Source organism: Barbus barbus, assembly GCF_936440315.1.
Source record: "Barbus barbus genome assembly, chromosome: 3".
In the NCBI taxonomy this organism is placed as follows: Eukaryota; Metazoa; Chordata; class Actinopteri; order Cypriniformes; family Cyprinidae; genus Barbus; species Barbus barbus.
The window spans coordinates 37,702,495-37,833,873 of record NC_136731.1 but is presented as its reverse complement, the minus strand read 5'-3'; the positions used below and the strand labels follow the sequence as shown (position 1 = coordinate 37,833,873).

The 131,379-nt window shown below is 37.9% G+C and overlaps 9 protein-coding genes and 2 pseudogenes across 16 annotated transcripts in view; 4 read left to right on the top strand and 7 right to left on the bottom strand.

The window, feature by feature from the left end:
• Window positions 1–13,512: 13,512 nt before the first annotated feature.
• On the bottom strand, window positions 13,513–14,091 carry LOC306858848 (protein Mis18-beta-like; annotated as a pseudogene). The gene has a single exon. The product of its transcript is annotated as a protein Mis18-beta-like (transcript).
• Window positions 14,092–23,681: 9,590 nt separating this feature from the next.
• Window positions 23,682–32,665, bottom strand: LOC306850053 (uncharacterized protein). Of its 2 annotated transcripts, XM_079385460.1 has the most exons (9): window positions 32,579–32,665; window positions 32,159–32,333; window positions 30,173–30,293; window positions 27,223–27,379; window positions 26,544–27,140; window positions 26,299–26,465; window positions 25,255–25,405; window positions 24,835–24,933; window positions 23,685–24,181 (listed from the first exon to the last, which is right to left on the bottom strand). In XM_079385460.1, the coding sequence occupies exons 3-9, from the start codon at window positions 30,209–30,211 to the stop codon at window positions 23,982–23,984; spliced, it is 1,410 nt and encodes a 469-aa protein (XP_079241586.1). In that variant the 5' UTR covers window positions 30,212–30,293; window positions 32,159–32,333; window positions 32,579–32,665; the 3' UTR covers window positions 23,685–23,981. The 2 variants fall into 2 exon arrangements, with proteins under 2 accessions (XP_079241585.1, XP_079241586.1); XM_079385459.1 differs by lacking the exons at window positions 32,159–32,333; window positions 32,579–32,665 and adding an exon at window positions 30,851–31,011 and having other exon boundaries at window positions 23,682–24,181.
• kctd13 (potassium channel tetramerization domain containing 13) lies at window positions 31,151–36,891 on the bottom strand. The gene is made up of 7 exons (XM_079385483.1): window positions 36,736–36,891; window positions 35,000–35,276; window positions 34,648–34,817; window positions 34,395–34,481; window positions 33,613–33,665; window positions 32,996–33,191; window positions 31,151–32,912 (listed from the first exon to the last, which is right to left on the bottom strand). Exons 2-7 carry the CDS (start codon window positions 35,238–35,240, stop codon window positions 32,661–32,663), a joined length of 999 nt encoding a protein of 332 aa, XP_079241609.1. The 5' UTR covers window positions 35,241–35,276; window positions 36,736–36,891; the 3' UTR covers window positions 31,151–32,660.
• A 363-nt stretch (window positions 36,892–37,254) lies between these two features.
• LOC306847413 (seizure protein 6 homolog) lies at window positions 37,255–51,388 on the bottom strand (the record flags this gene model as incomplete). Its single annotated transcript, XM_079381357.1, has 18 exons — window positions 37,255–38,514; window positions 39,328–39,439; window positions 41,025–41,142; window positions 41,246–41,284; window positions 41,370–41,561; window positions 44,732–44,926; window positions 45,071–45,265; window positions 45,348–45,544; window positions 45,638–45,776; window positions 46,997–47,191; window positions 47,347–47,510; window positions 47,812–47,995; window positions 48,113–48,298; window positions 49,344–49,536; window positions 49,720–49,856; window positions 50,735–50,956; window positions 51,063–51,191; window positions 51,331–51,388. 18 exons carry the CDS (start codon window positions 51,386–51,388, stop codon window positions 38,485–38,487), a joined length of 2,685 nt encoding a protein of 894 aa, XP_079237483.1. The 3' UTR covers window positions 37,255–38,484.
• A 4,608-nt stretch (window positions 51,389–55,996) lies between these two features.
• Window positions 55,997–61,817, top strand: LOC306857568 (aspartate beta-hydroxylase domain-containing protein 2-like). The gene is made up of 7 exons (XM_079397568.1): window positions 55,997–56,166; window positions 56,263–56,338; window positions 56,762–57,204; window positions 57,316–57,522; window positions 59,381–59,588; window positions 60,286–60,399; window positions 61,184–61,817. The coding sequence occupies exons 3-7, from the start codon at window positions 56,779–56,781 to the stop codon at window positions 61,291–61,293; spliced, it is 1,065 nt and encodes a 354-aa protein (XP_079253694.1). The 5' UTR covers window positions 55,997–56,166; window positions 56,263–56,338; window positions 56,762–56,778; the 3' UTR covers window positions 61,294–61,817.
• A 3,825-nt stretch (window positions 61,818–65,642) lies between these two features.
• Window positions 65,643–67,561, top strand: LOC306858840 (calcium-binding protein 5-like; the record flags this gene model as incomplete). The annotated part of the gene is made up of 5 exons (XM_079399600.1): window positions 65,643–65,715; window positions 66,390–66,533; window positions 66,749–66,858; window positions 66,946–67,093; window positions 67,542–67,561. The coding sequence occupies 5 exons, from the start codon at window positions 65,643–65,645 to the stop codon at window positions 67,559–67,561; spliced, it is 495 nt and encodes a 164-aa protein (XP_079255726.1).
• A 7,160-nt stretch (window positions 67,562–74,721) lies between these two features.
• LOC306848341 (phosphatidylinositol transfer protein beta isoform-like) lies at window positions 74,722–83,390 on the bottom strand. The gene is made up of 11 exons (XM_079382828.1): window positions 83,324–83,390; window positions 82,880–82,910; window positions 82,527–82,672; window positions 81,912–82,003; window positions 81,711–81,718; window positions 81,474–81,548; window positions 80,791–80,874; window positions 80,451–80,528; window positions 78,732–78,839; window positions 76,451–76,573; window positions 74,722–75,631 (listed from the first exon to the last, which is right to left on the bottom strand). Exons 1-11 carry the CDS (start codon window positions 83,341–83,343, stop codon window positions 75,584–75,586), a joined length of 813 nt encoding a protein of 270 aa, XP_079238954.1. The 5' UTR covers window positions 83,344–83,390; the 3' UTR covers window positions 74,722–75,583.
• Window positions 83,391–88,937: 5,547 nt separating this feature from the next.
• On the bottom strand, window positions 88,938–91,524 carry LOC306848548 (heat shock 70 kDa protein-like; annotated as a pseudogene). Its single transcript has 2 exons — window positions 90,356–91,524; window positions 88,938–89,596 (listed from the first exon to the last, which is right to left on the bottom strand). The product of its transcript is annotated as a heat shock 70 kDa protein-like (transcript).
• A 3,706-nt stretch (window positions 91,525–95,230) lies between these two features.
• LOC306856665 (uncharacterized protein) lies at window positions 95,231–108,273 on the top strand. Of its 2 annotated transcripts, XM_079396036.1 has the most exons (11): window positions 95,241–95,583; window positions 95,853–95,893; window positions 97,035–99,067; window positions 99,723–99,824; window positions 100,350–100,441; window positions 100,588–100,673; window positions 100,939–101,091; window positions 101,843–102,054; window positions 102,358–102,532; window positions 105,209–105,299; window positions 106,378–108,273. In XM_079396036.1, the coding sequence occupies exons 3-11, from the start codon at window positions 97,394–97,396 to the stop codon at window positions 106,397–106,399; spliced, it is 2,607 nt and encodes an 868-aa protein (XP_079252162.1). In that variant the 5' UTR covers window positions 95,241–95,583; window positions 95,853–95,893; window positions 97,035–97,393; the 3' UTR covers window positions 106,400–108,273. The 2 variants fall into 2 exon arrangements, with proteins under 2 accessions (XP_079252161.1, XP_079252162.1); XM_079396035.1 differs by lacking the exon at window positions 95,853–95,893 and having other exon boundaries at window positions 95,231–95,583.
• Window positions 108,274–108,470: 197 nt separating this feature from the next.
• On the top strand, window positions 108,471–123,279 carry LOC306856642 (ataxin-2-like protein). 4 transcript variants are annotated; one of them, XM_079395997.1, is made up of 24 exons: window positions 108,471–108,785; window positions 109,036–109,133; window positions 110,164–110,203; window positions 110,350–110,406; window positions 110,778–110,849; window positions 111,143–111,314; window positions 111,399–111,517; window positions 111,645–111,736; window positions 112,809–113,036; window positions 113,133–113,482; window positions 113,581–113,667; window positions 114,708–114,839; window positions 114,922–114,990; window positions 115,081–115,145; window positions 116,385–116,731; window positions 116,834–116,903; window positions 117,157–117,306; window positions 117,399–117,462; window positions 120,252–120,412; window positions 120,513–120,642; window positions 120,754–120,863; window positions 121,039–121,224; window positions 122,433–122,601; window positions 122,826–123,279. In XM_079395997.1, the coding sequence occupies exons 1-24, from the start codon at window positions 108,765–108,767 to the stop codon at window positions 122,879–122,881; spliced, it is 3,045 nt and encodes a 1,014-aa protein (XP_079252123.1). In that variant the 5' UTR covers window positions 108,471–108,764; the 3' UTR covers window positions 122,882–123,279. The 4 variants fall into 4 exon arrangements, with proteins under 4 accessions (XP_079252123.1, XP_079252124.1, XP_079252126.1 ...); XM_079395998.1 differs by having other exon boundaries at window positions 108,474–108,785; window positions 121,039–121,215; XM_079396000.1 differs by lacking the exons at window positions 108,471–108,785; window positions 109,036–109,133 and adding an exon at window positions 109,418–109,579 and having other exon boundaries at window positions 121,039–121,215.
• A 119-nt stretch (window positions 123,280–123,398) lies between these two features.
• Window positions 123,399–131,379, bottom strand: part of LOC306856631 (uncharacterized protein) — a 10,460-nt gene continuing 2,479 nt past the window's right edge. Inside the window, exons 3-13 of the mRNA XM_079395989.1 lie at window positions 130,369–130,411; window positions 130,191–130,225; window positions 130,027–130,072; window positions 129,886–129,944; window positions 129,447–129,515; window positions 129,263–129,305; window positions 129,081–129,148; window positions 128,880–128,966; window positions 128,725–128,781; window positions 123,843–123,924; window positions 123,399–123,733 (exon numbers count right to left, since the gene is read on the bottom strand). Coding sequence (XP_079252115.1) covers window positions 123,854–123,924; window positions 128,725–128,781; window positions 128,880–128,966; window positions 129,081–129,148; window positions 129,263–129,305; window positions 129,447–129,515; window positions 129,886–129,944; window positions 130,027–130,072; window positions 130,191–130,225; window positions 130,369–130,411 — 578 coding nt within the window. The 3' untranslated portion in view covers window positions 123,399–123,733; window positions 123,843–123,853. The remainder of the gene's footprint in view (window positions 123,734–123,842; window positions 123,925–128,724; window positions 128,782–128,879; window positions 128,967–129,080; window positions 129,149–129,262; window positions 129,306–129,446; window positions 129,516–129,885; window positions 129,945–130,026; window positions 130,073–130,190; window positions 130,226–130,368; window positions 130,412–131,379) is intronic.

Here is a 131,379-nt window from a genome sequence, read left to right as displayed (position 1 = left end):
AAATTTGATTATATTTATATAGTGACTTTAGTTTGACTTGTTTACATCTCTTGTGAAAGGCGTTAAAAACAGCAAGTCTTAGATGGTGAGATGCATTTTGCATGCAGCATGATCATTATTGTTTTAAATAAGTTATGATCAAAGAATATTTTTTTCTCATTTTTCTCATCAAAGCAGAGTCAAAAGAAAAATGTTATGCTACTTTTTTTTTTAAATAATAGTTTTCTTAATGCCCGACTGTGTTCAATTCATAATTATAAATGAAGAGAAAAAAGGATTCCCACAAATAACAGTGCATCACTGAAAAACAAAAACTTACTGAAGATGATGCATGTAGACGCAAATATGCAAGATATGCATTTAACCATAATAGGCTATGTCATACCATAATATATTATAGAGGCCTATGTATGCAACCTTTTTATGGACTGTTTTAAAATTTGAATTAGCCACATATTTCTGTTCTGAACTGAACGTCTGACCTTTAAAGATAAACAAATGCAATGCAATGTTTTAACAATTTTATTTAAAGCATGCTGCACAACTTCAAGTTTGCAAGTCAATACAGTTTACAAAATAGTCCATGCAGCATTGAGGTCTTTATGTAGAAAGTGCCTGACACACCGAGCACCGCGCATGCAGAGGGAGAGACGTCAGCCGGTGTTTGAAAACGTGCAAGTGCCCCACTAGATGAACATCTCCCCCCGTCACGTGCTCTCGGCCACAAGTTAAACTTGAAGACAAATACATTTTGACATCTTTAAATTCAAAACACCTGCAATTCAAGGTGCAAAAGTCACAGTTCACAAAACAACATGCTTTTGAAAGTGATTGTCTAGTACAAACCAGGATAGTGGGTTTGAGGAAATCAGAGTATCTTGAATAATAAGGCTTGAACCCCCTCCACCAAAAGGGAGTCAAAACAAAAGACTGGCAGGGTCTTAGTAAATGTAAATTTTTTTTCATGCAAGCATGTATAGGTTTCAACAGGTTTTTCAGTAGACTAATAATAAAAGTTAGAGCGTTTATTTTATCGTTGCTACATTTGGCTGGCAAACAAGTTGCTCATACGCTTTCCATTAATTACAATTTTGTGCGTGGGTCCCTCGAAAAAGCATATGTTGTTGTTTATAACTTTGTTATTAAAAATGTGAAAAGTATTTTAGATAACCGTTTTAGAATAGTTGCAGCAAATAGGCTACAATTTGCCCTTTACGAAGATTAGGCTACCCAGACAGCAACAAGTGTCGGTCCGACCCATATCTGGCCCACATGGATTTCACACCGGTCAGATGTGGGCCGGATCTGGGCCAACACTATGTTGCTGTCTGGGTAACCATGGTTTTACTACAAATAAAAACAAAAACAAAAAAAAAAAACATGGTTACTGTAATTAAACCATGCATAACCACAAAATTAACCATGGGTTTGCTACACTAACCATAGTTTATCCATGGTATTTGTAGTAAAGCTGTGGTTATACAAATGGTAATCAATACACCAAAAAAAAAAAAAAAAAACATGGTTACTACACTTTAACTACAATAAAAACATGGTTAATTTCGTAAAGTAATTTGTAAGGTAGCGTATAATAACTTTAACAAACATAATGCAATAAATTCATACTTAGATTTTTTTTCTGAGGTAAAAACGTGTAAACACTTTACTGTAAAAAAATCACAAGCAAAAATGACCTCAAGTACAAAAAGCTACGTAAACATGAATAAATACATTCTCATTTCTTAAACGTGCAGCTGTATATGCCATCTTTGCTTCAGTCCATCCACACCGCCTTTTCTTTTCAGAACAGAAAGGGAGTGAAAATGTTAAGTTGCATATCTCAGTTGCTCCCAATCTGAGGTGTCACTCGGACCTGCAGCCGGTTACAGGTGACACCCGGCCGCGGCTAACTCAGTCCGATCATCACCGCCTCCACGTCTTTGGATGGTCTCCGGTCCTTGACCAGGAAGTTGATCATACTTTCGGACTTGATCATGAGGTTGCAACCGAGAAAGAAGATCCCGAACATCACCGTGAGCGAAAGAACGCACAGCACCGCGATCTGCACCACGCGCGTAACGAACAGCTTGCGCTCGTCCTGAGCGAGAACTAAAGACCCGCCGCCGTCGTTTGCGGTCACCTCGCTCCCGTTCCCCGTGCAGCAATCAACTAGTGTCCCCGCCAGTTCTTGACTGCGGTTGAGCAAAACGCCGTGCGTAAACACCGTGTGGTTAAAAAACGTTCCGTTCATCCTGAGCGGAGACGCGGAGCACTGGAACTGACGACAGTCGAGCCTCAACTGCAACTGCCTGTTGAGTCAAGTTTCACGAGGAGGGAAACTAATAAAAGTATCTCCTAAAATCATTTGTGGTGTTCATACCATCAGTTTACACGCAACCTGGATAAAAAGTGCTTGATTCTGTTGCGTTCTCAGTCAAAAAGAAGTCTTTATAAGCACGGTCAGCGCTCAAGGCACTTCCAAAGCAAATGCAGCTCAGCTGAGAGTTGCGCGCAGGTGTCGTTTACGCGCCTGGTTCATGTGAAGGAGGTGGGGGCCGGGAGTGAGAGCGCGCGCCATCAGCCTGCATGTCGCCAGGGAGACCGTTCTCTGTCAGCAGAGCTCGAGAGGATGTTCTCATCAATGGGATTTGATCCAGTGGTCAAAAATGTCAACCCAAATCACCAGAAGCTCATGCCTTGAACTGGGCGCAACTCTGTGATTTTTAGAGTGAAGTGCTTTTGGAAGACATTCAAACTCACCTTGACCGGTTCAGACCCAGCGTTTTTTCCAATGGACATAGCTTTTTGTAGCATTTCTGAAGTGAAGCCAAGTGCAAAAAAATTAAAATAAATTGGAACTGAAGCATGACATACATTTGAAATAACAGTAAGATTTTTTGGTAAAACTTTACAATAAGGTTCATTAGTTAACATTAGTTAACAACATTAGTAAACATTAACTACAAATTAACAACATTATTAAAATCACAAGTTGTGTTTGTTAACATTAGTTAATGCACTGTGAACTAACATGAATAACTAATGAACAACTGTATTTTCATTAACTAACATTAACAACGATTAATAAGTAGTGTAATAAATGCATTGTTCATTGTTTATTCATAGTTAATACATTGTTAACAAATGAACACATTAAGTGTTACCAAATTTTTTTAAATGAACAGTTTATTAAAGCTTTAGACAAAACATTTAAAAAAAAAAATTTCAAACTGCATAGTTTTTTGCTGAGTATATAGGCCTTAATGCATCCAGATTTTATGGCTCATATAGCATGAGTTTATCAAAAAATTCTTTATTCAGAGGCCCAAACTAAGCAAACTTATGTAATGTGATGATAGCAGACTACTTACATAAAATGTATGAAAATATCAGATTTCGATCTATATCTCCCAAGAATATGTTTTAGGATTATATTTGAATGATTACTTTTATGAATAAAGCTCTGTAGTTTTTTATTGTGGGGGGGCAATGCAATGCAACACGATGATAACTGAGAGATTTTGATACTCATATTTTAACATGATTTTAAGATCAGTAAAAATTATTTCACAGCAAAAATATGTGTACCAAAGCAAGGCCTTTTATTTGTTAAAAAAGTATAAAATTGATCAGATGACAGAAGGCATGTATAGGAGATTGTATACAGCAAGTTTTTCAGCAGTTTTGATCGCGTTGATCATTTAGATGCCTTAGAAATTCATGTAGTAAATGTGATACAGTATGGTTAAAGTACTCATAAAGCTACCAAAATAAGGCTAATAATACAGCATAACAAGTCAATATCATACTGTGGAGTTAAATGTCTTATACAAGACATACACTTAGTTGTGAATGATTTTCATCGTGATAGATTGTGGGTCTCAATTTATGCAAAAGAGGTATGCTGTCACTATAAGAATATTTTGCTATGTCACCTAAAATAGCTTCATATAACATCTATATTAGCTGGTTTAATCAAAATATAATGAAATATTGCAGAATATATTTACTTAATCTTTAATATTTATTTCATATTACAACCCGAATTCCGGAAATGCTGGGACGTTTTTTTAAATTTGAATAAAAATGAAAACTAAAAGAATTTCAAATCACATGAGACAATATTTTATTCACAATAGAACATAGATAGCATAACAAATGTTTATACTGAGAAATTTTACAATTTGTAAACTCTTCAGCAGCTGGAAACCTATATCAGGCAAGAATGGGACCAAATTCCAACACCAATACTCCAGAAACTCATAACCTCGATGCCCAGATGTCTTCAAACTGTTTTGAAAAGAAGAGGAGATGCTACACCATTGTAAACATGCATCTGCAGATGGCACGGAGGATTGTGTTTACCGACAGTGGTTTCTGGAAGTATTCCTGGGCCCATTTAGTAATGTCAATGACAGAATCATGCTGATGAGTGATGCAGTGTCGTCTGAGGGCCCGAAGACCACGGGCATCCAACAAAGGTCTTCGGCCTTGTCCCTTACGCACAGAGATTTCTCCAGTTTCTCTGAATCTTTTAATGATGTTATGTACTGTAGATGATGAGATTTGCAAAGCCTTTGCAATTTGACGTTGAGGAACGTTGTTTTTAAAGTATTCCACAATCTTTTTACGCACTTTTTCACAGATTGGAGAGTCTCTGCCCATCTTTACTTCTGAGAGACTCTGCCTCTCTAAGACATCCCTTTTATAGCTATTCATGTTACAGACCTGATGTCAATTAACTTTAGTTGCTAGATGTTCTCCCAGCTGAATCTTTTCAAAATTTCTTGCTTTTTCAGCCCTTTGTTGCCCCCGTGCCAACTTTTGAGACCTGTAGCAGGCATCAAATTTAAGCTCATTTAGTGGATAAAAGTGTAAAATTTCTCAGTTTAAACATTTGTTATGTTCTTGGTGTTCTATTGTGAATAAAATATTGGCTCATGTGATTTGAAAGTCTTTTAGTTTTCATTTTATTCAAATTTAAAAAACGTCCCAACGTTCTGGTTGTAACTTTACACCATCAAAAGCTATTTTCAACTATCAAACCAGAAATGTTTATTAGCTTTGCAGTGTACATCTTAAAGGGATAGTTCACTCAAAACTAAATTATTTACCCACCCTTATGTCATTCAAAATCTGTATGACTTTCTTTTTCTGCAGAAAACAAAATAAGATATTTTGAAGAATGCTGCAGTATTATTTTGACCATACAGTGAATATAACTGAGGTCCAACACAGCACTGGACAGCACTGATTGATTTTTACTGTGTAGACAAGCAATGTTTTTTTTTTTTTTTTTTTTTGTGGTTGCATTTAGAGTAGAAATAAAGCATGGTAGGATAAAATATTTTAAAACAATTGTGGCTATTTGAACATAATTAGGGTCTGAGAAGATTAAACTGACATCTGGTTTCTCTAGAGACAAGGCCAGTGCAGCTCCAAATATCACAAATTATGAAACAAACATTGATTTACACAGTGTACAGTATTCTCCACTGAAACTGTGACAATAATTTGAAAAAGTGAGGACAGCGCATGAGATGCTGCCAGGCGAGTTTGTTGAGAGCGCGCGGGCGGCGGGCGTGCGTGTGTGCGGTGGCTGGCAAATGTCACACTGACAGAGGAAACCGTGGGAGAGAAGAGACGGGGATAAATTAAGAAGCGAAGAAAGTGTCGATAATACCAGAGCAAACTTTTCTGTGAAAGTCGAACCGTTCTGCACACACTATTGATTCTTCACTTTCTTTGCCAAAAGAAGAGAAAAAGCCTATTTTAATTAATTGAGGCACTGAAATATAATAACAGTATTATAGGATTATGCTTCTTTCAAGCAAATGTCTGTTTTCTACCTGTCAGGCAGCCTGCTGTAAAAATAATGATTTGCTGGTTTGACAAAAGTGTTTAATTGATTTGCGCAAAGGTCACTTACAGACAGACTTTAATCCCCAAACATTTCAGCATTATGATGTGGTCAAATTAAATTATTGTTTAGAATGCAATTAGCCGAGTTGCGTCTATCAATAAGATGGCAGTGCCATGTTTTCTGTGTGCTCGTCTTGTGCTTTTCATCTTTTATTGCATGGATTAATATGAAAGAAGCTTCAGAGCGTAAATGTACATGCTGCATATCTCCCACACGGTTTCACTGGACTTCACACATTACTAACTTCCTTTGTGCTTTCTCTTGCAGTTCACAAGGCACAATTAATCATCATCCTGAGACACACAGACTAATGTAACACTGCTACGAGTCCAGCATATCACTGAAATACAGGATTTCGCATATTTAGATAGTGATGGATCTTCATAGCAACAGGCAACCTTTATGCATAGTGACAGATGGTTGGTTATTTTGGATGGAAAACAGACATAGGAAAGGAATGAGACGTATGAATAGAGACAGAGAGGGTTGCAGGGTGAACGGTCAGAAAAGTGGGGAGATGTTTCCACTTAACTGAGGGAATTGGCAGCCTAGCAACAAAATTTAAGCAAAGATGTCCCCTAGCAACCAAGTAGGCTCCACTCCCTTTTCCGATTGCTCATTCACTTGCACACAGAAAGCGATGAAGTTTAGCAATGCAACAAGACACAAAGAATCACATGTACACAAACATGCTCACAAATATGCGCAGTTAAACAGGACGCACTGTTCTCCATTTGTTTTTTAATATAATTATTGCAGTTGATTCTGAAGAAAACAAAGGTTTAACCTTCCTTTGCTGCATCGTTACAACTGTTTGTTGTCTGCAGGGGTTCAAACCTCCTCTCTATCTAAATGGCACTTTGCTGAGCTCTCCCAGCGAGTAGATTAGCAGTCTAGCACTAACCAGAGGACCCAGAGAGGTCTCGCAGCATGGTGCTGTGCGCGCTCACATCGGTTTCTGACGTTATTTGAGTTTATGTGAAAGACTTGGCATCTCTGGCTTCACTTATAATAATAATAATAATAATAATAATAATAAATAGCACTCTCAGAGCAAGTAGAATTAGATTCTCCATCCATTATCAGCAGGCATTCAGCTGTATACGTGTTTACTATTTGTAGACACCCGTCCAGCTAAATAAATAAATAAAACTTGTACTGTGTCTTGGCAAAATATTTTAGAGATGTATTTTAAATGTTGTATATTTAAACTTGTCAAATATATTTCATTTAAAATATATAATAATAATAAATAATAATAATAAAAATAAATAAAAATAAAATAAATAAAAATAAATTATAATAATAAAATATTCTTCAAGAATCTTAAAATGTCTTAAAATGGGTAAATGCTTCATACACACATTATGTTATATTATATTATAGGCTATTATATTAATGTACTTCAAGAATCAAGATGTTTTTTGGATGAATGCTTTATATACACACAATTCTTTATAGAAATGCATACACATACATATATGTAATGTGTGTGTGTGTGTGTGTGTGTGTGTGTGTATGTATATATATATATATATATATATATATATATATATATATATATATATATATATATATATATATTCATACATATATTTATATATATGACCATATATATGATGATGACGCGTGTGTGTGTGTGTGTGTGTGTGTGTTATATACACACTATTCCTTATAGAAAATATATTAATATGTGTAGATGTACACACACACACACAAATAAGTTTTATAGAATATGCCTACAAAATATCTCAAATTGCAAGACTAGTAAAATAATTCATTATTATTTCAGCTATTTTATAAATGTATGCATTATTTCGTCTAGTTTAGGAATGCAGCATGTATCAGCGAGATCAGCAGATAATGATGCTTTAATTAAGACAGACTCACTCTGTGAGGAGACCTTTTACTGCAGAGTTCAGACTTGATCTGCACACACGCACACATACACTAACACCAGCCCTCTACCTTCTGCATTAATTGTTCCTGATTCTTTTTTGTCTCTTATCAGCCCTCTTCCGGGAGAACACATCGCACACACTCGCTTCATGTGGTCAAAGATCAGTTTCTCCTGCAGAGCTCAATCCAAACACGCATTATGTGTTATTAGCTCATGGTGACCCCCCGGATTAGGTCTGGAGCCCCGGCGATCTATTAGGCATTTCTTTCTAAACACAAAGTGCATGAATGAAAGTGGAGTCACAGGTGAGTAATGGAGATTATTGAGGAAGTATTGTCAGGAGAACTGAAACGCAAACATCTGTGCTCAGACAATGGCGCAGATCAAGCCTGTGTACTGTGGCTTACCCCTCTACCTCTCTCTTAAACACAATTCCAGCACACTAGGCAGTAACTAAGCAACAGGCCAGAGAGGGGGAGAGAAAAAATAGAGAGACACCGAAGGGATGGGGTGACAAAGTGACTGGGTCCAGTGGTATCTGCGGTTTCTTTAGCATTGATCTAATCAGGCCCCATCGGTCTATTCAACATTTCTCCCAACCTCTATCCTTCACCAGTGAATTATTGAGATCTCATGATAGGGGCTGTTCTGTCTGATACAGGTATGTGTCTCAGCCAGAGAAAGGTTGAATGATTACTTTATAATACAGTAGGAAAGACTGGTGTAGTTATCACACTATTTAGTGAATACCACTGTTCAAAATTTGGGGTCGATAAAATAAGGTAAGATTATTTGATGTTTTTAAAGAAGTCTCTTATGCTCACCAAGGCTGCATTTATCTGATCAAAAATACTGTAAAACACTAATAATATTGTGTTTTCTATTTTAATACTTATTAAATTGTACTTTATTCCTGTGATGGGCATCATTAACCCAGTCTTCAGTGTCACATGATCCTTCAGAAATCATTAATGATTTGCTGCTCAAGAAACATGTATTATTAATATACATTACTAACTTGACATTGAAAATCGTGGAAACAGTGTTACAGTTTTTCCAAGATTCTCTCATGAACTGAAAGTTCAAAAGAACAGCATTTATATGAAATATAAATCTTTTGCAAGGTTGTAAATATCTTTATGATCACATTTGATCAATTGAATGCATCCTTGCTGAAAAAAAGTTTGAATTTCTTTCAAACAAAAAATAAATACTGACCCCTAACTTTTCAATAGTGGCACTTTTCACTGGCATGTACTTTAAGGTCTTGGCTACAAAAAGATATTGGACATTTCTACTAAAATAAAAAGTTAATTTTTGTAATAATATATCCATCTAAAATTAAAGTAAAATCTATATAAACATGTACAATATATAAAAAAATGTACAGTTAAAATTTTTACCTTTTTTCCTCTCCTTTGCAATGTTTCTTTATTCATGCCGTTTTGCAGCAATACAGTCAAGTCAAGTATTCTCTTTTAGGGTGACTTTTACCATCTGTCTAGGGACTGCAGGTGAAAAATAACCTTCTGGCTTACTCTGGCATATTGACAGAAATTATTATTAATATGCATCGTCCCTGTAATAAATAAATAAATAAATAAATAATAAATAAATAAAATAATCTAGATTTAAATGTATTAGAGTATGTCTGCCTCCCGAACAGTGTCAGGTAGATTGTTCCAGAGTTTGGGTGCCAAATAGGTAAAGGATCTGTCGCCCGCAGTCGATTTTGATATTCTAGGTATTATCAAACGGCCAGAGATTTGAGAACGCAGCGGACGTGGAGGACTGTAATATAAGAGCTTACTCAAGTACTGAGGAGCTAAGCCATTCAGGGCTTTATAAGTAATTAACAAGATTTTAAAATATATACGATGTTTGATAGGGAGCCAGTGCAGTGTTGACAGAACCGGGCTAATATGGTCATACTTCCTGGTTCTAGTAAGGACTCTAGCTGCTGAATTGTGGACCAACTGTAGTTTGTTGATCAAGCGTGCAGAACAACCACCCAGTAAAGCATTACAATAGTCCAACCTCGAGGTCATAAACGCATGAATTAGCTTTTCTGCATTTGACGTTGAGAGCATAGGTGGCAATTTAGATATGTTTTTGAGATGGAAAAACGCAGTTTTACATATGCTAGAAACATGGCTTTCAAATGAAAGATTGCTATCAAACAGCACACCTAGGTTCCTAACTAGGCGCCATTTCCATTAACAGATGTTATGCGACAACATCTGTTAATTTTTCCGATTTGCGCAAAACTTTGGCGAAATTTTATAAATGTAGATAAAAAAGTATTGCGAAATGACCGCGTTTCCATTAACAGATGTTATGCGACAAAAACTTACATTTTTTCCTCTTGCGAGGAGCCATGGCAACGGAATTTTATTGGATTTTGACAGATTTTGGCTATATTTAATTGAAGGAGGCGTGTGCATGTATCTTTACAAAAGCAGTGCGGAGAGCTGCTACAGAAACGTGCGAGACGGGTCACATATAAACACAACCATAGACTAGAGTGGCTGAGATCAACTCCGGTGGCCGTACCAGAGCCACACTGCGCCGCAGAAGTGTGCAGTGTAAATTGACTAAGCATGAATGGCAGGCAAAGCCCCTTATACTTGAGATCGGCCACGTATTAAGTGTTTCTTGAAAGTTATAGTACATTGAAGACTGATCATATGACATTTTACGTACACCATGTGATCTGTAATTGCGGAAAAAACGTTTCCATTGCAGTTTTGCAAATTATTCCTTTTTCGCATTGCCTGAAAAACCACCTCATGCGAGCGTAAAAACTTTTTTGCGATATATGGACGTTTTTGCCAAATTGACGCGTTTTCATTAGGCGTATTTTCAATTCGCAATTTCAATTTGCGCAATTTGAAGGATAATGGAAACGCGCCTAGAAGAATTGACAGAGCAGCTATCAAGTGTTAGATAGTGTTCTATGTTATTACATGTGGGGTTTTTAGGGCCGATAATTAACACCTCTGTTTTTTCAGAATTTAGGAGTAAGAAGTTTCTCGTCATCCAGTTTTTTTATATCGACTATGCATTCCGTTAGTTTCTCAATTTGGTGTGTTTCACCGGGCTGTGAAGAAATATAGAGCTGAGTATCATCACCATAACAGTGAAAGCTAACACCATGTCTCCTGATAATATCTCCCAAGGGTAACATGTAAAGCATGAAAAGTAATGGCCCTAGTACTGAGCCTTGAGGTACTCCATACTGCACTTGTGATCAATATGATACCTCTTCATTCACTGCTTTGGGGGTCAAGTTGTGGTTTTTTAATGAGAGGCTTAATAACAGCCAATTTGAAGGTTTTGGGGACATATCCTAATGACAATGATGAATTAATAATAGCCAAAAGAGGATCTATGACTTCTGGAAGTAGCTCTTTTAGTAGTTTAGATGGAATAGGGTCTAACATACATGTTGTTGGTTTAGAGGAATTAACAAGTCTATACAATTCTTCCTCTCCTATAGTAGAGAATGAGTGGAATTGTTCCTCAGGGGCTCTATAGTGCACTGATGCGATACTGTAGCTGACGGCTGCATGGTTACAATTTTATCTCTGATAGTATCGATCTTGGAAGCAAAGTCATTAATAAAGTCATTACTGCTGTGCTCTTGGGAAATGCCAACACCTGTTGATGCTTTATTTTTCGTTAATTTAGTGACTGTATTGAAGAAATACCGGGGATTATGTTTGTTTTCTTATAGAAGAGTCGAAAAGTAATCAGATCTAGCAGTTTTTAATGCTTTTCTGTAGGATAGGGTACTTTCCCGCCAAGCTATACGAAATACCTCTAGTTTTGTTTTCCTCCAGCTGCACTCCATTTTCTGGGCTGCTCTCTTTAGGGTGCGAGTGTTCATTATACCACGGAGTCAGACTGTTTCCTTTGATCTTCCTTAAGCGTAAAGGAGCAACTGTATCTAAAGTGCTAGAAAAGAGAGATTCCATAGTTTCTGTTACATCAAGTTTTTCCGCGCTGTTGGATATGCTGAGGAATTGAGATAAATCAGGAAGATTACTTACAAAGCAGTCTTTTGTGGCAGAAGTGATGGTTCTACCATGCTTTTAACAAGGAGTAGAATTTACAGTTTTAGCTATATGGAGTTTACACAAGACTAGATAATGATCCGAGATATCATTGCTTTGCTGCAGAATTTCAACACCACTAACATCAATTCTGTGTGACAGTATTAAGTCTAGAGTATGATTTCGACAATGAGTAGGTCCTGAAGCATTGTCTAACCCCAACAGAGTTCAGAATGTCTATGAATGCTGATCCTAATGCATCTTTTTCATTATCGACATGGATATTAAAATCGCCAACAATTAAGACTAGGTGCAACTCAGATAGAAAATCAGCAAATTCTTTAATAAAGTCTGTGTGGTGCCCTGGTGGCCTGTATACAGTAGCCAGTACAAACATCACAGGGGATTTATCACTAACACGTGTTTCTCGAGATAATGTTATATGCAGCACCATAACTTCAAACGAGTTATACTTAAAACCTGCCCTCTGAGAAATACTGAGAATATTGCTATAAATTGTAGCAACACCTCCCCCTTTACCTTTTGGACGTGGCTCAATTTTATAGCAGTAAACTTGGGGGGGTAGACTCATTTAAAGTAATGTATTCATCTGGTTTTAGCCATATTTCTGTCAAACAGAGCAAATCTAGGTTATGATCATTGATCAAATCATTTACAAAAAGTGCTTTTGTAGAAAAGGACCTGATATTCAGTAAGCCAAGTTTTATCAATTGTTTCTCTTTATTGTAAAAAAAAAATTTGTTGAACATCAATTAAATTGTTACTCTTAATTTGGTTTGGACGTTTTCTGTATTTTCTAGTTCGGGGAACAGTCACAGTCTCTATAGTGTGATATCTAGGTGAAGGAGTCTTTATGTGCTGAGAATTAACTGACTTCTGTGACGTGAGGCGGCTAGCAGACGGTCGGTTTAGCCAGTCTGTCTGCTTCCTGACCTGGTCCCCAGTTAGTCAAGTACGAACTCTAAGACTATGTGCCATATTTCTAGAGAGAAGAATGGCACCACCCCAGGAGGGATGAAGACCATCTCTTTTCAACAGGTCAGGTCTGCGTGTTTGAACTGCGACTAGGCCGCCTTACAGTCACCCAGTTGCCCCGCAGCACGGGCTCGAATGCCGGAAGCGTACAAATGTACAGGACTCCCTGAGCTAGTCGCATCCAAGGCCGTATCTACAGCCCTCACATTCTTACTATCATCAACTAAAGTTTGGATGCGTGTCTCTAGTTCTAAAATCTTCTCTGTCAGCCTAACTATTTCTAACTATCACACAAGGCAAGGCAAGCAAAGGCAAGACTATGATAACTGAGTGGGCTCCGTAGAGTAGCTATCGCTAGGAGAGTGATATACGCTATGCAATACTCGGCCGAGAGAAAGAGGAAGTCCATGGTTTATGTGGGGTGTGTGATCATTGCAATCAGCTGTGTGATCAGTACAATCAGCTGTGTGTGTCGTCAGTGCAATGGATGATGGGAATTGCAGTCTGAGGAGGTGTGCAACAGTTAGTGTGGTGCAAGAGTCCATGTGGTGAGCGAGTGACCTCTGATGGTGAGTTAACAGAAGTTCATAGACCAGATTCATGACAATAACTGTACATATTCCATGCCTGGCATTTCTTTAGCTTACATTGTGTGTGCACAATTTTTCCATCATTCCTTCCAGAATCTTCACCTGCTTCAGCTGAGCTTCTAAATCCTGCTTCAGCTCTTTAATATTTTTGTCCATGAGTCTGTGTTTGAAGTTGATTTTGGAGGCTTTAACACATGTGCCACTTCTTAGCGTGTAGCAGTTGATCAGCTCTTTTCATAAAAGGAAGAAGTTTCGTAAAGCAGACAGGTGCTCTGGGGTGGAATGAACAGCCAGGCCAAAGGAGCCATGGCAACCAGCACAGTGAAGGACTTGGTAGGTCAAGAAAGCCAGATGACCATTCAAACTCATCTCCAGCTTTTTGTTTACACTCACATCCTCAGTAACTTTCAAACAAATGATACTTTGGAGGCTCTGGACTTCCCCACAGATGCTGAGAGAGTCTCCAAGCACTGTGTTGCACGTCGTGCATTGTAGAATACTGCAGTTCCATACAGACTTCTCCGTCTTTCACCGCTCTTAGCTGATCTGCAATTGAGCTAGTCTGTGTCGAGTCACATGAACCATATCATAAGAGCTTTCGAGAAAACTTTGAGTGCTGCTCGACATGATTACATAAGCAAGTTTTGTTGTTTTTGCTCACATAAGTTCACACTATACTGTTATGTAAAAGAGAGAAGAATTCAATCAGAGTATATTAATTTGTATGATCTGAGAGGATGATTGGATATGGCTTTGGTGTCTTGCCCTACAGACACTCTGAAAACCATTCCAACCTCCATTAATGAAACCAAATTGACTCTGTATGCAAGACATCTAATTCAATTCCAAGCACTGAGTCATTCTGTTTCTTCAGCATCAAAGCATTTGACCAGCAAGTTGCATTTGATCTAATAACCAAACTCTACTTTCTAGCAGAGTATTTTTCAACGCATCAAGCCGCTATCTTCCTGCAACAACAATTTTATTTAAAAGAGCTGCAATGTTTTAAAAGTTATTTGTAAGACGCTCATTCTCTTGTATGGATTGGAAAATTGCTTTAACAGGATTCCAGGGCCCTTCAACTGAAAAAAGTATGCAAGAATAAAAGAGCATTCACAGATTATATAATGTGAATCAGGAGCTCTTCATGCTATTGAACAGTCAAAGACTAACAGGGTACGGAAGAGGGTTTTACTCCTCTAATTTGAGCGCTCAAAGAATCAGGACTAATGGGTTCCTTGAAGATAGTGGGGAAATTTAGACAAGCCAAATGCTCTTCATTAGTTCATCATTGCGGTTAAGTATCCCTGGATATGCTTAACCTCAAGAATTCAAAGTATTTGAGTCATATTACATACTTGAGCCATATTGTGCCAGTGATCCAGCAGAACAACATAACATATAATAAAGCTTCTAGCTTGTGCTGTAAGGGAACTGTAGGCATATCCAAGACCATAAAGGTCACTTTCAGTCCATCCAAGACTGAACCTCTTAAAACCAGTCACAGACAGTGACTACATCATTTGAGTACTCTGAATACTCTCTGTCAGGCACAGCAAAGTCTCTCTAAACAGACAATGGAAGACAGTAAGCTTAGAAAAATGAACTAATACATAAGGAGTTCCAGTTCCCGGGGGCAATTTAAATGGGCCACTGGGACCTGATGTCTTAGGAAGCAAAAGTGAAGAAAATATGGAGGACAACATCAGTTCAGCTGAACTAAATGTGAGACAACCAGCCAAAAACATCAGCAGATTTACAGTAGCTTGCCAACTTGCAACACAATGCTCAAACGGAGGTGAAAGGACTTGAAATAGTCATGGATGAATTAATTGCTTGTTATTCCTAATAAATCAATAAAGATTGACCATGTCTGCATAAGAAAAAGCATGTATTTTCAGTTCTGGACTTTACACAGAAGAGAAGAGAACATAGACATCAATGTCAGCCACAACTGAAAGCTTTAACAAGCATGTGTTTGTGTGAAAACGGCACTAACGGCAGTCTGTAGTGGACGAAACTGATATTATGATAGTGGATTATGTGTATGTATTTTTTATGTTTATGCATGCAAAGTATGTGGGTTGTCTCAGTTTGAAGGCACACGAGTGACATCATTACTTTTCAAAATAGTAACTGCAAATTAACTCGATATTCCAATGCCAACATATAAGCACACAACGCGCGCACACACACACACACACACACACACACAGTGTCATCACCACCTAAAGCATGCAATCTCAGGTTAGGGTTACCATAGCAACCAAAAGAGATAATGGCCATATAGTTGGGCACATGTCGCAGGGTGTGTGTGTGTGTGTGTAAGAGAGAGATGTCTGTGTCAAAAAGTCACTGACACTAAGTGGATGATGGCTAGGCATCTTCTATTATGATACATAAACCTGGTTAGACCTCAGCACTGATCTGAGCAGATAGCGAGTGAATAATGGGTTATTATGGTTTTTATTTTACAAATATTGATAGGGAAAGGAGCGATGCCATCCATATAATAAGTTAATTTAAAGCTTTATAAACAAGACTGTAAAAATCATTTAATGTTTAATGCCACATTATTCACTGTTACTGACTTGCATTGATCATAATACACAGTCAGTGTTGAGTTAAACAGACTGACACCAAATACTAACATAGTCTTTGTTATGTAGCTGTTTCTTAAGTTATCCGATCTCTTGTCAGAGGAAGCACATTTTACTGAATTAAATCAGTCACATATGGTTAACATTTTACCAACAGCGTCTTTACTTCTCTAGCATGAATTCACCAACAACATGAACAAACTTCCCATCAGGCTTTGTACTCCCCAGTCTTAAAGACACAGATGTAATTATAGTACATGACCCCCCCCCCCAAAGTTGGATAGAGACCATCCATTTAACCAGTCTCAATCTTGCCTAAACACACAACAGATTTAAACATTTAACTAGCAAGCACTTTAATAAATGATGCATTGCTTCTTAATATCTTAATATCAATAAATCATTGATACATTTGTGCAAGGAGGAGGAGGTACCTTAGATTAGATTAGATTTTAGATCTAACGGAAAAACGTTACTCAAAAATGTATTTAAAAAAAATTGTTTCAAAACGTTGCTTCAACTTAAAATTATTTGTTACCCCACTGACTTAAAATTTTTAGTTAAGTCAACTTTTAAGCTACTCAATGTTCATTTAAGGGACAACTGGAATATTTTAGTTAACTAAAAAACTAAAACATTTAGTTTTAAAAAGTTTAGTTCTAGTAAACTAAAGATTTTAAGGCAGCGGGGTAACAAATGATTTTAAGTTGAAACTTAAAAGTTTTTTACAGTGTTGGCAGCTAACTTAAGTTTAAGCACTAAATATTATTACTAAAACTCAAACTGAAATAAAAAAATGAATTAAAAATTCAATTAAAAATAGTAAAAATGACAAAAGCACATAAAAATGCTAAAATCTAAACTAAAAATCTACACAAATAAAAGAAAAGCTCATTCAAAATATACATAAATAATACTAAAATAACACTGCTTTAGAAGGGATCATAAACCACACTGACCATATCTTTTTCTATGAATGTCAAAAGTTGCATTTGCAGCAGTATTTCTTTTGGCAAACATGTGTTCAAACTACGCAGGGTGAAAGCAATTAAACCTTAGATTACATTTAACAAAAATACAGTAAAAACCATAGTTTATGCTGACCCGAATGTGTTTTACAACATGAGTTAATGGCTGCTGAGAGCATTGAAACAATTGAAATTCAACTGAAATCAAACACTCAAACTTTAAATACTGTAGATCTATTATTTTTGCAATTACAAAATGGTAACAAAACGTACAATAGGCTATACAAAAGGGATCAGGGGATCAAAAAATAGCTCTTTAAGGTAACAATTGCAGGTTAAAAACAACTCTACTGCAAAACCAGCTAAACAAATGCTGCTTTGACTTGAGGCACTTGTGTTTGTGATTGGGATTGTCTCTATGGAGATATCATGAAATGAGATAAAGAGCCAGACAAAGAGAGAGAAAAGGCTCATGTATCTAAATTCCTCTTATCACCACCTGTCATTGATTTTTTTTCTCATCCAGAATTGAACAGATTTAATAGAGTAGAGAAGACATAAGCAGCTCAGATGGAAATGCACTCATAATAAATGAATCTGTCTTGTTTTTCCTCTCTCTCGCTCTTTCTCTCATCTTGTTTCTCAATGCCCCCACAGTGACAGGGCTTTTAAAAATAGCCGCTCTTCCTCCTGATTACGGCACGCGCCTTGATTAATTACAGTGTTTGAGGTGTTACTGCGGGGTGGGTGTGATCGTTGTGGGAGAGGAGCATTGAAATGAGTGAGAGAACAGGAGAGTGGGAGCACACTGAAGGGAATATGCAGCACTTTCATTAAACTCTCACGCATGCCTCCAAAAGTTTGCTGCTGCTTGCCACAAAGCACTCACTGGTTCATTGACTGGCCCCTATACAAGGGGTCCAAAAGTCTGACAATCAGGGATTCAAGATCAAATTTAAACCTGGAAATAAAAAGATGGAAAATTAGGCAATGGCTTGAAGTTAGAAACGTCTTGATAAATTTGTTTCTTACAAACATCCAGCTTTTCACTTCACAAGATGACAGACTGGAGTCGTGTGGATTACCTGTGGATTATTGTGATGTATTTATCAGATGTTTGGATTCTGACGGTACCCATTCACTGCAGAGGATCCTCTGATGAAGAAACAAACCCGTTTACATCTTGACCTGAGAGAATTTGCAACATATTTTTATTTATGGGTGAAATATTCATTTAAATCATGAACGCCAGAGCAAGGGCTGCCACATATGCACAGTCTTACTCATCTTTGCTTTGACCACAGCTTTCTTATTTTATTATTATTATATTTTTCCCAATGGATACACACACACCAGTGCACTCACAAACACACTGCATTCACAACTGCTTTACCTCAGAAGTGTGCTGCACAATGCCTAATTGGGTGGGCTCCCAACAGCCCTGAATCAAAAACATAAGTGATGACAGGCATGCGGTTTAATTTGTTTGCTATTACTTTGCTTCATTGTGATACAGTTAACCCATTTAATCCCAATTTTTCCCAGACATGAAAATATCCAAATGATGTGTCATTAGTAACCCTTTGAAATAATCAAAAAATATTATTATTTTATTATTTTTATTTTTTTAAGTGTGTGAAAAATTGTGTTTTATGGTCGGTCATAATTGTGACCGGTGGGATAACGTTTGTACTGAATTAACATATTTCTGCAGTCATAAAACTTATTATATATCTTAGCCCAGCTATTTTAAACTGTTTGATCACATTCTAGGGTTACTATGATGCATAAAAAACCCTTATGCAATACTTAAGACAAAAAATACAACCATCAATATATTTCAAAATTTTTACTTTTTTGTAACATGTATCAGAATTTTTAATTTAGTGCAATATTTTGTCATTGCAACATTTTATTGCAATTTTCACTAGCAACTGCAACTGGATTTATATAGTTCACTGTTATCCCACCGGTCACTGTTGTGACCATCAACATGTTTACTCGTTCTGTGTCCACACTCAACAAAACTAAATAACTGTGAATTCATATATTAATACTAGACACCCTAAAGATTATGTTCACATACTTAGCCTTTTCTTTTGGAGCTTTGATGCAGTCATTATCTTCTCAAGGTGCAAACAGGAAGTAAACTGCTCTGGGGCCTCATGTATAAACGGTGCATACGCACAAAATGGGCATAGAAATATGCGTACGCTGGTTTCCACGTAGATCTGGATTTATTACAAATAAACTTGGCGTGAATATGGATGCTCTTGACTGCGTATACGCACTCTTTTTCCTGGAGTGAGAAAAGTAATGAAGAAACAAGGATTTTAAACTCTGTTTTCATTTCGATATATACATTTACATTAAATATTCCCCTCTCATTAATGGAGATAAGCACTGAAATTAGCCTGCATAAAGTCATTACGCAGGTGTTAAAACAAAATGATATGAATTTAGACATATATGGATGCGCTTTATCACTTCTCCTGTGGCATGCTATGTTGTAATGACAGCGAGTGCTATAATAATTCATATTTATACCTCATGTTATGAGATTTTTTTTATTATTATTTTAGCAAGAACAATGATCAATGATCGATATTATTGCGGACACTGCTGGATTCGGTGGTCGATTTAAATAGGTCCAATGATGATCATTTATAACTGTACAACCGCAGCTGCACGGAGGGGTTGATCATTATGAACATTTATCAAAAATACCACTGTATTTGAAGGATACACCTTGAAAAAAACATGGTAAGATTTGCGTTTCCTTTTTAAAATACTTTGTCAGTGAGGGGCCAAATCAGACTGCAATAAATATAGGCTTATCTGTTTGGTTAAGATGTTCACCTTTTCAGAAAAACTGCATACATTTCATTTGATTTGTTTAACACAATTGAAATACTATTTGGCCAGTGGAAAAGAATGAGGGCAACTATATTCTAAAATAGAATATTTATCTGCGAACTAAGTTTTATGGATATTTTGAGATTTTTATTCTAAAACATAGGCTACTGGACGATTTTTGCATGTGGCCCAAATGGCATTTAGTCCGTATCTCATATTTCCTTAATGCCTTTGACGGTGTTAAACACGGTGTCACGTGGATGGGAATATGCATAGAAATGATATGGTTATGCATCGTAAAACTAGCTCCATATGGTGATCTCTGGGAGGAGACGGGGTGGAGATGCACGCACATAAAGCGTTATTTGCGCAGGTTCTGGCGTATGCATGGTTTTATAAATCTGAAAACTTTTGTACGTATGCAAAATCTAGCTTTTGTGCGTACCTACACTTTTAGGATGAAATCTACGGAAAGTTTTATACACGAGGCCCCTGGTCATGTGACAATTTGCACTAATCGTGAAACTGCACATATTTAACCGAGACCCTTTATTTTTTTCATATTTGCAGGAAGTGCACTAAAACACAACTCAGTAGGTTATTTAGAGCTTTACAAATGAAAAACTTTTTTACGGTCAGGTTAATGTGTAATTTCCGTTTTATATACGCACGCGTACCCAAATTCTTATGATGTAAGTACCTGTTAACGGGGTGATGATGGCGCAGTGGATAAGACACATGCCTTTGGTGTGAGAGACCCGGGTTCGAATCCACTGTGAGACACCAATGTGTCCCTGAACAAGACACTTAACCCCCTAGTTGCTCCAGAGGCGTGCGACCTCTGACATATATAGCAATTGTAAGTCGCTTTGGATAAAAGCGTCAGCTAAATGTTAAAAGCGTGACCTTTTTTTTCAACTCCAATTCAATTCATTTCTCTCAATTGCCTTCCACGGAAGAAAAAACTAAGTCATATTAAAATGACATGAGGTTAAATAATGAAATATTTTCATTTTGGGGTAAAAAAAAATAAAAATGTGTAATTAAAAATGTACTGTTCCTTGATACAGTACTTTTAAACACCATTGTTATTTATTTATTTTGTCAAAACAGTTACATAGTGTCACCTAGTGGATATTTTGGGTTCTTCAAAGCACTAATATCCATTGTAAGTGATTATAATTCTGTAAATATATTTGCTCTAAGAAATATTATATCATTCCATAAGCATACAATACCATATATATGTGATATATGTGCTGTACTTTTAGATGAAGGAGAGAAAGCCCCATGTGTGGTAAAACATTCACTTGATCAGGCACTGTTTATCCAAAACATGTTTTTCTCTATAAAACTGAGACTAGAACTGTTTTCTCAGTCTTCTGTGTCTCTGTACCGCATTACCACATCTCTTCTGTTACTGTAGAGGTGTAAATATACAGTGTTTGTCTTTGCAGGGAGACGCTGGAAGTCCACTGGTCACTAGGACTCCTTGTGGATTCAGTCTGGAGCTGTAGTCTTTATTTCTGGTAATTATGGCATCTATCCTGCTTTATACGTCAGAGTGTCTGAATATCAGGACTGGATCAGCAGTTACACGAGCAGCAGCGAGCCTGGATTTGTCCCATACCCCCTCATTCTTTCTCTGATTGATGGAGGCTCAGTCAACCTCCTCTCATTTTCCCTTGCTCTCGCTTTCTCCATCATCCCTCTCATCCTATTTTCTGAAAAATAATTTTAGAGATATGGTTCTGTTATGATGATGACAGTTTGACAGTAAACACTTTCAAATGGGTAAATATGGGGGGGGGGTATCTTTTCAGAAACATTCATATTCTGGGGTCATCAATATGTTATAATGACACACACAAAAAACTTTGATATAGTTCAGAATTCATTTAAAAAAGAACCTTTGCTGAGAGTATTCATTACTGTCAACGATTTAATTTGTTTAAGTACCTGTTGCAATGTAAACATACATTTTTCTTATAAGCATGTCCTAACCATTTTGCTATCTCAAATAAACAATGCAAATGTAAATATTTGTGTGAATGCTTTTTAATTATTGAGTGCCTCTTTTGTAATGTAAGTGATTATACTACTAATAATAATGATAATAATAATAATAAAATCAAGCGAAAAAAGTACAGATTTTTTGTATAAAATATTAACATCTTTTACTGTCTTCTTGGCTACATTTTTGAATAAGTATAACATTTCTCCTGTATATTTGTAATGGGTAATGCAATTAGTCATTGTATTTTGCATGGCACCTAACTTTTTATACAGCAGTTTATTACAAAGAAGAGATATTGCCATCTACAGTGTATTGAAGGTACTAGATCTTGTGCATTTTGCCCTTACACATCCAAACTTTCCATGAACATAAGTGCATTAGCAGCTAGCTAGCTAAAGTGAACTCAAGTGAAATGATGAGATGTAGTGTCTTTTTCAGAGTGTGCTTGACATGGTTGCAATCTGTGCAACCATTAAAAAGATATTGAAATTACAAAGTGAAACTCCACTACGGCTTCAAACTTTTTTTAAAACAATTAGTTAATTTATAAATAAATCTATAATGTATAAACATTATTATTTACAGGCATTACAATATGAAATCAAGGTAATGTGATCAATTTTATAACTGAAGTTATAAAATTCAAAATAACTCGTTATTTCCATCTCCTGCTGCTTACAAACAAATTTAAAAACATACACTTTTTAGACGTCCCTTGCTTTTCCAGCGCACACAGAAATATATTGTATATAAATATCAGAGGAACAAAACATTAAAAAGGATTAAGATCAGGCAAGAGGTAGGCTTATTGGGCATTCAGTTGTATTACTGTATGTGACTGTTCAGAGTAGAAGTGTCAAAACTTGTCTGAATGCAAACTTGAAGCAATGACATCATAAATATGCAAATTAACACGTGATGTCACCTGGCACCACAAGTCTTACAAAATCCTGTGGGAAGTCGCATTTAATTTATCCCCACCCCAAACAACTCTATAATATATGATTTTTTTTTTTATTTATAACAGCCCAAGCATACCTAGATACATATTGAATGCTGCAACAAACAAATTCATAAGGGGAAAAATGTAAACAATAAACAAACTGTATAGCTGATTCTAAGTGATCAAGGGCTTAGAATGTTCCAGTTCAGCCCATTCTAAGGGTTTTGCCAGAAGTGGGCACTCATGCAATGTAATCAAATGGCATACACCAGAGTAAACGAGACAGAGGGAAGTTTGCGAGTTAAGGGCATATAAAAAAAAAAAAACCTGGAACGCAGCCCTGGAATCTCCTTCATGCTCTTGAGACTGTGCTGGGAGACACAACAAACCTTTTGGCAATGGCACATATTGATGTGCCATCCTGGAGGAGTTGGACTGACTGTGCAACCTCTGTAGGGTCCAGGTATCGCCTCATGCGACCAGTAGCGACACTGACCCTAGCCAAATGCAAAACTAGTGAAAAAATGTCAGAAAAGATGAGTAGGGGAAAATAATGTCAATGGCCTCCAACTGATTCCTGTTTCGGGGGTCATCTCATTGTTGCCCATCTAGTGCACCTGTTGTTAATTTCATTAACACCAAAGATCAATATCCCAGGAGTTTAATTGACCTGATATTATACTCTGATTAAAAAGTGTTCCTTTAATTTTTTTGAGCAGTGTAAAAAAGTAAAAGTTAGTTTTGAAAATGCACTGTCTACATTGTAAAATCGACATCCTACAGCCATTTACATAAAGTCAAAGTGCACTTCTGGGACAAGGAAGAGAGAATGTAAAACAAATTCAATATACCTTATTTTATTTCCAAAGCTACATGAACATTACTATACACATTTAAGACACTTAAATATAAAGTACAAACTAACAATTTTAAAACACACAATAGAGAGTTACTATGAAGAAATCCAAACACATCCTATAATAACAGGATGTACACATAAAATTCTTGCCAATGTACCAATTGATTCATTAGAACAGTTTTAACTTTTTATCCATAATGAATTCGAGAGCGGGTGAACTTAAGAAATGCACTGTATAATGATGAAACAGATTGTAGAGAAAGGCACTTGCCGCCTAGTCACTCTCTCCATCATCACTGATGATTCCCTGCAGGTTGGCCCAGGCTGCTCCTCTCTTGCGTCCTGCGTTTGTGGGGCTCTCTCCACTATCAGAGTCTGAGTCCACAACACTTTTATAGGCAGAGGGAAGAGGAGAGACATTCTGTGCAGGCGCAGGAGGCCATGCCGCTACAGCTGCTCTTCTTTTGGGACGTCCTGATGAACAAAGTTTCATTAGCTTTAGGCCCAAACAAAGTAAATCACATTTAAAACTCTGTGATTTCCATGTATTCATGTGAGTGGAAATCATCTGCCCTTGATTTAAAATATATCTACAGTAGTGTGGGATTACAAATTTAAGAATCTGTCTTAGATCTACTGATCCTACATCCTGACATACAAATCAATCACCCGAAAAAACGTGAGGTGAAATACATTGTATTTAGCTTTTATGGTAAAGATCACAACATCAGATGAACGATTCTGTTAAGCAAAGTTTTTGCCAGTTCCTGTTCTTTAATTGTAAGTCAAATTAGCCAGATAACCGAGACCGTTTGTTTGTAATGGCTCTTGGTGCCTCTGCCCCCGTCTTTGAGTAGTTATGCTGATTGGATTAGGACTTGTGAAAAGGGGCAAGTTGCTATACCTGAATACTTCATTTGCATGCTTTGTTTAAGGTGGTCATCCAGGTGCTTTGTCTCCATTTCTAAGCACTGTCCCCTAAAATGTATATAAACTACAATGCATCACGTCTTAGCTAGACTTTTGATGACTGCAGCGCCTCAAAGAAGTCTGCTGAAGATACCCAAGAGTCCTCTGGCCTCAGCTTCTGCGTTTCCAACAGTAGATACAATTTTAAGCATCATTACCCTGAGTGGCGATGATGTTGCTGACATCCAGCTCAGCCAGTTCCTGTGCTTCTTCTCTCTTTAGTCGAGCTTTTTTACACTTCTCTATGGAGGGCTGACCTGGGACAGACATATTTCATAGGTAAGAGTGTGCTTGTATGGACATTCTTTATAACATATGCAACATAAAAATCTCTCAGTGTACAAAGGAAAACAAACCGTGTATTGTAAAGTGCATTACACTGACATTCATATGATATTAGTTGGCTTTTTTTCAGTAATGTGCAGGAACATTTTACATCAGTAGTGCACTGAAAGGTAACCTAGTTACTTACATGATTAAAAACACTAAAGGAATGCAAATGCACATTTACCACAGCATTGAGGTGATTCAGCAAACAGTATGCGTGTTCCTCCTTCTGTTCACACATGCACACTAACCTTCCACACCCAGCTCCTCCAGCTCTTTTTTCAGCACAGCCACCTTTGCCTTTACTGATCGGCAGCCGTCAAACAGCTTCTTATAGTTCCGTCTCACACCACAGAGGACAATGTATCGCTTCAGCCTGGACACGGTCTTATTTTCTTCATCCTGATGGTCAAAAATGATTGCGAGTTATTATAATCAATACATATCTGAATAAAATTCAAAAACTGGGTTTAATAAAAGGCATTGACAGCATGTCATCCACTTATGTGAAAACCAAACTAATTCTGGCTGTTACAAAAAACATTAAATACAAAAGAAGCTTTAAATAATCCACAAAATATCACACACACACACCACTATGTGTGTGTGTGGTTCAATTTTATAGCTTTCTTTTTGTTTACTTTTCTTTATGTCTGGTACTTTTTCGATCAACATTCATTTTGAATTAGCTATGGCACTTGCCTCATAGATAATGAATGCAAATAACAGAGCTACAAGTCACTACCGTTGTCTGTAGAGGCAATAAATCCTTAACATAGAAAGGCCAAAAATAGAATATTGTGAAACGTGTCAAATGTGACATTTCAAATATCTTGCCATTTTTACCCCAAACCTAAACTAATGTCAAAAGTTTGAGGGGCAAGAAGTTTCTTAGGCTCACCCAGGCTGCATTTATACAACTGTGAAACATTACTATAATTAAAAAATAATTGTTTTCTATTTTAATATATTTTATAATGTTATTTATTCCTGTGATGCAAAGCTGAAGTTTCAGTAGTCATTTACAGCATTTATTTGAAACTGAAATCTTTTGTAACATTTTAAATGTCATCACTGTCACTTTTGATCAATTGAACGTGTCCTTTACTTTGTTCCTGTACTTTAATACTTTAGTCTTTACTGCTTAAGCAAAAAAACTACTTCCTGACCCCAAACTTCTGAAGGGTAATGTATGGCTGAATAACAGCACTCTTGCTTATTGACATTAAATATAACACACAGTAGTGAAAAAGAAGTCATTTTTGTGATGTGAGCTGTTCTCAAATTCATCTTGCCTTTCCTGTGGTTGTGTTCTCCCTCTCCTCACTGCGCTTTTTCTTTGTCGTGCTTTTCTTTCCCTCTTTGTTGTCCTTCTCTTGTTCATCCTCATCTTCCAGTGAGGGAAGAGACGAGGAGTCAGAGTCCTCTGCTGCCTCCTTCTGATCGTCCTGTATTTTCTCTTCTGTCAAGAAAAAGAGATGAACAATGTAAAGAGAAAGGTTTAAGCATACACCGGCTTTGACTTCTGAGAAATTCTTACCATTTTTCTCCATCTCTTTGGAGGATAAATTAGCAGCACCCTCTTTTTTATCTTTTTCGTCTTCACTGCTGTCATTTTCAGAGTTGCTCCTGTTTTTTGTTTTAGCGTTCTCGTTATTCTCCTCTTCACTCTCAGAGCTGCTCCCAAAAACCTCTCTCTCCACCTCTTTCACAATATCCCTCTCAACTGACTTCTTTTGTTTGATATCTTTTCTTTTACTCTGTGTCTTCATTCTGCTTTTCACTTTTTCATCCTCAGAATCACTCGAAGCCGGTTTATCACTGATTTCCTCTTCACTGTCTGAATCCTTTTGCTTTTCTTTCGATGGTTGTTTTTGCCTTGCCTCCTCCTCATCATCAGAATCCTCCAACTCCTCATCTTCGTCATTTTCTTTCACCTTCCCTTTCTTCTTCAGTTTCTTTTTCTTCTCACTGTCCCCTTTCTGTTTGCTCTGTCTCTTATTCGGTGTTTTTTTCTTAATGTTCTTTTCCTCTTGCTCCTCCTCACCGTCTTTACCCGTGTCTTTATCACTTCCAGCTTCATCCTCTTTTTGTTCTCCCTCGTTCATAGCTTTCTCTATTCCAGAGTCAGGGGAATCTGGACAAGAGAGATTATACAAGTTACTCATGCATCCAATCAGAAAAAACAAGGACAAACTCAACAAATACTACACAGTTACCTGGGGAAGACTCCTCCAGCCGTGATCTTTTTGCCTTTTCCACCATTTTATTCTCTTCATCCCCATCATCATCATCATCTTCATCCACCCTTTTCCTTTTGCTCTGGCTCTTTGAAGGATTCACACTCTTAATAAGAGGCTCATCATCACTGCTGTCCTGGAAGTTGAAGAAGGTTGTCAGTTTGCTAAGCCTTGACTTTGAAATATTACTGACAAATCACATTATTCTTCACCATATTATCAGACAAGCCTTTGCTCTTTTCTTTAATGTTCAGAACATTTCAAACAGAAATCATTCAATTGTTTCCATCCTCATTCCCAAATAAATGCAAAAGCATCATTTGATTGCCTCAAGAAAGATAACTGTCCATATGTTAATGGTTATTATGTGCATTCATTTAGATTATCGTAGAGATGTTCACGATAACAAAATAAGTTTGCATAACCATGTTATGTATAACATAATATTTTAAAGAAAGACTGCTGATAAAATTCTTTGCAATGTTACAAATCATCCCAGTCCATTTAGTACAATTTTTAATGACTTCCATTTTAACCACTTTATGAGTACAATTTCATCAAATAAAAATTCATTTAAAAAAATGCACTAAAAACTCAATGCTTAATTTCGTTAATTTTCACACTGCACTTAACCCTGAGTTACTGTCATTCTAAACCCCACTTTTAACCCCAGATAAAGGAACATTTCACACTTTTAGAATGTTTTCATACTTTTTAGGATTTAGAATCAGGGTTAGCACTGCTTTTTAGCCCAGGTTATGAAACCCTGCTCATCTCCCACACATCTTTAATTAACTACTTTTGCAGTGTTAACCCCCCCACATTGCTGTGCCAAACTTGCCTAGTGTGAAGCAATGCAGTAATAGAATGTTATGACTAGATACTTAACAACAGACACCCAATCATGTGATCATAATTCATAAGAGGAAAATGTCAAATGGCGACAGAAAACTCCAAATTGGTGTGAAGAAACTACAACAGCAATTGTCAGCTAATGACTCCACTTCTGTCTGGAAAGGACTCAGACAGATCACAAACTGTAAACCTAAAGCCCCCCCACTCTGTTAACGACTGGCCAACAACCCGAATGAGTTTTACTGTCGCTTTGAAAGACAATGGGATAGTCCTGATACCATCCCCCGTGACACCAGCCTTCAGCTTCAGCTTGAACATCAGCTCATCAGCTTCTCCACAGCAGGAGCTGAGGCCTCTTCACAGCTCCACACCTCAGTCGTGTTGGGCAGTTGTGGCCTAATGGATAGAGAGTTGGACTTGTAACCCAAAGGTCGCGGGTTCGAGTCTCAGGTCCGGCAGGGATTGTATGTGGGGGGAGTGAAAAACCAGCGCTCTCTTCCATGCCACGACTGAGGTGAGACCCTTGAACAAGGCACCAAACCCTCAACTGCTCCGGGTGTGTGTGTGCACTTGCAGAACACAAATTTAGAGTATGGGTCACTATACTTCACTTAATGCCCCCTCTGGACTCTGTTTCTCCATCCACCCTGAAGTATTGTGCTGCTTCAAGACCTCCACCATCATCCCCGTCCCCAAAAAACCCAGGATCACAGGTCTAAATGACTACAGACATCTGTAGTAATTAAGTCCTTCGAGGGCCTTGTATAGTCCCACCTCAAATCCATCACAGACCCTCTCCTGGATCCCCTGCAGTTTGCCTACAGGTCTGCGGTCTGCAGTTAACATGGCCTCCAGCACCTGGACTCCTCAGGAACCTACGCCAGGATCCTGTTTGTGGACTTCACAAGCTCTCCCAGCTGAATGTACCTGATTCCATCTGTAGGTGGATCATAGACTTCCTGTCTGAAGCAGCACAACCTGGAGCTCAATGCTGTGAAAACAGTGGAGATGGGGATTGACTTCAGGAAGAACCCAGCCCCACTTGCCTCCATTATCCTGTGTAACTCCTCAGTAGAAACTGTGGACTCTGTCCGCATCCTGGGCACCATCATCACCCAGGACCTCAAGTGGGACCAACATCAGCTCTCTGATTAAAAAAGCATGGCAGAGGGTGTACTTCCTGAGGCAGCGGAAGAACTTTAACCTGCCAAAAACAATGATGGTTCACTTCTACACTTCCATCACGGAGTCCATTCTCACCACCTCCACCTGGTATGCTGCTGCCACTGCCAAGGACGAAGGTCGACTGCTCTGTTGAGAAGGTAATCAGATGCAACTTTCCATCTCTTCAGGACCTGTACACTTCCAGGACCCTGAAGCAGGCGGTTAATATTGTGGCACAAACTGGAAACAAACTTTTTGAAGCAAGCCACAAAAATGGTTTCTTTCCATCTACAACTGCACTTAACAACAATACCCATGACCCATAAGGGCTTCTTACTCACACCCATGGACATTATACTTCACATAAAAAAAATTAAAAAACACACACGTGTTGTTTCACATGCGTTACATTAACACACAACTCAGGCTGCTATACTCTCACATCCCAGACTGTAAGCATTTGCACCGGCTCCTCGCTGCACATCTTGTTCAGAAATGTACAATTTTAACTTTAAAATGAAATTGCCTTTAACTGAAAATTGAGTGTTTAATCTTATTTTTACACGTTACTGACACGCTATCCTCCAATTTGATACTGTTAAGTACTTTGACACAATCTGTATTGTTAAAAGCTCTATATAAATAAAGGTATATGTATACACGGTTCTTGGCAATAAATGTGATTCTGAAGAGGACCTTGCACTGACACTGCAAATATGCAAAAAAGAATATTAACTTTGGATTTAGGAACACAGAGTGAAATAAGACTAATTTTTAATCAATTTATTCTCAAGAGATTTATATCAAAGAGATTATTACACCAACAGCCAAAAGGTGAATCTTAGCAAAATATTGTTTTTTGACAGATGCATGATGTTAAGATCTCACTACTTCAATATCTCTTCTTCACCTGCATCTTCAAAAGTTCCTCCTCGACAATTTTCTTCATCAGCTGTCTGTCCTTGATGCTGAGCGACTCTCTCCCCACCTTTTCCAGGTATCTCCTCCGCAAAATGCCTAAAGTCAGTGTACTGAAAGATAGCAGAGTAACAGCAAATGAAACATGTAAATAATTGCATCTCATTCTGACTGACCAAGATAAATCAATGAAAAATGTCACATAACTTAACACTTCATATATTTTGGACACAGCAAACCGTTACAAAGCACACGCACACTTTACAGTAACCCGAGTGATGTGATGCACATGTTTGTAAAACCGCTCGAGCTACTAACTTACTGTACTACAGTATTTCCTTCAAGCTCTTTTACGTAAGCTGCGTCACACATCATTGTAGTATCCCTTGAGCATATTTCTTTACGATACCTGCAAATTAAAGCACTTCTTATGCGATGTGACCGTCTTCATGCAAAAAATCTTATATGTTTCTTTTTCCTTCGTGTCACACACCATCTATTCAGGAGCCGATGTGAGACCTGACATGCGTTATCAAATTTCTCCAGTAACGACTTCGATTCAGCCCTGCCTTCCTAACATACAGCGCTCTTTATTATGTAACTTAACTAAATGACAAAAAAGCATCCGTTTTGAGAGCACTTTCGACATTGCCTTCAACTCGCAGTTTACCTGAGGTCCGAACACTTGTGCAGTTCTCTCACAACGAACTTTCGGATCGCGTCCTCTTCTCTGGCCATGTTTTTTTACACATTTGCGCCACTTTTTACTCCTCTGCGTACTGCGTAGTGCGTACTACACGCGACGCCCTACCTTGGCGAGCTTTGCTGTGCAAGGCTACGTTACTTTACGTCATTTCGCACAATTTCCGCTAGACGTGATCACGTAATAGACATAGAACGCCGCTTCATATCCTGTTATTAAAATCGACTTTGCTCTAGAGTTTTTTTTTTTTTTTTTTTTTTTTTTATTAATTCAAAATGTGAACCTGGAGCACAAAACCAGTCTTAAGTCGCTGGGGTATATTTGTAGCAATAGCCAAAAATACATTATATGGATCAAAATTATAGATTTTTCTTTTATGCCAAAAAATCATTAGGATATTAAGATCATGTTCCATGAAGATATTGTGTAAATGTCCTACTGTAAATATATCAAAACTTACTTTTTGATTAGTAATATGCACTGCTAAGGACTTCATTTGGACAACTTTAAAGGTGATTTTCTCAATATTTTAAATTTTTTGCACCCTCTGATTCCAGATTTTCAAATAATCAAATCTCAGCCAAATATTGTCCGATCCTAACAAACCATACATCAATGGAAAGCTTATTTATCAGCTTTCAGATGATGAATAATTCTCTATTTCGAAAACTTGACCCTTATGACTGGTTTTGTGGTCCCTGGACACAAATAAGTTCTTTATATGCTCCATTTTTAAAAAGATATTTACTCTTCTCATATTCACCATTTTCATCCTTCATCCTTTGTTATAACCTACTGTGCTTTGGAATAGGTTTCCTTTGCTATTTTTGAAGACAAAATAAAATAACAAGGGTTTTACCAAAAAGCATATTTATTGAAAATGTTAATGGAATATTCATTCCAGTTGACTCAAATTCCAAAACAATATCTGGACGGCATTCCAAATATACTAGTTTAATTGGCAGAATTAAGGAGTGTTTTTTGGTCTAGGACCTTGAGTGCATACATTTATGGCTTACATTTGTCAATAAAACATAAATAATTTTGTGAAGGGGTTTGTACCATAGTGGTAACTTCTATTGTGATTCAAAGGAGCATTCTTTGTCTAGAAATGATCCTGAAATAAAATGACTTTTTTTTATATTGTTACATAATCCTAGAAACTATTGCAATCTTTTTCTTTTTAAACCAAAACAATTAGTTTTATAAATATTAACATACCTATTGAAAATGTTAAACACTAATCGTGAGGCACAGTTGTGTAAAATGACTTACTTGTTATTTTTTTTCTTTTATGTTCCAAAAAGGATGTTTAAAACTGGACCCCCTGCTTTGCACATTTGGTCAGTTTCCCAGAAGATCTGACAGTCCTAGACAACATGACACCTCCACCATGTACCTCTCAAGTCAGCATACAGACACAGTTTACCATAAATCACCAAAAGATCAACTTTCACACGGCCCATACAAACAAATCAAAACAAAAAATACAACTTATTTCACATTGAATCTTGAAAAAGTGAAAATTTTGGACAATAAATTAACTGAATAATAAATTAAATTGAACAAAATGAAAAAAGGTCATGTAAATGTATCTTACAGAAAAAAAATAAGTGTACCACACTGTGGCAACTTCAGTATTATTTCTAAACTAGCCCATAACCCCCCCCCATTTCAGTGCAGTATTAAACATACCAAAGTTGTCTTTCTTTCCTCAACCAACTTTTCCATTGTTCACATGCATATTGGTAGTACAATGTCTTTGTATCGTTCTGATTCAGTCTTTGTAGACAGTCTGCTGTCCGTGACCCCTCTCATCATGCATAATATGCCTCCGCACATGGATACGCCTCACCCGCCTATCCCCGCCTCCCACACCTGCCCCTTCCTCCTCCGACTGGCCCACACCTGTCGACGAGACGCCCCCTGACTCCAGCAGGGCCATGCCTCCCGAACCCGAGCCTCGCCCGTTTTCATAGATCAAAATGTTGAGTGTCTCCTCAAAGATACGAGCTTCTGGGAACTCAACCTTTATGAACAGATGAAAAAAATTAAGTTAGCAAACAAACATTTATACACATAGACGAGAGAGTTCAAGTCTCTTTTGCTCACTTTGGTCTGTTTCTTCTCAGTGGCATAAACAATAGAAGTGCAGCAGACTTCGGCAATCTTGCGTCCCTCGCCGTAAAAAGACCAGCAGCATATCTCATCTCCCAACACGTCTTTAATGAACAGCACTCTGCCATTAAAGCGCAGCCCCAGCTTATCGAACAGCTCAATGTTCTTCAGAAGGTTATCATCAGAGTTGCTGAGAAAACAGGGTACATTTTTATTGAAACCTCCCATTTACATATTTGACATACATTTTTTTTTATTATTCAGCATTCCCAGAAAAACGAACCCATGACCTTGGTGTTGTTAGTGCTATGCTCTACTGTTTGACATACAGGAACATTTAAATGTCTCAACATCATTTTCTTACTGCCTCCTTATAATAACCAGGCATAATTACAAGGGGTCATTGAGCCACATATCTTGTGTGTGTGTGTGTGTATGACTACAATTATTAATTTGGATTCAGAAAGGTATTTGAATAAGTCACATTATGATTCATATGCTTTCTGAAATCCGAAGGTGGTAAACTGAGAAAAGGTGGTAAACTTAAAAAAAAAAAAAAAAAAAAAAAAAAAAAAAAAAAAAAACAGCTGAAGAAGTTAGGCTGAATGTACCTGGTATAGGAGTATTTATTGTTCCCTCTGTTATTCTGCAGTTTCACCACTGGCTGTAATGAGGAAAAGATCATTTATGAAACTGACACCACAAAAATCTCATTACCATGATTAATAGCAATGTCATTTTCCTCAGAGCTCCATACTGTACGCCCATGTAAAGCAGTATATATACATATACAATCCACAGACGCAAATAGATAAAGTCTAACAACATAAACACTTAAATGTGTATTTTGGATGTTCTGGAGAACATATAGCGAAAAAAAAAAAATTAAAAACTAGCACAAGAAAAAAAAAACTACTGTTTTGCCTGTAGTGTCTTGTCTTAAAATCTAAACAGACTAAAAAAAAAAAAAACAATAGGAATCATAAACTTGGCAACTCTGTAAATGGTTACAGAGAAAAACTGGACATTATATACTAAATGACTTAAAATGACTTAAAATCACACACTACCACAATTTCATGTTGTTCTGACACAAAGTCAAACAGAAACTTGTGCCACATTGCTAGGAGATGCATGAAAAAAATGACAACAAAAACATGCAATCTAAAATCAGCCCAAATATCACACATCTTTGATATCTTCTGACTGGATGGAATAATCTGTAAAAAAAATCAAGTCTGTTCCCATTGTACACTGCACGACATTCACAACTGACCAATATCTGCAGACTGGGCTTTGAATCTGGGCAAAATTGGTGTATTGCAGCCTAAAAAGATATAATTTCTCTTGTGTTGTTTTGGTCTAAGTGGGAAGTAAATATGTGTTATCTCACCTTCCTACAGGTGGCTATCATCCTCTGTTCCTCTTTGGCTGAAGTGATCATAGGAATGTGACATCCCCTGCAGACATCCCTGCGTTTCTGCATCGACATCAAGCAAGCCATTAGTAAGTGACAGTCAGACCAACATTCAAACAGCTGTCAAACAACTTCCTTAGCTCAAAGAAGCGTTCATCTTTTCTATAGACACATGCTACTTTGGACCAACATTGACGGTCCAGAAACACGCTCCAGTGGATCCTCTAACCTGTAATGTGGTGAGGCAGTGCTGCACAAGACCCTGCAGCCTGTAGTACTGCGCCTCCTTCAACACCTCCTCTAGCTCCCGCGTGTTCTCTGGCAAAGGAACTGTCCCGTCCCGCAGGAAGTTCAGCACCAGGGAAAAGTGTCTCCCACATCTGTCCAGTACCACCCAGCCTTAAAAAGCAAGTGAACACACATTTAAATATACATCCCTGATCTAGTTCTTCTGGATTTAGTCTGTCTCAGTTTTTTTCAGTTTCTTCATGCAATGACTCGATAATGGTGAGATCAGTTCTTATCAACCCCAAACTTTTGAAAGGTAGTGTATAACAACACATTCTCGTGCTTTTACTTACCCTCGGAGTCTATGGTGACCTCTGTGCTCCCGTCACAAATACTCCTGAGCAGACTGTCCTCTTTGGTGAGCGTCTGGACCGTGGTGTAGTGGAGAGTTCCCCCCACATTGAGCTTCACATACTTACTCCCCACCAGGCTCCTGCCGGCCTTTTCTTCCCCAACATGGCTGGAGGATGATGCAGCAGAACTGGACACAGTCACCAGATTCCCACCAGATGAACCAGATGCCTCGGCAGACATCAGGGGAGTAGAAACCAAATACTGCTTATTTGCTGCCTAAAGATATAAAGCCCACAAATACAGATCAGACAGAATTACTGTCTGATTGTTATGAGTAGTTCGGAGTCATTCTGAAATGCGGTGGTTAAGGAATAGTTCATCCAAACTTGAATACTTCATAATTGTTTCCTCACTCTCATGTCATTCCAAACCTGTATCATTTTCTTTCTTCCATGGAACTCAAAAGGAGAGTTTCTAAAAGAATATACTTGTTTTCATTCATGTAATTTAACTGGACTGGTGCATTCAAGCACCCAAATTACACAAAACAGCAAAAAAGCATCACAAAAAATGATCCACATGAAACCTGCTTTATATTCCTATATATTCTAAAGTCAAACAGTAGCTTTGTGTGAGATCAAATTTAAATAGTTAATAAAACTGGTCTAAATGCTTCATATATTCATTTAATTGAACTAATCCAGTTTTTAAATTCAACTAAATCAGCTTCCTACTGAAGGGCAACATTTCCAGTGAAGAGCATCTGTTTATATGATTTTAAAATGATCATATGGTTTCAAAAGACTTGGAATACAGCACACAAGTCACATGGATACTTTTATGATACTTTTAACAATGCTTTTTATCATTTTGGTAGTCTGACACCCCCAGTCCTCATATGAAAAAGACAGTCTTAAAATATTTGCAAAAACTCGTCTTTTGTGTAATATGCTTGAAAAATAGTAAATTATGTAAATGATATCAAAACATAATTTTCTGTCTGACTCTGAACTATTCCTTTAAAAGGACATTTAGCCAGCAGGACATCAGACCGATCTCTAGTGATTACTCACAGGATTTCACATATGTACAGAAGACATAACATTTTATGAGAGCAAAATAAACCAATAAATGTTGTGACTTCTTCAGAGACATGCGCGAACTACGTGACACTACACCATTATTTACGGTCATAAACTGTGCACACCAACCACCAAACTCTGACAAGCACTGCAACGATATCCGAAAACACAAAGACAACATTCAGCAAGTCAGAAACATAATATATGACACACAGAGCAATGCTTTTATCATCCGTCATACTAGAGAATCCAAAGATCGCACTGGGGTATCCCTAAAAACTAAGACATTTTTAGATGGGAAATATAACTCCACTTTAGTAGTACTCAGAGGCTTGTGAATATCTGTCCACTCCACTGGGGAAGCCACAGATGTGTTTCTGTACTGATATCAGAGGAAATGGACAGAATTAGGTCAACACATTCAGTGAGATCTTAACTCCAGCTGATGCTAATCCTCGTCTAGACCACACCAAACATTATTTCCCATCATTCGCTGGTCATTTAATAACTTGACAACTGACGGTTAAAGGGAAACACATCCACATAACGCGTGTAGTGAATGTGATGTCGGTGTCTTATACTGATAAGCTTATTAGCCCATGCGCTAGCTCTTGATAACATTAGTATATGGCTGTCAACGAGCAAACACTCACCGAGCTGGGTCCCCGCGATAAGGTGCACAAAATATAAAGTATTCGCGACGGACAGTTACATCTATAACACTAAGCCTGCCATGATTTTTCACCAAATCATAATTTCCTCTGTTGTCTTGTAGCACGACTGTCTTCTTCCTCTTTCTTGCTTGTTGTGGGTTGACAATGGCTGCTTCCCCTCGCGAGGAGTGTCTTTTGTTGACTGATTGGCCCACTTCAACGTCAGTCAAGAGAGTTAGTCCCGCCCACCGCCTGAATTCAGCCAATAGTAAAGGCCAGTTTTATTAAGGCCAGTGTTTTCTTCGTTTAAAATTTAAAACTACTACTAAATTTTTTTTTCTGTCTTGGATACGTGAAAAACGTAAATTGATGTACCGTGTGATTGTGCATATACACACACACAAGCACGTAAATGTGTATGTTTAAAGCTTGTGTATATCTATGTATATGCTATTTTGCTAATAGCAAGAAATACCAGTATGTATTATCCATAAAGATGTCATTTATGAAAGACACATTCACCATCCAACAGAGACTTTTATTTAATCTTAAATCTCAGCAAATAAATGTCTTCATGACAAGTATATAATGTTGATAAATAAATAACAATCAAGTAATACTATAATGCAACAAAGCCCTCCACAACATGGGCTCTGGTTATGACACAGTGGAAAAGACGAAACTCACTGCATATTAACAAGAAACCATGAGAGAGAGAAAAAAAATCTAATTTATAAAAAGCATTTCAGTTCAATTACTGCATCACAGCAAGCAGTTTTTTTTCTGTATATATTTTCCTCAACATAGTGCATATGCAACAACATCAACTCTGATAACAATGACAGTAAGTATAATTGATCATGAATCCTAAGCTGAAGCAGTAAAATATACAATCGTTGCGAGCCGTAAGCGAGAGGACATTCTGCTCCTCTGAAACATGGTCATTCAACATCAAGCAGAAATAGATTCTTAAGAAACAGCAAATAACAATATGAAATGCTGGCATTGTCCTCATTATTACATAATAATGTGAGAAATACTATGGCAACCAGTGAAACATGAAGTGACGTCACATTATGGGATGTATTTTGGCACTGAATCCGCTTGTATACTCAATATTCAATCAAAATATTTACATTCAATATGTTCTTGTCATCATGTATATGTATGTGTGAATGTGTGGCCATGTGTCTGTATACAAACATGGGAACATGAGAGTATAGTTTTCATTTTTCACATTATTTACGTGTATTTATCTTTGTCAAAGTCTCTCTCTTTCTCTCTCTCCCCGTTCAATTTCTTGTTCTTTCTTTCCCTCCTTCACTTTACAGTCCTTAAGGCACCAAACCTTCTGTTATAAAACATGCCTGACTGTGGAAATCATACTCACCACATATACTTACAACTATTTTGTTGTTACTTTCAGTAATTCATTACTCTGATCTACATATACAGCCAATAACATACACACACACACACACACACACACACACACACACGTAAACACACGCTAACATACTACACAGGCACCTGCATAAACTCACAAGCAAACGCACTTGGTACGTACATGCATCAGTGAATCGACCGAGAGGGAGGAGAGAGAGACTGTGTACAGTGGGATTAATGTGTTGTAATTAATTGAATAAAACAAATTAATGTCTTGCAGAGAGAGAGAAAGAAATAACAGTATCCTTTCTTTTCTTCTCCTTTCAGTCACCCAAAATTTGGATTCATTTGAAGACTCCTGTCTCAGATGGACACCTCATACTCTCGTGTGTCCTACAATGAGAGAGGGAAACAAACTTCACTAGAAAATACAATAGAAAATCATCATCTAAAGTTAAGCAGTGTTGTCTATTTTTTTTTGAAAATTATAATTAATATAATATGATACAGATACATTGACATTAAATACAACAAAAAAAGATAGAAAACACCTTTTTATAATATATGATGATGCAGACGCATCTGCACAACCGTTTAGAAGTCTGGGGTCAGTATATGATTTTATTGCTTCAAAAAGGAAAACAGAAATTTATACTTTTAGCATTCAATTGATTAAAAGTGACAGTAAAGACATTTATGACTGAGCTTTCGATTCATTAAATAATCTCGAAAAAAGCAGGATTTTGACTAAAAAAAATTAAGCTGCCCAACTGATTCAAGACTGATAATAATAAATGTTTCTTGAGCAACAAATCAGCATATTAGAATATTTCTGAAGGTTCATGTGACACTGAAGACTGAAGTAATGATGCTTTGGAAAATATATTACAATGAAAAATAATTACTTAAAATTGTAATTTTTTTTTTGCAATATTTCTGATTTTACTTTATTTTTGATAAAATAACTGCAGCCGTTGTGAGCAGAAGAGACTTCTTTTAAAAACATTAAACCCAAACTTTTGAATGGTAGTGCATCTATATACATAAAATAAGACGGAATGCTGTGCAGGAAGATCTGCAAGATCGAAGATAGCAAACAGACTATGATACCCTAAAGAGAAAATCAATGCCTTTGATTTCTTGGTGTTCAGTTGCACATCCTCACAGTTTATAAGTACAAATTCCACTAGGTTGTAAGCATCTTACCCCTGCCTCATAGAGAGGGTTGTTAAAGTCAGACTCCACCGTAATGGGACTGTAGGAGTGGGTGTGAGAGAGAGACTTCCAGAACAACGGTTTCCACTGCCACCTACACACACTGAGAGAGACAGGAAGAGACAATGTGAGAGGTGTTAGTGCAGAAGAGATAAATAAGGAACAGCTGTGAAGAAGGTTCTGACAATATTCAGGGAACATAGCTGGATTTTAAGAAGAAATAGTGCTCGAAAGCCATTCTGCTTTAGTAATGTGATGTATTTCAGTGTCAAATGCAAGGAAGGTTTGATTTTATCCATAGGGTTAGGAAATGGTAGAATGTTATTTATCTATTTCATTTCATTTCAAATTTCCAGCCCAAGAGCCACCAACAATGACCTTTTGACCTACTTATCTCTCGTCTAAAAAATTGTATTGGCCTGCGAGACTCTACGTTAGAATGGTTCCGGTCCTTTTTAACGAACCGAAAGATTTCTGTCTTGTGGCGTTCCTCAGGGCTCCATTTTGGCACCGACTCTTTTTATGTTAACTTATATATATTACCTTTGGGGTTGATTTTCAAGAAATATGGCATCTCTTTTCACGTATATGCTGATGATATACAGTTGTATCTTTCGTTTAAACCAAATGGAGTAAATGCACTAGGAGATCTGTATGCATGTATCCAGGAACTAAAAATATGGCTTACAGAAAATTTTCTGATGTTAAATGAAGGCAAAACCAAAGTAATTCTGTTTGGACTAGTGATGCTTTTAATGCTATTAATTATAATCTTGGTCATTTGCATCGGTGGGTTACTCCCTGTGCAAAAAACTTAGGTTTTTGGTTTGATTCGGGCCTAAAGTTTGACAAACAGATAAATGGTATAGTTAAGTCGTGTTTCTTCAATCTACGCCATCTGGCTAAATTGAAATCGTTCTTATCAACAAAGAATTTAGAAAGTAATTCATGCATTTGTTATTACTCATTTGGACTATTGCAAATCTCTTTATTATGGGATAAATTGTTCATCTATGGAGCGGTTGCAACTGGTCCAAAATGCAGCAGCCAGGCTCCTGACTGGAACTCGTAAATATGAGCATATTTCTCCTATTTTGATCCCATTGTAGTGGTTGCCGATAAAATTGACAGTTGAATTTAAAATACTAATTTTGGTTTTTAAATCACTAAATAGTCTTGCACCAGTTTATCTCACTGAGTTGTTGCTTTGCACACAAACCAGTGAGATCACTGAGGTCGGAGCATCAAAAAATGCTCTCCGTTCCTAGGTCCAGACTGAAACATCGTGGTGATCGAGCTTTTGATGTTACCGGGCCAACTCTCTGGAACAATCTCCCTGTAGCTATCCGAACAGCACCTTCTTTATATACTTTTAAATCTATGCTTAAATCTTATTTATTTGAAAAATTTATGATGGGTTAAAAACATTTTTTATTGTGCTGTGGCTTTTGTATATTGTTTATATTTTGATTGCTGTTGTGTTTTCAATTTCCTGTTATTTTTGCTTGTTTTAAAATGTGCTTTATAAATAAAGGAAAGATAAGAAGATAAGAAAGATTTTGACTGAAATAATGTGCAATAGTAAATTATACAAAATAAGACCAGGAACATGCACATTATTAAGTACATATTTTATAATTTTGATTTCATGTAAACCTTAACACAAAACAAAAGCATGCCAAACTTACTTGGTATAGTACATGTAGATTCCACCAATCAGAAGGATGACCAGAATGATCGGCAGGATAATGGCCAATGCAATGTTCTCACTCAGCATTTGATGAGAGGCCTCTAATGCCTGAGAAACTGCAAAGAGTGGAAGTTAATAACATGGACATAATTATGTGACACAGTGGGCCAAATGATCAAACCAATATGAATAGTACTTAGCAATGATAACCAGCTTTACCCTCCAATTTATGATCATCCAGTAGCCCTTCATAGGCCACTGCAAATAAATAAAACATGACATTTTCAAACTCTTCAGATAGAAATGCCAACTCTATGTATTTGACTAGTTCACATCCACATACCTTTACAGAAGGGTGGTGGGCTGTTCCACTGAGAGGGGTGTCCTGGGACACAGTTGATGATGACTTCCCCAATGAGCTCATAGCCCTCATAGCAGAAGAAGCGCAGCGTCTCACCTGCCTGGTAACTGTGCTTGTACAGAGTCTGATAGCCGTTGTCAGGCACGCCAGGGTTTGGGCATGGATCATATTTTACTGTTTAGCAGAAAAATAGAGGGCAATATGGTTGATAGGTGGTATATAGGTTAGTACATTAGACAGAAATCTGAGAGCTGATAAAATGTAAAAACTGTAACTTGAATGCAATGTAAGTCGCTTTGGATAAAAGCGTCTGCTAAATGCATAAATGTAAATGTAAATGTAGAAATCTGGTACTTGGGATAAAATATTTAGCTGTATCTGTAGTGTTTTATCCCTAGCATTCACAAGTTTGGTGTCAGTAACAGTATGTTTAAGTTTTTGAAGTCTCTTTAGTTTACCAAGCCTGCCTTTTTTGATCTACAATAGGCATGGGACGATAACCGGTTTCAAGGTATACCGCGGTTTGGAAAAGTCACAGTTTCAAAACCACAAAAATTTTCTGTTATACCGTTTCTGCGGTATGAGCAGTTTTTTTTACATGTCGTCAAAGACGGAAAGTGCGAGATGGTCCTCACTGCAGAACACAAGATCCAGGGGGCGTGGTTGGATCTAGATCCAACTCCTCCCACCTTACATATACCTAAATCTACCCGTCTCCACCCCCTGGATGTGGATCCAACCCCACCCCCTGGATTTTTGTTCTGCAGTGAGGGGCTACTGGAAAGTGCAGGACTCCCTCAGTTGTGTGCAGCAAAGAGCGAGTCACATGACCCCTTCCCCTCCAGTTGGTGCGAGCAGTCAGTGAGAGTCACCTGTGATGATGGCCGAAGAAGCTGAATCCCTGGAACTTGTCTCCCGTTGAAAACGATGAAGTCTGCCCGCCGTATGGGAATTTTTAGGGTAACTTAGACTAATCACAACGATGTTCCGTACACATGACGTTTTAGCACCTATCGCTAAATAAATACTTCTAGGTTGTACTTAAACTATATATCTGTGTCATCTTCATTTCTCCCTCTTTCACCCCCAGTCAAGACAGAGACCCACCCATCCGGCGTTTGTTTCAGTGTTAAAATAAATACTATTTGGGTTGCTACCGGGGCAGATAGCATGGCTAATTAACTAGCTAATGTCAACTAGTTTCCACCCTCACGTTACTTCACAGAGCCAAGTATATATCGCTGCAGCCCGGAGGCCTCCAAGTGGGAGGGACTTACCTCCAAGTAGGAGGGAATTATGCCGCAAGTAGGTTGGGCAGCTCCAAGAGGGAGGGTAGGTTTAGGGTTGGGTTTGGTATAGGGCATATTTACAAAGCCCAACTCATTTGGAGCTGACCCGCCCATTTGGAGCTGGCTCCGACCTCCATTTATACTCCACAAAGCGGGGAATAGCAGACTAAAGTACTAGGCTACGTTTCTGCGATTTAGTACAATAATTAAATTGAACTGATATCACGTCTATACATTTAAGCCTCCTGCCGTTGTTTACATCTGTTCAAAATAACGACATTTAAAAACCAAACTTTGCCGCTGAGTGTTGTACAGAGAGAGACCGCGCACACGTGTGTGTGTGTGTTATGCTGCATTCACGTGCTATCGGAATATCGTAAATATGAGTTTCCTAGTCGGAAAATGGCCAAATAAGGCCTCTCTAAGTGAAGTGAAGTGAAGTTACATACGGCCAAGTGACCAATACTCGGAATTCGGGCTCTGCATCCAACGTGCACATACACAGCAGTGAACACACACACACAACAGTGAACACACACCCGGAGCAGTGGGCAGCCATTTATGCTGCGGCGCCCGGGGAGCAGTTGGGGATTCGGTGCCTTGCTCAAGGGTACCTCAGTCATGGTATTGAGGGTGGAGAGAGCGCTGGACATTCACTCCCCCCACCTACAATCCCTGCCGGCCCGAGACTCGAACATTTGGATTACGAGTCCGACTCTCTAACCATTAGGCCACGACTTCCCCTAAGGCTGCTCATGTCCAATTTCCGACTAGGAAACTGGTATTTACAATAATTCCGACAGCACGTGAATGCAGCATTAATCCGGGAAAGGTGAACATTCCTGCATCATAACTTGGACTGAAAGATGAATGTGTAGAAAGTGAGCGTGTCTCCAAAAACCTTGCTGAGCTGCAGGTTTATTGACTGCTTGCTTTATTTTTATTTATTTATTTACAGAAATTATGTTTTGATTATGGATTTGATTATTGAGCTGCAAGTTTAGACTCACTTTAAGTGACTTCATTTTTTTTCCATTTATAAGGATTTCTTTTTTTTGTTTCACAGAAAATAATTTATTTATTTCCTGATTATTGTTGAGCTGCAGGGTTAGGCTCACTTAAGTGACTGCACTTAATTTAATTAAGAAAAATTCAATTATTTATTTTAATTATTTAGCTTGACATGTTTACTTTTCCAAAATGTTCTATGTGTTTCTAAAAAAATAAAATATATAGTGTTCAGTGGGAAAAAAAGTTGTTTTTTACCCAGACATTTAAAAAGAACATATTTTAGAGCTGTAATCACAATACCGTGATACCGTGAAACCGTGATATTTTTATAGGTTATCATATCAAGGTTATCATACAATGAGAATCTCATACCGGCCCATGCCTAATCTACAATGTAGTTATTTTATGAAATATTACAATTTAAAATAGCTTGTTAATACATTTTACAGTTACAATTTATTTCTGTGATAAAAGCTGAATTTTCAGCATCATTACTCCAGTCTTCAGTGCCACATGATCCTTCAAAAATCATTCTCATATGATGATTTGCTGCTCAAAAACATTTCTTATTATTATTATCAGTGTTGAAAACAGTTGTGCTGCTTAATATTTTTGTGAATTTTTACAGCATTTATCTAAATCTACAATTTTTAGTTACTGACACTTTTGATCAGTTTAATGCATCCCTGCTTAATAAAAGTATTCATTTAAAAATCTTACTGACCCCAAACTTTTGAATTAGTAATTTCTATTCACTATTGAAGACCTCATTAAGTTTGTCAGTTGATTAAAATCATTAATAATTTTTTAATTTCAATTATTGTTGTTGTTTTTTATATTTTATTCAGTGTATTTAAAAATATGCATGAATGCATTCATTTTGACAGCCCTAATTATTTATATTAATCCATTAAAAAAAATCTGAATTAAATCCATACAGAATCAAGAGGGGAAAAATGTTTTTTTGTTTTTTTTTACATTTCTCCCACCAGACACAATTCCTTCATATACCTCATCATGTGTACAAAAATATCATGTACTCACAGACACACTTTGGGCTGCGGTCGCTCCATTTGGGCATGCCGGTGTCTCTGCCATGGCAGGAGATCTGGTTCGGGCCTTCCAGCTGATAACCCTGGTTACATGTGAAGCGCACCACTGTTCCCACTGCAAAACCAGACTCTGGATGTACTGAGCGTGCTCCATTGACCACTTCTCCTGGATCAGGGCACTGTTGGACTAGAGGGACATCAAAGCCAGGAGGAAAAAGAGAGTGCGTACAGTATTAATCAAATACTCAAACCGGTAAACGATGAGTCTACTAATCAAAGTGAACCATTAAATACATAAATGTGCTCCAAAGATAAACATAACTCGGCTCACTTTTCACACAGGTGGGCGGGTTGTTGCTCCAGGACAGATCCCACTGGCAGGTGATAATGTCAGAGCCAACAATGTCATAACCAGGCTGACACTGATAGGTTAACACACTGCCTCTCACCAGAGACGGGTGAGAGGAGCTGCTCCAGCCAAACTCAATTTGCGGAAGGGCAGGACATGTGTCATTTGGTTCCACCTCTGCAAGGAATGAAAGGAAGTGGCATCACTGTAAGCTACAGCACAAAAGATACAGAGAAAGGACAACCCCTTTGGCATGTACCTCTGTAGTGAATGAGGAAGCCTTGGCTCAGTATAAATGAGGAGTCATCAGGATCGCTCTGAAACTGAATGGTGACCTCTGAACCGCCAGATACAACCCTGAACCTTTCTCTTGAGCCCAGGTACTGTCCAATCACGCGTGACGTCAGATCATGGCCATCAAATATTGTGAGAATGTCGTTATGGCGGATGTTCAAACTGCAAACAAAAGATAGGAAAATAGATTTACAAAATGGAACTAAACCAAAAACAGAATTGAACAAACTGTTACAATCAAATAGATATACTTACATTTGTACATCCAGTTCGATGCGCTTGTCCTCGCTGACATGTATTTGCCACACACAGTCCTGTCCCTTCGAGTAGCTTTGTGGCCAGTCAGGTGACAACACAGTTCCCACCGGGTCCGTGAGCTCCCCTCCACACAAAGCTGAGAGGAGAAGAAAGAGAAGAATTATTAAAACAGCCTTTACATTATTAGGCCAGAGTGATTCTATGAGTAAGTTCCGTACCCTATTAGGTACAATTTAAAACTGTTGTGAGTGAAATTTACTTAAAGGGATAGTTCACCCAAAAATGAAAATTCTGTCAACATTTACTCACTCTCAAGTAGTTCCAAACCTGTATGAATTTCTTTGTTCTGCCAAACACAAAGGAAGATATTTTGAAGAAAGTTTGTAACCAGGCTGTTTTGGGGCACCATTAACTTCCACAGTAGGAAAAAAATACTATAGAAGTCAATGGTGCCCCAGAACTGCTCTGTTTCCCACATTCTTCAGAATATCTTCATTTGTGTTCGGCAGAACAAAGAAATTCATACAGGTTTGGAACTACTTGAGAGTGCGTAAATGATGACAGAATTTTAATTTTGGGGTGAACTATCCCTTTAATGATTTTTTAATCAACTTTGAACCACATAATGTTCTTTATAATTTGCATTAAATTAATGGAGTAAATTGACAGTTCTAATAAAGATCAGTAGATAGTTGTGCAGTTTGTGAATGAATGACATAACACAACCATTCAGACATTTGAAGTCGATAAGATTTTTCAATGTTTTGTCCTCCAAGACTGGCATTTTACTAATTCAGTTAAAACAGTAATATTGTGACATAACATTGCATTATAAACAATTGTTTTCTAATTTAATCAGGATTTCTGCAGGATTTTTAAGCTCAAATTTATTACTTTTTAAGACCTTTTTTAAGACCTGCACAAATCAAATGAATATCATATGAGCGGGGTAGGGCAATGTCTATAGTACCATATTAAACTGTAAAATTACTGTAAAAAACATAATTTAGAATTCAAATACAAATATTCACAAAAACAAAAAGTTTTATAAAATGATAAACTTTACATTTCAGAAATCACTCTAATGTGATGATTTGAGTCTGAACAAATATGTTTCATTACCACCAATGTTGAAAACAGTTGTGCTGTTTAATATTTTATGGAAACTGATACATTTTGCAGCATTCTTTGATGATGCACAGCATTTGAAATATTTATGTTACAATGTAAAAGTCTTTACTGTCACCTTTGATCAATTTAATGTGTCCTTGCTGAATAGTATTAATTTCTTTAATAAAAATATAAAAAATCTTACTGAAGGTAGTGTACAAATACTGTAAATATGTGATGTCATACCCCTGCAGGCAGGTTCACTCTCATTCCAGTGAGGGTCATTGGGGTCAATGCACTCCATAACTCCTGAGCCTTGCTCCATGACGAAACCAGGAGAGCAAGAGAAGGTTACTACAGTACCCAGTGGAAAGGTAATGTCGCTGCTGCTGAAATTCCCATGAGGCAGGTAAGGTTCGTAACAGTGTTCCCCATCAAAGGCTGAAAGAGGAAGAGGAAGGATGTTAAGATATCAAGTAAAAGTGAAAGTGTTCATATAACATATTAGTGTTTGTGTTATAAAATATAAAAATAATTATATATAGTTTAGAGTAACGAAATATATTTTGTTGAATGTGTGAAACATGTTGTCTTACCTTCATAGCGGAGAGCCAGCAGCAGTGGGATGGAGGAGGAATCAGCCGTGAGCTCCACATACAGAGACATTCCCTCGCTCACAAAGCCTCGTTCTGGAATGTCATCCAGATCCGAGTCGAAGAGGAGCGGCGCTGTAGAGCTATTGCCACTGCGCACAATCAGCCTAGGACAGGGATGAGGGAACAAAAAAGAACATTAAGAAAAGTGTGACATTAAAAGAAAGGAATGAGCCAGGAAGGATTGAGATCATGGTAGGTTGTACTGGAAGAAGAAGAAGATCTCATTTGGTGTTCGTTCATCAACAGAAAACTTCTGTATAGCTTGTACATTTTCTAAATATATATTGTATTGCAACTACATGAGTAGAGACAAAAATAAAAAATAAGTACAAAAATTAATAATCAGAACTAAGATAGCAATTAAGTAACTTAACACACAGGATCAATGAAAACATGAACTCTCACTTGTCATTGTCTTCATCAAGAGCCACCCTCTCAAAATGGAGGTGGAGCCTGTGGCCTTCCTTGGCTTCCAGCAGCCAATGGCAGCTCAGGTTGCTACCGCTGCTATGGTTACTTGCAGAGGGGAGGGTTGGGGACAGGATGCGTCCAACAGTAGCATTTTTAATCCACCCTCCACAAGATACAGCTTTAATATACAAAAACACATGTGAATGCTTATACAGATGGCAATAAACAGAAATGTCTTCCAGCAACTGTAGATACTGAAAAAGAACAAAATAACTGAACGAAACACGTAACCCACCCACACACTGGGGTTCTGGGGTGCTCCATTTGGGTCGGGTGGAATTCAAACAGGTTGCAATCTCATGACCTCGGACCTCAAATCCAGGATCACAATGGAAGTGAGCCTGACCTCCAGGATGAATATCAGTGACAGTCACTCCACCACTCTCGGGGGAGAGAGGAAACGAGCAGGACAGGAGGAATGCTGGGATGGGTTTTTAAAAGAACAAGAAAACACACAAATTACATTTCGCTTAAAGTACAGTTCAAATGTTTTGAGGTCAGTAAGTTATTAATTAGGAAATGAATACTTTTATTCAGCAAAGATGCATTAAATTTATCAAAATTGACAGTAAAGACACAAAAGAGTTCTAAACCAAATAAATACTGTTCTTTCAAATTTTCTATTCATCAAAGAATCCTGGGAAAAAAAAGTAAAAACAATATTAAAGGACAAATATTATGCCCCTTTTTACAAGATGTAATGCAAGTTTCAGGTGTCCCCAGAATATATCTGTGAAGTTTCAGCTCAAAATACCCCACAGATCATGTATTACATCATTTTGAAAATGCCTATTGTGAGTGGAAGCAGAAACACGTTTTTCGTGCATGTCTCTTTAAATGCAAATGAGCTGCTGCTCCCTGTCCCCTTCACAGCTCATAACTCAGATACTCTGCTAAAAAACATCTGTTTGTTTTTGATTATCATGTCTATTATGCTGAAATCATGCGTTTTAACGCCATATCAGTTTAAATTTCTGATATACGGTTTTGGTTTTGGTTTTCACACATCCGGAGCACGTGCACAGAAAGCGGCTGTCATGTCTTATTACGCTTAAACTGTCAAACACACAAAGTTCATGTTAAAACACACAATGTCTGTGAAGATAAACAGCTGATACCTTTAAGCAATACAACTGTTTTCAACATCGATAATAATAAGAAATGTGTATTGAGCAACAAATTCAGCAAATTAGACTGAGTTCAGAAGGATCATTTGACACTGAAGACTACTGAATATTCAGCTTTGCCAACACAGGAATACATTTTATTTAAATTATATTAAAATAGAACACAGTTATTGTAAATTGCAATAATATTTCACAACATTACTGCTTTGATGTATTTTTTATCAAATAAATGCAGCCATTTGGTGAGCATGAGAGATTTTTTTTTAAATTAAAAAAAAAAAATCGTACAACCCAATATGTTTTGACCAGTTGTCTCAATCATTGTTACAAGCAAAATACCTTGATAGTGAAAGCTGAAAACACCATGATTGGCTTGCTTCAGGCTTTTATAGTGGATCTGCACTTGGTTGGTTGAGCTTCGAATCACCTGACCTTCGCTCATTAGCGTCTCATTGGCCAAAAGCTCAGGCGCTGTCCCACTCAGCTCCAGAATGGTAAGTGACTCCTCCTTGGACAAGTTTAGTTTCTTCACCTTTAAAACAGACAGGTGTTACCATAACAGTAGTTAATGGAGGTAAAAATGTCAGATCTCATAAGAGTGACATCGCCCATGCAAATACCAACAAGCTATGTTAACAGCCAGTAACCATGGTGACATAGACAGAGGCTATCTGAGGTTATAATGGAAACCGTGGTAACGATGAAGCCATCACACCTGTATTTCAACACCATATCCAAGATAAACGGTGATGCTGTAGGTGCACTCCAGCGGGGAAAAGGGAGATGAGGAGGAGAGTGGATCAGGAGACTCGACTATTCCCTCCATTCCTGACAGACTGGCATTGCACTGAACTGGAAAGACAATGTAAAAGTGTTAAAGACAACTTAAATATTTCATTTAAATATTAAAATATAAATATTATATATATATAGAGAGAGAGAGAGAGAGAGAGAGAGAGAGAGAGAGAGAGAGAGGTCCAAACTGTGGGCCAATCCATTTTCCATCGCAAAATACATTCAAAGACTTCTTTCAATTTACATGAATTCTTTTATCACTCAGACATAAGCAAAATTATATGAACCTACTGGCCAATTAGCATGTTTTCAAAACTTGTCAACATAAAACTTTATACATTTCTGCAGTAATATCACTTTAAAATATATTCCAAATCTTACAGATTAAGTACTATCAAACAATTAGATATAGCTGAACACCTAGCAAGTGTTAGTCTTTCAGTTTCATTACCATCTATACAGTATGAAAGGAGACAACAGGAAAATGTTTGTACTGTAATGTAAACATGGCCATGTAACATATACTGCAGTGAATTCTAAAAAGAGACTCGTCATTCTTGTTTTGTAAAAACATTTACAAAAGAGAACACTGTATAATGTTACCGGTTATTAGTGTTTTTAGGTTATTGTTTTATTAGTGACACTTGTACAGTATGAAGAGTACAGTATGAAGAGTTTTGATAGTGTTGGTGCATTTTGGATGTGAAAGTTACTGCTATGCCAAGCTGGCCAAGCTGAAAGTTGGTTAGGATTGTGAAGAGTTTAGAAAAAGTGACCTTAGTATTAGGAAATGTGTCCTGGCTACCATAAAATGTTATTTCAAAATTATTTTACAGGTCAGAGACCCACTGAGGGACATCTGTGGCGTTTAGAGCTTCATGTTGGAAATGATTTAACGGTCTCCAACTGTTATGCCCTTTTGGTGGTTATGATACCTGGTGTATTCACTGTTGTTATTGTTGTTGTAGTGATTAGAGTGGTTGTGGTCTCTTCCTCAGCTGGTGGTGATGTCACGGCACTCCCAAAACCTGATTGGCCTACTTGAGGTGCAGCCGATGAGGTCACTGCGGTGGTGAGGATTCCTGGTGACATCACGGTGGAGGCGGGATCTGATTCTCTGATGGACGGGATGGCCTGGGTCGGGTTAGTAGTTGTACCTGTGAGTTAAATCCCAGATTTAGATCATGGTAAATAGTGGTGACATAGAACTGGTTTAGTATTAAAAGTATGCAGTTTGAAGTGTTCTCATTATAAAGGACTGACCTCTGCCACCAGGGGTGTGGCCCAGGTACTCCTTACTCAGAAGCGCAGCATGGATGATTTCTCCCAAGGGCCGGGGACTGGAGGTCACGGTGGGAAGAGCCTCAGGATCTGACGTCCCTAAAGATGCACCTAAAAAGACCACGGAACTGTCAAACTTAAGTTCTTTCAGCTAAATAGGTGTAAAGTGATCTACATATATTATGTGCATTCACCTCGCATCAATAGTTAAACATACAAAAGCACACTCACACAAGTATGTGCACGTTACCTGAAGCCAGGTGCAGCAGTGTGACAGACAGTGTCACAGCAAAAACTATGGACACCATTTTTAAATATGAGAGGACTGCCTGGGTGCAAAAAAAAGTAGTAGTAAGAGAGAAAGAAGGTTAAAAAGGGAAAGATTAAATTTAAGGGAGACAGTAAGACAAAGCTTATTATCTTAAAGAAACCATGAAATAAAAACGATTTTTGTGACAAAGGTATGCTCCTAAATATTGATATAGATCCATAATATACATTTTAAAACTTGTCTTTGACATACTGTGAACATGTATTTTACAAAAGATTTCAATCTCAAGTAAGGTCTGTGTTTTTGAACTTTCTATTCATAAAATAACACTTAAAAATGTCATCAAATCAGCATATTAGAGTGATTAAAGGATCATGTGACACTGAAGACTGGAGTAATGATGCTGAAAACTCAGCTTTGGCATCACAGGAATAAATTCCATTTTACAATGTATTCAACTATATAACAGTATTTTATTAAAAATTGTAGTAATGTGTCACATTATCACGGGTTTTACAGTAATAATGCAGCTTTGATGACCATAAGAGACATTCAAAAACATTTGTGACCCTGGACCACAAAACCGGTCATAAGGGTCAATTTTTTCAAAATATAGGACAATATTTGGCTGAGATACAACTATTTGAAAATCTGGAATCTGAGGATGCAAAAAAATCTAAATATTGAGAAAATCGCCTTTAAAGTTACCCAAATGAAGTTCTTAGGAATGCATATTACTAATCAAAAATTATGTTTTGATATATTTACGGTAGGAAATTTACAAAATATCTTCATGGAGCATGATCTAATGTCTAATGATCTAAAACCAATGTCCAAATGATTTTTGGCAGAAAAGAAAAATCAATAATTTTGACCCACACAATGTATTTTTGGCTATTGCAACAAATACACCCCAGCGACTTAAGACTGGTTTTGTGCTCCAGGGTCACATTTAAATTTTTCAACATCAGTGTAAGTCATTAGATACTGGCAAATTCTGTCCAACTGAAAGCTCTCTAGAATGAGAACGCCCTCTCTCCGATACCTAAAACACACTGTTAAGTACAAAAATCATGGTTTATGCAGCTTATTAGCTATTGTTTTAAAGCATGGAATACTTCGTTATAACCCGCCTAAATTTCCTATTTCAACAAGTAGGAAAATACAAGTCTTTAAAGCTAAATTGTTAGTTAAACATCACCCTGGACCATAAGGGTCAATTTCTTGAAACTGAGATTCATATATCATCTGAAAGCTGAATAAATAAGATTTCCATTGATGTATGGTTTGTTCGGATAGGACGCTATATATTTGGCTGAGATACAACTATTTGAAAATCTGGAATCTGAGGGTGCAAAAAAATCAAGTATAGTTCAAGTTCTCTGCAATGCATGTTACTAATCAAAAATTAAGTTTTGATATATTTACGGTAGGAAATTTACAAAATATCTTCATGGAACATATGTGATTTGATACTTTTGACCCATACAATGAATTGTTGGCTATTGCTACAAATATACCAGTGCTACTTATGACTGGTTTTGTGGTCCAGGGTCACATATGAGTTAGTTTGGTGAATTAGGTTTTTATCACTGCAATTTAAAACAATTACTACTGATGATATGCGGCTAAAAACATTGCAGTTTTTTAATTCAGAAGTTCAAAAGGAAAATAAACTGCAGAAATGCGTCATCTCGTAAAATATTCCCATAAGTCATTGGGTCTTTTGTTGTATATCAGATCTTATGGCCCCGCCGTGGCCCTCGAGGCCTGACAGCCACGAGATATATGGGCCCCTGGCGTGCCCACGTTCAGTGATCAATGATGTCACCGCTAACAGGAGAGACAGGTAGAAGAGAGCAGGTCTGGGATGCTAGTGGCCCAGTCACCACCACAAGCCTCATTTAGTATTTACCGCACACGCCGATGCTGATAAAAAACAAAACAAAAAAAAAAACAGGGTTCATAATACAAATGAATAAGAGGAAGATGAAAACATATTGAGGCTCGACATTAATTTATAATGCACACACTAATGGTAACCACGACAGAACATGCGGGCAGACGATGTTGCTGACACTGCGGGCAGATAATTTATTCAGACGCTCTTCTCCTCATCTGCTTCAAAAACATCTCCTCTTATCCCTGCCTGTGACGCAAGACGCCCATTTCCCCCTAAAACGCATTAGCAAGCCGTATAGCCTGAATAAACCTGCATTTCTTTCTGAAGTAAAGCAATATTGGATTAACATGAATGGTTTACACTGATTTCAATGCACGCATCCGTTGCATCTTTACGCAGGTGGATGTCGCGCAAGGTAACAAGCTCGCCAAAACACCACTGCCTATCAGAGAGAAACAGGACATATACGCACCCGCAATACGCAGTTTCTCTTTTCTATTCGTCAAATTCAGTCCTCTAGTTTTTTTTCCCTTGACCTGGTGATTCTTTGAGTATTTCGTGTGTTGTGTGTGTTTCTCTAGCACCGCTCTCGCTGCTGCGTCTCTCGCTCCTCCACCCCCCTCCAAAATACCACAACTGGCGCTGCGCGTCAAACGGATTCTAAATAATCATTGGAACGCTCCGGGCCCAGTTCTTGTCAAATACGAGTGTTCCATTCGAACCCACGGAGAAGACAATGACGTTTTCGTTCCAAGGAAAAAATCAGTTTGCGTCCGTTCTCTGTTGTATTTTTTAATTCGTTTATTTGTGTCCGTTTAGGCCTATGGAAGGTAGCAGGTGAGCGTTGAGCAGGCATAGATGGCAGTTCCTTCCATACGGTTGGCGTGTTGACTGTCAATGAGCGATGTCCGAATCTTTTTTGTGAGTCGGATCTTTTTAATGAACCAACTCATAAATGAGACTGAGCCTGTCCGAGTCAACAGACTCACTAACAAATACCACAACAAACAGATTTTAAGTAATCATTTGATCGTCTTTGGCTAAGTATGTGTATCTCATTCTCACATCCTGAGAAGAAAATATCCCTTTCGATCCACAGAAACAATTATTTTGCATCTTTCCTTCATTTTTTCTATTCGTTTGTTTTTGTCCGTCCGCAGGCTAACACGAGATCAAATCGGATCTTTTAGTGAATCGATTCACAAAACAGGTCGGTATGATGCACTAATGCACACGGTATGATTTTAAAGTCTTTTGAGGCTAAAAGATTTTTTTGTGTAGGCTATTATGTACTTGTAAATTACATTTAGATGATAAATTATGATTTTATGAGTTAACTTGTGGCCGCAAACTAAAAAAAAAATAACACAATAAACAACATGTGCACTTGACTTTACTGTATCATTTTATTTTATTTAATGCTTTATTTATTAAATGCCACAAGAACAAGAGGTAGCTATTTCATATTCACATGACCATATTAACATTAACTGCCAGAGAAAAAAAAAAGAAAAGAGAAAAAAGGAAAAAATACATAAATTTCAATACTTTCAGAGTATGTTTCAAACTTTCAAACCATTACATGGTTTGTTCCAAGACATTTACATATAATTTAAAGTCATTTATAAAATGTGAAAAATTCGGTTTACATTGAGCCCACTTCTTCTTATGTGAATGTGAATGTGAATGAATGTGAATTATGTATATGGTATTTTCCTAAAATAAACAAATGTATAATATGCTGTTCTTTACAATTCAAATTTCCATTTTCTGTATAAAAAAAGCACATCAAATATACAAATTTCTATCATACTCTCTATTTTTCTATTAAAATAGAATTCCAAAATCCTTCAATGAAAATACAATGAAACTAGATGCAAAATAGTTTCTTTTTCTTGACAGCAACATTCACATATGAAATATTAAGCTTAAATCTTTCCAAAACATGCTTAGCAGGATACATTGAAGTAGATTTTGTAAGACATTTCCTTGATTTTGTTATTGATGCAAAACTTATTTGGCAGTTTCCATGCTTTAACCCAAGAGATATTACCAAATAAAGAAGAATCTTCTTTGGTAATAAAAAATCTTGCTGCAGGTAAGGACACAGAACAAAGAGCATTCCTTATAATCTCATTGCTACAATGTTGTTTTAAAACATCAACATTTTAAATGAAAATATTTCCACAAGGTTTATCCATGCATGGTTTTAAAAGTAACATAGGCTTCGGAATTGTGTCAAGAACAATTCTCTTGGTTTAATTGGTAATTAGAATTTTGGAGAAATTCAGTATATGACAACAAATAGCTACCCATCGGAATTAACTTTCTGTCTCTTAGTAAAAGAATACATTCATTGAATCAAGTATAACAGAATAAAGATTTGTTTTAAATAATATGTCCTTGTTATTCCATATAAAATAGATGTGAGGTAAAAAAAAAAAAAAAAAAAGTGTGCTTATACACCAATTTCCATGCTAGCAGGGCTTGTCTGTGAAAACCGGCCAATTTAACAGGAATTTTGTCTATTGTAACATTTTACGGAACGCAAACAGTGACCACGTGATGAGTTGAAAGAATCACTGAATCGTTCTTAGAACTAGTTCATCAAAACTGTTCGAACGAACTGATTTATCATATGGGTCAGACTTCCCTCCACTACAGGCTGGTGTTTGGTTGGATTGAGTGTTTCTTTTTTCTGTCCACCTCATGTGCGCCACACAGTGGTTGAACTGCAGTAGCGCAAGACGTAGACGGCGCTCTGCATAGGAGCTGTCCAGCGTCTCAGTGCTGAAACTTGCCCCTTCGGCTCTCGGCAAACAGCAAGAAAGGGTGATACAATTCTCAAATAGGGCTTAACAACCCAGCAACGAGGGCCTGGTTGATTCAGATGTGTCAGTACATGGACAAAGGTAATAAAAAACATCTTCGTTCTGTTCAGTAAAGAAGGAGGAGTCGTTCTTCCAGCCTTACGGAAGCAATGAATACGGAATCTACTGTATTTTCAGGGCTGCAGATAAACAGAGGAAGGGACGTGGTGAGAACGACTGGGGAAAGAGAGACTGAGTAAGACGTGGAGAAGTGGTAAGAGAACACACATATACAGAACACCCTAAAATTTAAGAAAATCGCGCTGGAAGTGTCCGAATGGTAACTTGCAACGTTCGGTAAAAATCGGTTCTTTCCGTCGTCACGCTCTCTCCGACACCCGTGTGCAATGTTTCAGCAACATGAGTGCTGTCTGAGAATGAAACCGACCACACAAACTGACTGCAGTAGGAATCATTATGCAATGAAGCGAGAGATATTTCACGAGTGAAGCCTCGGACTGATTAATGTTCATTATCTGTGGTCAGCTGCATATTAACTATTTGGCTATTAAACATGAAGGAAGGGAAATAAGTCAAAGAGTATTGATTTACACACTGAAGAAAGTCTCTTGTAACAAGCACTTAAGAAGTTCATGAAGCTCATGATTATTGAATCATTTCTTTCTTTCTCTGTAAGCTCACTCTCTCAGCATTATGCCCTGGTCTCTGGACTTGGTGCCGCTTCCCCCATGTGCATTGCTGGGTGGTCCTCCCCTCAGTGGGCTGCTCTGGACCGTCCTCCTCCTCTTCCTCTGGTACTGCTACCGCGTGGGTTCTGACCCACCGTCCCATTCTGGCATGCTGAAAAGTTGCTCCGGCCGATCCTCATTCTCTCGGTCATCAAGCCGTTCCCCAGTTGACCCCAGACACTCTACACCTAAAGCATCTGCGGCTATCACAATGGAGACGGTGGAGGAAGAGGAGGGCACAGAGAGCTACCTGACACCCGTGTTGAGCCATGCCCCGTTCCCCACCGAGGCTGCAGCGGAAAGCAGGAAGTTGTATAGAGCACTACAAGAGTATGCCAAGCGCTACAGTTGGGCTGGCATGGGGCGAATTCACAAGGGCCTGCGCAATCAGGTCAGAGATGGGAAAAGTAGGATAACCTGAGGCACTTTCCTAAATATTTGTGTTGTATCTCAACATTTATGTCACTGTTTGTCCCTCGGCATCTTCCTTGCTTCTGTCTAGGCCAGGATTAATGATCGGCCATCCATTCAAAAGCCTCATCTCTTCTACCTCCCAGATGTTCCCAGCATACCTTTCTTTCCCAGGGATGCTCATCGTCACGACATTGAGGTTCTGGAGGCCAGCTATCCCATAATCCTTGCTGAGTTCCAAGCTGTCTACCAGAGGGGGATTGATACAAAGTTAGGGTGGAGCTACCAAGGACCAAAGGTGACTAAACATACTAAGCTATTTCAGGAATTTCAATGGCTCAAAGAGACAACTGTAAAAATCTAATTAAAATATGTTTATTTGATTTGTATCAATATTCACAAACTATACAATCACAGTTGACCAGATTAGATAGACAGACAGACAGACAGACAGATACAGTACATAGGTAGAAACATAGATAGACAGACAGACACATAGATAGATAGATAGATAGATAGATAGATAGATAGATAGATAGATAGATAGATAGATAGATAGATAGATAGATAGATAGATAGATAGATAGATAGATAGATAGATATATAGATAGATAGATAGATAGATAGATAGATAGATAGATAGATAGATAGATAGATAGATAGACAGACAGATAGACAGACAGACAGACAGACAGACAGACAGACAGATACAGTACATAGGTAGAAACATAGATAGACAGATAGATAGATAGATAGATAGACAGACAGACAGACAGACAGACAGACAGACAGACAGACAGACAGACAGACAGACAGATAGATAGATAGATAGATAGATAGATAGATAGACAGACAGACAGACAGACAGACAGACAGACAGACAGACAGACAGACAGATACAGTACATAGGTAGAAACATAGATAGACAGATAGATAGATAGATAGATAGACAGACAGACAGACAGACAGACAGACAGACAGACAGACAGACAGACAGACAGATAGATAGATAGATAGATAGATAGATAGATAGATAGATAGATAGATAGATAGATAGATAGATAGATAGATAGATAGAAGGACAGACGGTTAGAAAGACAGACAGACAGACAGACAGACAGACAGACAGATAGACAGACAGATAGATAGATAGATAGATAGATAGATAGATAGATAGATAGATAGATAGATAGATAGATAGATAGATAGATAGATAGATAGATAGATAGATAGATAGAAGGACAGACGGTTAGAAAGACAGACAGACAGACAGACAGATAGATAGATAGATAGATAGATAGATAGATAGATAGATAGATAGATAGATAGATAGATAGATAGATAGATAGATAGATAGATAGATAGATAGATAGATAGATAGATAGATAGATAGATAGATAGATAGATAGATAGATAGATAGAAGGACAGACGGTTAGAAAGACAGACAGACAGACAGACAGACAGATAGATAGATAGATAGATAGATAGATAGATAGATAGATAGATAGATAGATAGATAGATAGATAGATAGATAGATAGATAGATAGATAGATAGATAGATAGATAGATAGATAGATAGATAGATAGAAAGACAGACAGACAGACAGACAGACAGACAGATAGTTAGATAGATAGATAGATAGATAGATAGATAGATAGATAGATAGATAGATAGATAGATAGATAGATAGACAGATAGACAGATAGATAGATAGATAGATAGATAGATAGATAGATAGATAGATAGATAGATAGATAGATAGATAGCTGCAGTGAAGATGTGTTTCATATAAAAAAATAACAGCATTTGGGTTATAAACATGAGGGAGTAAATAATGACATTTTTATTTTTAGTTAAACTGTACTAAATCACTTGTGTTCTGCTTCACTTTACTTCATCCAGCACACACATTCACCAATACTCTTTCATTCTCTGGCTGTCCTTCTTGCCCTCTCTTAATATCTTCCAATCAATATCTCTACTGCACTGCTGTTAGGGATCTGTCTGGATTCAATTCATCATTCTCTCATAATAATCAGGCTATAAGAATGCAGGACATAGACACACAACCTCAGAGCTAAGCTTGAGAATCGAGAGAAAATGTGCTGTGTGTTATGCATGTATGATGATGAGCTCATGTGTTGATCTCTCAGGGCCAAACAGTGTTCCCACTCTATAATGCTGGAGTGTGTGTGGCCAGCAACTGTCGTGCGTGTCCGTGTACATACCGAACCCTCCTCTCTCTCAGAACCTTCATCAGCAGTAACTCTCTGGGATCTGCTGGCTTCTGGCTCCTGGGTCCTGGGGCCACATTGGGAGGGGCCTATGGCCCTACAAACACACGTCTGCGCTGCCATCTGGGTAAGTCACAACACTGAAACAAAGAAAACTCTTCTGCACAGAACTACTGTTGGGGTCAGGAAGATTATTTTTTAAATGTTTTTAAAAGAAATCTGTTATTGTCATGCCTCAAAAATACAATAGAAACAGTAATATCGTGGAATATTATTACAATTTGAATATATTTTCAAATGTCATTTATTTCTCTGATGGTAAAGCTGTATTTTCAGCATCATTACTTCAGTCTTCAATGTCACATGATCCTTCAGATATCATTCTAATATACTGATTTGCTGCTCAAGAAACATTTATTATTATTATCAATGTTGAAAACAGTTGTGCTGAATAATATTTTTGTGTGGAAACCATGATTCAAGTTTTTCAGGATTCTTTAATTAATAGAAAATTCAAAACAACAGCATTGACTTGAAGTAGAATTTTGATTAATCACCTTCAACATCCTTTCTGAATTTCTTCTTCAAAAAATCTGACTCCCTAATTACTTTTAATGCTCCAAAATGATTTGAGGTAACGTAAGGGAAGAAACTGTGGAAATATAAAGAAATATGAAATGTAAAAGAAATAAGGCCAGAAAATTTGTATTAATGTTACAAATGCTGCAATGTTGTGCTCGCCGACATTTGGGGGAAAAAAATAAGATGCCAACATAATGCCATTTTTCTGTGAGTGTGTTAAATTACGTGTTTCTGTGTGTCAGGTCTTCAGACGCCTGCTCAATGTGAGCTGGTGGTGGGTGGAGAGCCTCAGTGTTGGTCAGAGGGACACTGCCTCCTTGTGGATGACTCCTTCCTGCATACCATCTCACACAATGGTCAGAGAACTACATTGTACAAACCTCATTAATCATAATATGCCAGATAACTGAAGCTAACAAGAGCACTTACAGATCGATATTAGCTCACCAAACTACAACAATAAAGATAACAGGCAATCTGAAGATGAAAAAAGACCATATTCTCACTTGCACATGAACATGGATCATTTTGAAGATGTATGATGCTTCTGTCGCTGTGCTTCATATTTGTGTCAACTAGGTCAGAGATGTTTCTTTTAAAATCAGATATTTCATGTAACGCTCAACTAATCCGGTTTTATATAATATGTAAATCCTTTTAAATAAAATCAACACAAATTGTTACTGATTCTATAATATATTTGTAATATATATTTTAGAATTACATGGGAAATGTCTGCATTCATATCAAGATCTTTATATTTCTATTGGATTTTGAGACATTGTTGAGACTGTGACAGTATAATCTTATAATCTTAAAAGGTTCATTATTGGCATGGTTCCGTGAAGAACCTTTAACAACCATGAAACTTTTCCGTTTAAGAACTGAAATGTTCTTTGGGAACCCAAATGATTCTTTATGGAATCACTATAAAACCTCTTGGAACCTTTATTTTTTTTTTAAAGAGTGTAGACTCTTCTGATACTGTAGGACACAAAAGTGAGATTACCCCAGTAGAAATTGAGACAAAGAAATATAGGCAGAGATCTCAATTTTTCCCTATATTTAAAGTCTAGGAGAAACAATTGAGATTCTACAGAGGTCTTCTATGTAACCAACATCTTTATATTTGTCCTCTAGGGGGAGCAGAAGAGGGTCCCAGAGTTATCTTCAGTGCGGACCTGTGGCATCCTAACGTGGCTGCAGCAGAGAGACAGGCTCTAGATTACATCTTTGCCCCTGAGCAGTGATTCTAGCTGTATTTCCCAGGATGCACTAGTCAAAGCCACTTCATGTCATATTAAAATGCAGAAAATGTTGTTTTAAAGTTCTGCAAATTTATCATACAGATCAGATAACATATCGACTATGTTGAGCCCGGAGCACACATATACTGTGACGACACGCGAACAATTTTTGAACGTCATATCTACATTTGACTTGTGCCTGTCTTGATAATCCCACGCTCCTGTTCTATCGTTTTTGTGCCTGATTTCTCCTCCTTACCTCTCTGATGTATACTGTGATACATGGTTCTCCGTAAATACTGTACAAGTGACTCACGGTTATGCTATATATTTTATTTCATCAGATGGTGATTTATTTTCAAACCTGTGAAGCACACACTGAAGACAGCATACTGTATATGACCAGATTACTTGCATGCGTTGTGAATTTTGATTGTGTTGCCACCAATGCACTTGATGACTGTCCTGCAAATCAAGTATGTATTCAGAAGAGTTAAATTAAAAAAATAAAAGGTTTTGTTAAATTTAATCTCTCTAGTCCCTGATGGCATTGAAGGGAGAGGAAGTATCGGATTCCACTCACCATGACACACTTACAGCGGGACCGATACACTCACTCAGCACCCAAACACACACCTGGGGTTGGAGGGCTCCTTTGTCAGCAACTTTATCTTTCTGCATTGAACCCTGTGAGAGCAGATAGAATTTCACAAAGGGGTTCAGGGGCCTGTGTACAATCAAAAATGCATGAGAGACAGTGCAAGATGAAGAGACAGACAGAAAGAGACAGCTATATGTTTTTAGAAATAAATGTGTTTAAAGTTTAATTATAATTTTTATATCAGGAAGTCTCAATCAATATGTCAGTAAATATGTTAATAGATTTGAACTATACTTAATATAAAATAAATTTATATTATATTACTTTTTTACTAGGGAAAGCTTTTTTTTCCATATTAAAAAGTGGTAGATATGTTTTGACAGATGTTATAATCCCACCAGATATTATGACAATGTGCTTCAACGCACTGGACACACACAACAAGATTAAACAGCGATTATAGCTGTCAAACACACACATTCTGCATAAAAGCAGTAACAAAAATGCAGCTCTGACTGAGCTACCTCAACTTCTAATATCCGAGTCAGTATATACAATTAAAAATAAAATAAAAAATCTATAAATATTGTTAATCTTCATCACTCAAAATTTGAAGAAATATTAGCTGTAGGTATACCACTGTTCTACCAACATTTTTGACAATATAACCAAGGCATTTCAACAAAAACCTTCATTTTGTGGAAAACACAGAGATCAAATTTAGAAAACTGAACAGTAACCATGCATTGTAGCATGAAAGAGGATTACAACATCCCCCAAACCATAACACTTCCTCCTCCACCTTTCTCTGACTTCTTTACGCTCTCGGGGTTCAGTCGTTCCTCAGTAATAACGATGAATATAATGTTTCCCATCAGACCTAAATACATTAAACTGGCTCTCATCACTAAAGTGAACTTTGGAGCAGTTCTCCTCTCTCCACACAACATGCTATACATCTTTCAGCACTGAACTGGCAAGCGATTCCAGCTGCAGTGTTGAACCCATTCCCCATTGAGAGTCTCCGCATTAACCTGTCCTCTCATGCACTTGTTATACTGTACGTGGACGACCAGGCTTTTGGGAGACTTTAATTGATGTCATTGTAAACCTGCGATATCCTAGAAATCCCAGATTTGGAACGACCAACTTTTCTTCCCATGAATGAAAGCTTCATCCCTTTGGCCTTCATCTGGACCGCCTCCTGTCACAGGGTTTCAGTCACTTTAGAGCAGACCGCCATCTTGCAATTTCAGTAAAAAGTAGAGAAATTATTCCAGTTAAATAGAGTTTGTCATATAATTAAGGAAACTGGCACCAGGTGGAGTTATTTTTCAAATATATAATTTAAGTTTTTTATTCTGAATTTATTCAGAATGCAGTTCATTTATGAAATATGCTTAAAAAACGGCCTTCTACTCCTCTTTAAATCTCTTCAAATAGGACTATCCATAAAATATTTTTATTATTTTTGTCCTGTTTAATGAGTTTGGTTCAATCAACAGAAAAGAGAATGCAAAAAATAATTTTGAAGATGTCAAAGCATTGTGATCACACTGTCTCCATAGTAATATGAGGTTTTTCTCCTCGTTGATATTTCGGTTTTTCTATTGCATTTCACATCTCTGTCTGCAAGCTGTTTCAGAGGCACCTATAATGACATCAGTCTTCCACATCCTCTCCAAAACTCATTCCTCTTGCTCCTTGTTTTCATTATAACTCATTCTGTCATGATCTTCTGACTTTTTTTTCTATTCCTCTATTCTAATCCTCTTTTCTGATCGGACCAGTTTACCCCCACTATCTCTGTACTTAACAGACAGTACTGGTGGTGAGTGCCGAGAGCTCTGGGATTACTGGGCAACTCTTATGCAAACACATTTCAGGATTCAAGAAAATGCTTTGCATTAGGAGTTTACGTAACAAACAAGCCATGCATGCATGCATAACATACTGACAGACAAACATGATGACGGTGTAATACGTCATTATATTCATCCCTTATATTAAACGCATATACATGTGGATTGTGATACATCTACATCTGCAGTAAAGAAGGACACAGCAGCATTGAAGAGCCTTGTTTAAGGTAACCTTGTTTGGTGTTTTTGCCAAAAACAAATGTAAATCATATAGAGCTTATTTATGAAGAATTTGAATTATAAATTAGTGCAAATGTTTTTTTGATCATGCAGATTAAAGGGAAAAATCTAAATTGAATAATAATAAAAAGCAGGTCAGCCATTTGCAGCCACAGAAACTTGTTTTGTCTGGTTCTGTTTAAGAAGCTGGATTTGATCTCTCTGACTGTATTTCTCTCTCACTCTTGCTCTCCCATCGTCTCTTACACACTCATGCGTTTATTCTCTGACTTGCTCCCTCCCTCTGTATCGTTTAATCATTCAGGAGCTGGTAACTGACAGTCAGAAAGGTTTGTTCTTGCTCTGAATCGAAGAACAGGAGGAAAGAAGTGTTGGCTGACATAAACACCATAAAGCAGAATAAAATTGTCGAGGACTGCCCTTCCTCCACTCCTGCCTGTGGACAGAGGAGCTGAGAACAGGTGAGGGAATATTTGTCTTAGAAACTTCAGTTACAGTGCTCTGAACTGCAAAATAAGTCTTACGCAGCTGTATAAGTTTATAGTATAAATATTTAGGCACAGGCTTACTCTAGTATTGTCTTACTATAGAGTTTAATTAATTAATTCTGTTAGTGACGCTTTACCAAAAGTTACATTTGTTAACATAAAAATGAACAATAATTCTACAATATTTATTATGTTAATGTCTTAATTTAATCATTTACCAATACATTTTTAAAATGAAAAATGTTATTTGTTAACATTAGTTAATGCACTGTGAACAACGAGCAAATGTATTTTTAATAACTAACACTGACACAGATTAAGATTAAATGTTGTAAAAATATATTGCTCACTGCTTGTTCATGTTAGTTATACATTAATGTTAACAAATATGACCTTTTTGTAAAGTGTTACCAGCTTTTTTATTAATATATGTTTAACTAATATTAAAATATTTTGAATGTATTTTTATGTATATATATATATATATGGTCTCAGAAGAAATATATTTTGGATTATAAACCATATTCATAATAAATAAAACAACTGAAATGTATTTGATGGCATGTTGAGAAAATTTGGTGTTATATTCAGTAGCTGCAGAGTTTAGTTTAAGAAAAGTTAATGTTGTCACATTATAGTATATTACATATTTGAATATTTTTAGAGGCACACAGAAGACACAGAGAAAAAGCTGTCAGATATGAGTTTGGGGCCAGCGTGCATTTTCCTGAGAGGAGCTAAAAAAACTGTAAGTCAATTGATTTTATCTAGTCTTTTATTTATTTTTGTCCTGTACTCTGGTATTGGCTGATACCAATAACATTGCTACATTACAAAACAACACAATTCCAAGCTCTAGCAGTTGATTTCTACCTGAAGTTCCTCACTAATCTAAGCATAGTTTGTTTTTACATACTAAACTATTGCTGAACTCATCCAAAAACAATCAGCTAATACTCATCTAGGGTTATAAATACCTGAGCTGGTCTATAGCAAAAGAATGATCTCTCTTTATGCTAGTGGATATAAGAGATTAATGAGCGACTGCAGAAAATATAATGATATGATTTTAAAAGATATCGACAACTGATTGTTGCTTACATCAAATTTATATAAAGGTTATGCTCAATTCTACTAAATACAAACAAATGTGTCAAACTGATGCACATATACAAAGGAACCCTAACTGTTGCTGTTTTACAGGAGCGTCCGCTCGCTGATGAGGAGATAGACGGTAAGCTGTTTGTTTTACTGCGTTTACCGTGAAATAAAATACAAATTGAATTACATTACTGTATTTAAAATCAACAATTAAAACAGACATAATATTTACTTTTAACAGAGTAACTGATCATTTATTTTAAATGAAATTATTATTTGTTTTGCAAATATTCACCTACACTTTTTGGTTCATTTATATAACCAGATTAACCTTACAGAATAAGATGCAAACCAGATGTGAAACACCAGCTGCCGATGCAGTTCACTGAAATCAACCATCAGGATCTGAGAGTCCCACTGAAACTGCTTCTATTTTATCATCTTTTTAAATTTAATATAACATTTGCTGACAAAAATGACATTATAAATTAAAGTGAAAAGCTGAAGATTTAAAAACAAATCAACTCGAGCTGCATGAACTCGACCTGATTTGAGAATGATCCAAATTTTGTACAAAATCACATGATCAAAGTCCCAGACTTAGTTATTTGATTAGTGACCTACACAGAGTGAAGAATCTAAACTATTTTCAGTGTATGGCATCACTTTTCTTAGCTTGAAATTTTTGGAAATAAAAATGTATATTTTTAGGTTCAAATGAAAAAAGAAAAATCCCAGATTTCCAATGTGTTTGAACAGTTTGTCATTTAGAAACCTAGTAACTGAATGTTCTTGTGCGTGTTGCAGAGCTGCGAGAAGCGTTCGCTGAGTTTGATAAGGATAAGGATGGTCTGATCAGCTGTAAAGATCTGGGCAACCTGATGAGGACCATGGGCTACATGCCCACTGAGATGGAACTGCTTGAACTTAGCCAGAACATCAACATGAACCGTAAGATCTTATGTCTCTCTCACATATGCGCTAGCAGCTATTTTGTGATTTGTTGCTCCAGTCAATGTACTTTGTGCTAATGTCTGTTCATCAGTCTGGCTGAAACGCTGTAGATTATTCTCTTAATCCATGGAGGTTTCATTTATTTATTTATCATCTGTTGATCACGTGGATCTTTTCTCCTAATCTTTATTCTCTATCTGCCTCTTTTTCAGTTGGAGGAAGTGTAGATTTCCAGGATTTTGTTGAACTCATGGCCCCGAAGCTTCTGGCAGAAACGGCTGGAATGATCGGACTAAAAGAGTTAAAAGATGCGTTTAGAGAGGTAAGAAAATATGCCATTTTCTTTCAATTTCAAACACATTTTTCAAATAAAAAGCATAGTGTAATCTTTGAATGCAATTTTCTGTAGTTTGATATGGACGGTGACGGCACTATCACCATCGAAGAACTGAAGCATGCGATGCTAAAACTGCTTGGTGAAAATACGAACAGGAAGGAAATAGAAGCCGTGGTCCGAGAAGCAGACAACAATGGAGACGGGACCGTTGATTTTGAGGGTAAAATAGATTCATATTTAATCAAATACTTAATCACCCTCATTTTTGTTCCAAACCTGTATGCGTGTCTTTCTTTTGCTGAACACAGAAGATGACAGGAAGCCACTGACTTGACATTTTTCTCTCTACCGTGGAAGTCAGAGGCTGTTTGGTTCCCAATCTGTTCTAGCACTGCCACACATCTGTAATACAAACAGATCCTTTCCAAATGTGGAAAGGGGTCTTTAGACACCATCCTGCTAGACTGACCTCATTCAGTAATTACCGAAACTGAACGTTCTTTAATATATGAACGTCGGAGCAGCGGAGGTGTTTTAGTAATTAAACAAACAAGACTGTAAGGGATCCTACACCTGCGCTGCTTCATTCACAGCTGGGGTCATGGCTGTGTAGAGTGAGCAGTTTAGCTCAAACGTGCCATGAGCACATGCTCTCATGTGTCTCACAGGAATCACACAGATCAACTGAGAGGTCTAGAGCGTGCTCATTCTGAACCCTGACACTAGAAAAAGTACATGTGTTTTAAATGTGCCACTCAGTACTTTTGTTTTTATAAAAAAAAAATGTTTCGAATTTAAATAAATACAAAATGACATAAGATTTTAAGCATTTTTTAATGAGGTGTATTTTTTTTTTTTTACGATATTAGTATTGTTTATTTTTGACAGAATAACATATTTGCTAATGGCATAACAATCTACTATTCTCTGAAAACACGTGTTTAAAAACAAAAATTAAGTGTTTTACAAAAATGCACACGTTTCCACATATCAGAAACCATTTTCTAGATTAATATTTTGGCAGGGTCTCTCTTGGAAAAGAGATTTTAATCTCATTGGATTACCCAAATGAATAAAGGTCACATAGAATAATATTGATAATAATTAATCTAAAATGTAAACATGATTGGGGATTGAGAAGCAAATATATCAATAAGGCATTTTAGGCAGTCACTGTTGCTACTTAAAGGTGCTGTATGTAAGTTTTTGACTCTACTAAAGCATAAAAATACCATAATATGTTTGCAGATATTTAAGAAACATGCCAAGTTTACATAGTTGTTTATCTGAAAAACAATGCTACAGTCAGTTATTCTCCTTTGAAAATGTGTGCTCCGGGCCGGAATGTCGGTCTCTGTTTTGGTTTGTGAAACCCGCCCACTGCCAGTTTACCCAATCACCCCGGGTTGCCAGTTAGCGGAAAACACAGCGTATTTAATTTCAGTCATCGCCATGTGCGCTCGTTCCTGTTGGTGTCATTAATCTGGCAACCTGCGCGTGCATCAAGTCTGAGGAGGAGGCGCCGGGTGAAAAAAAACATTGTTTTGGAAAATTTGGACTGCAATATTCAACTGCTAGGTGTCAATCCTACATACAGCACCTTTAACATCTGATGGACTGGATATTTAGACAATCTCACCGTATATCAACTTTTATCTCTCTCCTTTAGAGTTTGTCAGAATGATGTCTAAAAATTGAGAAAACACCCGAGACACTGAAGAAGGCCTGAAAATCACTCCAAAGAAGAAAATATCTGCATCAGAGACTCAAGACAGCCAACACAATCACTGGCGACAGTACTATGCATATAGGAACATTATTTTATACCATTTTGTTTGTGTATTTTTATCTTACTCTTTGAGTGCCACTTTGTTTTGCTTTACTGTTACATGACCTCAAACACTAAATCCTCCTTAAACTCTGTAAATGATCATTTTGTCATATATCAGTATTGTGTAACAATATTTCAGTGTATGTTCAGAATTGGATTGTGTATTTCATTGTACATGCATTCTTGAACTTTTGGCATAAAACCAAGTTAAAAACTCTCTCAGATTGTCATTAATTTTGCATTAGTGTGTGTATGACCTGATATTGCTGTAATTTGATCATCTGGGCTTTAGTTAAGATCATCAGTGAAAATGACAAATGTCATCAGGGGACGGGGCCACGGTCTATCCTCTCTCTAATTGCTGTAGTGCATCAGTGTGTGTCTGTACATACACACATATAGACATTTGAAATAGAAAGTGCATCACATGAGTAAATATTATGAAAGAAATAGTCTGCAATAATCTCATTTCATTTCCTCATGCAAGATCAATCAACATTTTGAATTGTTTGGCGGCAACTTTTACCAAAGCAACTTACAAATAAGAGTAATACAAACAGATGTGGGATTAATTTAAAAAAAAGGTAACACTTTAATCTAGGCACCTATTCTTACTATTAACTAGTATTATTAACATATTGGCTGTTTATTAGTAGCATTTTACATTCTGCGTGACCATATTCTACATCCCTATTCCTACCAACACATAAACTTAACAACTACCTTACTAACGATTAACAAGCAGCAAATTGTTTTTTTGAGGCAAAAGTGTAGTTAATGGTTTGTTAATAGAAAAAAATAAAAAAAATAATATCAGTAATTATATTATGACCTATTTTCAGAAATATTTCATTACAGAGTGGTTGTCAAGAATTGTAATATATTGTGTGTGTGTGTGTGTGTGTGTGTGTGTGTGTGTGTGTGTGTGTGTGTGTGTGTGTGTGTGTCATTTATGCCATATCACCCTTAGTCACCACTGATAAGCTTTAACTTTAATTTTCTGTGAAACTGAAACAATTTGTATTGTGAAAAGTGTTATACAAATAAACGAGAATTGAATTGAATACACACACACACACACACACAGTATGTATGTGTGAGTGTGTGGATAATAATAGGCTATATCTATATGAATGGATACTATTTAATACATTTAAAATATTATAAATTATTCTTTTTTTTTTTTTACTAAATTATTTTATTTTAATATACTTTTTTGTTGTTTAAAGATAATTTACCCAAAAATATTTTTTGTTTTTTTCTTATGTGGAACACACACACAAAATACATTTTTGAAATATCTTATGAGAATAATGACCTGTGAGAGATGATCCATCAGTTTGATACAAAGTGTAAAGTTTAAAATAAAAAGTGAAACATCTGTTTAAGTGGACTTCAACACAAAAGACCATTCTGCATTAGACCAATAATCTCAACACTGACACAGATTATTGGCCCTTGTACATTGCACTATGGCCTGAAAATGGCATTAAAGTAGAGACCACTGGGAAACAAAATATAATAATAAATATGATCAAATCCTGCAGTCCACTAATCCCTTTAACCTCGTCAGCTGATCACGCATTTCCATGAACTCCAAGACAAATCTGCTCAGCTCACGCTTCTCTAGCTGATCTGTTAAACCTGTGCTGCTGTTAAAACATCTGCTCCATGATGAACCTCTGTGCAGTCAGCATGCTGAGTATACCTTATCTTAACCATACAAGACCTCGCACTCTTTAAATACAGCAAACAACAAATATCATCTGACCTGTAATTAAATTCATCTATTGTTCCTGATTTAGGCAGGCAGATAAACCTCTGTGCCAGATGTGCTGAAAGACCTTGCTAAGCCATTAATAACATCTGGTCTGTTTCTCTTGAAGTGCAACTGGGAGAAATGCATACACATGCACAGACTTACACCATAACCAGTGCATTTGTTCCGGGGTTCCTAGTAAATCGTATAGCTTAGAAGGCTTATTTGCTCTGATGTGATTATTTTAATGTTTATGAATAAGGTATTTAGGATTATGTATGGGTGTGGTATCCATGGAGTCATAAAGATTATAGCCTTGATGTTATCATCTGACATAAAATAAATTAGAAATATTCTGCACTATTTCTAGGTCACTAATCAAATAAGCATAAGCATAATACATCTACGTAAATAAATCAATTAAATAGCAAAATAATGCATACAGTTAAAAAAATGCAAATAGAGGCATTTTAACTAGTAGACTTTTGAAACTCATTCTACTTTTTTATCTATCTGTTTTATATTTTAATATCTTTTTTTGTGTGTATGTGTGGTCTACAGAGAAAATTGTGTCTCAGGTCAGTTGTTTAAAAAAAAGTAACACTATTTTAAGGACCAATTCTCACTATTAACAAGCATGCAAATTATGTTGGTTATTTATTAGTAATTACAAAGCATACATTAATGCCTCATTCTGCATAACCATATTTTAGATTCTTAAATCCTGCCCCATACCTAAATTTACAGTATTAAGGTACAGCAATTAGGTGTGGGGCAGTCGTGACCTAATGGATAGAGAGTCGGGCTTGAAACCCAAAGGTCGTGGGTTCGAGTCTCAGGTCCGGCAGGGATTGTAGGTGGGGGGGAGGGAATGTCCAGCGCTCTCTCCACCCTCAATACCACGACTGAGGTGCCCTTGAGCAAGGCACTGAACCCCCAACTGCTCCCCGGGCGCCGCAGCATAAATGGCTGCCCACTGCTCCGGGTGTGTGTTCACTTTGGATGGGTTAAATGCAGAGCACAAATTCCGAGTATGGGTTACCATACTTGGCCACATGTCACTTCACTTCAAATTAGGTGTTTATTGAGGCAAGACATTTGTAGGACATTAAATCTAAACTTTTGTCAATTTTAGCTTTTTTAGACCATTAAAGGATTATTCATACAAATATAACATTTCACCCTTATTAATATTTCCTATCAAATCAAATTCAGGAAGCAACACCCCAAATATTTTTTAGCATTGCATAGACCAAAATGTTTTCATTTAGAAAACACCAGGACTTAAAACATAAAACATGTATAGTTTCAGAGTACGTCGCTGCAGGGAAGCCATATCAAATCAGTCTAAAATGAATAAGTGGGTCCTATGATAACTGATGATAAACATTAGGTCGCCCTGGCTGGAGCAGACATGAAGTCAGAGCATGTCTGGGGGAATACGTAAAGATAAATTACGTAATGCTGACCGGTTTTCTTATTTATTTTTATTTTTTATTCCCACTATATAAGCATTTTTCCCTCTCACGCTACATAATCTCACATTTATCCATCACACTCTCCTTCTGTCTTCCACTCATTGTGTGCATTTAATCCAGTATTTAGGTATTTAAAGCAGGATGTTTTCTGTTCTTAAACTGCTTAAAAACTTTATGATATAACAGGTTTTGTGTTCTGCTCAGTCTCTTCACCTGTTGAAATCACAGCATGTGCACTCTAAACAAAAATGGTGCTAAATAGCACTAAAAGTGGTTCACTGCATGGGGAATTTTATGTGCTATGCTATATAGCACATATCTTTCAAGGTGTTATGCAGAACCATAAGAGAGACCTCATTGTCCTCCTTAGATTTCAGATATGTAACTCCACTCTCATATGTTTGCTATTAATGGGAATTTACTACAATGGACCCTTTTCACAAGACTGTGATGACGTGTATCAATGGTCAGACTTACATGTAAAATAAACAAGCTTATTTGCAAGCGAGTGTGCGGTTGTATGTCCTCTCTCCCCAAAAAAGGGATGGTAAATTTGGCATTGTTCACTCTTCTGACTGCCGTTATCAGTCTCTCTCAATTTATTTCCTTTGATTGAAAGTCATGAAAACACTATCGTGGAGTTTTTTTCTTTTGCTATTTGAGCAAATGGAAATGCTAAATATATTTTTGTGGTACTCTCCTATTTCACTGTTCTCAAAGTTTACCCAAATGACGACTTCCGCTGCTGAGAAACACAAAAATGTGAAAAGGTCTATGACAGTGATACTCCGGGTTAGAGCTAAACTCTGCAGGAAAGTGGATTTCGCGAGCCAGATTTGAGTATCCCAGGTCTATGGCAAAAGCTGTTTTGAATCACTTTTATGCTTTTCTGAGGTCAAAAAATCTTGCAAGGGCCGGGGCGCTGGAATAGTTCCTTATACGGAGGCCTTAGGGGCAAAAAGGGTGAGAACCATGTTATCCTCAGAAAATACACTGTATTTTAATGTCATTTTTTTATTCTTTATCTAAATAAACTAAGAGGCTAAGAGATAGTTAGAGAACCTTTAAAGAACTATACAGCGGCTTCACGGTTTCTTTGTATGGCAGTTGTGCTATATAGCACCTCAACCATCCCAAAGAACCATTGAAGAACCACTTTTTTTGTGCGTGTGGGAAGACTTTAGAGTCACAATTTGATAATAAATATAGTTTTATTTCTACTTCATCAAATGTTACCAATTTTTCCAATGCTGGAACTTTTCCCAAGACGAAGAACTGTGATTGCCTTCTAGAATCAATCGGACCTAAACCCCACTGTGATATTTACCACCAATAGACTCCTTAATACACTACCCAAAATGATAAACGCAACACTTTTGTTTTTGTCCCCATTTTTCATGAGCTGAACTCAAAGATCTAAGACTTTTTCTATGTACACAAAAGGCCTATTTCTCTCAAATATTGTTCACAAATCTGTCTAAATCTGTGTTAGTGAGCACTTCTCCTTTGCCGAGATAATCCATCCACCTCACAGGTGTGGCATATCAAGATGCTGATTAGACAGCATGATTATTGCACAGGTGTGCCTTAGGCTGGCCACAATAAAAGGCCACTGTAAAATGTGCAGTTACTGTATTGTATCTTCTGCATTTCAGTACAGTAACTGTTGCCATAGTTTACATCAGGTAATACTAACAGAGTGCACTCTTACACTTCACACGGAATACATTCGTACAAAAATAAATGTTCTGTATAAATTCAAATGCTCATATACGTTTTTTTGTGTACTATTGACTCCTCAACAAATATCAGATTTTTTTTATTATTTTTTATAAAACCTTAATTTCCATGGTTGACTGTCATGGTGAAAAAACAACTAAACATTTTGACCAGTGTGGCTCACACGATGACAAAAATGCTTTATATTTTGGTGGCCTTGGCCAAATTACTGATATAATAACTAGGTTTTGAAGCATGATTGAAATGTTTTGGGTGAGTAACTACATTTTGCAGTTGTGACAGTTGTGACATTTGCACTCACAGTTTAGAGAATGTTAAGACTGTTTCGAAAAAATGTGCCAAAGCAATTGACAAAAACTAAACTCTAAAGCCATGTGTATGAAGGCTTTTTAATTTTTTCACACTACTCGAGTGCCTTGGATTTATGAGTTTTACTGTAGTTTGTCATTGAGCTTACCTGTACATCCTTTGCTGTGTTCACTGCGGCTCCATATTGTCTGAAAGAGATCATTTGTTTAATAATGGGCTGCTTAGCAAACAAATCAGTCAAAAAATCATTTAAAAAGTTGCGAGACATTTAAAATTTACTTTTGAAATGCGTTGTATATATCAGTCCACAGAACTTTCTGACGCTTTAAAAGGTTCAAGGCTAATTAATTATCACATGATGATGTGACAAGGAGCTTATCAGCTTTAATTGTCTATTATTCTGTACTAAAGACAGTACAAAACCCAATCACTAGGGGAAGCTGTTGATCACTGAGAGCGAGATCATATATATAATATATATATAGCCATAACCAGATTGAGGATTTAATCTAAACTCACATAAATAGCAACATGCTTTATTTTCAGTTTGGTTACATGCAAAAAATTATAATAATTTAAATCAAGTCATGAATCACAATTAATCATTATTTATGGTTAAATCGTGCTTGTTATTATTCTATAGAAACATAACTTGCCATTTTTGGTCTCGCAAAAGACCAAAAGCTTGATATTAACTCCATAAAGCGCAGAAGAAACAGATGCAAACAGGTCATGGTAGTCAATGATGTTTTCTTTTATTTGTTACAGTATTGTAAATTGTACTTCATTCTCCAAAAATTCAGACCAGCCCCACCTGAGCAGAGGGGCGTGGCCTGTGGTATGTCAGTCAAAGGTGGGAGGGGTTTCAAGGCTCTTACACAGTTTAAAAATGAAACCATATCCATCCACTGCTCTCAATGACATCACACTGCAATCAGTGCAGAACCAAACCCAAAAGACCACCGTAACTAAAACCAGAAAACCGTTATGCTTTAAGCCGCATGAGTTTAACAAGCCTTCTGTTTCCCTTTAATCTCAATTACTCTTTATTCTGACATCAGTGATCCTACCTCTTGAGGCGTATACAAGTTCCACCGATATTTCCTGAACATGACAAATTTAACAGAATTAAGAAGTAAATTACTTAGTCATTTATTTATGGTCAAAATACATGTAGTGAAATGTTTCCTCAGACTCTCTGTGGAACGGGCTTGGGATTCGTTACTTCACTGGCGTACTCAGTAAAAAGCTGATGGTTGCAAAATGAACCAAAAACCATTAAACAGTTATAATACTTAATTATAAAAAGAAATGCCGGTATCACTTAACATAGCTTAAGTGAATCCAAACGAATTTGGCAGCAAATGATGAGGTTTAAAGTCAGACTGCACAAACCACGGATACACATGCATACTGTGCACATTCGCTAATGCATTCACACTCATGGTAATGGACATGTCCTGGGTAGGGGATGACAGTTTCCTGTTTGGAAGGGCTTGATGATGTGGCACGTTGTGATTGGCCATGAGGACTGGAGGAGGTAAAATAAAAAGTAGCCCCTATTTTGTTTCTTCCATTCTTTTTTGGCTCTCCCTAGTCCTCGCCTGCTTTCATCCCTCGCACAGACCCTTGGCTACGCATCTGAAAATAAAATAAAAAACACAGATTTAATAATCTGTTGCATGCAACTACCATTACGTTTGTGGTAAGATTTTTTTTTACAAGAAATTAAAAAGTTATTCAGTAAGGAGACATTAAACAAAATTGACAGTAAAGACATTTACAATGTTATAAAAGATTTCTATTTTTTTTTTCCAAGTTTTTTTTTTTCCCCTATTCAAAGTAAAAAAAATTGTGATTTTCCGCAAAAATATTAATCCGCAGCACATCGGTTTTTAACAAGTTTCAGTAACACTTTACAGTAAGGTTTCATTAGTCAATGTTAGTTCATGCATTAACTAAAATTAATTAACAATGAGCAGTAAATTTGTTAAAGCATTTCTGAATCTTTGATTAACATTAGCTAATAAAAATACAACTTTGTCAGTTCATGTTAGCACAAGTCTATTGAAAATTATTAACATACAACTTATAATTTGAATGTATTAGTAAATGTTGATATTAAGTGTCTTAGTTAACATGAACTAACAATTAAAAGTGCTTCTAATGTAGTTACCTAAAATTAAATGAGGAAACATTGTAAAGTGTTATAAAGCAAGCTAGAAAAAAAATAAATACATTATCAGTATAGAGAAAAGGAGAAATTACTGTATTTTTGATCAAATAAATGCAGCCTTCGTGAGCGCACAAGAGTCTAGCTTTATGTCACACAAAACTGGTAAGACCGTAATTGCAGGTATAAATAATCTCCATTAATCTTCTCCGTAATTTATAATGTCCTGCAGTCATTCTGCTGATGTGGGAAGAACTGCATTGCACGGTTTCTACAGAAACACACACCTGGTCCAGCTCCCTCTGTGTCTCTTCCTCCATCCTACGAATGTCATCCATAGTGAGGTCCACCCAGCGGTCCAGCCAACAAAAGAGCTGCCGATGGAAATTAGTGAAAAGCCTTTTCTCCTGCTACTCAAACACAGAGAGAGAGAGAGATGGGGGTTGACATTAGTACAACAGCATGAATAAAGACCTAACAAGAGCGGTCAAATCACCAAAATTATACAACACGGTTTGTTTGTTTTTTTAACACTATGCCAGCTTCTGTGGCTATTTTCATGGTGAGAAAATTTGGGTAAGACTTTAGTTTATGGACCAAGTCGCAATATTAATCAGTTGCTTATTAGTTACTAGCTTATTGCTTGTTTATTAGTACTTATAAAGCACATAATATGAACATACTGGTGGATCTTCTCCTTGTATTAAAAACTTTTTTGCCAGCCTGGAACGGTCCATTCAGCAGTAGGTATTAAAAAAATCTGGTTTCATGTAGTTTGTTCATACTTCACAGTATACAGATTCCATTTTGTTTGTTATTAATATAGGAATGAATTGCCTTTAGTTCCATAGGAGGTATAGTGCAAATTTTGAGGTCTGCTGATAAAGCCTCTTTTGTTGTCATTCAGCAGTGCCCAGGCATCCAACAAAACCAGATATTACATTTATGACCCTGTAGTCCCAGCAGTTTGTAAAAGTGCTGGGTGATCATTTTTTATGACACTGCTTGAAGACAGGACTTTGTAAATTGTAATAAGAACATTTAGGGCTGGGTATCGAGTTCAATACTTTTTAGGCACCGACCGAATTGCCTCGATACCACCGAGTATCGAAAAACGTCTTGTCGTTCGGTACCAAATTTCGATACCTAAGGGGTTAATCTCATCACCGTCAGTGAGCCAATAATCCTTTAGCAGTAGGTGTGTTTGACTAGAAGCGGCGCGGCGCTGATAGATCAGTGTTTGACATCCGCGAGAGCGTTTCGAAAGCGCACGGAGCAGCCCGCTCTCTATATCGCGCGGATTGTTTATTATACACAGACTGAAGCTCGCGTGACGCTCGCGGTCATTTCAGCGCCTGCCGCCTCACTAAATGAGGACATAAACACATGAACAACATCTCCAGAACTGCTGTGAGAGTCAATTAATGAGCATTTTACAGTTTGATTTGAGTAAAACTTGAGTCATATCATATACACACAGAACTGTAAAGGTATTCCCGGAAACTCGTAAAAATAAAAGTTCGGTTTCACTTGGAAGACACTGCGGCAGAAATATATTAATATTGTTCAGCAGACAGTACATACTGCTACTACTAGGCTACTATTAAAATTATTAAAACTTAATTTTTTTTTTTTTTTTTTGAAATTATCACACAACAGTTTTAATTTTAATAGTAAACCCCCTTTGTTTGCCAAAATAAATCAACTTTGATTTTCAATAATTTAAAGAAATTAAATTAATGTTTTATGTCTTCATTTGAAAACCAGATACAGAACACAGAATTTCTGAGGAAAAATAAAATTAGGCTTTCATTAGGCTATTTTAAGAAGAAATAAACTAAGTTGTTTTTATGAATTCAAATAATTTGACATACTACACCAGAAGTTAATAACAATAAAACATATTGTGAAAGAAAATAAAACACCCACTTATGAAAGTGGATGAAGATTTTAAATTTCTTGAAGTCTTTAACAACCTAGAAATGATGATGTGTTTTAAAATGAACACGCACTAATGTAAACGTAGCCTAACAGATGTGTAAACTGAAAACAATTTGAACTTTATTAAAATTATTTATTTATTGTGTTGGATAGATTTTGTTCCTTTGTGCAGTGGCTCAGGAGATGAGGCTTTGAGTCTGTATAAATATCAACATTAAAAAATATTTTTTTGAGATAATGTAATCTTATTAAAACTGATTTCATAAAACTGGTATCGAAAAAAGTATCGTTCAGGAACCGGTATCGAACTCGAGGTATCGGTATCGAAAAATTTTGAACGATACCCAGCCCTAAGAACATTTCTCTGTTGCATAGTCTTCATGTAATGCAATGCCAATATGATAGCATTTGTTTCTGATGTAAAAATTGAGCAGTTCAGGGATGGATTTTCCTCTTTTTTTTTGTGGTTTATGCAGATAATCCGCAAGTATCTATAGGGATATATCATGGAAACATTTCTCTGACTCCGATGAGCTGTTGGTGAAAGTCAACCAGTACAGTATAAAAGAGAAAGTTGAGCCTTTTTGTGCTGGTGCCATATTGAAGTCTTCTATGCTGATGGATCACCTTATGAATGAAGTTCTCCACACGTCCCTGCAGACCCCACCAGCGAAAATGAACCGTCACCAGCTTGTATGCGGTCATGTAGGGACAGTTACCATTATGAAGCTCTTTCTGCAAGAGACAGAGAGGGGTGGGTACTTGAGAAACAGATTTTGTAGATGATCACTCATTTGGATAGTTCAATACAATCAATAAGAACAGAAACAAAGCATACAAGACTGAATGACAACATTAGCTATGCCAGGCAAGAGAAATGTTGATTTCAATAATCTTCTTTCGATCTTAAAAGTATCAATAAAAAAATAGTTTACTGTAATTAAAAAGAAAAACTGTTACTCTACTACCATGTCAGCCACCACAGATATATTTGAGGCGAAAATCAAGTGGGGGGAGGAAAGAAAAAAAAAAAAAAAAAAAAACTAAACCATTAGTTATTTAACCAATAAAGACCCTTGTGGGATTACAAATTTAAGAATCTGTCTTAGATCTACTGATCCTATGTCCTTACAACGTATTTAACTTTCAGGTGATTTTATGCATTTAGCATTAATGGTAAAGATGATTACGTCAGATGAATGATTGTTAAACAAAGTTTGTAGCAAGAGGTTCCTGCCAGTTACTGTTCTCATTGTAAGTCAAATGAGCCAGCTGACGGAGACGCTCATCTTTTGTTTGTAATGGCTCTTGGTGCCCCTGCCCCCGTCTTTGAATAGTTATGCTGATTGGATTAGGACTGGATAAATGGGGCATGTTGCTATACCTGAATACTTAATTTGCATGCTTAAAGGTCATCACCCAGGTGCTTTGTCTCCATTCCTAAGCACTGCCCCCTAAATGCATATAAACTACAATGTAACACGGCCTTTGTTAGGCTTTTGATGACTGCAGCACGTTCTCAATAAAGAACTCTGCTGAAGATACCCAAGAGTCTCCTGGTCTTTGCTTCCGAGTTTCCAACACCCTGGAGCACAAAACCAATCTTAAGTGGCTGGGGTATATTTGTAGCAATAGCCAAAAATACATTGTATGGGTCAAAATTATAGATTTTTCCTTGTATTACAAAAATGATTGGGATATTAAGTAAAGATCATGTTCCATGAAGATATTTTGTAAATTTCAAGACTTAATTTTTAAGTTTTTTTAAGTTAACAAGTTTTTCAAATAGTTGTATCTCAGCCAAATATTGCCTGATCCCAACAAACCATACGTCAATGGAAAGCTTATTTATTCCAATGTCGAAAAATTGACACTTAAGACTGGTTTTGTGGTCCAGGGTCACATATACAGAAAAGATTTTTAAAGTTTACCTTTGATAAACAAAAATCTAACTAACTCAGGCATAAAGAAGGATTTTCACCAGTTAACAAATTTGTAGGATGCTGCAGTCACATTTTACAATTGTTCACTGAATTTGCACAGACAAAATCCAGTTATTTCAACAGAAACCCACACGATCTGGAATTTTGCATGAGGACAAAAGATTTCCCCACGTGGATTTGGTGTGAAAGTGAATTCTGTGTGTGCATCATACGTCACTCACTACACTATTGACAATGGGCAAAGGACCTTACTCCTTGCCAAATTCACCAAAATGTGACCACACCTATGGAACTGTGCGTTTCCTATAGATATGCAGCATTCATCAAGGCAGCTCGCTAAGGGTTAATAAAAGACCTGTTGGGTTTCAAAATGCATACATGGGAATATGGCATGGTTGTGTACCTTCCATTCAGGTCCCAGAGGCCCTCTGCCAGTTTTCTCCGAGTGGTAGATTGCAGGGTCCTCTTCTGGTTTATAGTCCTGACAGACGAATGAAACGGAGATGGAGGGATGAATGGGAGTGGATGAGGAAGGAAGAGGAGAAATAAAAAAGCAAAACAGTAGGTCAATAGAGGAATCTGTGCTTGTGATTTGATTTCAATCTGTAGGATTTTAATGAACTCAAAGTGGAAAATGAAGCAGAATAAGATTAAGACTGTATAGAGCGTCTTTAGCACTAATACAAATTCTGGATCTACAGTTTCACAGAAAGACAAAAATTAACTTTTCTAATTCAACTCACCAGATCATCCACCTGAGAGCGATCAGCTATATCGATTGGCACAATCTCAATATCCTCCCACTCCTCAGGGGGAAGACCATGAGGCTGCATGAGAGGAAGAATAGAGCATTAAAATAAAGGCGTAGTTTCAGTGGGATTTAAGGTCATTGCACACAGAGTCCGAAATTTTTGCACGCGTTTTTCAGTTTTGTATTCCCCATCCTATCAAAATGCATGCTACGGATGCGAAAATCGAACCTGATCCAAATTTTTTTGGACGAAAGTTTCGGAGGCAGTGTGCAAACGTGAGGTCGTATTTATTTTTTAACGTGTGAAAATTTCAGACTCAGTGTCCAGAGACCTTTAGTCTCAAATCGCCCTTTTCCTACAGCAGGATCAGATAACGTTTGTATGAACAAACAAGGCAAGTCAGACCTCTTTTCTATTCTTGCGTCAACCGTGAATAAAGCCTGTAATCAGTGACAATGGCTAAACTTGGTAATTAAAGACTGTGAAGTCCATAATACAGGAATGTCTTATCAAAATTACCATGTTCCTTAATAACAAAATCTAATTAATGCACAAGTTCATTCATCAACCATCCATCTTAATTAAGCAACAGCAGATTCTAATGCTTTATTAACGACTGCATTTGTGCTGCATGCATGAAAGTTATTTTGGCATCACTGTGTATTAACACTCACATTCTCAGTTGTTCCCGTGTCTGGTTTATGCCAGGTTTCAATCTTAATGAAAAAGTCATCCTTCATGTATTCATTCTGAAAAGCAAAAAGCACAAGGAAAGCTTTACAAACGGAATCCATTTTTAATAATGTTTAGATCAAAACAGTGAGACATGCAGACTAAACTCTGATTCAGCAAATACAACCTGTGAGCGGTCTAGAATGATCGGAGCGTGATGATTTCAAAAATACACTTACTGTAACGACTGCGGTGTTCCACGATCGATTCAGTCATGGGAATGAAGAGAACAATGATATTGATGATGAGAAAAGGGATTTTTGTTTTGTATAGATCAATAATTTAACAATGCATTAAATGCAAAAGAAAAGGGTAGAATTATACACTCATTCATATAATCATTTACTCACACATGCACATAATAATTAGCATTTACTAACTAGTGCGACAGTATGGGTAGGCGTTCCATGCCTTCTCATGAAAAACCAGGGCTCCTTCGGGAGCAAACATCTGAATAAAACCAGGAACCTTGCTGTAAGAGAAAATTAATATTCATAATATTACTGGTGAATAGAATAAAACAGAAGTCAACAAGGGCTGCATGCCATTAATTATAATACTCAGAAGACCAATTACACAAATGCTTGTCTTCTCTAACAATGTTTTTTTTATATTAGCTTGTATATTAGAATAATTTTATAAACTTCAATCGAAATGCAGCACGTTAAACGTATAAACAATGTCGAAAACAGTTGTGTTGCTTAATATTTCTGTGGAAACTGCGATACATATTTTTAGGATTCTTTGATGAACAAAGTAAAACAAAAACAGCATTTATTTGAAGTGGATCATTTTGTAACAATGTAGAAGTCTTTACTAATATGTCTGAACAATTCAATGAAAACCTAAACTTTTTCTTTAAAAAATAAATACAAATACTGACCCCAAGTTAACGGTAGTGTATATTTCAATAGAATAGTAACAGTAGATGTCGCTGCCAGAGTTTCCTATTACAACGGTTCTGCGATCACAGTCTTACTTACACATGCTCTCACCTGTGTATGTGGTAGATCTTGTGGGTGTACTGGCCCTTCTCTCCATCTTTCTCGTAAGGTTCATTTCGGAGGACCTCGATGCCTTCTCCTCCCCCTGTGTTGTTCTTACTGGCCTCTGCAACCGAGTACAGTTGGCCAACCTGGTACTGAGAGAGGGGCGAGGGAGTGTTACATAAATAACTCATGGCAACTGTCCACAGCACAATAGAAACAAACAATGTAATGCAGAAGAGGTGCTGCTGACTCCATTATAGTGAAGGGAGCTGTCTAAATATTTGCTTAAGCAGGAACACAGATCCCCATTGAGCACTGAAGACACAGCAGCCGGTTACTGTAGAAGCAGTGACCCTTACCTCTTCTACCGAACACGGCAACAGCACCTGGCTGAAAAGAGAAGTAAACAGAGGTTAAAAGCAGCTCTGAAGCATTATTTCTCTCAGATCATGGGCACTGCATCACGCCGCGCCTGTATAACGGGCGTGTCGTTAGCTGGCCCCGCTTTATTTTCCAATAAACCGGCACTTTAACACTCAGCGGAGTCTGAACTCAATATATTACTCGTATTAAACACTCATCCTATCATGCGCTGATGAATAGCGGCGTTGGTGGAGACGCGGTCCATTAAACACACTATAATGCTGTATCAGGCAGGCTAAGCGGCTAGCGCCCGTCCAAATCACGGGCTTAAAACCATCCGTTTATTATGCCATATGGAAAATTGCTTAAAATACGGCAGTCCGGACTGTAAAACATAGCGCAACTGAAGCCAGTTAATGTAAACAGTAAAAGCCACTCACTATTGCTTGATGAGTACCATCCCGACTCTGGACAGAACGGTGCACTCAACAACAGACTGCGGTCGCCGGAAGTGAGCCCCGCGCGTCAGCAGCGGAGAGGGGCGTGAGGAGGACACTCTGGGGTCTGAGCAGGGAGACCATGATGGGAAGGGAATTTCGTGGGATAGTCATGACACTATCTTGTGTTGCATTCTTTGTGCATATCGCCACCTACTTTTGCTGTTATGCAGTCATGATTTGTTTATAATCAGTTTTTCCCTCTTGCCTCTCTCACATATCCATCCATATATTATATAATTATTTGATGCTCCATCCCATTCCATCTCCGAAAGTCCCACCTGGCGTTGCGTGTTTAGCTCCTCCAGATTGGCCCCTAAAATCTGGAATAGCCTACAACAGGGTTCCTCAAATCTTGCCCTGGAGGTCCAATCTGCTGCAGATTTTAGCTCCAACCCTGATCAAACTCACCTACCTGTGATTTTCTAATAATCTTGAAGACTGATTAGCATGCTTAGGTGTGTTTGATTAGGGTTAGAGCTAAACTCTGCAGGAGTGGGTCAGATTTGAGGATGCCTGGCCTAGAGCAGTGGTTCCCAAACTTGTCCTGGAGGACCCCCTGCCCTGCACATTTTGTATGTCTCCCTAATCAGACACGCCCAATTTACACATACATACAAACATACCTGGGGCCTCCAGTACAGGTTTGGGAACCACTGGCCTAGAGCAGGGGTAGGCAACGTTGGTCCTGGAGTGCCGATGTCCTGCAGAGTTTAGCTCCAACCCTGAAAAAAAAAAACCCTCACCTGCCTGGTTCAGGTGTGTTTGATTATGAATGAATGAATGAATGATGCATTTATATAGCGCTTTATTGTGTATTGCTGTACACCCAAAGCGCTTTACAATCATGTGTGTGGGGGGGGGTCTCTCCTCAACCACCACCAGTGTGCAGCATCCACTTGGATGATGCGACGGTAGCCACACTACAACGGCGCCAGTGCGCTCACCACACACCAGCTACAGGTGGAGAGGAGAGAGAGTCATAGAGCCAATCAAGTGTATGGGGATTATTAGGAGGCCATGGTAGAGGCCAGTAGAGGTAATTTGGCCAGGACAGGATTATGGTTTGATTAGCTAAACTCTGCAGGACAGCAGCACTCCAGGACCACGCCTACCCCTGTCCTAGAGCAGAGGTGTCAAACTCAGTTCCTGGAGGCCCGCAGCCCTGCAGAGTTTGGCTCTAACCTTAATCAAACACACTAACCATGTAGTTTTCAAATAAACTTGAAGGGGAAAGGAAAGGGGTGTGTGGCCAAGTATGGTGACCCATACTCATAATTTATGCTCTGCATTTAACCCGTGCAAGTGTACACACAGTAGTGAACATACACCCGGAGCAGTGGGCAGCCAATGCTGCAGTGCCCGGGGAGCAGTTACGTTATTCACTCCCCCCACCTACAATCCCAGCCAGACCTGAGACTTGAACCCACAACCTTTGAGTTACAAGTCCAACTCTCTATCCATTAGTCCACGACTGCCAAGGACTTGATTAGCTGGATCAGATGCGTTTAATTAGGGTTGCATCTAAACTCTGCACGGCTCCGGCCATCCAGGAACTGAGTTTGACACCCCTGGCTAGAGCATCCTTATTCTATATTAAATCCTTTCACTTAATCCAGTGCAGTGGTTCTCAAACCTGTCCTGGAGTACCCCCAGCCCTGTCTCCCTCATCTATCACACCTGATTCAACTCATCAGCTCATTCGTGGAGACTGCAAGACCTGAAGTGGGTGTGTCAGATATAGGAAGACATTCAAAATGTGCAGTGCTGGGGGTACTTCATGGAGAGGTTTGAGAACCACTGCAGTAGTATATATGTACTTTATTAATATTCTGTATCCTACCCTATCTCTATTAAAATCCATGGCGCTATCTGTCATTAATTAAACATTAGAGAGGATTCTTCTGTTTCCTTAGTAATATCGCCCTCCTCAATCTTTCTTCATTTACTTCTACCCTGAGGAAAATAATAACAGTTTACATTTTCTGGTCTTGGCTGGTTTAGGATGATCTGCAAGCCTGAAAAATGTTCCTTCAAATCTTTGTCCTAGATCAGTGGTCTCAAACTCAGTTCCTGGAGGGCCACAGCTCTGCACAGTTGAGCTTCAACCAGCTCCAAATTACACCTGCTTGGAATTTTCTAATGATCCTGAAGACATTGATTAGATGGATCAGGTGTGTTTGATTAGGGTTGGAGCTAAACTGTGCAGAGCTGTGGCCCTCCAAGAATTGAGTTTGAGACCAATGTCCTAGATAGATCCGTGGTTCCCAGCCATGTTCCTGGAGGCTCCCATACACTGCATGTTTCCATGTCTCCTTAATCAAACACACCTGATTCAGATCATCAGCTCATTAGTAGAGATTCCAAGACCTGAAATGGGTGTGTCAGACAAAGGAGAGATGCAAAATGTGCAGTGTTGGGGGGCCTCCAGGAAAGTGGTTGGGAACCACTTTAGATGGATGGATGGACGGACGGACGGACGGACGGATAGATAGATAGATAGATAGATAGATAGATAGATAGAGGGACGGACGGACAGATGGACAGACAGATATATAGATGGACGGATGGACGGATGGATAGATAGATAGATAGATAGATAGATAGATAGATAGATAGATAGATAGATAGATAGATAGATAGATAGATAGATGGATGGATGGATGGACGGACGGACGGACGGATGGATGGATGGCTGGACGGACGGATGGACGGATAGATAGACGGATGGATGGATGGATGGATGGGTGGACGAACAGATAGATAGATAGAGAGATAGATAGAGATCGATAGACGGATGGATGGATGGATAGACGCATAGATAGATAGAGAGATAGAGATCGATAAACGGACGGATGGATGGATAGACGCATAGATAGACGCATAGATAGATAGATAGATAGATAGTTCATGCAATCCAGAATGACAGCACAGCTGAAAGGTGTGTTTGAGGCGTGTGAAAAGGCTTTTACAATAGCTTGAAACAGATATAACAGATATTTTCAATAATAAAAATAAACAAGCAAGCCCAGCCTATGTGAGAAAAAGTAACACAAAAGTAATTTAACTTACTTTAACTGTAATCCAATTTGTCACTTTTTAGGGAGTAACACAATATTTCAATACCTTACATTTAAAGGTATCTTTCCTTTTTGAGAGATTACTTTTATGCCACAGATATATAGCTATATGAATGTCTTTTTTCTCAATTTAATTTTGAATTTTGTTTGTTTCAATGAAAAGTTTGTTTGTAATCCCGCTTTTGTAATTGATAATAGTGCATATAATAGTCTCAGTACAAAGCAGGAGCGGTCATACCAGCCGATCACGATCAGCGGGACTCCAGTGGAGAGAGTGGACAGCTTCAGATACCTGGGTGTTCACATCACGCAGGACTTGACTTGGTCCTGTCATACCAGCACCCTGGTGAAGAAGGCCAGGCAGCGTCTGTACCATCTGAGACGCTTAAGGGACTTTAGACTTCCCTCTCGGGTGCTTAAGACTTTTTACACCTGCACCATCGAGAGCGTCCTGACGGGCAGCATCACTTGCTGGTTCGGGAACTGCACTATGCAGGACAGACGAGCCCTCCAGAGGGTGGTGCGTTCAGCGGAACGTACCATCCACACCGAGCTCCCTGACCTGCAGGAGATCTACAGCAAGCGGTGCCTGACCAGGGCCAGGAAGATAGTGAAGGACCTCAGCCATCCCAACAATGGACTCTTTTCTCTGCTGCGTTCAGGGAGGCGCTTCCGCTCCATGAAGGCGAACACAGAGAGAATGAGGAGGAGCTTCTTCCCGCAGGCCATTCGGAGTCTTAACCACTCTCCACTATAATCACATCACCCCACACTTCCACTTTGCACATTTTCATTACAATCTGCACTAATTTGTAGAAGGTTACGTAAGGATAAATGAGTAGGACTTACATACCATTTGTCTTTTGTCTTTAGTATTCCTTTTACTCACTTATACACTTTACTGCACTGCACAGCACACGGACACTTTATCACTGACATACACTTTACTTTTTATAGAATCTATATAGAATCATATTCTATTTTTATTCTCATATCTATTTGTTATTTTATTTTATTGCTAGTTTATTTCTATATATATATATATATATATATATATATATATATATATATATGTTTACTGTACTTTTTCTATTTGTATTTTTGTAAACTTGAGGTTTTTCTTAATTTTGTTGGACAATTTGTTGGACAGTCGTACAATACATTTCACTACATGTCGTACTATGTATGTATATGTATGTGACAAATAAAATTTGAATTTGATATAGGCCCGGTTTCACAGACAGGGTTTACCAGGATTAAGCCATAGTTTAATTACGACATTTAAGTCATTTTTATAAACATGCCTTAGAAAAAGCATTACTGGTGTTCATCTTAAGACAAAACAAAAGCACTGACATGGTTTATGATCAGTCAGTGCAAGTTTCTTTCAGTTGAAACAGTTCAGATTTACATTTTAGTCTAGGACTAGGCTTAAGCCTTGTCTGTGAACCCGGGGGTAAATCTCCCAATGAAATCTTAAAGGGTAGTTTGGCCATTCTGTTCATTTATGCAACTCTTATTTAATTACAAATCTATATTTCAAAGAATGTTGGTAAACAATCACTTTTGTGACTTCCAAAATGAAACTCATACAGGTTTGTAATGACATGAGGATGAGTAAATGATCACAGATTTATTATTTTTTGGGGTAAACTGTCCCTTTAAGATAAATAAAAATATAAGGTGAGTCTGATTAACTTGCTACTTACAATACTGTATTTAGTTCATTTTAATAGTTTCTGTTTGGTTTGTTTTTTACTAAACCCAGACTGCTGTAACCACACTTTGGCATCAGTACAATTATTTTACCTTCATGTTATGTAATCCACAGATAGACACATTTATACATTTCACTGTTCAGTAATAATCAAGTAAGTAATCATTGACAGAATTGAAAATGGAGTTACAGTATCTTAGGCAAGTCAATCAGTGTTAGGCATGCATACATTTAAGAACATTAAGTAAGAAACATCTTAACATTTGTTACATTTTTAATAATTTATTGAGAATGTTCAGAGTCTTGAACAAAAAACACTTCATATAGAATATGACACAACATTAATGCCTACAATTGGAATGCACACAGATTCACAATTCCACATGTCAACAGTCAGCATGCTGAACACTTTCTATTTATTTCATTAAGTGCAGATAATACATGAAATACCATTAGCAGTCTTATACGTGTATACATTAGCATTTCTTATAACATGTGGCAGAACAGATATATCTAACAAAAATACATTTTATATGCAATCTTTCAAATGTAAATTTGAATGTTCAGCTGCAATCTTTGAACAATATTATAATCTTCTCCACAAAAACAAAATGCAGCATACAATGCACTAGAGATTCAGCAGTGGTGGTCCACAGCAACATTCAAAAAGAAATGGTCCAAAAATTCTTAAACAATAAATGATGTAACTGGAATTAAGAAGAAAACCTGAACAAAATCAATTACATTGCCCATATCATACCTAATCCACCTCCTGAATAGTTGGCCCCTGAGCACTGGCCCCTGAATTGCCACGTGTCTGAGCTCCACAGCCTCCAGCTGGCATCCCTCCCTGATATAACTTGGTGATGACTGGGTTGCAGATCTTCTCCAGCTCCTTAAGCTTATGATCATACTCTTCTTTTTTAGCCAGCTGGTCGTTCTCTAGCCAGCTGACAGCCTCGTTACATTTCTCAATAACTTTCTTCTTGTCGTCCTCACTGACCTTTCCTTTCAGGTTCTCATCATCCACACTGCTCTTCGTGTTGAAGGCTTAAGACTCCAAGGCATTTTTGGCAGAAATCCTCTCTCTTTGCTGATCATCTTCAGCTTTGTATTTGTTTGCTCCCTGCACCATCCTCTCAATCTCCTCTTTACTCAGTCTGCCCTTGTCATTGGTGATGGTGATCTTGTTCTCTTTTCCAGTGTTTTTGTCCACCGCGGACACATTTAGGATTCCGTTGGCATCGATGTCAAAGGTCACTTCGATCTGCGGGATCAGGACACCGGGTTGTCTGAGTAGGTGGTGAAGATCTGGGTCTGTTTGGTGGGGATGGTGGTGTTGCGTTTGATGAGGGCCGTCATGACTCCACCTGCTGTCTCAATGCCCAAGGATAGTGGAGCCACATCCAGAAGCAACAAGTCTTCAAATTCAAATTTTATTTGTCACATACATATACATACATAGTACGACATGTAGTGAAATGTATTGTACGACTGTCCAACAAATTGTCCAACAAATTTAAGAAAAACCTCAAGTTTACAAAAATACAAATAGAAAAAGTACAGTAAACATATATACAGAAATAAACTAGCAATAAAATTAAATAAAAAATAGATATGAGAATAAAAATAGATATGAAGAATAAAAAATAGAATATGATTCTATATAGATTCTATAAAAAGTAAAGTGTATGTCAGTGATAAAGTGTCCGTGTGCTGTGCAGTGCAGTAAAGTGTATAAGTGAGTAAAAGGATACTAAAGACAAAAGACAAATGGTATGTAAATCCCACTCATTTATCCTTACGTAACCTTCTACACATTAGTGCAGATTGTATTTGAAAATGTGCAAAGTGGAAGTGTGGGGTGTGCTTAGAGTGGAGAGAGGTTAAGACTCCGAATGGCCTGCGGGAAGAAGCTCCTCCTCATTCTCTCTGTGTTCGCCTTCATGGAGCGGAAGCGTCTCCCTGAACGCAGCAGAGAAAAGAGTCCATTGTTGGGATGGCTGAGGTCCTTCACTATCTTCCTGGCCCTGGTCAGGCACCGCTTGCTGTAGATCTCCTGCAGGTCAGGGAGCTCGGTGTGAATGGTACGTTCCGCTGAACGCACCACCCTCTGGAGGGCTCGTCTGTCCTGCATAGTGCAGTTCCCGAACCAGGAAGTGATGCTGCCCGGACATTGTCTTGGACATTTCCAGATGTGTCTCCCATGAGGATGGCGGCTTGAACCGCAGCACCATAAGCCACTGCCTCGTCTGGGTTGATGCTCTTGTTCAAGTCTCTGCCGTTGAAGAAATCCTGCAGAAGCTTCTGGATCTTTGGGATTCTTGTTGATCCTCCAACCAACACAATGTCATTGATCTGAGACTTGTCCATCTTGGCATCTCTCAGGGCTTTTTCCACAGGCTCAAGTGTTCCTCTGAAGAGGTCTGAGCACATCCCTTCAAAGCACGCTCTGGTGATGGACGTGTAGAAGTCGATGCCCTCGTACAGTGAGTCGATCTCAATGCTGGCCTGAGAGCTGGAAGAGAGGGTTCTCTTGGCTCGCTCACATGCTGTCCGCAGCCTCCTCAGGGCCCTCTTGTTCTGACTGATGTCCTTCTTGTGCTTCCTCTTGAATTCTTCAACAAAGTGATTCACCATGCGGTTGTCAAAGTCCTCCCCACCCAGGTGAGTGTCTCCAGCTGTGGCCTTCACCTCAAAGATGCCGTCTTCAATGGTCAGGATGGACACATCGAAGGTGCCTCCACCCAGGTCAAAGATCAGGACATTGCGATCTGAAGCTTTGCCTTTGTCAAGGCCGTAGGCAATGGCAGCAGCTGTGGGCTCGTTGATGATTCTCAGGACATTCAGTCCAGCGATTACTCCAGTGTCTTTAGTTGCTTGCCTCTGGGAGTCATTGAAATAGGCAGGAACTGTGATAACTGCATTTGTCACCTTCTGCCCCAGATAATCTTCAGCAATCTCCTTCATCTTCACCAGGACCATAGAGGAAATCTGGTAAAATGTCTTGTTTTCTCCTTTGTATTCAGCTTGAACTTTCGGGTTTCCTCCATCACTGACGACTTGGAAAGACCAGTGCTTCATGTCAGACTGCACAACTTGTCATCAAACTTTCTGCCGATCAGCCTCTTGGCGTCAAACACGGTGTTGTTGGGGTTCATGGCCACCTGGTTTTTAACTGCATCTCCAATGAGCCTCTCAGTGTCCGTGAAGGCAACATAGCTGGGTGTTGTTCTGTTTCCCTGGTCATTGGCGATGATCTCCACTTTTCCATGCTGAAACACCCCCACACAGGAGTAGGTGGTGCCCAGGTCAATCCCAACAGCAACTCCTTTTGCAGCTGACATCTTTTTCACAGGTTGGTAACAGCTAACTATAAGAAAATGGAAAACGTGTAAACATTTATTATTAAATAAAACATTTATACATTGTACAAAAAATTAAATTATATGAAATTACTAAATAAAAATATAAAAGAGGAAGGTCTAAGGAAGGTTCCAGACAGGTTTATTAATACCTGTACATATGAAAACGCTAGTTATCTTTATAGTTACCCCATTTAATCCCACTGGTCACAATAGTGACCGTAAAGAAGTTTTTCATTTATAAAGCTCTAAAAAATCTTACTGACTGGTGTTTTAGTGCATTTTCTGCAAATATGTAAAAAATAAAGGGTCTCAATTAAATATGTGCAGTTCTCACGTTTAGTGCAAATTGTCACATGACCAGAGCAGTTTACTTCCTGTTTGCACCTTGAGCAGATGATGGCTGCATCAAAGCTCCAAAATGAACGGCTAGTAATGTATGTCAACATAAAGATATAACAAAGTTTTTGGTACACATTATCTTTAAGGTGTCTAGTATTAATATGTGATCCTGGACCACAAAACCAGTCTTAAGTCGTTGTGGTATATTTGTAGGAATAGCCAAAAATACATTGTATGGGTCAAAATTATAAATTTTTCTTTTATGCCAAAAATCCTTAGGATATTAAATAAAGATCATGTTCAATGAAGATATTTAGTAAATTTCCTACCGTAAATATATTTAAACTTAATTTTTGTTTAGTAATATGCAATGCTAAGAACTTAATTTGGGCAACTTTAAAGGCGATTTTCTCAATATTTAGATTTTTTTGCACCCTCAGATTCCAGATTTTCAAATAGTTGTGTCGGCCAAATATCCTAACAAACCATGCATTAATGGAAAGCTTATTTATTCAGCTTTCAGATGATGTATAAATCTCAAATTAAAAAAATGGACACTTATACCAGTCACCAGTCAATTTGTGGTCCAGGGTCTCATATATGAATTCACAATTATTCAGTTTTTTTGAGTGTGGACACAGAATGAGTAAATGTTGATGGCAACAATAGTGACCGGTGAGATAAAAAACTTTTTTTTTTTTTGTGTCTTAGTATACCTATTCAGTTTTTTTTTAAAGTTTTTTTTATGTATAATATTAACCGTAGAATGTGATGAAACAGTTTAAAATTGGTTAATAACTGGGCTGAGATATATAAGAATTTTGGTGACTACAGAAATAATTTAATTTCAGTATACACATTATCCCACCGGTCACAATTGTGACCAACCATAAAACACTTTTCCATTAAAAATTAAAAAAATGTATATTGATTATTTCAAGGAGTTACGAATGACACATAATTTTAATATTTTCATGTCTGAGAAAAATACTGTGATTAGGTTTACTGATTACACTTAATAGTAATTTAATTAATAAAGAAAAACTAAGCAAGAATGATATAGAAATATGCTTACCTTAAAATGATGTAGTAGTAGAGCTGTAGCTTCTTCAGCAGATTTTTATTTTTATTTCCTCAGAGAAAGTCGTTGTCAGTTTCGCTTTTCTCCCAGTATTTGTAGTTGGTCCAGAAACAATGATGCTGCTGTTTAAATACAGAAGTCGGTCTCATTCTTTCACATTCTAAACAATTCTCGAAAGCTCGATCAAAACACAGAAAGTTCCGCCCATAGTTCCTGTCTTTAAAATAAATAAATAAAAGTTTACTTGTACGTAGGCTGCATTCAGTCATCTACTTAATCTGTAACTTAAACACAGATTGGATCTATTTATGACAGTCAATTTTACAACGCCATTTAAAAAAAATATTTAAAATAAATAACAAAACACTGTATAATATTTGATGATTGTTATTGCCATTTCATTGCTGGATTTTTTTTTAATTTTCCAGCATAATGAATTTCCCAGGTATAATTAATTTACATATCTTTATTATCATCCAGAGGCAGAGCATCAATGATATGCCTGGAATGACTGACTGATTCATAAATCTCTTTCATAAACACTGATGTGAGTCAAACGTGCTTACAACATAAATAAATTAAGAACAAATGTATTCATGAAAGCTATTGTTTGCCTAGTTTGTTGTTATATTCTTAAGGGTTAACTTGTTTTGTTAAGCACTAAAGGCACGTGAACGAGAGACAATGGTTTCTTTTGTCACATGCACCTGTCTGTTCATAAAACCGCAAGAGAATATTTACCATTAGAAAAAATTATTTCTTGTAATTTCACAACTTCAAACAGCATACATAGCCATGTTTATATTAGAGATAACGGCCTTGTAAATCTTGCAAAGTTTTTCTAGGACATTTCAAATGATGTGATAAATATTTATACAAAAAAAAAAGTTTTAAATAGTTAATGGGATCTCTTGCTTTATATATTAAGAATGTCTGATTACAGACAACAACCTCTCAATTCAATTTGTTAAAGAAGTCTGATAGCATGTATTGCCATGGTTGGTACTTTAAGATCTGGTATGCCGCATAATACAGTTAAAAACTAAAATCTATTAAAACAAATCTATTAAATTTTACCTGCAAATAATCCTCATAAAATTCAGTACCCAATATGATTTATAACAGCTGTGCTCATTTATTGCATGTAAATGCTGTTTCACTGTTCAACTCATTCTTGCTCTGGATCTGGTCATTATGAGTGAAAGGCACACTTACTGCTTATAGACAGCATGCATATTAACAGTGATTGTAAGCAGCCAACTTCACACTTTCCAAAAAGATCAAAAGTGATTTGTAAAAAACAACAACAACAATAATAATCAGGTTTTATTTCCAAAGTAATTCTAATATTTAAGAATGCACTTGCATAGGTATTCTTCTCATTAAGACTGCTTAGAGGTTGAAACAATAATAAATTAAAATATTTAAAGAAAATGTTACAGATTGTCTCATAAATATAAAAAAGAGGCTATGGCTTATATCATGTCTTTTGCTAGAAACATTCTTTATGTTTAACACTGAATGCACACCACATTAAAGTTACAAAGCCCTGCTGATCTCTGATGACAACAAGCGCATCATCATAACCTATAGCCTACCTAAAGATGGTATTCTGTGGGAAAGTAGTGGCCTTTTTTAATTCTACTCTGCCGGGAGACTGCTATGTTTACTGTGTGAGGAGAAGAAAGTGTTCTTTAAGCAGAGTCAGCGTACTTAAAACTAATGAATGTTTATTTGTGCTTAATTGCCCTTTAGAGCTCAAATTCCCAACCTCTCTGATGTAAACAAAAATAAACAGAATATTCTATTGACGTTTCCCTGCAAACTCTCCATGGGTACACAGTAACACACGCTCTGAATACACACAATGTAAAAGGGGGAGTGGGATGCACCATAGGGTAAAAAAAGTCTGTTGCAGGACAGAGATTTTAGAATCAAATGAATCAAATATTCTATAAACGAATCACAAAAGTACATTATGTAATTATGATGGGTTAAACATTATTATTTTATGTATTTCACATAGTATTTCTCATATTCTCAGTCCTCGAATAGCTTTCAGTGAGCACAGCATCTGTCACTCAAATCAATCTCAGATTCAGTGTATTACAGCCTCCATATATGACATCTATCCTTCTTTTACTTTTTTACACAACTGTCCAATGTGTCTGCTCCAAAAAGTGCACATCCCTCTTTGCTCAGATTTTTTTTCTTCTCTCCCATTGAAAATCCCCCTTCTACAACACTCCCTGTCCCCCAACCTACACCCTCTCCCAGTATATCGCGAGAGACTGATTGGGACAGCAGGCAGAGAAATATTCATATACCTGCAACAAGAGCAGTTGCAAAGCGCTTATGAATAAATAGATACCATCAATAAGTTTAGCATCAACAGGGGACAGCTAGACGGAGAGGGATGGATATTAATCTGAATACTGACATACACACTGCCAGCTTAGCAATACAGCCAGCTAGCTGACCAGCAGCTCAAACTTGATCATTTATTAGCATTGCTGGGTTAGCTAGTTAGCACCAGGCTAGTTCAATATACATTTGCACTTCATCTTTTTCGGATTTCACCCACGCCAGCGAACAAATTGCGTCTTTTGTGCAAAAAGGTGAGTTAATTTGACATCTTGTTTCTATTGCATGAGATCGTTAGCAACCTAGCCAGCGTTTTCATGAGCTTAAGTTAACTGGCTAGCCCGAGTTACGTTAGCTTGGTGTGTTGACATTATCAGCGTGAGAGCGTATTGTGACAATTAAACTTCTTTCAGACAGCTAGTTTGGCGAAGCGAGTTGTTAGGCCTTGTATGGTTTCCCATATCGTTTAATTTTATTGTAACTACAATTGACAGGCGTTTATGCTTGGTGTGTTTCTTTACAGCTAACTGCACCGGCCTCGCGTTACACACTGGCCTGAAGATGGTGAGTTATCACTGGGGCTTATGAACCTAATTACAGCATCTTCCGCTTATGTAAATCGTCTTAACTGGTTTCATATCAATGTCTCGGTTTCGGTTCAAATGCGCAAGAAGCTCCAGTTGTTGGTTGTATGCGGCTCTTTAAAAATATAGAGAAATTAGCGCTCAGCAAGTTCTTAAGGTATCAGGTGTATTGAGTCTCCCAGCTCAAAGCAAAACAACGCTTTCATCAACATCGTTCATGCATGACACTTAAAACGTATCAATTCCACATGCTGCAAAGCTAGTTCTGGACTAAAATGTAAATCTGAGCTGTTTCAACTGAAATAAACTTGCACTGACTGATCCTAAAATATATCAGTGCTTTTGTTTTGTCTCAAGAGGCACACCAGTAATGTTTTTCTCTAAGCATGTTTATTAAAAAAAATACTTAAATATCCTAATTGAACTATGGCCTAATCCTGGTTTAGTCTAAGCCCTGTCTGTGAAACTGGGCCGTAATGTTCATGAAATGCTTAGTGGGAATTGTTAAAGTAAATTCTCCTTTTGAAGAAAAAAAAAAACCAGAATCTAGACTCAAACATCCTGGGCTGCGTTTCCTAAAAGCACCGTTGGTCTAAGTTGATGTAGCTGCATTGATTGACAATGGTTCTAAGGTCAGCTTTTGGGAAACGCTGCCCTGTTAGATTACGCTTTAACAGCATTGTCATGTAAATTTATGTAGAATATAAATGAGCACATTTCATTTGTTTACATGACATGAAGTCACATTGGGTCAAGACATATGTACTTTTAAGTTATCATTTATTACATATACTTTTTATAGATAGATAGAAAGATAGATTCCATGCCTGTATGACTTTATTCTGTGGAATACAAAAAGTGAAGCAGAAAGATAACCTCAGTCTCCATTCACTTTCATTGCGTTATTTTTCTATCCTGCCATATATCTCCTCATTCAGGTTTGTAACCTGACCATGATGTTGAATTTTCATTTTTGGGTGAACTATCCCTTTAACTGTAATACTGTTATAATTTCTGTTTTAAATAATTGTTTGTTAAGACCACATTGTTATTTATTATTAATGATTACTTTTTTTGTTGAAAACAATATTTATCTATTTCTCTCTTTATTTGACATTTAGGTCACAAATCCCTACCACAGGATCCTCGCAGAGCCTTAAATCTGGAGATCACCTGAGAACTACCATCAGCTCATCCTGCTGCTCATGACACAATTCAGTGTTACTCCCCATACACACATTTTGTGTAGAATGTGAACTATTTTAGAGTCCAATCATTTTCTTTAAATGGGGGAAAACTATTATCACAATTATCAGTCATTTTCAGGCCACATTTTTCAGTCAGGTTTAGCAAATTCATGTCTATTGTAAAAGCATAGCCTGATGAGCAGATCGAGCGCCCCCCATACGCATGTTGTTCGCAACGATCCTGACATCTTTGAGGATCGGTTGGTCTTAAATTGATCACTTATTAGTCAGTCATGAACGGCTCCCTCTTAACCCCGCCCAGTCCGCGGGCTGCGGCTAATTCGTCTCCCCTTCCACCCTCCCCATCTCCATCACCTTCTCCTCCATCTCCATCACTGTTGCCCCTCTCCACAAGACCCCCACCCTTGCCTCCTCCAACTCCTGCCAGTCAGCCCTTGTCATCATTATCCGACACACCCACACCCTCTCCGTCTCCCTGCCTTAGCTGGACCGAGTTCTGTGAGCTCCACGCCCGAGTAGCTGCCGGTGACTTCGCCCGGCATTTCCGGGCCTTCTTGCAGGAGAACCCTCATTACTCCCCTGATTCGGCAGCTGCCTTTTGCCGCCGCTTTACAGACAGATTCGTTCAACATTTCGAGAGCGAGCTCGAGGGGACCGGTGTCGGTAGGGAAGGAACGGTGAGCTGGGTCGCCCAATCTGACGTTACGTCGCTGGAAGAGGACGCAGCATCTCCGTCCCTGCTGCCACCGGAAGCCTCCACCCCATGCCCGCCTACTCACACACGGGCCGTGCCCAAACCAGTCTTGACCCAGGAGGGCCGTGGCACGGAGCGATTTCAGAGCGCCGGAATATTTCAGGACTCATATGCTCATACTCCGATTCTCCCACCGTCCTCCTCTTCGTCATGCTCTTCCTCTATGGGTGGGAATAATGGGCGGAGGGAGGACAGGGGAATAGCGTTCAAACATAACCAACTTGGATACAAAGACCTGGAAGAAGAGGAAGACAGCTGGGTGGGGCCTATTGCCGGAGAGGAGGTGGAGACGGATGTAGTAAGGGACAATGAGGGCGAGGGTGATACGACCTCGGAAAGAGCCGATCTCAGCCAGACTCCGACATGCTCCAATCCCTCTGGCACACCAGCAAACTCTGGGTCAAAAGGCAATGGGACACCCATCGGGGGTCACTCTAAGAATAAACTAAAAAAGCGGTTCTCTTTGCGCAGCGTGGGCCGCAGTGTCCGAGGGAGCGTGCGAGGCATCTTGCACTGGCGCAGCTCCTCCAGTGACACCCCTCAGAACTGCAGCTCGGGTAATTCCGCCCCACTTCCTTCCAGTTACAGCTACACTACAGGCCTGCAAGATGGCAAGAGGAACTCTGGTTCGCAGGGCGTTCCTTCATCTCTCCCTGTCTCTCTCTCCCTTCCCCTCTCTCTCCCTCACTCGTCGTCCTCTTCACTGCCCCCATCATCCTCCAGTAGCGCCACCTCCCTCTCGCTCTCCGAGGCCCGTGACTGGCGGAGAAGCAACGGCGATGGGGAGAAGGAAAAGTGGAGTCACCGGTTGGAGAAACTACGACTGTCTCGCTCACCGCCGCCAACTCTGTCCGCCGCAGCTCCACCTACCTCGACCTTGTCGCCCTCGGCGCTACCACCAAGCAGCATCGGTGCCCCAAGGAAGATGGGCAGGCTGGTACGGGAGGGTGGTGTGACCGTGTCCTCGTCTTCAGATGAGTTTGCCAGCACTCATGGTTTCCCGGGATTTTCCTTTGGACTGCTGCACCACAGCACGGACAGCACAGCGCCAGGACATCCCACGGCCATGGGAGGAGCTGCAGGCGGAAGGGGGATGCGTTGGCACAAGTGCCGTCTAGTTCTGAAAGAACGAGATAAGGACGGAGGGGATGGAGGGCTGGAGTATTTCCTGGAGTTTTACATCCCGCCTAAGGTGAGTGAGATGATTTCTGCTCTTATGTAAATTGTGTGTAAATTTGTATTTACATACAGTATTTTATTTACATATGCACCACCATTGTTCATACGGTTGGTCAGTGTGACTTTTTAATGTTTTTGAAAGAAGTCTCCAAGGCTGCATTTATTTGATCAAAAATACAATAAAACGTTAATATTGTGAGATATTATTAGACTTTAAAGGGACTGTTTTCTATTTGAATATGCTTAAAAATGTAATATATTCCTCCAATTGGAAAGTTGAATTTATAGCAGCCATTACTCCAGTCTTCACAGTCACATAATCCTTCAGAAATCACTCTAATATTCAGCATATTTGATTTGGTGCTAAAGAAACATTTCTTCTTATCAATGTTGAAAATAGTTGTGCTGCTTTAATATTTGAAACTGTGATACTATTCTTCACAATTCTTGGATGAATAGAAAGTTCAAAAGACAAGCGGTTCTTTGAGATCTTTTGTAATCTGATAAATACTGTTACTATCACTTTTGATCAGTTGAATAAAAGTGTTAATTTCTTATTGACTCCAAACTATTGAACAGTAGTGTATGTATATTTATTTAACTATTTGTTTTATTATAGCTTAAATTGTAAACCATTTATATATTTTTATGTTTTTGAATACTTCTAGTCCTCCAAGCCCAGACTGACTGCCCCATGCTGCTCTATTGTTGATGTGAGGAGCACTACAGCCATAGAGGTGCCAGACAAAGAGAACACCTTCCTTCTACAGGTATGTCAGCACACCTCTATTTTTTTCTGTAGTAGTTAGTCAAATCTGCAATAATGATGTGAGAACTGTACTTTAACTTTGCTTTGCATATGTAACAAAGATGTTGTTGCCACTGTCATGTGATGTCTCATTAATGGTTGTACACAAATACGACATGTTTGATGAGCTTTGTTGATAATTACATTTCACCATACAAATTGGGTTTTGTTAAATATCACTTCTAGATTTATTGTATAGATAAATTACAGCATGAAAAAGTTATATTGTAAATTAATTAAAATATCATGCTTCTTGTTTCAGAAATGAAACTCTTTTGGTGGTTAAAAAGCAACATATTCACCACCACTAAATATATTTTTATACCAATATAATATAAATATTTTTTATTTTAATTTTTTTATTCAATATTGTGATTGTGCGTTACTTTTGCATCCTGTGTTGTAACACCCTTCTCAAAGATCCATATCATTAAAAAAATAACCACGTTGCATATCAGCACATTTGATCTGTTTGTGTTTTTCTCAGCTGGAAGGTCAGGTGCAGTACGTGATCGAGACCAGAGATGCGGTTCAGATGAGAGCTTGGCTTAGTGACATCAGAAACGCCATTTGTTTGAGGTAAGACTTTGTGTTTCGAATCATTAAAAAAAGTGAAACCATAATGTATATTGAAAGGTTATAATAAGATCGTTCTTAGTAGTTTGCTTGCATGTATGGCAATCAAAACTCAGATCTCAAATGCACTCCTTGACCTTTCTCATCAGTGAGCAAGAGGATGTTGAGGGAGTGTGCGGCAGTGCCCTCACCGACCTCAGCAGTACGCCAGAATTCAACGACCGCCTGTCTCAAGGTAAGCGTTTGGGGATGATGTCACCCTGATGTGGTCAGCTGCATTCAGGACAGTATGTGTAATGGGACTTGTGCTTGCGTGATGTTTGCCAGTGCTAAAATCAGCCCTCAAAACTGCTTAAATAGAGGGGAGCAATGTTGTGATTAACAAGCATCTGATCCTGAATTGAATTATTTATATTTAGCAGTATAGATGAATAAAAATATTTATCAGTAACTACAGATGGTGATTAATTTTTTTGTTATTTGATGTGCTTTCACTGTAGTGTGCTATGGTGGAGTTGGTGGTTCTCCTCAGCTGGAGCCTCTACCTCCTGAGTTGCCACCCCGCGCCCCTCTTGATGAATCGGAAAGTCGGCTGCTTGGTGGGGGCGGAGGCGGTCTTAGCACACCTTTTGCAGAAACTCCTGAAGCCACAGGTGCTGCGCTATGCAAAACACACACACATATTGGTAGAGACCATGTTGACATCTATCTTACCCTAATCCTGTTTATATTTTAATGCATTTTTTAAACATTTAATTATTAAATGGAGCGGTGTTGCAAAATCCAGGTAAAAATACACCTCTTAATTACTGAATTTAAGTGTTTTAATCGGACCCAAACATTTGTGGAAAAAATAGGTCGTTCTGAAGAGCTTAGTGAATTCAAGTGTGGTACTGTGATGGGAAGCCACCTTCTCAATATATCAGCTTGTGAAATTTCTATGCTGCTAGATAGTCCACAGTCAGCTGTATTATTGGCAAATGGCAGCATTTAGGAACAGCAGCTTAAAGTCATAGAGTGGGGTTATCGTGTGCAGAGGCGCATGGTTTGTAAAAGTGGTCAATGCTCTGTTGATTCAATAGCTGAAGAGTTTCAAACTTCCACTGGGATTAATATCAGCACAAAAATTGTTAGATTGCAAGCCAGGCCTTCTGATCCAACATCAGTGCCTGACCTTACAAATACTCTACTGGATAAATAGGCAAAAAGCTGTTATAGCTACAAGGTGGGAAACAGCTCCATATTAATGTCTTATGTGTTTAGAATGTGATGACATTAAAGTGGCTATTGATGTAATGATCAGGTATCCCGATACTTCTGTCCATATAGTGTATAGATGGAATCCCAGCTACTGACATTAACTCAGAGATCAGAGGTATTCAGTTTGCTCCTTGTTTTCCACAGGGTCATTCCTGTTCTCTGAAGGTTCTGTTTCAGAGACGGTGGAACATCCTCTGAGTGAGTGTCAGTGGTTCCACGGCACTCTCTCCCGTCTTAAGGCAGCCCAGCTGGTGCTGGCGGGCGGCATGGCCAGCCATGGAGTGTTCCTTGTGAGGCAGAGCGAGACACGGCGTGGGGAGTATGTCCTCACCTTCAACTTCCAGGGCAAAGCAAAGGTAAATACCAATGGGGGTGATTATTTACAAAACTGTTTGAAGTCAGTTTTTTTTGCTCACCAATGCTGCATTTATTTGTTTAACAATAAAGATATTGTGAAATATAATTTAAAAAATATATATGAATAAAAAAAATATATATATATATATATATATATATATATATATATATATATATATATATATATATATATATATTATACTATATATATGAGTGGCAGCGTACATCTGATGAGGAATATCAGTATGTGTTTGTCTCAAAACCACATACCTCTTCCTTCTTCTCTGGCATCTTCCTCTCAGCACTTGCGTCTCTCCCTGAACGAGGATGGACAGTGTCGTGTGCAGCATCTCTGGTTCCAGTCCATTTTTGACATGCTGGAGCATTTCCGTGTGCACCCCATTCCCCTGGAGTCTGGGGGCGCCTCTGATGTCACCCTCATCAGCTTTGTGGGGGCCACGAATGTCCGGCAACCAGGTATGGAAGACTGGGCTCAACTTTAAGATGTGAGGGTTTAAAACAGAGCATGGATAACAGGGAAACGCTGCATTTTTAGATGCCAGATAATTTGTGAGTGCACAGGCAGGTTAAGTGATCACAGGTGCTACTTGCATCTCCCTCAGAACAGCCGAATGTATAAAAAAAAATGGATATAAATACACTATATTTCCGAGATTTGTTCAAATGTTAAAAATACTAAAGGTGGTCATGAAATGCCTTTTTTTATTTTGTACTATTATCTGAGGTCAATTTATAATGTTATCAAGATTTTTATATCAAAATACTTCATAATTTATTAGAGGTAATATTTTCTGTCCTGTTTTGACCCCCCTCATCAGAACACTCTGTTTGAATAGGCGTGGTGGATAGTAAGCACCCAATGCCATGATTGGCTAATAGTTTTGCAGTTTTTCATAGATGAACACTGCTGTGATTTAAGTTAAAAACGGATAAATACTCATTACATATCAAACATTCTGAAATAACAGACAAAGAAATAGTGATCACACAATAAAAACAGTTAATCCAATATATTCAGCGCAGCATCGTTAGTTTCGATCTTTATGAAGATCCAGCATCGAATTGTGCCTTGTTTGTAAACAAATCCACTGTAAAATGAAGTGAACAAAGGACCGAGTTCTTACTGACGTGGTCTTGATCTTCATTAAAAATAAAGGTTATCCACTCTTTTGTAACGTTGGGATCAGAAGGCAATGCAAGACTGTTTTTATTTTTATTTTTTTATCAAAACTTAGCACTGTACAGCGTCTTTGTAGTCTTCAGAGCATTTTTATCATTTGATTTCTGCGTAGACCTGCGTTTGCCCCTCTCGTTATTTACACTACGTGCAAGAATTGGTGGGTGGGGCTAAACAGGCAGTGATGTTGAAGCAGGCGTTGATCTTCTTCTGTGGAGGCGGTGCTTATCCACACTATTACATGATAGAGTGGTACATTCCACAAGCTGTCGTTTTGGCAGGTTGGCTTCAATACAAGCTGTTTTTAGACTAACGAGAAACTTTTGAATTCTGAAACTTAGAGGATGTTTATATAGTACAATCTTATCTGTCAAAAGAACAAGGGAATTTTGATTTCTCAGTATATGACCCCTTTAATTATAGTTATATTACAGCAGCTGTAAAGCAGCAATGGGAGTTTTATTTTCATTTTCATATTTTGAAAGTGGTATGTTTGTTAAATAAAATCCTAATGTTAACATTGTTTATTTGAATAATTGATATTTTATACACTGAATTATGCAAGGGGTTTTTGAATGTAACACTAATGATTAAATGTATAACAATGTTATTTTTTAAAGCAATCGTTGTTAGCATTTACAAATTGACAATTTAATAATTCTGTTCTGAGTTATTTTTAAAAACTGCTCAGAAACTTCAAAGCTGATTGAAACTGATTTGAAATGCAAGTCTCTGGCAGAGCAGCCATTTTAAATGATGGAGAAAGACCTTTTTATAGGTTATTTATTTATAAATGAAACTCCCCGAAATATATTCTGCAAAAGGTAAAGTCTTTTGCATTCTTAGCATAGTGAAATTCAATTATTATTGATACTCAAGGAGTGAAATATCACCAACGAGTGAATCGCTGCCATGCATAGATGTGTTAATTCACACCACACGTGACATAACTATCCATAAACTATGACTCGACTTGTTTTACTATTGAATTATTATATCAAATGTTATCATATGTTTGCATTTCCATACTACTCTGAAATATTGTCAGAGTAGTATGATTGCATTAAATATGACAAAGTGACATTATTTTAATCAGTCGACAGCCCTAATATAGACATTTTTTAACTTTAAGTTAAACAGCTGTTTTGGGGGAGATCCTGGTGGTCCCATAAAAGGAAAAAAATAACAAGAAATATTTCTTAGAAGGCGTCCTCTGTCAGTTTGATTTTAGTGACGCACACAGTCTTTGGCACCGAGCTTGTGTGTGTCATGTGAGTGGGATGAATCTGGAGAGTGATCATATGTGTATTTGTGTATGTGTGTGTATTCATAAACAACATGGCCACTGCATGAGTTGTTCGCACCTGTCACAGAGATATGACTAAATGTGGGATCACCCCATGTGTGAGATCACTTCCTGTCACGGCATGCTTTTTAAAGGACAGTTTGTGCAAGCATCTGCTATGACTACTCGAGAACACGGATCCATCGCTGCTGCCAGAGTCTGCTGTTTGCTGGCTGTGCATGGCTTTGCTTTTGCTTTTTGACAATGATTGTCTTATATTTAGATTTTTGTGTGCTTGACCTGACATATTACCCCACTAAACTCCTTCCGCAACGTTCAAAACATTCCTCAGCTCATTCCTTGCCTACTATTTCCTCCTCGCGTTCTCCATCCTTTATCTCCTTTTCAACACTTTCTATCACCTAGACGCTAAATCTATACTTAGCTTTCAGTGCATCTTTTCTCCTATTCTTCTTCTACTATCTTCCTTTCTTCTTTCCATCACCGTTGCCTTCCTTCATTTTAATCTCCAGTCACATACCAATTCACACCGTACCTCTGCTCCTCTCCCTCCTCTCGTCCCGCTTCAGCCTCTGGCTTTCTCCATAGTGCATATCAGAGCTCTGATTGGCTGTTTCTGTTGTTGTTTGTCGTTGGGTCATCTTCGCAGGCCGGGAAAGGGCAGGCAGCCGCCCCACAGTCTGTGATGTCATCACCACGCGCCACCCCGACTCTCCATCAACCCCCATCTCTGACTGTGTGTAAGTGAGACCAGATTCAACAGAGAGAGATAGACAGAGAAGGTCTGAAAAAAGGAAATAAAATCATGCTGGTACATGGGGGTTAGCAAATTAAACACACAAAATGTTTTAAAGGTACAGCACCAAAAACAGCTCGAGTCAGCTAAAGAAAGGAAATGGTCATGTGACACTAAATTATTGTACCTTAAGCAGTTTCAGCCCATTTCACTTTTATAAAATTTCAGCAAGTCTTCTACTTACCAAGGCTGCTTTTATTTGATCAAAAATACAGTAAAATTGTAATATTGTGAAATATTTTTAAAAAAAGTTCATTAGAACACCATTTATTTAAAACCTTTTTAATGTAATTTTAAACCTTTTATTTAATGTCTTTTGTTGAAACTATTCATTTTTTTAAAACAACAACTTACAGACCCTAAACTTTTAAATAGTAGTTCATTTCCTAGTGAAATAATCCATTTAATGACGAAAATGTGGGGAGATGCTACATTTCCCCAAATTATGCAAATTGTTTTTACATTTGCATAATAAGACGAGGAAACTATTAAGTACGTAAAAAGGGTCCGTTTTTATTTCACGGCAACTGTGATAGTAGATGACAGAGTAAATTGCGGGCAACATATTTTGAGGAAATGTGAGGAAGAGGAAGCTTGTTAGAAAAAGAGTAGTGACAGGTCATCTGTTCACTTCAGTGCACATCTGTCTGCTTAACTTCCTCATTCACAGCTGGGTTTCAGTTGCACACATCCATCCTGAAGTGTGTGTCGCAGGGTAACACATTCATTTAACGTGCTCACTATAGCTTGCGTTAATTGTAATCTTTATTAAATGTCACACATTTGTAGACAGTGAGCTCTGTCTCCATATAAACGTGATGCAGGATGTTTCAATCAATCGATGACTGTTTAGTGGAGGCAGGGTGTAACAGTCTGTGTGCAATGTGTTGACCGATTCCATTACTAGCACGTGTCATAGCTGAGGTTTTCTCCTCAAACTTTGCATCTTATTGTCTTTTACACATTTAATTCTCACCCCTCTTTCCTCCTCTGCTGGTTCTCCTCTCTGTTGCTGTTCTCAGACTTGACCAGCAGACCCCGTAGTCCTCCTCAGCCACCTCCTCCCCCTCTGCCTCCGGGACGCCCTCCACCCCCAACCCCACCGCAGGAACGAGGGAGCGAGACGGAGGCCGCCGGAGGAGGTGGAGCAAGCAGCGGAGCGGAGGAGTGCGAGGAACGGGAGCGCGAGCCGCCTCTCCTCCAGCTGGAAGGGGTGGAGGGCGAGGACCGGGAAGGAGGGAGAGCGAGAGCCATCGACAACCAGTACTCCTTCTTCTAAAAAGGGGAAAACAACGAGGTGGGATAGAGGAGGAAGAGGACAGCCCTTCACAATCAGTATTTTCAGTATTCTCCAGCGGAAGAACTGAGCGACCGAGTTATTAACACTTAAACATGAGCTTTCACGGTGCGAGAGAGAGATGGAGAGAAAGAGAGAGAGACGCCCAAACACATAAGCATATATGATACTGACGGTACTTTTTTTTTTTTTTTAAACACTAAGTAACGGTACTACACTAAATTGGAGGTGCGTTGTGGTCAGCTTTTACTAATTAGTTCTCCAGTGTTTGTTAGTGCGAATGTTCCTCCTCTGGTGCTGCTGCATAGAAAGGTACAAAAGTTTTAGTGCCACCACTGAGCTGGTGTCGTGTTTTAGCAACTTCAAGAGTCCTTCAAGTCATTACAGTGTCGGACTCACTTATTGATTATTCAGATGTCTAGTATTCTTTGACCCTTCATACTTATATGAAGAGAGTTTCTTTTTCCCCTCAGATGAGCGGAAATTTATACATGTTCAGAGATTGTTACCCACCAGCACTCTTGTTGTTATTATTATTATTATTACTGGAGCTTTTCAAGTTGTTTTCTTTTTGTTCTGCCACTGACAAACTGCGAATGTCACAAAGTAGTAACTTTTTATCCTGTTCATTTCAATTGTACTGATTGTGTTAGTTCAGTAGCAGGCATTGCCTCGGACTTAACAACGTCCAGTTTTGCCAAAAACAAGCAAGCCCAGTCTTCTGAAGTCCAGTAGTATTACTTCTTAAGGTTAATTAGTGTATTAAACATCTCCATAGACTCCATTATTACCTCAGAGTCCTGATCTGTCACCCAGCTCCTCTGCTCTCCCTCTCTGTCTTTATATCCTACCCTTCCTTTTAGCTTTACAGTCTTTGGGTTTATTGTTGCATTTATTTCGAAGCTAGAGTCCAGAGGAGGGAGAGAGAATGTCCTTTGGTTTAAAAGAGAAATTATTGAATATGAAAATGATGTTAACTGATGATAATTAGAATTTAATAATTGTCCAAATAATAGTATTTTTTTTTTTCAAAATGCCTTTATTTTTGGTTGTTTGCTATATGAACACACTATTTGTTCTCCAAAATCTGTTTTCTGTTTCTTTGTGTGCCTTTTATATCTCTTCTAATCTGACTCTGTCTCCTTCAAACTTTGCTTCGGTTTCCACAGATTTCAGGAAAACTTTTGAAAAGGAAAAAAAGATAAAGAGCCCCTTTCTTCTTGTGCCTTTTCGTGTTGTTAATTGTCATTCCCTCTCGTTTTGTGCCAGTCATTCTTGATTTTGTGCCTCGATCAGTCATTTTGCGGTGTCTGCCATCCAGTTCAGTGCTTGCATTGGTATTTTCCTGTTTTGTTTCTCCAGTTCTGTCTCAGCCTTTTCAGTTGTTCTCTTCTTGATCCTACAGATCATTTGGTATGATTTGTTTTCTCTCCATTTGCCCCGTGCACCTCCCTTTGACCCTTTATTTAAACCTCTTATTGTGCCTTCTCTCTCTTTTCTCTCTCTCTGTCTGTCTGTGCTGGGACCGTGTGTTAAGGTGGACAGGGTTGCCCACTCTGTGTAATTAGTTTCAGGTACTACATTGAATTAAATGATGATATGATATAATATAATTATACTGAAACAATTTGTCTGAGTTGTGTTTGTGTGATATAGAAAGAAAGATAGATAGATAATGAAATGAGAAATTAGATTTTACTGCACTTTTCTTATAAGAATGGCGACTCTTTTGCACAGCATGCGTTACGTGCGGCTGTCGACGTGATAGGGGTGGTGTACGCCATTGCGTCATCACTACGTCCTACGCCGTCGTCCAATGGCAATCGAGGGTTTATGAAAAAAAACAGCCTTCGCGTTTATCGCTGGCTAATTCGCGAGACGCGGTGCCGGTAATATTTAATAGAAAAACAAGGCTCATAATCTCTTCGTGTTCTGTTCGTGACAGAATATCGTACTGAACTGGACCTCGGGTTATAACGGAGATCGCGCTCGTGCGGATCGGAGAACGCTGCGGAAAGTCGAGAAAAATACCACCGCAGGCAGGCTAGTCCACCTCCTAGCTTGTCGTAGGAACAAGGGGAATTTAGCGGGCAACTCAGTTAGCGGCTAGCTATGTCTTTTCGCCGACAGAACGTGAGTACCGCAACAAAAAAAAAATACTTTTTTATTTTTTACAAATCATACAATCGAGGATATTTAAACTCATAATAGATTTTATGGTCCTAATATTGTCGTTCTCCATTAAGCTTCCACTTTATTTGATGTAGCGTGCTAGTAAACCCGCTAGCCATTAGCACTCGGCTAGACTCTTAAATATAACGTTACGTAAATTTGTTCAATGCTTAATTTGTCAGCATTTAAGAATCGTTGTGCTTTCTGACAGCAACCTGGACCCGGCGGCCGCAAAACATCCAATGGAACTTCAGGGTCAATGGCTTCTTCAGTTCCGGGGAGCAACTCTAACAGACCCACCCCGGGAAGGTAACGCTCAAGTCGGGCTGCCCCGCTCAGAAAGTCCGCGGATTGGCATTTTAACACGAGGCCTTACCGGTCAAAGGGGCGTGCCCTCTTCTCATGCATAATCTGCTCCCAAACCTAGAACACCAATTGTTTCGAGCCTTGTTAAATTAGCAGGAGCACTAGCCAATCGCTGCGAATAAAGTTTGAGTGACACGATTTTGGGCCAATGATGGAAGACATTGTCGCAATAGGTACACATCCGCCCAGAAATAATGTTGTGAACCAATAGAATTTAGATTTTAATCGATTGCCATATTTTCCAGCTTATGACTGCTCTCGGAGGCGGGTCGTCAGCAGTGTTTTGTTGTTGTTTTCCGATCCCATATGATTCTGTATTGTGCTCGACTTTCAACTTGAGCCATTTTAGACAGACGCCTTGAAAGAAGAGCCGGGATGCACGTGACAAAGTACAAACATTCGTATTTCCTAATCGATTTGATTGATTGTAGCGAGGGGCGCGAAATGTGTGCGTTTGGGCACGGTAATGTCAAGCTGTTTGTCTTGTCTTCGGCATTTGCTCGTGTTGTTAGCCAGCTCCGATAACCCGCTTTGCGGGCTGACGCAATTAAAGCACGCGCTTGGTTGCCTTTGTTTACACATTGACATTGTAAAATAATATTGTCATGATGCGCAATCAGGTTCAGTCCGATCGTTATTTTGTTACTCGTGTCTGATTGTCCTTTTGTTTTACCACGCGCTTCGCGGTGTTGTAATTGTTGTCCGGTCAATACATGTAACAGTAGAGCAATGCCTGAAGCACCGGGGCTGTGTTTCACATTCTAGTTAGCTGCACGCATACACGGCACATTTATCCACGGATTTGATATAGATAATATATACAAGAAATGCTTATTCTACAGAAATCTGCTATTGGTATGATTGTTCGTCTTTTGCGTTCCTCATGATTTGCATGCTACAACGAACGCACGTGTTTATGTAAATTATGATTTTTTTTACTAATGATTGTTTTCTCTTACTTTTTTCCATGAAGAAACAGAAACTCTGTGAAGACTCCCTCACAGTCACCACCTGTACGTAAAAGCTTACATTTTTAGACTCTTGGTTTTCCATTTTAGGATAATTAGATGTCTTAGTATCCTCTACACATTTTACTGCATTTGCGGACCACCAAATGCTCAAATATATTTTTGTCTTTTTTTTTTTTTTTTTAATAAAGGTGTTTGAGGGTGTGTACAACAACTCACGGATGCTCCATTTTCTCACAGCTGTGGTGGTGAGTTTTGGCATGAAATAAGTTGTTCACCTTTGTTTATTTGATGGCTGTTGAAAACACCCTTCTTTGATAACTTCAATTTAGTGGTTTGCAGACTTTTTGACTCCAGGGCCCACAAGATTATTCGAAGGGCCCGTGACTTGCTTGTGATTTGCTGGATAAGAATCAGTATCAATTTATGTCCTAGCTTGTCTAGACCGTGGCAACCCGGTTTCGACAAAGGAAAAAAAAAAAGGGGGGGGGGGGGGTGAATTAAAAAGAAATATCTTGATTTTTAGGTGTTTTGGTTTTGTGATTTCATACCGTCTTGTCTAATTTGTTTTCAGCATTAAGCAATAAAATACTTGACTTGTATGCAATCTTTTCCTCAGGGCTCCAGATGCGACGTTATGGTGAAGAACGGCAGTGTATATGAGGGAATCTTCAAGACGTTAAGCTCACGTGTAAGTCAGTCATTCCAAATCTACTGACAAGACACATCTGCATTGAATTTGCTTTCTTTGTTTAAAATTGCTGATCTTAACTATATTTGAATACCTGAAATCTAGAATAATAGGCTTTGTTCACACTGGACCCAGTTCAGATTTATCCAAATTTGATCTTTGATACTGACTAATTTGTATTTATTTATTTTATTTATATATATATATATATATATATTTATTGTGGCCTATCCGAACACAGCCTCTTGAAGTTTAACGTATGATCAAGTCTCACTAAGTGTCTTTGTTTATAGTGTGAGCTGGCAGTGGACGCAGTGCACAAAGTCAAAAATGAAGAAGGAGATGGTGGCGGAGGCACACCAGTCCATCCCAGGAGAGAAGAGATCACGGACACCATGATCTTTGGCCCTAATGACCTGGTCACTATGATCTGCAGAGATGTGGACCTCAACTATGCTACCAGAGGTGTATATATGACTGCGTAGAAGTAGTATACATGTGTAGCCTTGTTAAATATAGAAATGTAAGGCTTTGTGTGCATGTTTTCAGACACTTTTACAGACTCTGCAATTGGTTCAAAAATAAATGGTGACCACAGAGAGAAGGTCCTTCAAAGGTGGGATGGTGGCGATAGCAACGGAGAGAATTTTGACCTAGATGCAGATACAGTGAGTTCCACCAATATGCTTGTATATCCAATCATATGTGATCAAGTTAGTGTAATTTTTTTTTAAGAATCATTTCTTTAGGTTGCACATGCTTGATGCTTTTTACATGCCATTTTCTGTCTTTCAGTCTAATGGCTGGGATGCCAGCGAGATGTTCCGCTTCAATGAGGAGACCTATGGGGTGAAGTCCACCTATGACTCCAGTCTCTCCATGTACACGTACGTTGATTTAAGGAACCGTGGTTCCTTAAGTTTCCTTATTAACGGTTATAAAGGTTCCTTATTTCTTAAATATCCTGCATAATCTTATCTTAAGAGGTCTTAAATTTTAGCATGGAAAAACATAAATCATGATACTGCTTAAAGGAACGCTCCACTATTTTTGAAAATATGCTCATTTTCCAACTGCCCTAGAGTTAAACAGTTGAGTTTTAGCGTTTTCGAATCCATTCAGCGGATCTCTGGGTCTGGCGATAGCACTTTTAGCGCAGCTTAGCGTAAATCATTGAATCTGATTAGACTGTTAGCATCTCGCTCAAAAATGACCAAAGTTTCGATATTTTTGTATATTTATGTAAAACGTGACTCTTCTGTAGTTACGTCGTGTACTAAGACTACTATATAGCCGGGGACTACTTTCAGGCGCTGCGTAATATCATTGCGCCTGCTGCACCCATGGTACGGCAGCAAAGTTCCTTGATTATTACGCCGGAACGAGAGAAAAGTTCCTATTCATATCAGCCTAGAAAATAGCAACTTTTCATTTTCCGTCAGTCTTGGTACACAACGTAACTACAGAAGCGTCAGGTTTTAAATGGGAAAATTATCAAAACTCTGGTCATTTTTGAGTGAGATGCTTATGATCTAATCTGATTCAATGATCTATGCTAAACTGCGCTGTAAGTGCTATCGCCAGACCCGGAGATCGGCTGAATGGATTCGAAAACGGTAAAACTCAACTGTTTAACTCTTGGGGGTTGGAAAATGAGCCTATTTTCAAAAATAGTGGAGTGTTCCTTTATTGCATATATGTACTAAAAAGATGCCTTGTGCATTTTAATATTCATTTTATTTTTTAAATGTATAGACGCTGGTTTGAGGTCAGAGGCTACCCCTTAGCAGTGAATCACTATCGCATTTCAAAACTGTTATGGCGTAGCGAAGCCTTGTTTACTGAAGTCACAGTATGCACCTGTGAATATGCGCAGGTCTTAAGTTTTTTTAAAAACCGGCTCAGATCCTGCTTAAAGAAATCAAGTAAACATCACTTTTTGTTACCTATCTCTTGTAGGGTTCCTCTGGAGCGGGGCAGCTCTGAGGGATTCAGACAGCGAGAAGCTCGAGCCGCCCGATTGGCCAGTGAGATTGAGGGCAGCCTGCAATATCGCCACCGGGCGGCGCTGGAGAACGATGAGGGACGAACCGAGGAAGACAAATACAGCGCTGTGCTTCGGGACAGAGAACGGGATGGAGGAGAAAGAGGAAGAGATAGTCCTGGGTTCTCCAGTGCTGTGAGCAGGTTCGAAACGGTCTTTCTCTTTCTTTTTATCACTATCTCATCTAGTCTTTGTCCTTGGTATACTGATGATCATTGCTGTCTGTATCTTTGTTTTAGGGAGGGCAAGTACATTCCTCTGCCCCAGAGGGCAAGGGAGAGAGAAATGGGAGTTCCTGGCAGGGGCGAAAGAGGAGGAGCTGTATCCACCCTGCCTAATCGGGCAAATAGACCTGGCTCCTCACCTAGACCCCTCCCCTCTGGCAGTGGTCAGACCCATCCTCCCACTGATAGGAGCAGCCCTCTGTCCGTCAGAGGAGGATACTCTGCACACCAATCACAGAGCAGCCCGCCTACGCAGCCCCGCCCCTCAGAGCCTGGTCACTCCAGCCCTCCTTCCCCACACACACTCCCACATTCGCTCTCACACCCACAGTCTCTCTCAGACTCAGCCCGGCCTGTCAATGGAGGTAAGTTGTGTGTGTTGTGTATGAGAGACATGTCGTTTTTGATGTTTGTGATGGTTTCCGCCCAGTGTTTTAATGAACATTGTATCAATCTCTTATAGTGTCATCCAGAATGTCACCTAAGTCTCAAAGGCCTGGACAGACTAACAGAAACCTGCGTACCTCAAACTCTCACTCTTCCCCTACAGGTTAAAATACACGCATGCGCACAGTAGACCCACATGTTCATTCAAGCTTTGTGGTTTTGACATTTGAAGTTGTTAACACAGGATTATTTTCAGCATTTAATCTTGTCCATTGTTGTGCACTTTATATATTACAGTGGGTTAGTAATGACTACATACAAGAAAAATGTTGCATTGTTGCAGGAGATTGTATTACTTCCTAGATGCAAATTAGTAAGATCTTCAAGTGTGTTTCTAGTTCAGCAGTGATTTTTAGTCCCTTTTAATTCAATTATGCTCGTTTCAGTTACTTACTATAAGTATTGTAATATTAAGATGATTTGTTAGACAATCCATTTGTCACAGGTCTTTTTTGTTGTTGCTTTTAACAATGTTGTACTGTACTTTTATCAGAATCAGAAAGACCTTTATTGCCAAGTATGCTTGCGCATACAAGGAATTTGTTTCTGTGACATAAGCTTCCAGTACACAGAGACAACAACACAGACAATAAAAATAAGATGAGAATAAAAAATACACGTTATATAAATAGACAAAAATTGATAAATTGTGTGTACAGTTGTGCTATAGATGATCGAATGGAATAGAACAGAATAAGATGCGGGGATGTGCTAGGGTGGAGGTGGTAACAAATAAATAGGTTATTGCATAATGTGAGGAACATTTAACTGTTCGTAAGGTAGATTGCATGGGAGAAGAAACGGTTTTAAAAAGTTTGATATCTGTAAGAAGGCTGCATTTGATCAAACATACAGTAATATTGTAAAATTAGTTTTCTAAAATACATATGTAATTAAACAGTTGTGCTGCTTAAATATTTTTGTGGAAACCGTGATCCTTTTTTCAGGCTTCCTTGAATATAAAGTTCAAGAGAATAGTTATTTGAAATAGAAGACTTTTGTAAAATTATAGTTGCCTATCACCTCTTGATCAGTTAAATATATCCTTCATTAATTAAAAATGATTGAAAGGATACAATGTATTTCCAACCTCTATTCCCTTTTTTTTTTTATTAACATGATTACCTTTCTCTCTCTCTCCAGTCTCTCGTTCCCCAAAACCAGATGCTCCTTCCCAGGACCCTCCTCTGGCTAATCCTACCTTCTTGGATACCTCTTCGGTTACTATGGTTACCCCCAAACCCACTGGCCCCACCCCTCTGTTCCCTGTAGATGGTGAGAAGTTATAAGTTTTTGTGGTAACACACTGTTAACTGTATATGCGTCCAACTATCTGACTCTCTTCCTGTCACTTCAGTGAATGAAATCCTGTCAAAGGAAAGGACGGAGAGTCCAGCTAGTCCTCAGGAGGGCAAGAGCGGCAAAGGTAATCATGAAGTTGTATTACTCTTTCAGTAATTTCATTTATATGTGCTTTTCATTTAGCTAAAAATGTTCTTCTCTCTTTTTTTCATAGTTTCTTCAGTCCAGCAGAGATCACAAGACCTTGAGGATCTTCGCAAGTTTGGTAGTAATTTTAGGGTAAGTGATATAAAAAAATTAATTAAGCCAGAATAGATGTTTGGAAGTGGTTGATCTCATTTGACTTGTTGAGCCAGTAAGCAACCACTAGTAACGCCTTAACAATCACTCCGAACACCCTAGCAACGGCCTGCCAAGCACCTAGTAATGCACTGGGAACAACCCAGAACACCATACGGAGCAATAGTCGGGTTATTTATTTAAACTTATTTGTAAAATAATTGTTTAACAGCAGAATTTGTGGTGAAAACGACAATGGCCATGTAGAAAATCCCACCAATTAGAGAGCCGTGATATGTGTTGTAATAAACGATAATACGTAACGATTGCAGGTAATAAACTCAAAATTAGAGATGTCAAATTGATTAATTGCATCCAAAATAAGTTTGCATAATGTGTCTACTGCGTATATTTATGTATATATAAATACACATACTCTACATGTATATATTTAAGAAATACATGATGTATGTTTCTTTATATGTATGTTTATAAATGCACACCGTACACACGTTATGCTAACACAAACTTATTTTGGATGTGATTAATCATGATTAATCGATTTGACAGCCCTACGCAATATTTCTATAGATATAATCAACTTTAAATGTTTATTTTTACCATTGTTTTTAATTCAGTTGTCATTCATAATGCTTCATGAGAATGCAGTTCTTTCCCTCACTAAAGTCGTTAAGTGTGCATACTTTTTAAATACTTTGTTTGGTTTTTGCACCGCGTATAACATTTTAACCAAGACTTTAAAGGGTTGCTCCACCCCAAAATGAAAATTGTCATTAATCACTTACCTCCATGTCGTTCCAAACCCGTAAAAGCTTCGTTCGCCTTCAGAAAACAATTTAAGAGATTTTGGATAAAAACCGGGAGGCTTGTGACTGTCCAATGACTGCCAAGTAAATAAAACTGTCAAGGCCCATAAAAGTATGAAAGACATCATCAAAATAGTCCGATCTGCCATCATTGGTTCAACCGTAATTTTACGAAGCTACGAGAATACTTTGTACACAAAGAAAACAAAAATAACGACTTTATTCAGCAATGTGTCACCTTAGCGCCATTTTGGAGAGTATCTGTTCTGTGTCAGCCACACCACACCGATACGTTTTCTGTTTATTTACGCTTTGATTTGATTTAAAACGGCGTAGCCGTGTGGTGTGGCTGTTATATATAATACAGTATGAACTATAGTTTAAATTTATTTTTTTCCTCTTCTGATTTTAGCTTCCATCTAGCCCCAAAACTTCGACCACTGATTCTGCTCAAGCAAACCCCGCCCACAATACACAAACAGACCCTGCCCCTCTAACAGAAGCTAAAACAGCCCCGCCCACAACTCCGACCACAGAGCTTCCAGCAGAGGAAAGAAGTAGAGAGACAAATGCAGAGGGGGTGGTGACCACCACCCCTCCTCCAGCCACACCCATCTCTGCACCCTCTGCCCTGTCTGGCCCTGCCTTGCAAAATCCAACTGCGGAAGGGCAAACATCAGGGACGCCCCAACCTGCAAGGACCCCAGGCAGTGAGGAGGGCAAACCCGATGCCTCTGAGAGACCAGAGGGAATGGCTGAGTGAGTAGAACATTAGTTGGTAAAGTCACAACTGGCAGCTACTAGTATTAGCATATTAAGTCTGTTGGTAATTAATGCAATTCATAATGTTTTCCAATGCAGTCAAGTGAAGAAATCTACACTCAACCCCAACGCCAAAGAGTTTAACCCCACCAAGGCTCCTCTCAGCATGGTTAGAGCATGTTTTTCCCTATCACGTTTCCTCTATATAGCTGTTAAATGTGCCAAGCCAAGGGGCGCGTTCGACTTGAAATAGCGCTACGCAGAATGATCAGTGTATGACATCAAAGTACCGCGAGAGAGATAAGAGAGCAGACGGATCCTTATGCTTTCGAATCGCTCTCGCAGTACTTTGTCTAAACTGATAATTCTGTGCAGCGCCGCTTCAAGTCGAACGCGCCTAATGTGTCATGTCTTCTTTGCAGGTGAAGCCCTCAGCCACTCCCACCCCACCACGACCAACTCCCCCCAGCCCCACAGTGGTGTTGCAGCCCCCGCCAGGCCAAGGAGCCATTTACAACACTCAGTACCTGAGCTATGTCTCACCCATACAGATTCAGGGCCACTCTGTTCAGGTCTCTATCCCTGCTGCTCATGGCTAACTTTAGACAAAATTCAAGAATTTTATATAGTTATAGTTTTTTTTCTTCTGCTTTCCTTTTATTAGGCACCTCAGATGTACCAATATCCCATGACAGCTGTCGGTCAAGGGAAGTACCAAAGAACAAAAGGTAATGATTGTTACTTGCAGCGGTGTACCGCCATTGTGGAGAGAGCATCACAATGCATGCGCTTGCATCCACTTCATGTAAACAATGCGTGCACATGGTGCTGGTGCTTATGTTGAACACGCACATGTGTTGTTTACATGAACCGGTAGTAAGCGCATGTGTCACGATGCTCTCCATAATGACGGTGCACCTCAGCAGACAGGATGAGAAGAATTGTTGAATAAAGTCATTATTTTTGTTTTCTTTGCACACAAAACATTCTTGTAGTTGTATAAAACTATTTTTCGGACTATTTTACCGCTGTCCTTGCTACATTTCTGAGCCTTGATCTTAACCGTGAGCCGGTTGAAAATCAATTCATATGTGACTATTCAAATCAGTTGAGATGCTAAACAAATCGCGATTCAAGTAGGAGTTTATATATGAATGTATGTCTGAAGGGACCTTACTGTCTTTAGAAAAGATTAGATAGTATTTTTTTATTTTCATCTTGCCTCTGTATAATGCATAAGTTCTTTAGTGCAACACTGCTTTGTTTACAGCGGAAACCAAGGAAACGCTTTAAGCGCCACCTGCTGGCAGAGACTGAATCTGCGTCTCATTCAGCTCTGCTGTTTGTTTCATGCAGAGATTTTTTTTTTTTTTTTTTTTATGTATAGTTTCACAAATCTGAAGTTACCATTCTGTTTTTGCATCAAATTTTAAAATTATACAATCTAATTTAGATTAAAAACGGTTCATGTTGCATGTATGCAGCATCTTTGTTTTGATCATGATTAACATGCAGTGGTTGCCCCTAATTTTAAATGGAAAGAGCAAAGACAAAGCCTTATTTTGTTTATATGAAGAGATTTCTTTTATTTGTTATTTATTTGGGGCTTGTTCTAAAATTTCAATTTAGTTTTATTTACATTTATATTATTTAAATTTATCCAAAGCAACTTCCAAATGAGGACAATAAAAGCAATGAAAGTCAACAAAAGAGCAATGATATGCAAGTGCTATATTAGTATATTTTTAGTTATATTTCAATTTCACAAAGAAACGTGCAGCATTTTGTCCAAGCAATAATAAAAGGATACATTTAATTTTATAATTTGTCTTAAATCTGATTTTGTTAAAAATAATCGTGAATTGAATCTGGAGTTGTGAATCGTTACATCCCTTGGATGTTCGTTACTTGGTAGTAGCCTTGCTGTCTATGGAGGGTCTGAGAGCTCTCGGATTTCCTAAATATCTTTAGGGCTGCAGCGATTCGTCGACTTCATCGATTACGTTGATTATGAAAATACGTCGATTAGCATGGAGTGCGTTGACGAGTCGCACCTTTAGCCACACCCATTGTGTGAGCCTGCAGTTATCCCTACTTAAGACTGTTTTTCTGGCATGTTTAACACAAAACAAGACTCTCGAGCAGAAGGCAAAGGCTAGTATGGCAATATTACTTCATAGAGTTGCTTTCATAGAGCATTATTATTATACGACAGTCAGAACTGCATTTATATAACCAAACTGACGCCTTTACATTGTCAGGATTCACGTATTCAAAGCTGCGCTGAATGAACGGAACAGCACGGGATATAGAGTTGCTTATATAATCACGACGGGTTTAATTCACCCACAGAGACGGAGAAATGATTCACGTTCTTCCACTGGAGCTGCCGTCAATGCCGTGGGCGCGACCGCGCAAGCTCTGAGACGCGCGTGCCAAACACACTCGCTAACAAAGCATTTAAAGTCATTGTTAGTTTAACTGTGTGTTGGATTGGACAAGCCTCGACTAGGCTCCTTTATTAAAAACGGGCTGTCAGCTGTGATAAAACTTCCCGGTGTTATGATGCCATTTTTGATTCTGTCGCTCTAGTGTCCTGAATGTGGTTGTGACTTCAACTGTTCATTCATACAGATTTGTATTCAAGCAGATGTTTTAATCTGAGTAAATAAAACACTTCAAGTCTCTCACCTGTAAGCAGCTGCTGTCAGTCCCAAACAGCATTAAGTATTAATTATGGGAAGACGTTTCAATAAAATATTAAGGTTAATAGCAGAAGTTACTGTTGTTATTTATTGATAGTTTAACTAAAGAATTCATCAAGTGATAAGAAAATAAAAAATGGATTAATTGAAAAATAAACGATAGATTAGTCGACCAAACAAAAAATAATCGATAGATTATTCGACAATAAAAATAATCATTAGCTGCAGCGCTAAATATCTTAATTTGTGTTCCGAAGATGAACGAAGGTCTTTCAGGTTTGGAATGACATGAGGGTAATTAATGACAATTTTTGTTTTTGGGTGAACTAACCCTTTAAAAATGAATTTAAATCAGTCCCATTATTCCTCTGGGAGTAACTTGAGCAGCATGCTGCTATTCATTAATCTCATGACGCTGACCATCGTGTCGATCAGATAATGTTACAGATTTAAATAAAGGATGACATGCATGGTAGGGCATCAGTATAAATAAACTGTTTTAAATATTGACATTTATGATTAAGTCCAACTGAATTATTTTAATTCTTTACAAACTGGCGTCTGTCCATTAGGCGGAAATTCCTTTGCGCTGCTAATTAGAGCCGGATGTGACGACATGCAGACTATGATAAAGGCCTATAGCCGTCAGAGTGTGTAATAGTATATAGGAGACCAACCTATACTTCCCTAACACTTTTCAGCATACTATGCTTTGGCACACACTTATTCTAATCTCACATATTATTTAGGATGGATAGTATGAACATTGGGCCGCGGGGTCATACTCATGTTACTTTCTTCACCTGTCTCAGGTTCTGTGGTGACTCCTCGTCCAGACCACAGCTCTTCAGCACCCCCTATGATGCAGGCTGCGGCATCAGCAGCAGGACCTCCTCTGGTGGCGTCTCCTTACCCTCCCTCGTATCTGCAGTACAACCAGGTCATACAAGCAATGCCCCACTACCCTGGACAGGTACCAGCCTACACGTTTTCGGTAGAACAAATGACTCTAGTATAGTAAGTTCATTGTCTCTTTTTAAAAAAACAACAACTTATTTCTCTCTCTGTCCTAGATGTACTCTATGCTCCAGGGTGGACCACGAATGCTTGGATCAGGGGGACACCCACAGACCCTTGGTCCCCCAGGCCCCCAATACCCTGGTCAAACTGAAGGACCACCAGCCCCTCAGCAGGGGATGTATGGTAAGGATTTTTTTTTTTTTTTTTTTTTTTCATAGACTGGATTTAGTTAATTGAGTATATAATTCTTGTACACAGTATAATATCAGCTGTTCTCTCTTTCTCTTTCTTCAGCTCCACAGTCATTCTCTCATCACTCTGGGTCCATCCATCATCCTCAGCCCTCCAGCACCCCCACAGGCAACCAGCAGCCCCCTCAACACCCCGCCCCCAGTCCAGGACAGGTACATCCGCCTGCCAGTCAACCAATCCACCCAAAACTGGCATATCAGCTACACATCTATTCCATAAACTACCACTCAAAGAGCTTTCACTAAATACTTCTACAAAAGATCCCGTAAATTTCACAAGCTCTCAATAATTATACTAAATATGTACTGTATTGACTTCTTCTTATAGTCTGGTCAGTCTGGGCCTCAGTCTTTGTATCACTCTGGACCGCTGTCAGCCCCCACGCCCCCTAATCTGCCCCCAGGGCACAGCTCGCCACAGGCCTCCTACTCCCTTCAGGGCTACAGCCTGCCGGGACACCAGCCCCTCCCTCACCCCTACTCCTCTCTAGGACAGCTGACACAGGTGATGATTGTAAGCACGCACAAAACACCTCCACATCGACAGTCACATTTCTGAACAGTGCAGTTCAGAAATGTGAGTGGGATTTAAAAAAATAGAATAAACTGGATTATTATAAAAATTAATAGAATAATTAGTGCTGTCAAACGATCACAGGGATGTGATTTTTCAGTAAGGGGGGTGAAATCGTGCAAATGGCCTTGAGCTATTACCTAAATAAACTGCGAAAGGATTGTTTTCTAAAACATCATGGACAGAATGATCCTGAGAGCGTTGCACGAGCTCGCGGCGCCATCTCCAGGACAGTTCAAATGATTCAAAGCGCCAGAATCAATGCTGAAACATGTTACTGGACCCTGTGAACTTTTTTTTTTTTTTTTTTAATTTTTATGAATGGCGGTGAGAATTTGAGATTGCTAGTGCTGTCATTAAAACTCCCATCGGTTGTGATGTAATTTTATAACAGGCTGTAGTCTGATGCGCTTCATGTCTGCTATTACAGTAGTTTTTAGTTTCAAATCACCGATTCACTGGGCAGTCGTGGCCTAATGGATAGAGAGTTGGACTTGTAACCCGAAGGTCGTGGGTTCGAGTCTCAGGTCCGGCAGGAATTTAACTTTTTTTTTTTTTTTTTGTAATTATATTTCACTATTGCTGGGGGTTTTTATTTTATTTTAATCAAATTCAGCCTTGATGAGCAGAAGATATTTATTTCAGAATCATTCATTGTAATGCAGGTACTTTAATAATAATAACAATTCTATATCCTATACACTTTACTATAATATGTTATATTATCATGATTATTAAGTGCTGCTTTTAATTTTTACACGACAATATTATGTATTCTTACAGTAAAAGATATATCTTTTAATGTGCATATATGCATGCATAATAAATATACACCGTACACACTCCATATATTATGTAAACACAAACTTATTTTGGATGCGATTAATTGTTTGACAGCACTAAGAATAATATATTACTGTTTTTGTTTGGCGTCCCAGAGAACCCAACAAAGCAAGGCATAACATGCAGGTTAAACATCTGAATCATTACCAAGTGTTCTGTCAACCATTTTAGTTTCCCAATTTAGTTTACTTTCCTATTTTATGTATTAATTTTATACACTTTTTATACACTTTTGTGCATTTATTTTTACTAATTTATATATTCACTTTTGCTGACTAACTTTTTTTTGCTTATCGTTCTTTCAGACCCATGTTCCAGGTGCTCTCTCGGGTCCTCACCACTCAGGAGGTCATGGCCCTCCACCTGTGATGTTGCTTCATGCCCCCCCTCAGCAGGGTTCTGGCCCCCAGCACGGGCCTCCTCCACCCCAGCAGGGACCCCACCACCAGCACTACACCTACATTGGACCTCAGGGTGAGTTTCTTGCAAACAAACAAAAATCAAACAAGTTTATTTGTTGCAGTCAAGTAATTTGTGCCCTGAAAGCTACAAGCTTACAGAATCCAATCCCCAGTTGAACATTAGATCTAACTGATATTTAAAATACAGCATTTACCATGATTTTATTAGTATTTTATTATTCAGTTATTAATTTGTATTACAAATAATTAATTTGTGCATTTCTCTACTCCCATCAGTGTCAGTGCAGGCTCATCCTTCCCAGCAGATTCCATTCCACCCTCCTGGAAACTGACAGAGCGGCAGAGACTGAAACTGTGGATCAGCAGTGTGACAGAGCACGTCCCCATCTGGATCTCCTGTGTGATCGCATATTCATTTGTACATAATGTCCAACTGAACAGATTTTGTTTTAGATACCTCTGGCGAGACTGAATGTGCTTGTTTTATTTTTTTCCCTTTTGTTATTTTTAATTTGAGTGGACGGGGCCACACGGTGTCGAAAGCAGAAAGAGGGAACGAGTGAGTGTGTAAGATGAAACAAAAATGGAAAGAATGAGGGACATTTTTATAAAAATACAATGACCTCTCCCTTTGTCCTCAACCCCCTTATTAAATAAGCAAATAATAAATGGTTAAAAAAAGAAAAAAAAAATACAAAAAAAGTGTGTAAAAATAAATTTTTAAACTCTCCTTTTGTCTCTTTTTTTTTTTTTTTATTATTTTTACCACTTGCATTTGCTAAATTTCTTAGCCATAATTACAATTTCTATTCATATTGTAGCACCATACACCATATGAACTGTAAAACTTGTATTGTAAAATTTATTTCACAATTTACAAACCAATAGCTAACATTTATTTTTAAACAAGCTATATATTACATGGCAAATATTACATATTTGAAAGTAAATGCCTGGATGCAGTATACTGTAAACAGCAAATGTTAATTTAAAAAGAAAAACTACTAAAAACATTCTCAGGTATCGTCAGCAAAGTCACACGGATTGAGGGAGGAAGTTTTCAGAGGTGACACTGGTTCAAAGCTTTCTTGGTGATGCACTTCAAAACTCGAAGCACAGGTAAATCTGCAAACTCCTCTGGCAGTCTCTGACCTTAACTCTCATTATTTGGTAAAAGGCAAATCCTGAAAAGGAAAATGGAGTAAGATTTTTTTTTTTTCTCAGTTCCATTCAATTGACAATCCAAAATATATCAAGATACTCACATACAGTAAAATCAGAACTACATAGCACCTTGATTATTATCATATACAGGATGTGTTGACATAATCACAGATGTCCAGGTCATCACTGCTTTGACTTCCACGAGACGAACCTGTTGAGGAGGAACAAAGAATAATCAAGTAATTATTTCGCAGGGGTGTGGACTCGAGTCACATGACTCCAGACCAAATTTGATGATTGCGACTCGACTTAGACAGCAATGACTCGAGACTTGATTTGGACTTGAGCCCTGTGACTCTGAAAGACTTTATGATCAGATCAGCGTCCTTATACACTCTCGCGCTTGACTGCGTTCAGGGAGCGCTTAATATACAGTATATGCTAGTATAAATTAATGGAGTAATAGCATAATTTACGACAAAAGAACCGAGATGCTAAAAAAAAGACATGATTCGTCTAGTAGCTATCTCCGCTCGTGAAGAGCGCCGCCCAGCAGACACACGGAGCGGGCATGAGAGGCGAGAGGTGCGGTGCTCGCCTTATTATTCACCTGCTGTCAAATGATAAACATATTCCTCACTTCTTTTGTTTGTCCGACACCGAGGTGCACCATGAGTGGCGGATCCGCATCCCGCCACGACCCTCGCAGCTCTGCCAACTCCATGTGCTTTAATTTTCATTTTTACTGGTAAAACACCTCTCAGAGACCTTTTTATTTTTTGTCAGATCTCCACTGTTTTTGTTCAATTCGTTGCATATTTAATTGCATGTGCATTTTATTTAAACCTCCATTAAGTTTAAAGTTAGTCCATAATCAAGATTTAAATCTGAGTTTAAAGTTCGGTGCAAAATAATTATTAGATAAACCTTGATTTGAGATAGATTTAAAATTAATCATTGCAAAAAAAAAAAAAAAATAGCTATAATTTGAAGGGGAAAAAAGCGGCAATTGGCCTAATGATCATTTAAATGTAATTATTTCTTTCGGGATAAATAATTGAATTCACGTGTTGTAAATCAGTCTGTAGCCTATAGCACATAGCCCCTAAATTTAGCGATCAACTATGCATATTATAAACTTAACATTTCACGAACAACATTTTGTCTTTGTTAAAGAATGGTAGCACAGCTTTTTTGAATGACTGTCTTCATGAGTTTGTCTGCCATCCACATTGCAGTTTTCCTCACATGTAAAGTATGGTAGCAGTTATTTCTGCTCACATGTTTTTAAATCTGTTTCATTGAGGTTCATTGGCTTAGATATAACACCTAGAAGCATATATTCTTCTTACGCACACATGCAAAGTATTGCAACTGTTATTTCTATGAAATTATCTTGTCTTTGCTATTCTGTTACTAATAAAATAGTTGTTTTTTGTCACTGCTTGTCCTATTTTGGCACAATCCCTAAATTGAACTTGAGTAGTTTTACTAAGGGCACCCATCTCACATGCAATGAAACGATGTAAAACATATTCTACCCGACTTCCTGACTATAAATTTGATATGGTAATTAATACTGAGACACTAATTTGGGCAAAGAGCACTAATGACTTGTTTAAGACTTGCCTATTTTGACTCGGGACTTGACTTGGGTCTTACTTGTGACTTGCAAAACAATGACTTGGTCCCACTTCTGTTATTTGGTATTTTGATCATATAAAAATAAAACTTTATATAATAATTGTTTGATAAATTATAAATAATAGTACATTTTATTATTTTAGTTCTAATACATTTTGCTATTCTTGTTTGTTAAGCCCCTGCTTTTTATCAAAAAGCAGCCTGCATTTGGAAAAGATACATATTTTAAATATTAAGTAAATATATTTATATTCTACCAGTCAACAGTTTTTGAACAGCAAGATTATTAATGTTTTTTTTTTAAAAGTCTCTTCTGCTTTTTTAAAGCAGAACCAAGTCTGCATTTATTTGATTCAAAGTGCAGTAAAATTCTAAAATATTACTATTTAAAATAACTTTTCTGTTTGAATATATTTTAAAATGTAATTTCTGTGATTCCCTCTGTACTCCAGTCACATGATCCTTTAGTAATCACTTCTAATTTTAATTCTGCTTAAAAAACATTTATTATTCTTATGTTGAAAACAGCGGAGTATAATTTTTTTCAGGTTTCTTTGATGAACAGAGTTCAGAAATATAAGTTTTTATCATTATAAATGTCTTTATCGTCACTTTTGATCAATTTAAAGCATCCTTGCTAAATAAAAGTATTAATTTCTATCACCCATATTATAATGAATACTGAAGGATCATGTGACACTGAAGACTGGAGTAATGAAGCTGAAAATTCAGCTTTGATCACAGAAATAAATTACATTTTAAAATATATTCAAATTAGTGCTGTCAAACAATTTATCGCATCCAAAATAAAAGTTTTTGTTTACATAATATGTGTGTGTGGTGTGTATATTAATTATGTATATATAAATACAAACACATGCATGTATATATTTAAGAACAATGTTATGATTATATATGTATATATGAATATAAATATATACATGTGCACAGCAAAATCTCCAGTGTTGAGGACTTTTAAGTGTTGAATTCTATAGGATTAACAGCAGCTAGTGTAAACAGCACCCTCTGGCCGGAGTAAATACAGAGAGTCACCACTGCGGAGTGTTATTAGTCACATCCGGGACATTTGCTCGTGCGCGCGCCTGACCCATATGAAATATTTCTCACAGGCGCCATTTTTTATTTGCGCGAGAATGGAGAACTAAGAAATTAAGTGTTTAATCTTACTCACAAAGTGTGTTTTGTAATATCGTTTTATAACGAATTTTACGTATTCGAGGTCTGCATAAAGACATTTCCTTTCACTCGCGATGCTGAACAGACGAGGACGTCGTTTCTACAAGGGAAATCCGAAAGTAACGTTAAGTGTTTTTATCTAATTTAATATATGTATTTTATAACATCATATTTATTCATAGCGACATTTATGTGCTGTGCTCTCCTAAACCTTCCTCAGAGAGATATTTTCTTTCATTCACGATGCGGAGCAGACGGGGAACAGTGGTTTTAACAAGGAAAACATCGAAAGTAAGTGTTTTACTTCATTTACTATATGTATTTTATAAAATAATATTATTTAATAATGGTATTTGTATGCTGTGCGTGCCTAAACTATCTGAAATGTTTCTCACTGATTTTAATTGATGTCAAATCAAACCACAGTAAACTGCCCAAATCTAAAAAACCAAATATCAGTAATTGTTTGTGTCTACTGACCAAATTTTGTGATTATTTTAAGCATTAATAGAATGAGTTTTCATAATGTTGGATTTGAGTGATCTTTCCATATATATTTCATATGTGTGTGTGTGTGTGTGTGTGTTTCATATATTCATATGTATATGTTTGAAAATACTCAAGCTCTCTATACTGAGTGAGTTAAATTGTTCACCATTCAAAGTGAATTTATGCCATCACAAGACTTGGAATATGTCACATGAGTAGCATGAACTACTGATCAGATATGAGTTTTTGGTATACTTGTACTGTCATTTATTTATGTGCTGTCCCATTTGTGTGCATTAATTTTGATAGGCGGAGCCCTGCCTCAGTGCAGTGAGATCAGCATGAAATTCAGGAATTGCGACCCATTTTCCAGTAAGACTGACTTTCCTTTTACAAAAAAAAATATACACTTACAGTGAGTTAAATGTTTTGCCTTAAAGGGGTAACAAGTTAGTTCACCCAAAAATGAAAATAATCATTTACTCACCCTTGAGTTTGTCTAATGTCGTATGTCCCGCTTTCTTTTTCGGACCACAAAAGGAGATTAAAATAAAATATCCCGATTGTGCTTGTCCATCTAATGTCAGTCTATGGCAATTAACATTAAGCTTTTAAAATAGGAGCAAAAGTATAGTAGAGTGGTCTTATGCGTCATGTGCTGTATATTCCAAGTGTTCTGCGGGTATACAATAACGTGGTGTGAGCAAACTGAAATTTTACATAGTATTTAACAAATATCCGAACTTGATTGTTGGTCTCCGTGCATGACTGTGTGTTCATGAGACACTATTGTTTCAGTTCACTCTGAATTGCTCACAAGTTATGAAAAAAATCAAGATTAATAAAAATGTGACATAAAAAAACAACACACAGAAATCCCCCAAAGAATATTTGTGTACTTTCTTCACTGAGTTGAATCTTTTTCTCTGACTCCGGACCAGAGCTTCGGTCATGTTAGTCAAAATGACAGCTGAAAGATGAACGTGATAACTTCCCAGACAGCAAGCAGTGTCGGCCCAGATTTGGATTTCACATGAGCCGGATCTGGGCCAACACTATGTTGCTGTCTGGGTTCCTGTTGCAACGAGCACAGCAGATATATTTACCTCAGAGAAAAAAGCACATAAATTGTATTTCATGTTGTGTTTTTATTAATCTTAATTGTTCACAACTTGTGTACTTTTCCTGGTCGAGTTAGACTGAACTACTTTGCTAAGAGAGTCTCATGAACGCGTGCATTCATGCACAGAGACCAACAGTCAGGTCAGGATATTCTGCAAATAATATGTTCAGTTTGTTTCTCACCAGACCCCATCATATATACCCAGAACACATATATGGCACGTGTCACCACTCAAAAACTTCTATTTTGGATGCGTTTAATCGTTTGACAGCACTAGATCAAATAGAAAGCAGTTATTTTAAATAGTAAAAATATTTAACAATATTACTGCTGTATTTTGGATCAAATAAATGCAGGCTTGAGCAAAAGAGACGTTTAAAAAAAATCTAACTGTTCAAAAACGCGTGTGTGCTTAATATATATCATTTCCATGTTTGTAGGTGAGAAGTGAAAGGCAAAGCAAGGAAAAAAGTTCTTACTGCTTAGCAGAAAATTATTTATAAAATAAATATATACTATTAATCTAGAAAAAAAGAAAGAAAGGGAAACAGCACTTACGAAAGGATTGTTTTCTGTCGTCTGGAGAATTTGTGCAATTTTCATAATCAGGAATGTCTGTAAAAAAAAAAAAAAATCCCACAGCATACACAGGACAAAGTTAGGATATGCATCGCAGCCTTGATTTGTGGTTATTTATGTTCAGCATGTAGTACCTGAGTCTGATTCATCCATATACATCTCACAGCCAGATATAACTTCAGACACATTCTCATCATTTTTTACATTTATGTAACGTTCTCCTACAAAGTTAGCATCAACAATATCAGAGGATGTCATGACTTCATTAATAAATGTATTTATAATGAAACAAATGTAAATAGATTGCTATTCTTATTTAATCTCAGATCTTCTACCTGAGCTCTGGGATGAAGCTCTGCTGGGTCTCTGAGATAGCGTGTTTGGAGAGTCTGGAAGAACAACTCTGGAGAAAAGAGATGTTTTCCATCAGGTTTACATGGATAATGATTCAGCTTTGGCCTGATTAGTAGTTTCGAATAACTGGTGAAGATTTGGGACCAAGCAGGTGTGCTCTTACATGTATTCACTTGGAGGCTGAACATACGGCTCATCGTCACTCTCTACAGAAGAGTCACATATTCAGGATTATTAACCAATCAGTCTCTCATGCACACGTGTTCATTCACAAAGAGTTTACATGTTTTAACTATGTGCAAACTAGCCAGATTTACAATACAAAAATGAGTCATTTGATTTCTGACCATGGCCATCGACATGAATGTTGATTCCCTCCTCACCGTTTTGATTCACATAACTGGCTTGACTTCCAGCTAGAGAGACAATTAGAAATGTATGCTTTAATAATAATAATACTCCTTCAAATTTACTTGCGTAGCACCTTTTATACATAAAGTGTAGCTCAAAGGGCTTCACAGGACACAATATAAAATAAACACAAATAATGATCATACAAAATTGCAATTAAATGCATTAAAAGAATAAGAAAAGAAATCAGTCACCTTAAAAATATAGGCCTATCTATTCAAAAGCTAAACATTTTTTTGTTTGAATTGTAGTAATGGAGCAGTAGACGCTAACAGCAGTTCATAAGTTGTCAACAATACCTTTTTTTCCCCATTATATTTAAGATATTAGATTAGTATATTGTCTCAAATGCAATGATGACTGTGTGTTACTCACTTTCAGAGGGAGGACAGGAGTGCACCTTTGTGACAGTAATAGATGGTGAACTGAGTGAACTGAGGAAAGAGTGATTATTAACACACTGAAACACGACACAGTCTGTGTGTGCTGTACATCTGTGTTTGTGTGTGAACTCACTTGGCTTGGTAAGGCCCAATTCTGGTATGATCCGTACGGTGCTCACCTGAATAATAAGGGATGAGACAAGCTATTTAGGCTATGCAGATATTTATGTAGAACAACGCAGATACAACAATTTGTGAGTTTTGTTGTAGTGTTAGCAGAGAGGAAAATATATTTACATGTTGACACGGGATGCCGAAGAATAAAACCTGGTCTGTATGAAGAGAGACAATGTTGAGCCAACACACATAAATCACCCCCCAATTATATAATGTAAGTGTATGAAAATGATGATTGAATTTGTGTGAAAAGATCCTTTATTTGGCAGATCCTGTAAGAGAGAGGCTGATTTCTTACGGTGGGTTGTATTCTGAATCACTGGGCCTCTGATGGATGGATGCTATAAAAAAAAGAAAATATAGCCAAAAAACACACTACATCATCCCATAAGACAAAATATTTTTTTTCTGGCCAAAATATGTTTAACAAATATGCTGTGAACAGTGAAGCTAACTGAAATATGAAAAAATAGGCTGTTTAGTTTCAATCTTCATGTACCAGAATATATTTCAGGGGCAAGAAAATACACTTCTACAGTGGCCACCATTTAGAATAAACCCAAGTGTGTGAATGTATTTTCTTGGATTGAATTATATGGAGGCCTGATAACTGATTAATACTTAAATTCATTAATAATAAAATACTTGTAAAATGAGCATTTTTATTTATTTTTAAATATATTTCCGAAAATATAGGCTACAAAAAATGGCCAAATATAGCCTCTATATATATATACCATTTATATATTATATTTAGCCTACTGTTTACGAAGATATATTTTGAAACCTATTTAACAAATACATTGTCGGCCATTATTTTTAATATTTTGAAATATATATTACAATTGAATATATTTGAAATTATATTTTTGCTGCATGGGCTGTCATGATGCTTTACAATTGGCTTGTAAATAATAAGTACGTTTACATGCACTTTATCATGCATCATGTTTTGGAATACATTTTTAACGGAAATCTTTCCAATGCAATTTAAATATTGATATTAGATATTATTACATGTAATTTGGAAGAAAAACTAGCTATGTGTTGCACATTTTATTGGTGCAAAGATGAGTAGTGGTGATATGTATTTTGTACATTTGCAACTGCTTTGTATCACTTGATTAGAAGCATCACAAATTAGCTGAACAGACATTCAGAAGTTGATTTTTTAAAATGCAAAGAATTTAAAATAAAAATAAAGCTCTGTAAACATTTGCATTTTTATAACGCAATAAGTGTGTCCCATCCAGTAATGTTTTACCTGGCTGATGCAACACATTAATAGTGTTCTAAAAGTGTTGTTATA

Bases quoted from the DNA above. Each gene is read 5' to 3' on its own strand.
- LOC306850053 (XM_079385459.1), bottom strand. From the start codon at position 30,918: ATGGCCAGAGAAGAGGACGCGATCCGAAAGTTCGTTGTGAGAGAACTG. The intron at 26,466-26,543 runs GTAAGAATTTCT...TTTTCTTGACAG, and splicing joins CAAAGAGATGGAGAAAAATG to AAGAGAAAATACAGGACGAT. The intron at 25,406-26,298 runs GCAAGATGAATT...TTTGACCATCAG, and splicing joins AGAACACAACCACAGGAAAG to GATGAAGAAAATAAGACCGT.
- kctd13 (XM_079385483.1), bottom strand. From the start codon at position 35,240: ATGTCTGCCGAGGCATCTGGTTCATCTGGTGGGAATCTGGTGACTGTG. The intron at 34,482-34,647 runs GTTAGAGGATCC...ATGTCGATGCAG, and splicing joins ACTGCCTCACCACATTACAG to AAACGCAGGGATGTCTGCAG. The intron at 32,913-32,995 runs GTGAGCAAAAGA...CTGTTCATAAAG, and splicing joins CTGAGAAGAAACAGACCAAA to GTTGAGTTCCCAGAAGCTCG.
- LOC306857568 (XM_079397568.1), top strand. From the start codon at position 56,779: ATGCCCTGGTCTCTGGACTTGGTGCCGCTTCCCCCATGTGCATTGCTG. The intron at 59,589-60,285 runs GTAAGTCACAAC...TCTGTGTGTCAG, and splicing joins ACGTCTGCGCTGCCATCTGG to GTCTTCAGACGCCTGCTCAA. The intron at 60,400-61,183 runs GTCAGAGAACTA...TTTGTCCTCTAG, and splicing joins GCATACCATCTCACACAATG to GGGGAGCAGAAGAGGGTCCC.
- LOC306848341 (XM_079382828.1), bottom strand. From the start codon at position 83,343: ATGGTACTCATCAAGCAATA. The intron at 80,529-80,790 runs GTGAGTTGAATT...TTCGTCTGTCAG, and splicing joins GCTCTCAGGTGGATGATCTG to GACTATAAACCAGAAGAGGA. The intron at 76,574-78,731 runs GTGATCCATCAG...GTGTTTGAGTAG, and splicing joins TGGAGAACTTCATTCATAAG to CAGGAGAAAAGGCTTTTCAC.
- LOC306856665 (XM_079396035.1), top strand. From the start codon at position 97,394: ATGAACGGCTCCCTCTTAACCCCGCCCAGTCCGCGGGCTGCGGCTAAT. The intron at 99,068-99,722 runs GTGAGTGAGATG...GAATACTTCTAG, and splicing joins AGTTTTACATCCCGCCTAAG to TCCTCCAAGCCCAGACTGAC. The intron at 100,674-100,938 runs GTAAGCGTTTGG...CTTTCACTGTAG, and splicing joins CAACGACCGCCTGTCTCAAG to TGTGCTATGGTGGAGTTGGT.
- LOC306856642 (XM_079395997.1), top strand. From the start codon at position 108,765: ATGTCTTTTCGCCGACAGAAC. The intron at 110,407-110,777 runs GTGAGTTTTGGC...TCTTTTCCTCAG, and splicing joins ATTTTCTCACAGCTGTGGTG to GGCTCCAGATGCGACGTTAT. The intron at 114,991-115,080 runs GTAATCATGAAG...TTTTTTTCATAG, and splicing joins GGAGGGCAAGAGCGGCAAAG to TTTCTTCAGTCCAGCAGAGA.